Here is a 123,179-nt window from a genome sequence, read left to right on the forward strand (position 1 = left end):
ATATGAAAAATAATAATACTACATAATTTATCAAGGGTTCACGAGGGTGGGAATGTGGGGGAGGGAGGGGAAAAAGAGGCTGATATCAAAGGGCTCAAGTAGAAAGATAATGTTTTGAAAATGATGATGTCACTGTATGTACAAGCTTGCTCTATATAATTGATTTATGGATTGTTATAATATTGGTAAGAGCCCCCGATAAAATGATTTTTTAAAATTAAAAATAAATGACTTGTAAGTGTTGGGAACCTCCTCCCCATCCCCCCCAAAAAGCAGAAAACACTGAAAACTGTAACAACTTCAAACAGGCGATTGAACTGTTAGGTATTACATTTTAACTTAACTCCATCTTCACATACCTCCATGCTGGTCCGAGGGAACCACCGAAGGTGTTTCTTCTGCTCTCTCCAGGGCATCCCCTTGGCTCCACAGCCTATGGAATTCACCCACAGTTAGGGGAAATCGCAACTACACATTAGGCTAATTTGGGTGATTATGTGGCCAGGGAGTTAATTCCACAGGAATTAGCACAGCATCATTTCCCAGAAAAGACCTCCTCTAGAGAAAAGTCAGCAAGATGACATGTCCTTTTAGTAAAAGCACAATCTCCCTACGCTCTGTTGCTATTGTCAAAGGAAAATGGCAATAAAAAGGGGAAAGGGCGGTGATAAGAAAATAGGAGGTGGGGCACAGGTGCACTCCATACTCTGCTCTTCAGCCTGTACTGCTAAAGTCATGGGGGAGCATTGGTCAAAACATCTGGAAGATCTTGCGGCCATCAGGGAATGGCAAGTATGAGAGTATACACACACATATATACATATACATATGTGTGTGCATGTATACATACACAGGCACACACTCATTTGGGCTTTCGTTTGGATAAAGTAAAATTACAGATCTTTCGAGGCAAACATACGACTTTACTCATTTGGTCATTCATTCACCGGGCACCTCCTAAGCTCTAGACACTGAGCAGCCGCTGAGGACAATACGACAGGTGTGGCCTCTTAGAGCAGACCTTGCAGGCAGTCTAGTGGAAGAAATAACAAACCGGTAAGAAAGATAAAGCATCTGATCAGCGTCACACAATGGAGAGAGGGGCGTGCCGCCTTTCCGATGGGATCCCAGGAAGGGCTCTCTGCAGAGGTGCCAATTTCTCAAGGATGAGATGGAGCCAGCTGTGCACAGATGTGAGGGTGCAAGGTGATGAGGGCCGCTGGCAGAGGGCACAGCATGGGCAAAGGCCTGAAGGTAGGAAAGAGATGGCTTGCTTGAGAGGCTCAAGAACCCTGTGGAGTCGATCACAACTTCATTGTGTTTTCAAGGCTGTGAGCTGTCAGGACAGATCACCTCTGAAGTGTCTGTGGGTGGGTTCAAGTTTCCGATCTTTGAGGTAGAAATCAATTCTTCACTGTTTGCTCCACCCAGGGGCCTGACAAGATGACCAAGAACTTCTTTCAACACAGGAGGTTCTTCCACCACAGAAGCCTTACATGAAATGACATGTTTCTGGTTCAATCCCAAATCAGATACAAGAGTAGGGTTTGGGTGTTTTTGTTTCTTTAAAGCTTCTTTCATCGCTTGGAAGATGTGTTCCCTCTATCTCTGGAGAGCTTTCGAATACATGAGCCCACACTCACTCATGCACGCACGCGGAGAAACAGCTCCATCCTGGTACTTAATTCAGAGAAACCGCCTTCCTCTCCGGACACAGTGACTTCAAAGGAGAGTGTAATATATAAAAATAAATCTTTGGGGGTGAGCGGGGAGGGAGGGAAAAGAAGAGGACCTGATGCAAAGGGCTTAAGTGGAGAGCAAATGCTTTGAGAATGATTAGGGCAGGGAGTGTACAGATGTGCTTTATACAATTGATGTATGTATATGTATGGATTGTTGTAAGAGTCCCTAATAACAACAACAACAAAAAGAAACCTAGTCTGAGGGGAAGGGAAAAAAAGGAAAAACGAGCTGATTCCAGGAACCCAAGTGGAAGGCGAATTTTTGAGAATGACGAGGGCAACGAATGTATAAGGGTGCTTTACTCAATTGATGTATGTATGGATTGTGATAAGAGTTGTATGAACCCCAATAAAATGATTTATTAAAGAAAAAAGTAAATCTTCTCGCTGCAAAAGACCTACCTAGGAGATATTGTTGTCATCCTGATATGCGGGAAGTAAAATGTTTAGAAAATAATGATGGCAACAAATGTACAAATGTGCTTGACACAATGGATGGATGGATGGATGGATTGCGGTAACAGTTGTACCAGCCCCCAATAAAATGATTTTTAAAAGATCCTTGACTTAATCCTATCTGCAAAGTGCCTTGTGATTAAGACATAGACATCTTAAGGAGCCATCGCTCCATTACAAGATCATTGCCATTCTTAGTTCAAAGGTAAGGCGCTCCCCTCATTTGCCTTGCTCCCATATAGGTCACTCTCAGGGAGTCTCCTCGATGCAGCTGTGGAACCTTCAAGCTTGCACACCGGCTCCTCAGGTCTGCAGCTGAGAAGTGGAAAAGGCAAGGTCACACTGAAACTATAGCCACATCCAGTGACTAAATGGCTACCTGAGGCCAGCCACCCAGCTGAGGGTTATAGACACATCATCACATTTAATTCTCAGAATAATCTTGCAAATATCTCTCTCCTTTGAAATACAAGGTAATGAAGAATTGGAGGGATGCAGAAAACTGCCCCAAGATCACATACCTGGAAGAGACAACCAAGAGGTCCACCTGTCAGGCTCCACCTAACGCAGCTTCGACCAAGCCCCCTCTGGCTCATCCAGTACCTTAACCCATGTGACATCATCCCAAGGTCTCGCAGCCAGTTTTCTGCCCCATACTGTCCCCTCTAGTGATTGTGTGCCTCTTCAAGGAAGTCTCTGTCCATCCTTTTTCCTGTCTCCCCCAGTGGCCAGCAAGGATCTGTTACACAGGCCTGTTACCTTGCCTTCACTGCCTTGGATTTAAACACCAGCTCCATGGTTTTTGGGTTGTGTTGGTTTTGCGCTCTGTAGTAGTTACATAATCTGGTGTCAATTTGGAATTTGAGGGGATTAAGAGTGAAGGGGTGGAGTCTAGTCTGCCAGTGGGATCATAGCCAATGAAACCTCTGTGTGGGCATGGCCTTCTGCTGAGAATTCTGGAAATTCCTGGGTTTCCTTGAGAGACTCTCATGTCTCACTCCCTGAGAGATGCTCTACTGACAAGACACATGGCGCTACACCCCGGGAGCTGAAGAGGCCACATGGACCTACCCTGACACAAGCAGACATCTGGAGCCGGAGAAGCCAAGTAGAGACCCCTGGCAGTGCTGAGATGCTTACAATGCCATTGGATCTACAAGACTTCCAACCCACTGGCCTGCGATCTTCCTGCATTTGGTGTCATTGCATGTGTTTTGTGAGTCTGAAGAGGATTTTATAGATTGGTATCAGACATATGGGCTAATATTGGATTTATGGGCTTGATCTGGGCTGGGATGGGATATTTTCTCAATATTCAATTGCTCTTATATATACACCTCTTTCTTATACACATATGAGTGTCTATGAATGTGTTTCTCTAATCTACCCAGATTAACCTACTCTCCAAAGAGGAAGGACTCAGTGGGTCCAAGGAGAGAATGCCCACCAGGCCCCATCTGTGAGGGGAGGGGTCAGGAGTCTTGACAACAGCCCCGCCCCTAAGATTCTTGGTGTTTCATTCCCCTAGGCTGCTTCCAAGCCAAGGTTCTTTCCCCTTTAATCCAGAAGCTTCCAGGATCCATGTACCTTACCTGTCTCTCATCTATATCTTCTGCATCTTTAAGGAACAAACCCCACAGCTAAGGAAGGACTGCCCCCTTGTTTTGATGAGAGAAAGAGAGGGAGAGGCGAGAGACAGAGACAAAGACCCAGAAAGGCAGCAGGGAGCTAAAGCACTGAGCTAGCCACTGCCCACTATGATCCAACCCATTCCCACTCACAGCGACCGGATAGGACGGAGCAGAACTGCCCCTGTGGGTTTTCCAGATGGACCCCGTGGCTGCAACATGAGCTCACACATGAGGACGATTGTGACTCGGCAGTGTTTTGTTCTGTTGTACATGGATGGGGTCGCCCTGAGTGGAACTGATTCATGATTCCTACCCACCCACAGCTCTTCTTTACAGGAGTGGAGAGCCTCCTCTTCCTCTTCTTCCTCCCCATATGCAATTCTCCCACCGCCATCAAGTCACTGCTGCCTCAAAGCAACCCCCTGTGGGCGGCTTTACGCAGGTGGACAGCCCAGCCTTTCTCCTAGACACTTTATACCGTGTTTCCTAAAGTGAATCATTCCACCTGGGGGCGGGATTGTGAAACCAATACCTACACTTTATGCGGGATTATTGACTATATAGAACCATCCGTTTTTATTTTAATTTTTTAAAATAAATCATCTTATTGGGGCTCATACAACTCTTATCACAATCCATACATACATCAGTTGAGTAAAGCACCCTTATACATTCGTTGGCCTCATTATTCTCAAAATTCGCCTTCCACTTGGGTTCCTGGAATCAGCTCGTTTTCCTTTTTTCCCTCCCACTCCGTCCCCACTCCCCCCTCCCTCAATAATATATAGATTATTATTTTATCTTATCTTACACGAACCACCGGTTTTTAATTGCCGTGGGTGCTGAGTTGTTGTTTGTTTTGTTTTGCTTTGTTATTTATTTTTGCTGAAGAAGAGTAAGAGAAATACGTTATGGAACCTATACTACCTAGGGCTTTGGAGACTGCCGCAGACTAACTAGCAACTTTATGCCTTAATCCACAGACACCAGGGCTTGCCCACAAAGTGCCCTAAAAATAGACTCTGGTCGCGCGTGACCAATCACTGCTGCCTACCCCATAAGGTAAGGGCAGAGCTCCGCGTGGTGCTCAAGTCGCAGGGCCACGGGCGGGGGCAGCCAGGGGGAGCGCCGAGCTGGACTGCATTGCGTGGGGTGCATATAAATAACTGGAATGGCATTTTCCTGAAAGAAGAGATTCGGTTTCCCGGGACGGCGGTGGTGAGTACTTCGCCCTCCGCTCAGTGGACAAGAGCTGGCCCTGCTCATGGCCACGGTGCCCGGGCATTTCAGAGTGGAGACAGCTGGCTGGTGTCGTGTCCGGTTGCAGCATCGGATGTGTGCCCAGGCGGTACAGGATTTAGTATGAAGAGAGGGACCCCTAGAATAGAAGATTCCATGACCTTTCTACCTGACTGGGGTGAATGCTCCTGCGTTTTGCCTCTGGAGGGAGGATGTGTCTGGGTCCATCGGTATAGGGGGTACACTAGGATTCATCAGATGCTCTCTCAATCTAGATGTTGCGGAGGCGGGGAGGGGCTGTCACTTGGTACCCGGGACTGAAATGGCATAGATGCAGACCTTCAGGCCATCCTGCAGGGGGCAAAAAATTCCAATGTCCTTCTCTCAAACCTCAGTAATGGAAAGCCTTATGTTGTACATGTCCAAATGAATTCAATTTATGGCTCATTTTTAAAATATATTGAACAGACCCTGTTATACTGGATCAGAGTCCACGCTGATGAACTCTACTGCTGATACACAGGAATGAATAAGCAAATTCATGTATTTATTTATGTAAAATAAAGACATTACTCATCTATGTCAAGAGACAATTCTTCCTCACAAAAGCATTCTAGAGAGTGGGTGTTACAGCCCCCTTCCAGCAGATGGGGCTTCATTTCCCCTCCGCTTAGGCGTGAATGGTACTTGTGACCAGCCTCCAACAGGCAGGGTCAAAAAACCCAAACCCATTGCCATGGAATCCACTGGGACTCATCATGACCAAACAGGACCTCTGAGGCTGTCAACCTTTAGGGGAGCAGTCTCACCTTTCTCCTGGGGTGATGAGCACACACTGCCAGCTCTTTGGTTAGCTGCCACCCCAAATAAAAGGTAGGAAAAGGGAAACCCAACAAGCAAACAAATAGGAATTTGCAGTAGAAACAACGATTGATCAATCAGCCCAAACGACAAGTGATATCTGGTGATTATCAGACGGCCCTGGTATCATGCGTGACAAGAGGGAAATTCCCCCTGTTGTATTTTTCCCCCCAAAACCCAAATCCTCAGTTTGAGCATGAGGAAAACATCAGCGAAACTCAAATTGAGGTTCATGCTACAAAATACTCACAACGGTCAAGGTCATGAAAATAAGAGTAAGTCTAGTAACTGTGATAGACTAGAGGACACTGCGCACACGATAATGATCTGCACATTGGCACTCCTGGTTGTGGAGCAGGCTCAGAAAGAGGACAGTCAGGAAATAGCTGGAGCGATCCAAATACAGCCTAGTTCAGCTAATAGCAATGTTCCAAGATTGGTTCCCGGTGTCCCAGAACCATGTAAGAGACTAACAGTAGGGTGAACCTCTCCGTTGCTGGCTTTCCGTTGTCGCGTTGGGTCGCTAGTAACAGAGCCGAGATGCTCCGCAATCTACAAGCTCTGCATCAGAGAAACTGAAGCTATTTCAGGAGAACAAATGGGATTCCGGTGTACCTAAAGGGGGGAGCAGCTGATGATACCCTACTGTAAAGAACCCCCATGGCTCTGACCATCGGAGGAACACCATATGCCCGATAGCAGCTGGCTGTTGCTTCATTTCCCAAGAAGCAGGATCGACTTCAGTTTATCCTTCCAGCAGTTGGTTCTGTTTAACCCAGTGCTCTATGGACCAGTAAAGAAATAACAGCTTATCTTTGGGGATCAATATTTATTGACTTGTACTAACTGCCACTAGTCTTTACCGTGAAAAAAAAAAAGAGAGAGAGAGAGAGACTAACAGTAGGGACAACTGAGTGCTGAGTATGTGGGGACCCTTTGTTATGCGCGCAATTGTCCTTTGGATCTAAATGCTTCCAACATAAAAAGGGTTCTTTTAAACGCTCTAATTGAGGATGACATTTCTTTTCCTTTAGCGCAGCATCCAACAAGCATGTGGGCAGCACTAGTTTACAGCCCTGCTGTAACCACAGTACTACAAGGGTGATGGCTTTAAATAAAATTATATTTCTCACTTTCAGGAGGCAGGAAGTGCCAATGCAGAACCTTGGCTCCAGGGGAAGGAAGAGTCTTGGCCCGTTCAGCTCCGGGATCCCAAGTTGTCTTCACAAGGCATTGATCCTCCCCGCTTTGTGCACTCCCAGCCTTGTGCTGTACTGCTTTCTGTAAAATTCAGAAGTTTTAGGTTTGGGACTTCAACAGACTGATTGGTGATATCATATTAGATTGCATAACAAGAGTTGATTACATTACATTGGATTATGTCCACAGGTATCACTCACTCACTCACTCACTCACTCACTCACTCACTCACTCACTGCCACTAAGTTGATGCTGATTCATGGTGACACTGTGGGAGAGGGTAGAACTGCCCCTGTGGGTTTCCGAGATTGTAACTTTTTATGGGAGTAGAAAGCCTCATCTTTCTCACTCAGAGCGGCTGGGTGGTTTCGAACTGCTAACCTTGCAGATTGCAGCCCAACATATAACTACTATGCCACCACAGCTCCACTCTGCAGGTGCAGTAGGCAGAATTCCAACACACATTTTTGGGAGCACAATTCAATTTTTAACAAGGCACTACTCTAAGCACAGTATAATATTTAACTCTTCGTTACAATGTCGTTGTTATTATCACATTTAATAAAAAGTTCTGATGGTATACTGGGTTACACACTGGGCTGCTAACTGCAAGGTCAGCAGTTCAAGACCACCAGTCCTGCTCTATGGGAGAAATATGAGGCTTTCTACTCCAGGAAAGAGGTACAGTCTTGGAGACCCATAGGCGCAGTTCTCCCCTGTCCTAGAGGGCTGCTATAAGTCAGAATCATCTCCCAGGCAGTGAGTTTAGTTTGGTTTTTATGACAAGGTCATTGTTAGTCTCACATTTAATAAATAGATCTAGCCCTGCACTTAGAAATCATTGTGGTAAGTATGTAACAAACCAACAAATGTCTCTCTAGTTGACTCCAACTCATTGTTCCAGAGTAGAATTTCTCCATGGGGTTTCTTGAGTGCAATCGTTATGGAAGTACACCATCTAGCCTTCCTTTGTGGTGCTGCCTGCTAAGTTCAAACCATCAACCTTTAGGTAAATAGTTGAGAGCAAATCATTTGCACCACCCAATGATGACTGATAAAGATGTATAACAAAAAAGCTTTTATAATTTCACTAATTTTTACATGCACAACTCAATGACATTAGTTACAGTGACCATGTCTGAATTTGTCCACTTATATCTGACTTATTTCACTCAACATAATATTTTCAGGTTTCACTCATGTTTTAGCATGTGTCAGAACTTGATTTCTCTTTATGACTAATATTCAATTTTATGAATGTTACTAGTTGCTGTCAAGTCAGCTTTAAATCATGGAGACCTATGTACAATGAGACGAAATGCTCTCTCTCCATGATTATTGGTATGTTTTATATGAACATTATTGCTGGGTTTTTTCCCTTCTGTTCTTTGTCCTTGTTTCATGTTGGTTTTTTTTCTGTGAAGGGAAGCCAGGGTCAGTGAAGACAGCAACTGAACTAACAAGGAACTGGGAACAGCCAGGGAAGGTGGGGGAAATGGGAAGTCCACACCAATGGGTGCAAGGAGGAAGACAATGTTCCAAAATTGATTGTGGTGATGATCATTCTCTCTCTCACTGCCACTGAGTCAATGCCAATCACAGTGACCTTATAAGACAGGATAGAACTGCTCTCAGGGCGCTCTGCGACCGCAACTCTTTACGGGAATGCAAAGCCTCAACTTTCTCCTGCACAAAGGCAGGTGGTTTCAAACTGCTGACCTTGTGGTTAGCAGTCCAACGAGTAGTCCATTATGCCACCAGGTCTCCTGATGCTTGTACAACCCTTCTTAATATGATTTAACTATTGAATTGTAGGGTGTGTTAATTGTAGCTCAAATAAACTTTTTTTTTTTTAGAAACTGGGAAGAGAAGTACCATATGACCCATTAATCCCTCTGCATGTTATATATCCTAGACATCTAAGAAGCTCAGGTAAATGAACATAGGCAAAACTATGCTCAAAGAAGCACTGCTCACAAAAACAAAAATGTAGAAACAACCTAAATAGCCATCAGAGGAAGAATGAAGACATATTTTGGAGCCTATGAATAATGATGAATATGCAAAACACCTGATACCATGGGTAGCCGCCCTGGGGAGCATGATCATGAAAGGATAGATGTTTCATGGGAGAGCTGCTATAAAATGCCAAGAAAAGGTTTTCACGGTGAAAGAAATGTTTTTTGATGGTTACCAGGCATACGAGAGGGGAAAAGGGAGGGGAAGTCATGGACGAGAGGATAGACACATTTTAACTTGGGTGAAGGGAAAGGCTATACACATTAAGAGAAAAGTTAGGGAAAAAGTGATAGAGGCAGGGGAACACACTGGGAGGTTTGGAAATATTAAAGAAAACAGAGGCAATTACTATTAAATACTAAGAAAACAGGGGCTGAATAAGCATGGAGGTTTGACAGAGAATCTTTGCATATGTGTATTTACCTTTGCTGTAAATATATCCATAAATATGGCGGAGCCTCTCACTCACACACTCATTGCCATCATCAAGTCAATGACTCCTAGAGACTCCCTGTGGGTTTCCGAGACTGTAACTGTTTACAGGAGTAGAAAGTCCAGTCTTTCTCATGCATAGTTCCTGGTGGTTTTGAACTGCTGACCATGTGGGTCTCAGCCCAATGCCTAACCATTATACCACCAGGGCTCCTTGGTGGAGCATACAGGAGCAAAATTGCAAAAGCTTCTTAGACATATCACACTCTTTGAGGGAATGAGCCAATGGACCTGGGGGCTCAAGACCATACTTTTGGAGGGCATCATGGTCAATTGGTATAACATAATTCACAATTCGACATCTTACGAAGAATAATGAAAACTGCAAGACACACAGAAACAAGTAGTCTAGTAGACTGATGGATGATGCAAACACCAGTCTCCATAATCTTGAGACAGAAGAACTACAGGGTACCTGGCTGCTACTAACTGCTCTGAAAAGGATCACATTGGAAGGTTCTGGATAGCGTGGAATGGAACTCCGTATCATAAACTAGATCCGGTTTACATTGAAGGGATTGAAATGAATCAGTTGAAGCAAAATGTGTATGAACAGTTGAAGTAAACCTGATGATCTGCCCGGTAAACCTTCACCTAAATCACAATCAGGTGCTTTGAAGACATTATTAATATCACATGCTAGCAAAATTCTGCTGAAGATAATTAAAGTGACCGCAGCCTTACGCCGCCAGAGAACTGGCGGACGTTTAAGGTGGATTCGGAAAGGGATGTGGAATGTGAGACTCCTTTGTTGTGGTCAGAGGATATGAGCTGAAAGCAGACATATGAGAAAGATTTTAACTGTGTGTTCTGGGTTACATTAAGGTGGTCAGCTTTCTGGATCATGCACAGCAAAGTATTAATAACATTGGGGAAAATGGGAATCTCTGAGCACTTAACTGTGGTCCTGCAGAAGCTGTACATGATCAAGCAACAGCTGTTTGAAAAGAACAAGGGTAGATTGCATGATTATAAATTTGAAAAGGTGTGCATCCAGGTTGGATCATGATTCATGTGGTAGATATCTAATCATTTGTCAATTTGAGGATTAAGAGTGTAGGGATGGAGTCTAGCTTGTCAATCAGATCATGGCCAATGAGGCCTCTGTGTGGGTGTGGCCTTCTCCAGAGAATTCTGGGAAATCTGGGATTTCTTCCTTGGAGGTGGAAGACACCTCTCTCTCTCTGCTACTCCCTGGAGACATTGAAGAAGACAAGCCACATGGATGCAACCAGACCTCGGAAGCCGGAGAAACCACAGAGAGACCCCTGCCAGTACTGAGATGCTTACAACACCATGGGCCCAAAGACTTTCTACCCACTGGCTTGTGATTGTCCTGCATTTGGCTTCATTGCATGTGGTTCGTGAGCCTGAAGAGGACTTTATAGATTGGTATCAGACATATGGCTAATATCAAACTTATGGCCTTGGACTGGATTGGGTTGGGATGTTTTCTCAATGTTCAATTCCTCTTGTATGTAAATCTCTTTCTTACACACATGCGTGTCCATGGATTTGTTTCTCTAGTCTACCCAGACTAACACATATCATTTCATTATTATACATATATATCACTTTAAAAATACTTTTATTGGGAGCTCTTGAAGATATCATAACATTCCATAGTTCCATCACCTCAAGCAGTATTGTACAATTGCTACCAAGATCCATTTCACAACATTTTCTTCTTTAACTCCTCAATATTAGCTCCCTTTTATACCCTCTCTCACTCCAATCCCCCAGGAACCCTTATTTATTTATTTGTCATATCTTACATATCCAGTTGTATATCCATTCACATACAATTCTGTTGTTCGATCTCACTGAGTGGGATTATACGGTCACCAATGCTATCAGCTCCCTACTCCCCATCCCCCTTCCCATACCCTCAGTGAATCATTACTCCTGCTGCTGTTTCCGAAGGATTATCTATCTTGGCTTTCATGTATCAGATGATATTAAATATACAAATAAAGATACACAAATCTACATGGTTAATGAGGTAAAACAAAAACTATAATAGTAAGGGGAGGAAATATTAAAGAACTAGAAAATAATTATGTGGTTCATCAGTTGAGACAGACTGTCCAATTATCTTGCAGGTGTATTTTGGCTCTCCTCTACATCCATGCCCCTTCACAACGATTTGGTTGCTTGCTTTTTGAATTTCTGATACCTTTTCTGTTGACACCTCAGGATCACACAAGCTTGTGTGCTTCCTCCATGCGGGCTTTGTTGCTTCCCTGCTAGATGGCCGCTTGTTTGACTATAAGCCTTTAAGACCCCAGAGGCTCTATCTTTTAAGATCCGGGCACTATCAGCTTCCTTCACCACATTTGCTTATGCATCCATTTTGTCTTCAGCAATTGTGTCAGGAAGGCGAGTATCATACAATGCCACATTATTAGAACCAACCATTCTAGTTCTGAGATAAGATTTAAATAGAGGCCCAAAGTCAATCTGCTTCCTTATTGCATTTGTATATATATACAAGCAAATACACATATACTTATATATTTACATACAAGTACATACATATATACATTTTCCTCTTTCTTTTCCCCTCATATCCCACTATCACGTTTACCCAGTGTTCACCTCTCATTAATTCCTCTTCAGTACAATTCAGTTGAACAAACATGACCAGAAAAGTGACAGCCTCCTTGTCATCAATTTTAGAGCCCTTACTGTTTCCCTGTACAGGTTATGATTGGCTCACCACTCCTCTCCACAACCCATCCACCCCCGCCCCCTCCTCCCCTCCCATCACCCCTGGAAACTGTCTGTGCGTCTCTGTCTCTGTAAGATTGCCTATTCTGCCCATCTGGTCTAGATAAGCCACACACACAAGAAGAAAGAAGGACATACAGAGAGTCGCCAGTTAACAGGGATCCTGCCATAAAGCAGATGAGAGTCTCTCGATGCCATCTTCCCAGAAGTCTATACCGCTTTTTAATATTTCAATCTTCTCATCCATTGATGAACATGGAAGTTGTTTCCATGTTCTGACTCTTGTGAGTAATACTTCAATGAACCAGGCATACACATATCTGTGTGAGTTCCTGCTTTCAACCTTTGGGGTATGTAGATCTCGAGGTAGAATACCTGGGTCATGGGTCATTTCCATGTTTAACTGAGGACCAAACTCTTTTCCACAATAGTTAAGCAACTTTGCATTCTCACTAGCAATAAATAGGTGTTTCCATTGTTCTTCATCTACATAAGCAGTTGGTAGTTTGCATTTTCCTGATAATACCCATCCTAGTGAGGGCAAAATGCTAGCTCATCGTGACTTTTCCTTAGAACCTTAAGCATCGGCTCATGTGCAGTGATGTCAGTCAGGGACTGGGAGGGGTGCAGACTGCCCTGGGTGACACTTTCACACAGGATGACACAAGCATGACTATCTATGAAATCTCCATGCAGTTTTCACTGAATATTATTTTTAGCAGTTGTATTGCTATGTAATTCACAGATCATACAATTCAATGGTCCAAGCACATTGAACAGAGTTGTGCAATTACCCTCTCAACCAGTTTTAGAACGTTTTATTTTCTTGTGCTCATTGTTGTTAGTTCACCATTTCTTCCCACCTTCCCCTGGCATGCCCCTAGAAAATTATTAATCCAGTCACCATCATTACAGATTTGCCTATCTGGATTTCATATGCACAAACACGTACCAGGGACATTCCGTTGAGTTCCATTTCTTCTCCAGTGAAGATAACACTTTGTAAATGTCCTAGAGTATCCGAGTAGTGCTGTGCCCCACCTTTTTAAAGCCAAAATGGTGGCTCATTCCAAAACTGACATTTCAAATAAACAAACAAACAAAAAAAACAACAACAAAAACAGAAACACACACCAAACTAAAAACAAAACAAAAAACACCAACAATGATAAAATAAAACAGAAAAACCTCAATTGGAAGGAAGGCAGAAAATATTTTAAAACTGGAACAAATAAATAAAAATATACTGTGGGTCAGGGAATCCAGGACAGATGATCCCTTCAGGACCAGTGGTGAGAATGATGATAGCTGGAGAGTGGAGGGAAGGGCTAGAAAGGGGGAACCAATTACAAGCATCTACATATAACCTCCTCCCTGGGGGATGGACAACAGAAAAGTGGGTGAAGGGAGACATTGGACAGTGTAAGATATGACAAAACAATAATTTATAAATTATCAAGGGTTCATGACCGGGGAGTGGGGAAGGAGGTTGGAAAAATGAGGAGCTAATATCAAGGGCTCAAGTAGAAAGAAAATGTTTTGAGAATGATGATGGCAACAAATGTACAAATGTGCTTGACACAATGGATGGATGTATGGATTGTGATAAGAATTGTAGGAGCCTCCAAAAAAATGACATATATATATATGATCATACAGAATATCAAATGGTTAAGTGTCACATTTTAACTACATTTGCAGTAACCCCCTTGCAGTGCATTCTGTGTGATAGCAAGGCCAAAGTTCACATGGGAGGCCACACTGGGACCCGCAAATGGATTTTGGACTTTCTCTGTCATCCACAGTCTTCTGAAAAACCGGGTGGTCAGAATTTAATAAAAATATCCCTGTAGTTAGTTATAACAAAAACATTTTTCATAGGCTCTGCTTACATATATCAGCACACTTCTAAGATTAAAACTTTATGCTCATGAGGTAGTTAATTGTGCCAACCTGGTCAATAAACACATGTGGTGCTAATGAAGGGTGGAGGGATAAATGGCTCAGTGAGCCTCGCCTTTCCAGTTCTGGGGTTTTTTGCTTTCTGATGGTCGGACCAGGGTGCAGCTGCCTTAGTCAGTTCCCTGCTTCAGCTGGCAAGGCTACTTCCTACAAGACATCCCTGAGGAGAAGCCACATGGACCTACCCTGATGCAACCCTGGGAGCTGAAACAGCCCTGTGGAGATCCCTGCCAGCACTGAGATGCTTACACATTCACTGACTCGGCTTTCCTCCTGCAGTCGGCATCATAGTGTGTGTCTTGTGAGATGGAGGAGGACTTTGTGGATTGGTGTCGGACATAAGAGCTAATGTTGGACTTGTGGGCTTGGGCAGCACTGGGTTGGGATGTTTTCTTGATGTCCACTTACTCTTTATATAAAACTGTCTCTTATACATGAGTTTCTGTGGATTTGTTTCTCTGAAGCACCCAGACTAGCACAGCTCATTGACTTTTTGACCCTTCGAATGAGATCCAGTCAGCGGAGTCAAAGTTACCTCATTAAAATGAGCTTCCAGGTGCGTTACTTACCTCGACTCTTAGCTTGTCGGGGACGGTAACCGGAGCTCGCAGCCCGTTCCCGCCGCATTCCCCTTCGCCTTCCGACGCGTCGCCAGCATGCGTGAGTGCATCTCCATCCAAGTTGGCCAGGCTGGTGTCCAGATCGGCAATGCCTGCTGGGAGCTCTACTGTCTGGAACACGGCATCCAACCTGATGGTCAGATGCCCAGTGACAAGACCATTGGGGGAGGGGATGACTCCTTCAACACCTTCTTCAGTGAGACGGGCGCAGGCAAGCATGTGCCCAGGGCAGTGTTTGTAGACCTGGAGGCTACAGTCATTGATGAAGTTCACACTGGCACCTACCGCCAGCTCTTCCACCCTGAGCAGCTCATCACAGGCAAGGAGGATGCTGCCAACAAGTATGCCCGTGGGCACTACACCATCGGCAAGGAGATCATCGACCTGGTACTGGACAGAATCCGCAAGCTGGCTGACCAGTGCACAGGTCTCCAGGGCTTCCTGGTTTTCCACAGCTTCGGTGGGGGCACCGGTTCCGGGTTCACATCCCTGCTGATGGAGCGCCTCTCAGTTGATTATGGCAAGAAATCCAAGCTGGAGTTATCCATCTACCCCGCCCCCCAGGTGTCCACAGCTGTAGTTGAGCCCTACAACTCCATCCTCTCCACCCACTCCACCCTGGAGCACTCAGATTGTGCCTTCATGGTAGACAATGAGGCCATCTATGACATCTGTCGCAGGAACCTCGATATCGAGCGCCCAACCTACACCAACCTTAACCGCCTGATTAGCCAGATCGTGTCCTCCATCACTGCTTCCCTCAGATTTGATGGTGCCCTGAATGTAGACCTGACAGAATTCCAGACTAACCTGGTGCCCTACCCCCGCATCCACTTCCCTCTGGCCACATACGCCCCTGTCATCTCTGCTGAGAAAGCTTACCATGAACAGCTTTCTGTAGCAGAGATCACCAATGCTTGCTTTGAGCCAGCTAACCAGATGGTGAAATGTGACCCCTGCCATGGGAAATACATGGCCTGCTGCCTGTTGTACTGTGGTGATGTGGTTCCCAAAGATGTCAATGCTGCCATTGCCACCATCAAGACCAAGCGCAGCATCCAGTTTGTGGATTGGTGTCCCACTGGCTTCAAGGTTAGCATTAACTACCAGCCTCCCACTGTGGTCCCTGGTGGAGACCTGGCCAAGGTGCAGCGAGCTGTGTGCATGCTGAGCAACACCACAGCCATTGCTGAGGCCTGGGCTCGCCTGGACCACAAGTTTGACCTGATGTACGCCAAGCGTGCCTTTGTCCACTGGTACGTGGGTGAGGGGATGGAAGAAGGAGAGTTCTCTGAGGCCCGGGAGGACATGGCTGCCCTGGAGAAGGACTATGAGGAGGTGGGGGTGGATTCTGTTGAAGGAGAGGGTGAGGAGGAAGGAGAGGAGTACTGATTCCTTTTGAACCTGCAGTATGTCAATACTCCAGCTTCTGTTAACTGACAAAGCTTTCTGGCTAGATTGTCTTCACTATCATCTCTGATCATGTCTTAATTTTCCATGTGTTATCTATTATTTTTCCATCATGTCTCAAAAGTAAAAGTATTCTGAAAGTAAAAAAAAAAAAATGAGCTTCCAAGCTCACGGTTTCATCTCTACAAGAGGCAGCTGTTGTTTTCTTTGTTTTCATGGTTTAGTAGTTCTTATAGTTACTGATGGTCATTGACTTTGTTAAATCTTTCTGGTGCTTCAGCTATAATGTGGCGGTAAGTAGTAGTTGTGAATCTATATCAAAGATTACTTGGAGAATGCAGTAGGAATTAAAAGAAATAGAGAAAAATATTTAAACACCTCCAGCTCAAACCCACCCCACCCCACCCACCCCTGCAAGGGGGACGGACAACAGAAATGTGGGTGATGGGAGACAGTGGACAGTATACGATATGAAAATAATAATTTATAAATTATCAATGGTTCATGAGGGAGGGAGAGGAGAGGGAGGTAGGGGAAAAGAGCTGATACCAAGGGCTCAAGGAGAAAGAAAATGTTTAGAAAATGATGATGGCAGCAAGGTACAAATGTGCTTGATACAATTGATGTATAGATGGCTGTAAGAGCCCCCAATAAAATGATTTATGAAATAAATAAATAAAAGCCTCCAGCCTACTTACTAATAATAATGCAATTCAATGTAGAAAGAATTTACAAAAACAATTTTGTGAATATTTATGTACTCTAAAAATATTACAATTAAGCAACTGACTATATCACCTATTATTTCATGATTAAAATTGATAATAAATATCATTAAGGATTCTGTGTGGTCTGGGACAGAAAGAGGTCCGCGGGTACAGTGGAGTGCCGTCCAAGAGTGAACCGTGGTGTACACGGAGTGACACCACCCTGGTGATGTTAGTGCTCGTGTGCTTATTGGTCGTTTGGATACCGTCTATGGAGAAACAGCTACTCTTTCTTTCCTGGGTTGTTTGCCATTTTGCTGTTAGGAATTCTTTCCCCAAAAAAAGAAACCAGTTTTATTAGCACTTTATTTATATGTCATACAGTTCGATAATTGACTAATATCTAGAAGAGTTGTACAGTTATCCGCCACATTCAATTCTAGAACATACTCTTCTTCCCTGAAGTCATTGTTATTCATGTATTTTTTCTAATTGTGGCAAAAAATATACACAACCAAACATTCTCCAATTCCAAAGCTTCTCCATGTACAATTCAGTGCCACTGATTATACTCTTCATATTGTACAACCATGATTGATATCTTTTTCCAAATTATTCCCCCACTATTAATATAAACTCAAAGCCCCCTAAGCAACAACTCTTCCTCCTTCATCCATGGTGACCAGTAGTCAAGTGTGGGCTCTTTTTTTTTTTTTAGTAGTTTTCTTGATATATTATTTACATAATATATACTAGCATGGTTAAATTGCTTTTAAGAAGAATTGTGTGTACATCATCCCATTCTGTTCTAGTGCTCCCTCCTCCTCCTACATTCATTGTTTGCTCCCCAAATCCCCTCCCACCCCCCGTCTCCCACCTCTGTCCCCTCCACATCCCTGATAAACCATTGCATCAGTTATTGTCTCTATGCGTCCACTCCTTCTGTGCATTACAAACTGGGAAACCCAATAGAAGCAATAAGAAACAAAACGACAAAAAGAAAATAATAATATAAAGATAAAAATATAAATAAAGAAAAGACCACCATCACTATTTAAAAGACCAAAGAAGACATTTCTTTCCTGGAACAGGTTAGAAATACTTCAGCCTCGAGCAAGTTCAGGTTGGGTTAAGAAGGAGGTCAACTGACCAAGTATCATGTTATACCATGGTTTGATCCACCATAATCAAGTTTGCAATAGTCTCTATCTGATAGTAAAGTTTTTGAGGTCCCTTGCAGGTGGATAGAAGGGATTTACCAGAGGCTTAATCTGTCTCGAGCGTGTGCAGTTGGATTTGGGCCTCCCACTGTCCTCCATGGCTTTCTACAAATTGGGTGCTGACCATTTAAGCTCGGATACTTTTCCCTTCGTCTTACTTGCATTTTGTTGTTGTCGGCATCTTTAGATCACACAGGCTTGTGTGCTTCTGTGTGGGCCTAGTTGACACCTGACTTAGATGGCTGCTTGTTTGAATACAAGCCTTGAAGACCCCAGACGCTATTCCGATGTATAGCTGGGCACCTTCTACTTTCTTCACCACACTTTACTGTAGCACCTTTATCTTCAGAGATCATTTCATGAAGGCAAGTATCTCGCTGGGCCATGCAATCAGAACTGTTTTTGGATTGGGGCTACAATTAAGAGAGAGCCCAGCGTCCATTTGCTTGTCCACGGGTTAGGGATGACTCTGGTTTACTTTGACGGTCATATTATGACAAAACAAAAGGCAGAAAAACATTATCAATCATCTTGCTGGGATATAAGGTGATTACATTGATAACATCAATAGTTTTTCCAGTGCCATAGAATTAAAATACTGCTGATAAAGGAGTTCACGTGAGTACAGTCCAGCTTCACACTGCAGTCCACTGATCTCTTAACTGACTAAGCTCTGTTTACACTGAGCAGGGGGAGTGGAGCAAGGGGAAATTTTCCTGTATCAATTCTTACAGGTACAGATCTTTGCCTAACAAATCAAAATCTGTCACGTGAATGCCAGGGAAGCACTGAGGTATTAAATACATAGTGGTTCTGGGCCCCCTTTCATTGGACACCCACTAAGGCAGGGGTCCCACCCCAGGGCCAATGACCGCGATGTCCACAGTGTTGGGGTGGTGCACGCTGCTTCCTCTCCCATCAGAGCATTTCAGTCCTAAGTCCAAGGGTGCAGGTAGTTTTGAGGTAGGGTCCAGTTTGTTCAGTTGGTCTTTTATGTCAAATCCTTCTGGTGTGGTCCTTGGGGATGCCATGTTGCCTGTAAGGCCAGCATCTGAGGTCATATTATTTAATCCATGGCGTGGTTAACTGAGGGTTGATTAGAAACATATTCGTAATGTCTGCCCAGGAACATAACATCGGCTTTATTCTCCCCTTGGGTTCCCTACAATTACAATTATGGTTTAGCACCCTCCCCAATGTGAGGGTTCTCCTCCCCATTTACCCACCAGACCCACCAGCAGAAGTATCAGTGCTCCTGCAAAATGTAGGTGCTGCCCTCCCCTGGTCTTCACTTGATGTTCCCGTAAGGTCCTCCTCTCCTTCCTGTGGTGGCCTGCTGGTCTGTCACAGCCTTATCTTAGGGTTGCACGGCATCAAGTGAATGGTCTCCTCCCTTCTCCCCTTCTGAAGCGACCCCAGCCGATGGGGGGTCTCCTCTTTCAAAGCGATTCTATGAAGCGCACGTAAGGAAGGGCAGGGGTGATGTGTGGTTTGTTGTTGATAGGTAGCCTTTCTACCCTTTTGCTTGTGAATTTGTCTCTAAGATGTGTGTAATTGGTGTCTCTCCTTCTAGTGCTGGACTCATACAATGTTTGTCCCTTAGTGGTTGACTCCGTTTACTTGGCATAATGGTTTCCAGGTCCTGCCGTGTCATACAGTGCTCTGTGCTTCCATCGCTATCTTTGGGGTGCATAGTATTCCACGTTTCTTTATCCATTCTTCTGCTGTTGGGCATTTGGACTGCTTCCAGTTTCTTGCTATTGTGAACTGTTCTGCTATGAACACGGGAGAGCATACCTCCCCTCGTGTTGTGTCGCATTTCTTTGGCGGTATACGCCTAATAGTGGTATTTCTGGGTCATATGGGATTTCAATTCCCAGTTGCCTTAAGGATTGCCATATCGTTTTCCATTGAGGCTGCAAGCATTCACAAGTCCACCGACAGTGTAGAGTTCCAGTCTCTGCACATCATTTTCAGGATTTGTTATTTTCTAGTTTTTGTTTGTTTTTTGTTTCTCAAAAACATTGTGGGTGTAAAGTGGTACCCCATCGAAGGGTTCTTTATGGTCCTCTGAACCACATACCCCACAACTTCTCTCTCACCCCATGGTCCCTGTTTCATAGCATCTTCACCAAAGCTGACTGCCACAATGCAAAACAAACCCATTCACGCAAACGGTTCCTGCACGGCTGAGTTTCCTGAAGGACTGCTGAAGGGAGGAGGTTTTGGCATCACAGAACCCCCGTTTTAAATGAAGTATCAGATATCTCTGATTGTATGAAAGCAATTCTGCATCCTTTTCCACCGTGGTAGGCCTTCCTGTCTCTGTCTGCCTGCCCGGTGAGTTAACCAAGGGCTTAAGCTGCTTCTTTTATGTGCTGTCTCCTACCCAGTCCACGTGTAGGGGAAACATTCACAAACGGACTTCTCGCCATCCAGAGACATGGCTGAGACCCTCCCCAGGCAGAGAAGAGTGTGAAAAAAGGGCCCAAAAGAAGTGCTTTGATGAATGCCGTTCTAAGAAGGTGGTGCTCTGCCCATCGAGTCGAGGACACTGAACCTTCTCGCCCTGGTGTTTGAGAAGCTACCAGAACTGCCACCGGCTAGAGCAGCATCTTGGAGCCTGCATCTTGCAGAGATTCAGGATGGCAGGGTAGGGAGGGCTCTAGAACTTTGGGGCAAAGATGGGCCCTCCCAAGCACCCATGGCTCTTGAGTTGATTCCAACTCAGGGCAACCCGATGGAGGGCGTGTGAGACTGCAAATCTTTCTGGGTGCAACTACTTCAGCTTTCTCCTGTGGCATGTCTGGTGGGTTTGAACCGCCTTGAGATTAGCAACTCAACACCCAACCCACAGCGCTACCCAGGCTCCTGGTTTACAGAAGTTGAAAATCAGGCCCCTGATTACAGAGCTGGTCTCCCAGAGTCAAGGCTGGGAGAAAGCTATCAGCCCTGAGTACTGAGCACCCCGAAGTGCCCTACATACAAAGTGGAGATACAAAAGTGAGGCGGGCAGGGCAGCGGGGTGGGGGCACTGAAAGGGAACCTGGCCTGCTGCACATTATTCCTGCTTGCTCAAGAAACTTGCTGGTGAAAAGACTGCTCCCCACAGAGAGCTCAGGAGCTCACTGCCTACTGCCCACTCAAGACAGAGCAGGGGCTCACTGAGCACACCAGAGAAGGGCTCTTCACGGAGGACTGCCTTCAGCGGCCCCCTGCACCCCGGGCCTCCTCTTGCACATGGAATGCCCATGGCTTCTCATGCAGCTACGCCAGGACCGTCTCCATTTCCAGCTCGCACAGAAGCACATAATGAAGCCAACCAGGCTTGCTCACTAAGGGCATGAGCCATTTCAGAGAAAGACGGGAGGGGGGTGGGGGCCTGAGGAAATGCAGACCACCTCCACAACGGGAGCTCCGCAGGTGGGCTGATCCGAGCAGCCCAGTCTCCATCGCAGGCGCCCACCGGCTGCCCGAGTCCAATCTCATCACCACCTTCCCATGGATACCTGTCCTCTCCACCCCTCTGACCAAAGCTGCACCAGCTCTCTCCTCTCCTCGGCCATCGTCTAATAGCAGAGGGCGTTGAAAAAGAGGCAGACCCTCAGGGGGATTGACACAGTGGCTGCAACAATGCGCTCACACATCACAACAGCTGGGAGGTGGGCACGGGCCTGGGCAGTCGGTGCTCCATTCCATTGCCCCTGGGGTCGCTAGGAATGGGACCGGATTCACTGGCACCCCAAAACAGCAGTAGTTGTCAGAGGGTGGGGTCAAGAAAAAAGAGGGTGCATTCCTCCCCGAGACCAGGTGACCAAAGCCCGCTTCCCCTCTCCTGGTGCCGGGGGCCCCTGATTGCCAAACTTAAGAGCCTTGTGGCATTACATTTGTTAATTGTGGCCCTGTCAACCCCAGATTCGTGTAGAGAGCAGCAGTGAGGCCCCAGTGGTGGATGCAAGAGGGTCATTAGAGGAGCAGCCAGAGAAGGCATCAAAATCAAGGGCAACCTTTTTCATCTCCATGTTGCCTGGAGTGGGGCGGTGGACTGGAAGCAGCCCTCCCAGCTCCGGCTCTGGTGGTTCTGGAGGAAGGGCCCTCCACAGCCTGGGGCACCCACTTGGTCCAGGGCATCCTGGGACCTAATAATACACTCAAATCAGAAGGCAGGCTGCAGGCCCTGGCCATTCAAGGAGAGGACGAAAGAGGACACTCTTGGGCTAGTCCTGCTGGCCCTACCCTTAAGCAGCAGGGTGCCCTGCACCGGGCATGCCAGGAGCGCCCTATATTGAGAAGATGAGCCACACGGAGGGAATGGCAGGCATGTGCCCCAGCTGTCCTAGGGAGCCCAGCCCAGTGGCCACAGCACATACCCGCCCCCACCTTCTGTTTCCAGGCCTGGGAGTTTCAAAGGGGCTCCAGTCTGTCAGCTCTGGGAGCTTTCAATCTAATTGGGGAAACCAAACCGATGGGGCTAAGGGGTCCACACACATGACGATAAGCAGGGAGAACTACAATATGAAGAGCATTGAACTTGGGGAAGCCACTTAAAGGGCCAGTGGGAAGTAGAGGCCCCAGGAAGGCTACTGATCTCAGCTCTAGTGGCAATGAAAGGGTCTCGGGTGGAAATACGCCCTTCATCTTTCCCTTAGGAAGGGATTTCATCGCTCTGTCTTTCCTGGTTGCCCTCAGTCACCCCCTCTCCACTCCCTCCTCCCCCCTTCCCAGCAGACCTACATGACCTGGGGAGAAGAGTAATAGGCTAGAACCATGAGCTTCCTGGGGGTAACTAGAGACCATGGCTTACGACCAGCCAGTAGTCATGTTTTTCGGATCTGCCACCAAAGAACGATGCCCTCGTCTCAGCTCATAAAGGACAGTGGTTCTGGGCAACTTGCTGTACAACCTCAGGTCCTACAGAGCAAGCCTTGAGCACGAGGACCTTGACAGGCCCTGGATCCACAGGATCAGGGAAGCTGGGCCACTGCTCGCAAGGAGCAGCTGAGGGGAATGAGACAGAAGGCAGCCTTTGAGGCTAATTCCAGGCAAACTTCATGAACCTGGGGAATGGGGGGGGGTGTGCAGTGAGGTCGGAGGTGGACTGCTCAAGGTCAGCAATTGGAAATCCCCCACCCCCACCCCGCTGTTCCTCAGGACAGAGGTGGAGCTGTCCACCCCCGAAAGACTGATGTTCTTAGAAACCCACTGGGCAGTTCTTCTCTACCCTCCAGAGTCACTCTGCGTCTGAATCCATTCAAGGGCAGCAAGTTCAGCTCAAGGCAAGATGATCCTCCCCACCAGGGACTGGGACTCTGGCATCTGCCCAGGTTCATGGGCAGGCACCTAGCAGCTCCAGGAACCTGTTCAGTGAAGGCTGATAAGAAAGGGCAGAGGGCCTACTGTGCTGTGACACTCGCCCGCCCCCCCTACCCCACAACTGGCACTTCCTGAGCAGGTGCCCGAAGCCAAGTAAGAGGCAGGCCTCATTCCAACAGACTCAGGCCCCTGCTGGGAATCCGGAGAAGCCAGGTAGCATTGTCAGGGAGAGGGGACACGACAAGCCAAGCGGACAGAAGAGAAGGACAGTCTGCTCGGAGTCCTCCCATGTCACGAGCCCCCATTCAGAGGCCCGCCAGAGCTATCCACAGCACTGAAGTTGGGTTCCCTTTTAGGGGTCCAGGGACAAGAGAGAAAGTATCTTGCACTTGTCAAGTTGGATTCACTTCCTTCTAGAACAGTGGTTTTCCACCTTCCTAATGCCGCCACCCTTTAATACAATTCCTCATGTTGTGGTGACCCCCCCAACCATAACATTATTTTTATTGCTACTTCACAACTTCAATTAAAATTTTTTTTAATAACTGCAATTTTGCTACTGTTATGAATCAGGCCTTTATGAAAGGGTCCTTTAACCCCCAAAGGGATCACAACCCACAGGTTGAGAACCGCTGTTTGAGGGCAAGCCAAAGTCTGTGAAGGAGAGAACAGCTCCCTGTCCCAAGAGTCCCCAGAAAGGAGAGGCCAGGGTCAGCGGCCAGGAGCCTGCAGCTGCAAACATCACCCGTAAAGCTGTGCCATGGGGCTGGGGCTGGGCTCAGAGACCCCAGCCTAGTGCAGAGGCCTGGGTTCCTAAATCTGGCATGGACATACCCAGAGTTGGCCACACCTTTCGTCCATCCAGCCCAGGGCCTGGGAGGAGATGGCAGACTGAGGTACCATCCTAGGACACAGGAGCCATCAAGCATAGCTCCAGCTGTCCACTCATTGGCAAAATACCCAAAAGGGGTTGGGGGGGGGGAGTTTGTTCTTCACTCACCCCGAGTGCTTCCCGTTGAGAATGAACCCAAACTCTGCTTTACCTAGTGCCTCCCACCCCGTGTGGGACCAACAGAATCAATGTCCACCTTCTGACTTAAGACAAACCAGTTCAGAGGAGGCACCAGGATTCCGGTAACAATCTCTGACTTCAATAACACAATAACCAGCTTGCTGAAATCATGGAGTGGGGGGGCAGGGGTGGGTGGGTGGGTGGAGGAGTGTCATCTTTGAGCTCATATACATCCTTTTTTCTGGTGAGAACTTTAACCCCACCCCCCACGAGGGGCTGAAAGACTTGACTAAGAGACAGACCGAAGAGATCACTTCTGCCTGGTAAGCCATCCTGGACTGGCCTACTAGTCAGCGAAAAAGCAATGAGGACTTTCTCAAAGGCACTGCGGGGCAGAGGTCAGCTTCACATTCACCCGGGTGGACGATAGTCCCAGCCTCCTCTCCACCCCCAGCGTACTTCCACATGCCCCTTGTAAGTTTCCGACCCTAGGCAAAGCTGCCCTTTACAAAGGAAATGTGGAGTGATTTTGCACAAAGGAACACGTGGGTCCATCACAGGCAGAAACCAGAGTGCCTGGTGGCAAAACTGTCCTGTTTGTTTCTGGCCTTGGATCATGGGGACCGTCTTGGGGACAGCCACGGGCTGTCTTTGTCAGAGCCCTGCTACAATGGAGTTCATCTTTCAGTGCCTTTTAGCAAAGTCCCCCTCCCTGGCCCTCCCTGCAGCTGCCACCATCGCTAGCGCTGAAGCCCAGGCAGCTGTTCTGGGCCCTCCTCACTGGGGTCCCCAGATCATTATTGCTTCAGGAGGGTGTGTGTGTGTGTGTGTGTGTGTGTGTGTGTGTGTGTGTGCTGGCACCACTTCACCCTGCACCCAGCAGCGGCATAAAGCGCCTGGTTATTAGAAAGGCGAAGATTTCCTAATAAGAGAGTGGGATTGCTGTTTAATTCCTATTTAGACTTTTAAATTACTCCCTGTCCTCATCCTCTGCCATGAGAGTCCCATCTGCCATTTGGAAGGCTTACTTAACGAGTCAGATACAAGCAGGAGCTGATATAAAAATAGAGACACAGCCTGTGGGGAGCTGGCACGGTGACTCACCGTGTGGCAGCAAGCCTGCGACAGCACCAGCACCTCCATCCCCCTTCTCCACCCCGCAGACAGCTGCAGGTCCCCTGCCCTCCTCTCTCCCCTTCCCCCTCTCCTCCAACACTCCCCCACTCCACCCCACCCTAGTTCTCAGAGCTCGCTTCCTGGGCAGACACCGCAGGGGGGACAGGGCAGTCCGAGGCTCCTTGTCCTGTGGACGGTCACCAGACTGGAGCAAGTGGGAAAGCAGCACCCACTCTTGTTTCTTGTGGGCCATCGGGGTTTTTACGGAGGATACCCCAGCCCTCACCTGCCAGCCCCCAAGAACAAAAGGACACAGAGCCCAGGAGGCGCCGGGGCAGTTCCATCTCAGCCCATCTCGTCCTGAGGCTGTAGCTATAGTTTCTGCAGCCAGCACACCCCTCATCCTCCCAGCCTCCCACCCCACCCAGCCTCTCCTGCCCAGGCCCAAAGCTTCAGCCATCCCAACCATTCACATCCCACTCCTACTCCCCTCCCCAAGACAAGGGGCAAATCAAAGACCACCTCTCTCTACAACAAACCACGGGCAGCCGGTTCCTCTCCTCACTCTTGCCTGCCTGTCTCTGGGTGCATCTCTCTGCTCTCGCTCTAGCTCTGTCTCTCTGCTTAAAATAGCACTACGGTTTTCTATTGATTTTAGAATTAAGAAACAAGTATATACTGTTGAATGGATTTCACTATATTCCTCTCCTCCCAAACATCTCTCAACTTGGCTGGGCCTTGATTCTCGTGGCGGTTCCACAGTATTACTAGGTGTCACGTGGCAGTTGTTCAAGGTCCCCTGTGATGGGATCTGATGTGATGAGCCAATAATTTGTAAGAGGATGAAGGGTGGGGTGCCTCACCCTTACCCACCACATAGCAGCGATGTGCTGTAAGGGGAGATTCTCTGAGGTGTTATCAGCAAGAGATAACAGGAAAGAGGTGTACAAAGAGAGAGAGGGAACTACCACCACTGTGTTAGTCTGAGTTGGCTAGAGAAACAAATTCAGGAAACACTCATATGTCTAAGGAAGAACTTTATATCAAAGAATAATTATACATTAAGAAAGCATCCCAGCTCAGTCCAGGTCAGGTCCATAAATCCGATATTAGTCCATATGTCCGTTACCAGTCTATAAATTCTTCTTCAGATTCACACAGCACATTCCAATGACACCGAATGTGGGAAGAAAGATCACAGGCTAGTGGGTGGAAAGTCTTGTGGATCCAGTGGCAGTATAAGCATCTCAGTGCTGGTGGGGGTCTCTGCGTGGCTCTCCAGCTCTCTGAATTCTGACTGCATCAGTGTAGCTCCATCAGGCTCATCCTCAGTAGTGTCTCGCAGGGAATGAGTGTGGGTCCCGCCTCCAGCGAGCTATGTATCTCCTTAGCTACTCCAAATGAGGTCATCAAGCTTCGAACTCATTGACAGGCTAAACTCCACCCCTTCACTCTTATGTCTCAAATTGACAACAGATTATGTAAGTAACTACCACAACCACCAAGAAAAAACAGCCAGGATCAGAGCTTCCTTGGGACCCATGGTCCCTGCACTAGGACCCCTCTGAGAACCAATCTAATGCCAAGACTGATGCCAAGACACTTGGAGACCTTCAAGGATGCCGTAAGCTCCCTGAGAACTGTTGTGGTTATTGCTAGGGGTGTCAAGTTGGTTCAGACCCATAACAACCCTACACACAACAGAATGAGACACTACCCCTGCCCAGTACACTCCTGTCATTGTTATGCTTGAGTCCATTGTCAGAGCCTGTCACCAAGGGTCTTCCTCCTTTAGTCTGACTCTATACTTTACCAAGTATGATGGCTTCGCCCAAAGTCTGATCCTTCCTGATAACATATCCACAGAAGCAGGACAAAGTGTCACCATTGTCCCGTCTCAGGAGCATTCTGGCTCTAATTCTTCCCAGAGAGATGTATTTGTTCTGGCTCTCCACAGTCATCTCAGTGCTCATGAAAATATCAATTCTTCTTCTGTCTCCTTTGTTTCATTGTCTAGCTTTCACATGCGTCTGAAGGGACTGAAAATACCATGGCTTGGGTCAGACACACCTTAGTCCTCAGAGTGATATACGGTATTGGCTCTGTAAGACTTTAAAGAAGTCTTATGAAGCCGATTGGCCAAATGCAATGTGTCATTTGATTCCTTGATTGTTGTTTCCATGAACATTGATTATGAGTCCAAATAAATGAAATATTTAACAACTTCAATCTTTTCTCATGATGTTATTTTCTATTGGTCCAATTGTGAAATTTTTTGTTTTCTTTACTTAGATGTGTAATCCATATTGAAGTCTGTAGTTTTTTATCTTTATCAGCTAGCGCTTCAAGTACTCTTGGCTTCAACAATTATGATTGTGTCAGCTGCATGTTGCAGTTGGTAATTAACCTTGATCTGATTGTGATGCCAAATCCATCTTCATATAGTCCTGCTTCTCAGATTATTTGCTCAACTACACATTGTGTGAGTGTGGTATAAGGATACAACCCTGAGGATTACCTCTGCTGAGAGTAAACCACACAGTCGTCCCTTGTTCTGTCTGTGTACAGGCTCTGCAGGAGTACATTGAAGTGCTTTGGAATCCCCATTTTTCTCAATGTTATCCATGGTTTGTTAAGATCCACACCATCGAATGCCTTTGCCTAGTCAATAAAACACAAGGAAATGTCTTCCTGGAAGTCTGCTTTCAGACAAGACTCACATGAGATCAGAAATGATATCCTTAACTCTATATCATATTCTTTTTATTAAACTTTATTGTATTGGGGACTCCTACAGCTTGTATCACAGTCCACACATCTAAATCATATTCTGAACCATGCTTGATTTTCCCTGTTGCTTTACTGCTGCAACCATTTTTGAATTACCTTCCAGAAAATTTTATTTGCCTGTGATATTGTTTGATAACTTCCATATTCTATCGAATCATCTTTCTTTACGCCAAAACCTAGCTCACTGCCATTGAGTCCATTTTGACTCATAGCAACCCTATAGGACAGAGTAGAACTGCCCCTGTGAGTGTCTGAGATGGTCAGTCTTCAGGGAACTAGACAACCTCATCTTGCTCCTGGTGATTTTGAACTGCTGACCTTGCAGTTGGGCCAAGGTATAACCCACTATGCCACCCGGGCCTCTTTCTTCAGAATGGGTATAAATATGGAACTCTTCCAGCTGATTGGCCAGGTAGCTGTTTTCTATATTTCTTGCCGTAGATTGATTGATGGTGCTTCCAGCGCTGCATCAGTTTGTTGAAACATTTCAATTTGTACATAATCAATTCCTGGAGTCTTGTTTTCCCCGGATGTCTTCAGTGCGTCTTGAATTTCTTCCTTTAATAGCATCAGTTCTCAATCCTATGCTACCTCTTGAAGTGATTGGATGTTCGCTACTTCTTCCTGACGCAGTGACTGTATGCATGTCTAATGTCTTTTGATGCTCCCTGTGTCGTTCAATATTTTGCCCAGAGACTCCATCGATACGACAACTTGAGGCTTGAATATCTTTTCTTCAGTTTCTTTCATTGCGTGAGATGCTGAACATGTTCTTTTCTTTGGGTTGTCTAATTCCAAGTCTTTGCACATTGCATGAGAATGCTTTCTTAACTCTTCCTTCCTGAGGTGCCCGTTGAAACTCTTTGCTCAGCTCTTTTACGTCTTCATTTTTTACATTTGCTTTAACTACTCTATGACCAAGTCTCAGATTCTCTTCTGACATTCACATTGGCCTTTTCCTTCTTTCCTGTCTTTTTTAAAATGATATTTTGCTTTCTTCATGTATAATCGACCCGTCTGGTCTTTGGTCATTAGTGTTCAAATGTGTCAGATATGTTCTTCTAATGGTCTCTCAATTCTGATGAGACACACTGAAAGTAGTGTTTTGATGCCTTTTAATTTTCTTCAGCTTCAAATGGAAGTTGGTGGTTTCTTCCCCAGTCAACCTCTGGCTTTGTTTTGGCTGGTGATATTGAGCTCACTCTGTCTATATGCACAGATTTCATTGATTTGATTCCTATGGATTCCTATGATTCCTATGTGGCATAGTCCACATGTACAGTCACCATTTATGATGTTGAAAAAAGATATTTGCTATGAAAAAGTCTTTGGTCTTGCAAAATTCTATCACGAGATCTCTATTGGCATATCTTATGTTTTCTAACTACCAGTTCTTCCTCTTTGATTCCAACTTTCCAATTGCCAATAATGATCAATTCATCTTGACTGCATGGTTGGTCAATTTCAAACTGTGCAAAACTCAGTAGAATTTTTTCAATTTCCTTATCATTGCCTTTATTACTTGATTGTAAGTTTGAATAATAGTTATTTCAACAGGTATATCTTGTAGCCATGTGGCTATTAGACAGCATTGTACTTCATGGTAAATCTTGAAGCGTGCACTTTTGAGATGTGTTGTCATTCCTCTTCAAGTTTTCATTCCATGCATCGTAAATGATATGATTAGCTAATTCAAAGTAGCCAATACCAGTCCATTTCATCTCACTAATGTTTTTATAGACTTCATATTTTCCTAGACTTCAAATTTTCCTAGATTTTATACATTCGACATTATAATTATTAATAGATATTGACAATTGTTCCATCTAATTTAGACTTGTGTCACATGGGAAATTAAGGCTCTAGAAAGTGTTCCCTTCACATCCTTAGGGTCCAGTCAACTTTGAGGAGGCAGCTCTTCCTCGGCTGTATGTTGAGTACCTTCCAACATAAGGTGCTCCTCTTCCAACATTGCTATGCTGCTATTCATAAGGCTTTCATGGCCAACTTTCCTAGTCTGTCTTAATCTGGATGCTCACTGAAATCCACCCCAAATGGGTGACCCTGTTGGTATCTGAACTACTGGTAACAGAGTTTCGAGCATCACAGCAACATGCAAACCACCACAGTGTGACAAACTGACCCTGAGGCCTGACTCCTGATTATTTTGCTCTCAGTTTTCTCTCCTGTGCCCAGCCTTCAGGTACTCAGTACATGTTTGCTAAATAAATTAGTGACTTCACTGATGACTGGAGGGATACAATACCAACAAAACAAAAACCCTCCAATAAAACAAACTTCCTGCCATCGAGTCAAAACTGCCTATAGGACAGGGGAGAGTTGCCCCTGTGAGTTTCCCAGACTGTAACTCTTTACAGGAGTAAAAAGCCCCATCATTCCCCCCACGGACTAGCTGGTGGTTTCAAACTGCTAACCCTTCAGTGATCAGCCACATGTGCAGCCACTGCACCTGCACCATAAGCAAGGTAATAATGGAGTGAAAGGCTCTGAGTTTGTTTGGGAAATGGGCTACAGAACAATCAGGACTGCATACTTGAATGGAAGGAAAAGTATATTAATAGACCCCTCCCTTGGCAAGAAAGACAGTTAGTGTTCTCTGAAGGCCTGGAACCCTTGTGCCTGGTTGTGCTTAAGTGTATTGTATCGTGCCTTTTCCCTCCTAGGAAAAACTGCAGCTGCTAGTCCAGGACTGGTGAAGTGAAGGAAGTGTTCCTATAAGATTGTGTAAAGGTATGGCTGGCCTCCCTAGCATCACCGGGGTCTAGGTCCTGCCCCCATGTCTGCCATGGTCATTGGTCAGTACAGAAGTCCCTCCTGATTTCCGAGGTATCGAGACCTCTGGCTTTCAAACTCCTAGCCTAACAGGCCAGCCAAGGTGCAGGAAGCAATGCCCAGCACTTCCTAAGGTGTCGGAGACTCAGGTTGACAAACTTAGTGTCATGTCTGGGAATGTGTATCCCATGATCCTGCTTGCTACCTGTCTGACCTGTATTGAGCACTAGAGACCCGTATGAACCTTAGAGGAAAATCTGCACGCCAGAGAACTTTCTAGAGAAGTACAAGTATGGAACAGACCAGATATTCTTTTAAGCATTTACTTGAGAGTAGTTCATTCAGTACACCCAAGATAATCCATAAAGTACCCTGCAATGCACACAATAGAGGAGATATTCAGTAATTATTTGCTCATCAGTAGAAGGCAGGAGGGAGGAAAAGGGGGAGAACTGTGTCCACTTTGGCTGAGGGATGGGAAAGTATAAGGCCTATTTAGAACTTCTCAGAAGGAATCCATGTGGAGAACCCACTCAGCCCATTAGCAGCAGCGGAGCCTTTTCCTTCTGTCAATTCACACCGTTTCCCTCCATTCCACTGAAGGCACCAGCAAGGCCTCCTGCAAGGTTTTGCAAGGGCTGTCACACACAGATCCTGCCTTAGGACTCCAGTCTCTGAGGCCCAAAGTTGTTCTCTGCCCACTGCTGTCTGCTGAGCCCACCCAGCACCTCCAGAATGAGAAGAGCGTGAAGCCACAGTGTCGGTGCCCCTTTGGGGTCAGGTCTGAGTCATTGTAATCAAATCCACTAACCTCCTCCAGGAGCATCTTGTAAGCCAGGCCCCTGGTTACTGGAGAGTGGTGGGTAGAGCTTACCCAAACATCCCTGCTACCAAAAATACAGTGTGAGCTACTTGGTGAAGAGCACCATTTCTTTCTTCTTTTTTTAAGAGCACCATTTCTTCTCTTTTTATTAAATTAAAATATCTCTCAACTTAATCTTGCATATATATTATAAAAAGTTGGAAGGAACACTGAGCATAAAAAAGGCAGGGGGAGGGAAGGCCCATCTAATCTCGCTCTACCAAAGCTGTCACGGTGATTTATCATTTTGTCCTATTTTATTTGTTCTTTTTGCCCTTCATGTTTTCCCCCTCATAGCCTGGCTGGTCCCTGCTGACATGTGACACATTAGCATGGACTGCAAGGCCTCCAGGCACCTCAGCCTCTCAGCTGGCACCCTGGCACCTTGGGATGCCTTTCAAAGCTAGAGCATTCTTAGATCCAGGGAAATGACAATGACTTTACAAACAAGCTGGCAAAATTTGTGAGAAACTTCCTAAGTCTATAACATGAGATCTGAGCTGTTTGCTTGTTTGTTTGTCTGTCTGTTTGTTTTTCAGGGAATACTTAGAGACCAAGACTGAGGAGATGTTGAGCTCTATTTTTAGAAATTATTGTAGGCTAAATTCTCCGAATCAACTCTCCTGAGGAAAACAGCTGAAAATGCTTAATAAAAAATTTTTTTCTCCTTTGTACCCCCCTCCCCCACTCCTGGTGTTCAGAAGCATGATCAGCCAGCCCCCACCCTCACCCACCCAGTGGCCTGTGCTATCCCAGGTACCTCTGGGAGAGAACTGCTTGCTTGGGGACCAGGTGCACTATCCCCGTATCTCTGTGCACTCTGCTTCATCAGGTCCGCAGGACTCAAGGTGCTGGTCCCAGGCCACCCCTGGACAGGTGCCGGTGTGGTTTTGTGTTGTCAGGCTGTTACCTCAACCAAATGTTTAAGATGACCGCACCAACCAACTATTCATCCATCCGTCCGTCTCCTCTCGGCCATGTTGGTTCAGCTTTTTCTAATCTAGTTTCCAGTTACTTCCCTATTCTTGAGCCTGAAGCTCAGGCTTGAACAAGGCTTGTTTGCACCTATTTCATTTGGTCTCTGTGTCTTTGTTGTATAGGGTCTGTGGAGTATGTCTGCCTCATCTGCAACTCTTCAGTACGTTTCTGTTCTCATCTTTATCTTAAGAGTCCAAGTTGAGCTCTCCTCTCGGTGGAGTCTTGGGACAGCTGGTAGATCGCCTGCCCAGATCACCTTGCACTCAGCCATGGCCTGCGGTCTGGTGGCCAGCAACCTGAACCTCAAGCCCGGGACCTGCCTCCGGGTGCGGGGCCAGGTGGCCCCCGACGCCAAATGCTTCGTGCTGAACTTGGGCAAAGACAATAACAACCTGTGCCTGCACTTCAACCCTCGCTTCGACGCCCACCGTGACACCAACACCATTGTGTGTAACAGCAAGGACGCCGGGGCCTGGGGCACCGAGCACCGGGAGACCAACTTCCCCTTCCAGGCGGGCAGTGTAGCTGAGGTGTGCTTCTCCTTCGACCAAGCCGACCTGAGCATCAAGCTGCTAGACGGACATACATTCAAGTTCCCCAACCGCCTCAACCTGGAGACGATCAACTTCCTGGAGGCCGATGGCAACTTCCAGATCAAGTGTGTAGCCCTTGAGTGAAGCAGCTGTGTGTCCCTGGACCACAGTCCCCAATAAAGGCAGCTGTCTCGCATCTCCCTGAAAAAAAAAAAAAGAGTCCAAGTTGAGGCACAGAGGCTCCGCTTTTTGGTAACTCTGCAAACAAACGGACCATGCCAACAGTGCTAAAAAGGATGCCTTCAATGGAGAAGGCCAAACATGCAGTCCAGAAAGGAAATGAGACTGGCAGGAAGGGAAAGAGAGACGGAAGCGGGGCAGGTAGACACCCGCCCCCCGCATTGGACAGAGCTCACCTGCTGCGCTGAACGCACACTTGACCATTTTCTCTCCAGTACTCTGGGCTGACTCAACTCGAGGTGCGAGGCAGCACCATTCTCTGTGCCCACTTCCCCCAGGTCCAGAGACATAGGCATGCCTTCTGGAACATGATGGGGGGGGGGGTGTTTCCCCAAATAAGAATGTATATCTGAGGGTTCACGAGGGAAGGGGGAGTGAGGAGGGAGAGGGAAAATGAGGAGCTGATATCAAGGGCTCAAATAGAGAGCAAGTGTTTTGAGAATGATGATGGCAACAAGCGTACAAATGTGCTCGACACAATGGATGGATGGATGGATGGATGGATGGATGGATGGATGGATGGATGGATGCATGGATGGATGGATGGATGGATGGATGGATGGATGCATGGATGCATGGATGCATGGATGCATGGATGCATGGATGCATGGATGCATGGATGCATGGATGGATGGTGACAAGAGTTGTACGAGCCCCCAATAAAATGATTTTTTAAAGTGACTATCTGGAACATCTTCAACCCTGCCAGAAATCAATACCACAGCCAGGACTAACAAGTGGTTGTACAGACTGAGAAACAGCCCCAGGATTCACAGAATCTGAATGATCCAGGGTGTGCCCCTGTCTTCCTCCCAGCCGGCAGCTACTTCCAACAGGCTTCCTGGTAATACTAGAAGTGAAGCAGAAAAGCAACTAGTGCTGTTGGGACCATGACAGCAAGCTTCAAAAGGCAATGTCATTTCTTAGCCTTCTCTGTAGCCTTTGCATTTAGTAGGTAAGCAATAAAATATTTCATTAACTTTTCGTGGGTTCTGCCACACCTGGACCTGCCTCAGGCCCTTACAATCCCCAGCCAAACCCAGACCTAAAGTTTAAACCTAACACCTTGTATCGTCCCATTTCCTCCTTGGGCCTGTCTTTCTCCAAATGAACACCAGTCGTGCAGAATTAGTGAAAAGAAAATGGTGACCATTTTAATGGGTATTTTTTTTAGAAGGAAATAACTCCAGTTAGGTAACCAATCCTGAAGAGTCCGCTGCTAAGTGGAAGGGAACACACCTGCAATGCGGCAGACCCTGAGATGTTTTTCTGTTGTTTTCGATTCTCTCACAGCTTCACCAAATAAAACCATACGAAAGAGCTTATCTTAGATGACTCTTCAATGCCACCCTACTCAGAATTTATTACCACAAACACTCATAACGCTGCCCAGGAATTAGATCTAATATCCAATTCATAGACCACATAAGTGATCCGACAGAAATAACATGATTTACTAAATCACCATAACCACAGCCTAACGCAAGAGCAGGACACGGACACTTGATGCTTGCTTGTCTTTGGAGAAGTATCTGAAAAGGAAAGATGGTTTTTTGATTTGTGCGTTTCCAGCTTAATCGTCTAATCTATACTTTCGCACTTTCGGTAGAATAATGTCAAAGATGGACTTTAAACATTAATCGGTGGTGGGAGGGAGGGAAGGGGAAAAAAGGAAAATGAGCTGATTGCAGGAACTCAAGCAGAAGGTGAATTTTGAGAACGATGAAGGCAACGAATGTATAAGGGTGTTTTACTCAATTGATGTACGTATGGATTATGATAAGAGTTGTATGAGCCCAAATAAAATGATTAAAAAAATTAATCGGGGCTTGAAGAAATGACTTTAAGTCATATTGAAAAGTTGATCGATGAATGTACAAAGGTGCTTTACACAATTGATGTACGTATGAATTGTAATAAGAGTTGTACGAGCCCCTAATAAAACAATTTTAAAAAGAAAGAAAATAAAAGTTGATCAGTGCTAAAGTATCACAAGTCATATGATCACAAAAGAAGTGATTCATGACCTCCTTACATATCTTACTTAAATCCAAATCGTGTTATTTGTGGTTCTGATAAGAATATTTTAACATTTACATTAACTCTGACATTTTTTTCTGGCTTCTGGTGGCATGGTTTATTCAGCCTCTGGATGTATGTGTGTCATTTGATCAGATATGCCTATGTATGTCTATTGTGATCATTCAAAATTGGATTCCTCTGGGGTGGGGTGGGGGAGAATTTAGCTCATTTTTTAATCCAGCACAGGTGGAGCAATACTTGTATGTGGTTTTCAGTGGGTGTGAAATCATAAACTTGTTCCTATGAGAATCTTAAACCATAGTGCACCACCTGTGTCTGTATTTGGCAATCTTACTATCTTGGAGGCACACTCCAATAGGCCAGAAAAGAGGGAGTAAACATATGGCTCTCAGCATGTGAATTTCTGTTTATTACCTTTAAGTTTGTTTTATTCAGGAGCCACCGATCTTGGAAATCCTGACTAGAAAACTTGAAGCTCTCTTAGGAAATCGATATTGTGCTCGCCCATCAAAGTTGTGTTTGTGCCTTTCTGTTTCGGGGGCATTTCTCCTCCACGTCGTGCCGAAGCCCTCTTCTTCCTAAAGGTATTTCTTGCTGGGGACTCTTCAGGGGCTTTCCCACGCTAGCAAACTCTGCCCTTTACGAAGTTCTTCCTGGGCACTTCCTAGTCCTCTGACCTCCAGGGCTCTATGCTGGAAGGAAAATGTCTTTATACCAACTGCTGGTAGGAAGGAGAGGAGATCCAGATATACAAGATCACATGCTTATCGTCACTTAGAGAGTAAAGCGAATGAAATTCAGAATGTGACGCTTTCCATTTGGCCCGAAGATTCAGCGGAGTCCATTCCTTAAGTAAGAGAACTAGAGGTTCAACCGCGCGGTGCAGGGCGGCTTGCCAGAGCACAGCACCATGGTCAGCGCCCCGCGGTGGGGCTGGGCTCGGGAGCTGAGCTGGGCCTCTCCCTGCGGCTTTAGCACCCCGCCCGCCCCGTTGTGCTGGAAGGAGAAAGATGCCTTTCTCCAAACCACATATTGAAGTCCAGGAAGGGCACCTCGAGGCTAGTAGTGTTTGGGGGCGGGGCCTGTCCAGAGGGCAAAACCCTGAGTCTTGTCTTGAAACGAGTGCATATCTTTGAAAGTATAATTAAGTGTCTTGAAAATTGTCACTCTTGTGGTCAACAGAAAAGTGGGTGAAGGGAGACGTCGGACAGTGTAAGGTATGACAAAATAATAATATCTAAATTATCAAGAGTTCATGAGGAAGTGGGGGAGGGAGGGAGGGGAAAATGAGGAGCTGATGCCAGGGGCTTAAGTGGAGAGCAAATGTTTTGAGAATGATGAGGGCAATCAATGTACAAATGTGCGTTACACGATTGATTGTGATCAGAGTTGTATGAGCCCCAATAAAATGATTTTTTAAAATTCTCTTTTTCATCCTCCTCTCTCACCCCCCCCCACCCCCAAGATATCAACATCACAAAACAGCCTCACACTGAATAACAGAATGACAGAGTTTAATGCTTCAAGTTTTCCATTTCCTTCCACAGGGCTTTGTTTAAAAATAACAAAATGAGGTAAAATAAATTAATGTATGTACACTTTATAAACACTGTGTCAGTTTGCAGCACGAGTAACGGAAGTGGTTGGGAGAATAAAGCATTAGACTGCAGCTCGTTCAGCCGCCAGAAACTTTAGATTTGTCATCCTGAGAAGAATTCGCACGTGGGAGGTGTGACTGTTTAGAAGCATTTGCGGTGGACGATGGAGGGGCCGGCCTCGTCGTACTCCTGCTTGGTGATCCACATCTGCTGGAAGGTGGACAGCGAGGCCAGGATGGAGCCGCCGATCCAGACGGAGTACTTGCGCTCTGGCGGGGCGATGATCTACAAGACAGGAGCGGGACGCACCGTGAGGCGCGGCCAAGGCCAGAGACCCCAGAGGAGACGCGCCAGGGCGCAGAGGGCACCGCTCACCTTGATCTTCATGGTGCTGGGCGCCAGCGCGGTGATCTCCTTCTGCATGCGGTCCGCTATCCCCGGGTACATGGTGGTGCCCCCAGACATGACGTTGTTCGCGTACAGGTCCTTCCTGATGTCGATGTCGCACTTCATGATGCTGTTGTAGGTGGTCTCATGGATGCCGGCCGACTCCATGCCTGTGGGGCAGCGGGGGTTGCGTGAGGCCGCGGGCCACGGCGGGGGGCACCCGGGCCCTCGGGGTGGCCCCGCGGGAAGCGCTCACCTATGAAGGAGGGCTGGAAGAGCGTCTCCGGGCAGCGGAAGCGCTCGTTGCCAATGGTGATGACCTGCCCATCAGGCAGCTCGTAGCTCTTTTCCAGAGAGGAGGAGGAGGCGGCGGTCGCCATCTCGTTCTCGAAGTCCAGGGCCACGTAGCACAGCTTCTCCTTGATGTCGCGCACGATCTCGCGCTCAGCTGTAGGGCCGGGGGCGACGGTGAGCCCTGCGCCCTAGGGGGATGCCGCCCAGCACCCCCCACTCCGCGGGGCCCGGGGGCGGCGCGCACCTGTGGTCACGAAGGAGTAGCCACGCTCGGTGAGGATCTTCATCAGGTAGTCCGTGAGGTCGCGCCCGGCCAGGTCCAAGCGCATGATGGCGTGCGGCAGAGCGTAGCCCTCATAGATGGGGACGTTGTGGGTGACGCCGTCGCCGGAGTCGAGCACGATGCCTGCGCGAAGTGGCGGGAGCGGGGACAAGCGGCAGGTGAGCTGGGCCGAGGTGACCACAGGAGGGCGCTGGGATTCGGGGTATATTCCCACTGGAGCGCCTCCAGCACACTAGGTGCCCCGCACTGGGGGACAGGGGCGCTGGGGAAGCTGCGGGAGAGGGGCGCCTGGCACTCACCGGTGGTTCTGCCGGAGGCGTAGAGGGACAGCACGGCCTGGATGGCCACGTACATGGCGGGGACGTTGAAGGTCTCAAACATGATCTGGGTCATCTTCTCCCGGTTGGCCTTGGGGTTGAGCGGGGCCTCGGTGAGCAGGGTGGGGTGCTCCTCGGGGGCCACGCGGAGCTCGTTGTAGAAGGTGTGGTGCCAGATCTTCTCCATGTCGTCCCAGTTGGTGATGATGCCATGCTCGATGGGGTACTTGAGGGTCAGGATACCACGCTTGCTCTGCGCCTCGTCGCCCACGTAGGAGTCTTTCTGGCCCATACCCACCATGACGCCCTGCGGAACGGACAGACCCAGCGCGTTACCGCCGTGGGCAGCGCCGCGGTGGCGCAGGGGGCAGCGCTCCAGCGTTCCGCAAGGGGCGGCTGACCTGGTGGCGAGGGCGGCCCACGATGGACGGGAACACAGCCCTAGGGGCGTCGTCGCCGGCAAAGCCAGCTTTCACCAAGCCAGAGCCATTGTCGCACACGAGCGCGGTGGTCTCGTCTTCGTCGCACATGGTGTCTGGTTTCTGCAAGGACAGAGAGGCCCCGTGGGGACACGCAGCGGCGCGTTAGCGCTGGAGACTTGGCACCCGGAGACTAACCACTGCCGGGCCAAATGCCCTTCCTACCCAGGACCTAGGGACGCATATCCCCAGCCCACCCTGGGGACTCAGGGTGGAAAGAGGCCCTAGAGGCTGTGGGCGGGGGGGGGGGTGGCGGGCGGGGGGCACTCTTCATCCATCCACCTCGGGTACCCTAGAGGGAAATTACCAGGAGACCTCTCTACGTTCCCGCACTCCACCCACCAACTACGAAAGCCTGCTTCTGCCGCCTCACCTTTCTGGGTCTTGATTGTCAAGCAAGACTGTTTAGGGACTGCCCCCTTGCCCCTCTGGGGGGAATGTGATGGAAGAAGGGGACGAGAAGACACCCTAGGTTTCACCCCCAGAGGGATGGTTAATGAAGATCGTCACACTGCCTCCCACGTTCAGACAGGCCTTACACCCTCCCACCCTCCACCCCACCCCCAGCGAGCCCTGCAGAGCCACGCCGGCGGCCTGTGGCTTTGGCATTCCGCTGCATGGGAATTGTCCTCAAGGGACCAATGCAAAGCCTTGATCTACCTTGCCGCATCCCCAAAGCCAAGGAGAGCTGCCCAAAGGGGCTAGGGATACTTTTGGAGAGGTGTCCAAAGACCCATTGGCTCTTGGCTTCTCTTAATTCGTTGGTGCCTCTGGGGACTAGGTGGGGGGGGGGGCTCAAGCACATAGGAGCCCCGGGGGCTAGCCCTCGTCCCTCCCCATCCCATTCCTACCTGGGCGGTAGCTACAACGGCTGCTTCTCTGGCTCGGGCCCTGGGTCGCCGCGGGAGGGGAGGCGAGGCGAAGCTGCTCCCGGTGCTGTCGGCTGCGGTGGCCGGCTAGCCTGCAGCAGGTCTTATATAGCCCGCGGGCGCTCCCCGCTTGTCGCCGCCAGCTGGCCCGCAAGAATGTCGCTCCCCTTCTCGAGCCATATTTGGGTGTTGGGCACGAGAGCCCCCTCCCCCGGCTGTCTCCCGGCCTGGGTCCCCGCCCGGGTCCCTGGCGCTGACCAAAGAAGGAGCTGCCTGGCCGGCGCCCAGGTAACTCGGGCCGGGCCGTATATGGAGCGGCTCGGGGCTGGGCCGCCCCGCCCGCCAAGGCCTGGTCGCCCGCAAGAGGGAATGGGTGGGTCGGGGGGTCACCCAATGCCCAGTGGACGTCACCAGCGCCTGCGCCTCCCGGGCCGGGCGCTGCACCTGTCCGAAAGGACTCCCCATTCCTGCCCACGGTGGGTGTCCACAGAGGGGCCTTGCCGCCTTCTCCACATTTCACCCTATCTTGGGTCCTATCTTCAGACCCACCCTCACCCCCTGGGAAGAGGTGGCAAGAGGACAGATGAAGTAGTCACTGGCAATGGCGCCCACGGAGAAGAAAGAGACACTCCGCAGAGAACTCCCCCCCCCTCCCCAAATCCAGAGGAGAGACCCCTCTCCCACCTCGGAGACAGGGCAATGGCAATAGCTGCCAGGGAGAGCAGCTGTCCCGACTGACAGCTGGCGGCGGGGGCTCCTCGGGACATGCTCGAACAGTGCTTGGCACCAAAATGAGGGTCTGCAGAGCTGTCCACCCCATTAGCGGGCAGAACATTCCAATGATTTAGAAGGGGGCGACGTGGGGGGCGTGCGTACTTTCTCCAGTACTCCCCGCGTTTGGGGTGGACAGATCTGGACTTCTCCCCTCCCTTCACCTCCCTGAGGCTGAGAGACGAGGGTCCAGTCTAGACCCCCTGGACCTGCACGTGGTGGAGAGAGGAGAGAAAGGGTGTGTGACTATGGCTTTCTAGTCCTTTCTCCCAGTACAAAGGACAAGGACGTTGCTCGCACTCTAACCGGTGTAGCATTTGTCTCCCTCCGCAAAGGCTGGACCAACTCATCTTTATATTTAGAGGATGAGAACGCAGCCAGACCAAGCTGCTTTCCAGTCTCCTTTGAACAGACACCATACACCAGCGCCCGAGGAGCGGCTCTATTTATACCACTGATATATTGGGGAGATGCCTTTTAATTTCTTAGGAGGATCCGCTTAGGGTAAGGTGGTGGTCGGGGGGAAGGAGGGGTCACAGGTTATCCAGTTGGTGCCTGCCAGAGGACAGTTCTAACCTTGCTACAGAAGGGAAGAGCAGAAACAATTTTCTGGGATGAACTCACTGGGTACATCCACAATCTGTTGTGAGCCAGAATAGGACTGGTCAGTTTTCTGACGTGCTGAAGTGTTCCCAGAATAGTTGCGCCTCACATTTGGTGGAAGCCAGCAACTGGAACAGGTGAGGATTCTCTGGAAGAGGGCTAGACAAGCATATGGAAACCCGGCCACAGAAGCTTTTCCTTACAGCGAGTTGGGTAGTGAGCCTAAGAAAAGCTATGGTGTTTTCCTGTAAACTAGAAAGCCTTCGGGCCATTATGGAGAAGGGGCGATGGGCAGGCCAGTTCCTTTTTAATACTCGACATCTTCCTGTGCCCATGGGTAGAAGTCATTTGAAAAAAATAATCTGGCAAATTTAACTTGTTCAGTTTAATGGGAATTGCTTACATTTGGGCCTTGGTGGTAGGAAGAGATGCGCTCATGGAATATCTAAGAATCTGTTGGCCTTTAAAAGAGGTATGATCTTGTTCTTATTTTACCAAAGTCTTACTCCCAGTGTAACTCTTCTCCTGTAGCAAGCTTTCTCTAAACTCCTTCTAGAGCATATTCCATTCAAGAAAACCTAAAAACTGAAACAGGAAACATTCACAAGCTAATTGAAAACCTACTGAAGTGCAATAAATCTTGGGAGACAGACTCTGGGGAAGCCAGTTCAGACTTGCTTTCTGCGCCACATGATTGATGCTAGTTTAAACAGATGCTCATGCACCACGAAAAGGCTCTCTCGGCCCCATTATGGCCTCACTGAGTTCCTATTGGCTTAGGACACAGAACTCATGACTGTGGAAAAGCCGCATCGCCATACATGTATTCTTTTGGCGAGCACACCAGAGCCTGTTCTTGTCTGAGTAAGCTGGTTGCTGCCTGTATATCCTTTTGAGATCCACCACTAAGGAAAGGTCAGCCATGTAGGGTATGCTAGACGGAGCACTCATGCTTCTAAATTTTCAGGAGCAGTCTCAGCTCTTGGTATTCTTACATGACCTTTCTGCTACAATTAAACTGGGCTATCCACACTTCTCTCCAACCTTGTTCGCTCAGTCTAAGCATCCTATAGTGTTTCCTACAGAGGTAAACAAAACTGTATTTTATATTGCTTCCATGAATCCTTACTATCCTGAGATAAATAAGTACCTGCATTCACTCCAGTCTTGGAACTCTGGTGGTGCAGTGGTTTAAGTGCTTGGTTGTTAACCGGAAGATCGGCATTTGGAACGCACCAGCTAACGCGCTGGGAAAAGATGTGGCTTCCCGCTTCCTTGGAAACCCTTTGGGACAATTCTACCCTGTCCTACAGGGTCACTATGAATTGGATTGATTTTATTGATTAAAAAAAAACTTTTATTGGGGGTTCTTATATCTCTTATCATAATCCATACATGCATCCAGTGTGTCAAGCACATTTGCACATATGCTGCCATCATTTTCAAAGCATTCTCTTCCCACTTGAGCCCCTGATATCAGCTCCCCATTTCTTTCCCCTCTCTCCCCCACCTGCCTTCCCTCACAAGCCCTTGATAAGTTAGATTATTATTTTCATATCTTACATCATCCTGTCACCCTTTACCCACTTTTCCATTATTCATCCCCCTGTGATCGATTCCCCCTTTTCCTCCCACCCTCCCCGAATCCTCCTGCCATCTATACTCTCCTTGTTCAGTTGTTTTGGTTTTTTAAAGAAAACCAAATCGTAATGAGCTAAATATGTTAGGACCCTGCATCTGCTAAGTGGACCAGCCAGGGCTTGTCAGCCCTTCCATTAGGGCATGGCTAGGGTGGGGCTGGGACTGGTGCCTTTTAATCTCCTGCGACACTTGGCACACACTCCTGGAGACATAATTGATCCTCATGGGATCTTTTCCAATGTAGAGCCAAAAGCATCCTAAACATGAAAAGTCCGTTTCCCCAGCAAATATGACGGTCCGTCTCAAAAAGAAAAGGAGGGCTAGGTGGCAGGCTGAATGAAAAGTCAGACAATCCAATAACCGGGTGTATCTAGGAAACACCACTCATTCTCCACACCAGCTATCCACCGGAAAGTGTGAGATTAACTCACAGTTGTCAGAGGCAGATTAGGGGTTCTCCGTTTCCTCCTTCTGATGCTGGTGGTCTTCTACCCCTTTGGCCTTGCTCTGCCCTGGCCATCTCTAAAAAGAGGAATGATTCAAATGGAGCCAGGTCTTCTTTACTTCCACCATTTATTTTACACACAGTCCACTGTATTGGTTACAAGTTTGCACTGTGGGGTCAGCCCAGCCTGCCTCCCTCCCCTGCCTGGCTATGAGAACTTGAAGGGACCACCCCCTCCTAAATGCTGATTTGAAGATTAAAAATACTTCGGTGTGAGAGTGGGGAGCACAGAAGAAACCCTCGCTATATGAGTGTTTGGAGCAGGTTGTTGTTCGCTGCTACTGACACAGTTCCGGCCCATCGGGGCCCTCTGTACAACAGAATGGAACACCGCTCAGCCTGCACCTTCCTCACATGGTTGTTGGAGCCCGTGCTTGCAGCCACTGTGTCCATCCAGCGTGTGGAGGGCCTCCTCTTTTCCACCAGCCCTTTACTTCATGACGCGCGGCGTCGTGTCCCCAGGGGCTGGTCTCTCCTTGCAACATGTCTGAAGTACTTGAGCTGAAGTCTCCCCATCCTTGTCTCTAAGGAGCATTCTGGCAGTACTTCTTCCAAGACACATTGGTTAGTTCTTTGATAGTCCATGGTACTTTCAATATTCTTTGCCAGCACCATCATTCAAAGGCATCAATTCTTCTCTGGTCTTTCACATGCATCATTGAAAGAAAATACCTTGGCTTGGGTCAGGTGCACCTCAGCCCTCAAGATACTATCCTTGCCCTTGAACGCTTTAAAGAGGTCTTCTTCAGCAGATTTACCCCATGACATATGTTATTTGATTTCTTGAATGCTGCTTCTATGAGCATTGATGGTGGATTCAAGCAAAATAAAAATTCTTGACAATTTCCGTTTATCATGATGTTTACCTATTGGTCGTTGTGATGATTTTGGGCTTCTTCGCATTGAGTTGTAAGCTATACTGAAAACTGCAACTGTTCATCTTTATCAGCAAGTGCTTCAAGTCCTCCTCACTTTCCTAAGCAAGGTTGGATCATCTGCATATTGAAGGTTAAGCCTTCCTCTAATCCTTATGCCAAATTCCTCATTTCCTGCAGCTTCTGATCATTTGTTCAGCATAGATTGAATAAATATGGTGAGGACACAATCCTGATGCACATCTTTCTTGATTTTGAACCATGCAGTATTCCCTTGTTTTATGTGCACAACTGCCCCTTGATTATGTACAAGTTCTCATGGAGGAGGTGTGAGGAAGGAAACTTGAGGAATAAGGACATTACAAGTTATTAGAACTTTGTGTACACTGCCCTCAGCCCCAAACGGAATCCAAACATTGTCCCCTAGCTGATTTTGATCCAAAGTGGTGCTACATAGGGTTCACCAGACCAAAGCTTCAGGGAGAAGGCAGCCTCATCTTTCTTCGGCGCTGCTGGCCCATGGTTTACACCACCGACCTTGGGGTTAGCCGCCCAAGGCCAAATCCATAGCACTGCCAGGACTCCTTACAACATTGAATCGAGTCATATAAGGTTATGATTTGTCTATAGGAATATTAGAAAAGCAAAAAGCAAATCAGCAACACAACCCAACAACCCAAATATGTAAGCTTGTAAGTTATGATACAGCCACATGGAACTGTGTCCTGGAGTCATTTAAAATAAAATGTGTAAGACAGGCATTCTCCAAAAGTACCTTAGAAGACAGTATTGATTAAAGATAACACTCCAAAGGAGGCAGAAAATTAGTCCTAAGGGGATTGGGGAAAGTTTAGATATAACTAATTTTAAATGATACAGTATATTTAAAAGAGAAAAAAAGATAGACAGTGCTACCAAAATTTAATTGGGTTGGAGTGTTTACGAAAAAGATTGTTAAAAAGAAAAGGATTGTTTAAAAAGTTTCCTCGGGTATAATAATGAAAAAAAAAAGGTTGCCAAGCTCTGGTTTAAAGACAGAAGTGCTCACTGCACTCCACATGAAAAAAAGTAGGTTACAGTATAAAATAACAATGTTTTAAAATGCATTCTATCATCACTGAAGCTATTTTTGGGCTGGTGGAATTACAGGGATTTATTTTATTCCAGTCCTTTTTAATAGATTTCACATTTTCTAGAGTTTTTTTTTTCAAAATTACCATTTTAAAGATGTACTTTGGTATTTACTGAGTGGGCTTTTAAAAAAACAAAACAAAATAGAAGTGCAGTTATTTTCTCTCTAGGCGCTCTGAGGATAAAAATGTCCAGGAATTCGGCAGATGGGGCTATTCCACTATTCCTGTAGTCTTCAGCCACAGGTTATATGGAAAAGTGGATCAAATTCCAGTAGGCTGTTCAGTGGCCACCAAAGTGTGGTTTTCCTTTTTGTTCAGGTTAGTGGAAAAAACATCTGCCTCAATCGAAAGTTGTACCACCTAATTCCTACAAACAGTTCCTGATAAGCTGGTATGTCTGAAAGATCAAGTTTACAAAAACGGATTCAGACTTTAAAGTGAAAATAGAAACTCAACCCAATTTTTTAAAGTGCTTGACAATGCTAGTTACAACGGAATACCTTTTAGCTACTAAAGATTTCAGCAGGTCTCTCGAGGTCTGCCTTAATCGTTGCCACAAGCACCAGTTCCCAAGAGCAACCTCCAATGCCAGCTGAGCCTTTCCCTTTACTCGCTATCAGCACACTCCTATGAACTGGTCAGCTGAGGACCCAAGTGGGGACTCAAGGGTTTTCAGAACAGTACTGGACAGACTGAATGCTGACTTTTCCAAGTCAGTAACCACGGTCACAGCACCTTTATAAGGACTAGCGAGTGCTCAACTTACACACCCACCACCAAAGATTCTTTTCTTAAGACTGCAGTGGGATAAATTTTAAACATTTAGGGAAAAAAATTCAAAATCCTACATCTTTAATTGGACAACAATTTTGGCGCTTTAACCACAATGACAGAGCTACAGCTCTAAGGCTTTTGCCCTGCACACATCCTACTAGGGGAGCATGATGTCCTAGTAGTGAAGTGTTGTCAGGTTGGCTGTCCGTCCGCAGTCCTGCCACACTGGGAATGGGGTTTGTGGTGGCATGAGCTTTCAGGTAACATGCAGGTGCACAATTGTTACCTGGCAGGAGCATGCAAGCAGCTGGTTTCTATGGTAAATCCAAGCTGTCTGATGACGTATTTAATAGTTGCTTACTATTTCTAACTTGGTGCTCAGTAATCTATTCCTAAACGGGGCCCAGATGGTGCTCTAATGAAGCTAGAGAGGAAAAGAAAGCACTAATTGTCTCCCTTGAATTATTCATGTACGTGGCTCCAGCAATCCATTGTACCTGCCAGTTCAAGGGCTAGAGTATAACCTGAGGGGAGCAGGCATGCTGGCTGCACTTTTTAAATCCAAGAATTGGGCACTTTTCAGCATCATAGTTAATTTAAGACCTAAATTCAGCAGTTGGATCCAGCTGTTTAGTGAACATCCAGCCAGACCAACGTGTGGATATACCAGAAATTTCCTGTCTATTGTCTAGTTCTCATACAAACTAAAAAACTCACAGTGACCCTACAGGATGGAGTAGAACTGCCACCATGGGTTTCCAAGATTGTCAGTCTTCACGGGAGTAGAAATCCTCCTCTTTCCAGACAAGGGGCTAGTGGGTTTGAACTACTGGCCTGGTTGTTAGTAGCTCAATTCATAACTCACTGTGCCACCAGGGCTCAATTTGTCTGTTATCGGTCAGGGTAAAAACCTTTACAGAGACATTTGCAATGTGTAAAACCCACAATGGTGTCCAAAACTGCATCTGCCTTTGACTGGCTTGGTAGACCCTAGTAAAGCTGAATCCAGGCTAAGTCATTCTGCAGATAGACCACTGCCTCAATGTCCAGCTTCAAGAATCACAACCAACACAAAAACACTACCAGCTTCCCATAGATGGTAGTTTTCAGATCGGTTAAGAAGTCATACAAACATATTTTATCCACTAAGATATTTTCATCTATTTCTTAATTAATTTTTAACTAAAATACTTTTAATAGTCATTTACTATTTGTGAGGAAAATCCCCAATGAATTAGCCAGTATCAGTACCAAGCTTTCATGAATCAGGCCCATTGTTTTGTCTTTTGGTGCCAGTGTAATTCATCAGCAAATGTTGATGGCATTTATTTTATTTCCTACCTTTAGCTAAAACATATACTAAACACCCGCTCCCCAAGTGCACAGGCTGCAGTCAGACACTTCTGAGATACTCTAGTGCAGTCTTGTACGTCATGGAGTCCCAGAGACCAATGTCTAGATATGCCCTGTGCCGTGCCATGCAGGGAGCCTGCCTGTCGTCCACCTGGGGCAGAGTCTCCAGGGCTCCGGAGTGGCTCTGAAGAGGAAATAACTGATCAATTCAAGGTGAAAAAAAGAATAATGTTTGGAAACCAAATTTATAGTCAGAGAACGCTTTATTTTATAAAGTTAAAAAACAAAAAAAGGGTAACCACACAAGTTTGTATAAAAGTATAAACTTCTAGACAATTAAGACCTAAATTTCTTTTTAGGTAGTATACACACACATTTCAGAAACAATGATAATTTTGGGGAAAAGTTACATTTGTCCCTGGACATAGTATTCATAATTTGCTTTCAAAACAAACTCAAAGTAGGGATTGGCCTTTAAGTTTCCTAGTTCTTCTGCTTGTAGTAGATCTTTCACCTCTGGTAAATATTCATTAAGTTGGATGCCTATAAAAACAAGGAAGTATCTTTTATTTTCATAAAACTCTCAAATGGACCAACATGATTGACGACAAAAACACCTGTGTTTCTATTTAAACTATACCACTCTGTTATTGGGAAATACTTGGTTCTAAATTCTTTCCATCTATCAAACATACTTGCAAGTCTAATGATATATCAGTCCTCATTTAGAAGAAGCTACTTGAGTTTGTTCACACGCCCCCGCCTGCCCCACCCTGTGGTTAAAATAGTTAGTCTATTTAAAGTCTTTTATAAGATCTGAAATATTTTCATTCCCCTCTTGCAGCTCAATATATTGCTTTAATGTGGAAGTTATTTAACTAAAAATCATTTTAAAATAAAAATTTCATTTGGGATACCTTTTTATGGAAACATTATCATATGTTATTAACACATTATAACATGTCCAATTATATGAGTTTTAAATCTAAACTTGGATAGGTGAAAACAGCACTTTATCACAGAGCAAGAATAATGACTACTTGAATTAAGTTGAGATCAATGTAGATAGAAAAAAGAATACGCAACTTTAAGAAAACAGACAATATTTTATAATTTATTACAATATTACCATGAGGTTCTCAAAGTCAATTTTGGTTTTGGTACTCTCAAAGTACGCCAATAGAGTAAAAATCTGGGTTAATAATATTTTAAGGCTATATCTCTCATTTATTAACATTAAACATATTTTCAGTAAATATTTTTTCTTAATAAAATCAAAATAAATTCTTTAAAATGTTTGACATTTGACTTTTATTGTTAAAATACATTCCTTCTATTTAGTCCAAGTAGTTATTGAATCATTTCATTAAAAGAAGATATAAAGACCACAACAATCTACAGATTTCAGAAATGCCCATGGCCTGTTATGGTATGTAAATAATCTTTTCTGTATTTTTACTTACATAAAACATAAACTACTTGTTTTTATCCTATAGCCAAAATGGGATATTTTCTGTAAATTCTAACTTCCCATTCTTGTCTATGACATAAGCAAAAAATGAATAAGCACTAGCTCTTGGGAGACTCTTCAGTTCAGTGGTACTTTTACACACGAAAGGCGGAGAGGTGGTGTGCCACGCACTTTCTACTCATTTATTAGGCTCAACAGGAGAATCTCTATAACAAGTACAGAAAGATAATTTATATCCAGATAAATCTTCAGTCCCAAATAGAGAAACAAGACAGCCTTAAGGATACGAGTCCTTTCTAAATTTCAAGTATTTTCAAGCAAAAGATATTTTTGCTGAATGCCTTCATTTATGTTTGAAAATGTTTATTTTTGACTATAAAAAGGTTTCACCATCTTTGAAATGGAAGCCCTAATTAACTTGGTTTTTGGTCAGTGTGGGATAATCAAGTATATCCCTTGTTTGTAAGTAAAGGTCCACGTCAATTGAGCAAACTCCAAGTAATCTAGTTATAGAATTGTATGCATATTTGTTTTAATTTTTTATCATTTTATTGTGAGCTTACGGAGATCCTGCATTCCATACTTCAATCACATCAAGCAGTATTGTCCAAATGCTCCTACAGTCAGTTTCAAAAACATGTTCTTTCTTCTTGAACTCCTTGATATCAGCTCCCCTTTATCCCCTCCCTCCACCTGTATGTATATTTGATCAACTCTAAAAGGAAGCAGACCCTGAGGCGATTAATACAGAAAGCTTCCGGAATGCGAACACTGGGAGTTTGATTCTCTTTATCTTAAGATACTGGTTGGCTAAGTCATCCCCATAAAACTTCTCTAAGCATCCCTTTATGCCATTTGGTTAAGGTAGCTGAATTTATTAAAAAGGGTTGGAACTATGAATTTATAAAATAATTCTATGTATTCAAAGAACAAATAATTTATTGAGAGCTACTTCTATATGGCCATGATCTATATGAATTAAATAATGTGTTGCACATACATACACACATATTTAAATATTTGTAAAAATCAACATGTTGATATATTCATTTAGGACCGATGAATTTAAAAAGCTTTTTTGTTACTATATATTTTCAATTTGATATTAAAAAAAGAAGATCCTAATCCTTTTATCAAAGGACAAGCCTATTTTATTTTGCAGAGTGCCTGGATTTCAGCATCACATACTCTGATCCAATAACCTATTAATAAGCATGAGTTACATTTGCTTTTATGTATAAAATCTCTTATTTTTATGTGAGTTCAAGTGTTAACATTTTCAATATATTATGACCCTGGTAATATGAAAGGAGGTGAAAGGAAATCTGTTCTAAGTTATCTTTTCCCTATCTGTGCCTTTGCCAAGAAATGGGAGTTTTATTCACTGTCTTGTGTACAAAATATATGCAAAACATACTTGCTTTGTGTTCCTTTTCAATTTCTTCTTATAATTTAGAGTGTTGATGTCCAAGTGGATTTGTAAAATCATTTTCTTTAGTCCATTAAGTTTAAAGGAGATCTAGCAAAGTTTTCCTCAGTTAAAGTTTTTAATATTCATAATAATACTTAAAAATTAAAGAAACCAAACTCTTCTCCACTGCAGACTTTCAGTGTCTCAGCCTTCCAATGGAGCTAACTGGCGTTCCTTACCTATCCGGAATCAGCATGCCGGCTTTGCTTGTTACAGGCACCAAGAGGCACAGCTGGATAAACACGTCACCTGAATACATGCACCCCCAATCGCAAAGAGAGGAAAAAATGGTCTGGTTTATTCTAAATAAATCCCTCATTTGAATATGATTGTATTTAATATTAAACCATCCTGTCATTTGATATTTTGGCAAATCTCCATGAATCTAAGGTTCCTGAAACTAAAGAGTGATGCAGTAATTTCTAAAAAATAATATACCACTTACCATCTTTTAAAAGTTTCTGTAAGATTTTCACAAATATACTGTCTTTAGAAAATTCAATCGGATCATCTTTACCATCTGAATTGGACCAGCTAGAAGATAAAAGCAGAAGGAAGTAAAAAATGAAACCATAGACAGAATCTTAAAGAAAATGCTGTTTATTTGTTTTGATGGTGGGGGTGGGTGGAGGATCTGAGTTTTGTGATCTTATTTTAGATCCTTTAATCTAGGAGCTTACAATGTTGGCTACACCTTATAATCACTACTAGGTAAGACGCTGCCTGAGCGAATTCATCTAATACATAGATTCCACGTCTCTGGTATAAAGAGTCATGCAGTGAAATGATCTTACGAATGTAGTTATGGACCCTCTAAGTGTTAGGTTTTATGTCAACTTGGCTGGGGAATTCTTGATAAGGTTAAGGCCTACTTATCACCTACGATACAACCTAACACAAATCAACCCCATCCCGGGAGCTGTTGTGAGCGGCTGTAGCTGTCCAGGTGGAAGACAACCCTTAAGTTCCTGGGGGCGGGGCGTACTTTTTACATAAGGACATTGTAGAGGAGCTGGCTTGCTTTTCTTGGATCCTGCATCTGACGCATGACTCTCTCGCTCTTTGGACCTGTGTGAGCAGCCTGTCATATTGCTTGCCACCGAACCAAAATCAGCCTGCCATCCCACCTGCTAAGCAACTATCTGGTATTAGCCTGTGGTGTTCTAGCTGAGCTGGAGTTCAGCAGACCCTGAAGCAACATAAATCTGAAAAAGCCTCTAGTTATAAGCCTCTGACCCACGGAACTTAGACTAAATACGTCCGCTTTTATGACGGTTTGAGTCAATTTCTTTTTATAAGTTTTTCCCTGTCTAGCTCTATGTAAGCATCACTAGTTTTGCTTCGTTAGAAACCCCAACCTAACACAGAACCCAAAGTATGCTGTGGTAACACAAGCAACAGTTGCAAAATCTTTCCATCGGTTCCATGGCAACCGGTACCTGCCTGAAAGCATACACTGGAAGAGCCACTTCCTTACCTGGATGAGAGGATTCATGGACTTCAGAGGACTACTAAATAACACCCAGAACCTCTGCGCTGCAGTAATAGTGAATGGAGCTCACACAGTGCCTTAACATGCTTCAACAAGAAGCCAGGGCAACAAGTCCAAGTCAAACTAACAGCACGCGTTTTGTGTGACTTGGGGGCTGTCTGTGTGGTGGCTGCTCTAAGACCAGCAGTTTGAAATCACCGGCACTCCACGGCGGAAACACCAGAATTTCTGCTCCCATCAAGATCACAGTCTCGAGACCCACAGGCGCTGCACTACTCTGTCCTCTAAGGTCGCTAGGTGGCAGAATCGAATCTATGGTAGAGAACTTTTTTAAATTAGGGGTGGGAAAGGAAACAAGTAGACAAGTTCAGCGCTAGAGCATTCCTAGTTAATTTCTAAGACCAATTAAAAAAAAAATTTAATGCTTGTTCAAGTCTACATAACGGCTAGTCTCACTGAGGAGAGACTACCGGAATAGGTTAGACTTTTTTGCTGTAGCAAGCGCAAATTGTGACAGACGGTTCTGATCATCTGCCACAGAGTGTTGCTTGCGTTCTAAGACCAACTTTAACCATTTTAATGATCTAGGAATGATCAAAGAAGAAAATAGACTAGTTCTACAGCAGGTTCTCCGTGCCACGGGGGAAAGAACACCTGTGGGAAGTGGAAGGTTTCTAACAGTCAGGATTTCTTTAAAACTGTTTTCTTGGCTGACCCCAATCCCAACTGCATGGACACCTGTCCCTCCCCCAGAAGAATTTATCTCAGAGGATAGCACTGAATCTGCAGCAGCTCCGGGAGAGCAAAATGTCCGATCAGAGCACACGGGAGAAAATGAAGGGGGAGGAAGAGAGAGTGGAGCACATCCTGGCCCACCAAGCCTTGACGATATTCCTACTCAGAGCAGCCAATCCACAGAGAAGACCATATGGCCGGCCCCACTATGAGACACAACATCCCTCACTGACCCATAGTCTTACAGGGGACAACACTGGAGACACAGTGTGGGAATTCTGCCTGATCTGATCCCACCAGACTGTGGCAAAACACTAAGGGCGTGCAACAGAACAGCAAGGGGAACAGAGCAATGAAGTCCCCAGGGAATGCCAAAAACAGACTTTGGGGTCAGGGCTTGGCACCCCATCAGACCTGACTGGAAAACACTCCTAAAGGCCAACAAATAGTCCATGAACTAACTACAAGCTTTTATTTATTTTTGTTGTTGTTGTGGGGTTTTTTTTGTCATTGGCTTTTTGTTGTTGTTTTGTTTTCTTTTATTGCTTGGTTTTGCTCTGTCTTGTTTTTGTGCATGTTATTATCTCCGCAGGTTTGTCTAAATAAAATAGGCTGGATTAACAATCTGGAGGAGAAAACAATGGACCGACAGTTCCAGGGGGAGAGAGGGGAGGGGGAGGTGGGGGAAAGGAAGTAGTGTTAAACCCAGGGACAAGGGAACAAGAAGTGATCCAAATCGGTGGCGAGGAGGGTGTAGGTGGCCTGACAGGGCATGATCAAGGGTAATGGAACCGAGAGGAATTACTGAAACCCAAATGAAGACTGAGCATGATAGTGGGACAAGAGGAAAGTCAAGGGAAATAGAGGAAGGACCTAGGAGGCAAAGGGCATTTATAGAGGTCTAAATAAGGGCATGTACATATGTAAATATATTTATATATGATGGGGAAATAGATTTATGTGCATATATTTATATATTTAATATTAAGGTAGCAGATGGACATTGGGCTTCCACTCAAGTACTCCCTCAATGCAAGAATACTTTCTTCCAAAAAAAATTTTTCCCCCTTCTGTTAAACTGGTATTCTATGATGCTCACCTTCCTGGCACGATCGCTGAAGACAAAGCGGGTACACAAGCAATTGTGGTGAAGAAAGCTGATGGAGCCCGTTATCAAAAGATATAGTGTCTGGGGTCTTAAAGGCTTGAAGATAAACAAGGGGCCATCTAGCTGAGAAGCAACAAAGGCCACATGGAAGAAGCACAGACCTGTGTGATCATGAGGTGCTGAAGGGATCAGTTATCAGGCATCAAAGATCAAAAAAATCATATCACTGTGTGCTCACCTCCATGATATGATCACTGAAGACAAATGGGTGCATAAGCAAATGTGGCAAAGAAAGCTGATGGTGCTTGGCTATCAAAAGATATAGCGTCTGGGGTCTTAAAGGCTTGAAGGTAAACAAGTGGCCATCTAGCTTGGAAGAAACAAAGCCCACATGGAAGAAGCACACCAGCCTGTTGTTACCACGAGGTGTCGAAGGGATGAGGTATCAGGCATTAAAGAACAAAAAATTCTATAACTGTGAATGAGGGGGTGTGTGGAGTGGAGACCCAAAGCCCATCTGTATGCAACTGGACAACCCCTTACTGAACGGTTGTGGGGAGGAGACGAGGCAGTCAGGGTGCAGTGTAGCAACGAAAATATACAACTTTCTAAGAAAAAACATACAACTTTCCTCTGGTTCCTAAATGCTTTCTCTCCACCCCCCCACTATCATGATCCCAATTCTACCTTACAAATCTGGCTAGACCAGAGGATGTACACTGGTACAGATAGGAACTGGAAACACAGGGAATCCAGGGCGGAGGATCCCTTCAGGACCAACGGTGAATGGTGATACCATGAGGGTGGAGGGAAGGTGGGGTGGAAAGGGGGAACCGATTACAAGGATCTACATGTGACCTCCTCCCTGGGGAGGGACAACAGAAAACTGGATGAAGGGAGACGTCAGACAGTGCAAGATATGACAAAATAGTAATTTATAAATTAACAAGGGTTCATGAGGGAGCGGCGAGCGGGGAGGAAAAATGAGGAGCTGATGCTGGGGGGCTGACGTGGAGAGCAAGTATTTTGAGAATGATGAGGGCAATGAATGTACAAATGTGCTTTGCACAATTGATATGTGTATGGATTGTGGTAAGAGTTATATGAGCCCCCAATAAAATGATTAAAAAAAATTGTGTTCTTGGAAAAGGCTCATCTTATAACAGATGATTGTTAATCTTGCCCTACCACTGAGTCAGTCTTCTATTCTTATAGATTGAAATCCTCCTCTCTAGCAAAATGACTATGAAAAAAGAGGTATTCATTAACTTAAGACAGTAATGATCCCTAAGTTGTAATGATTTTTCATTCTTAAAGAAGTGGTGTGTTATGTCTTCTTTGACAACAACTACTTCTGATTCTACGAAAGTGAGAAAAGAAAAAAAGAAAATGAGGAAAGAATGTGTTTCTGTATAAGTTGGTGCTCTAACTTGAAAACTCAAAAGTAGTAACTTGCTCTGCTAGTAGTAATCCTTAATTATTAAACTGAAAATGTAAAGTGTCATGAATACAACCATTAAAGTTCTGATCACGTATTTTGCATTGCAATTAGAAGGTGAAATGACAATTTAATACATTATATCTTTCTAGGAAGAGCCCCTTTCTAAAACCATGTATTTGATTCATTCGATGAGAACTTACTTATCTCTCTGAAGTGCTTTGCAAAGGATTTCCAGTTTTAGGTCATTTTTATTTACATCTTCCACCTTCAAAGCAAAAACACACAAAACAACAAAAATTATTAAAAATTCCAATATAAATTGAGTAGGTCACATAAAATGATAATTTAGCATAGAGTTGCTTTAACTTATAATTCCTAAAAATAACTCTTCTTCCTATAAGATCTTAGTACTACTTACATGAGTAAGCCATTAACAACTTTGCATGAATTAGTTTCAGATTACTCTGCATCATCTGACTTTATCAGGAACCTGGAAAGGGCTAAGACTTTTTAAAAGGTAATATAAGTCAACGCATTATATGTTTTTAAAATCTACCAAGCTACTTTAATATGCCAAGTAATAGAACAGCTGCTTCCATTACATGTAAACGGAATGCACCTTATTGCACTATGTAAAAATTGCAGTTGTTGTTGGGTGCCATGGAATTGCATCTGATCTATAGCGACTTCAGCCTCACAATCGTTATGCTTGAGCGCACTGATGCGCCACGGTCTCAGTTCATCTCGTGAGGGTCTTCCTTTTGGTGGTTGCAACTTTATCAAGCCAGATGTCTCTCTCTAGGGATTACTCTCGTGACAACACTTCCAAAGTCGGTGAGAGAAAGTCTCACAGTCCTGTCCTCGACACGGCACTCGGACGGATTTGTTTGTTCTTCTAGCAGTCCATACGCTGCTCGCTTCTTCACTCCTGCCACACGCACAGGCAGGCATCAGCCCTGCGCTCTTCCTTCCTTCCTTCCTTCCTTCCTTCCTTCCTTCCTTCCTTCCTCACTGCTCCGTTTTCCAGTGCATATGAGGAAGCTGAGAACAATGTGGCTTGGCTCATGTTTAACTTAGTCCTCAAAGTGACGATTTTGCATTGTAACACTTTAAAGAGGTCTTTTACAACAGATGCACTCAATTATATTACATTGGTATAAGATGCATTATAATACTGTATTAATATACATTAGTTACCAGTATATAAATTACTGTAGAACTACAGAATTTTCACAAGAAACAGCTTCTCTCACAGTAAACCCTACAAAAGATAAACTGATAAAGAAACATACCAGATTCAAGAACTCATAATCACTTAAGGAAAAAAAAACCCAACTTTGAAAAGCAGGGATTTTTCCTCATGCACCAAAAAACTCATCTATGGATATGTGAAAATTGTCAAGAAGGAACTCTCATGACAATGCTAACAGTTAAGCACTTGCTTCCTAGCCAGAGGTCATTAGTTTGAAGCCACCCAGAGGGGCCTCAGAAGCCAGGCCAGGGGATCTGCCTGTAAAGTCCCAGGCCTGCCAACCCCGCGGAGCACAGGAGTCTCTACGAATAGCTATTGGCTTGATGACAACCAGTGTGCTTTTCTTTGGGCTCACTGGATGTTTGAAGAGTTCAGGGTAGAAGAAGGACGTCTGACTGAATCTTGCAGCCGCCGAAAGGCCAGCGTGACGCTGTGCCACCGGCTTAAAGGAGCAGACGGGAAAAGCTTTTTTCCTTTTATGCATTTTCATAACTGGCAAGACAGAGCCCCCTTCACCTTTCTATATTTATTCCGCTCTAAAGGAAAATATCTAGGAGGAGATTTTTTTAAATTCATAGGAATATTCCATTTTTCTTTTTTCATTTGTTGGGATTTAAAACATCTATAATTCCATATGTCAATCACATCAAGCAGAGCTGTACAGTTGTTACCACAATCAGCTTCCAAACAATCTTTTCTACATGGACGTCTTGACATCGTCTTCCTTTCACCCCCCACTATGACTGTAACCATCCCCATCCAGCTTTCGTTAATCCCACTTCCCACAAACTGTCTGAAGCGCCTCATATACTGTGACAGTCAGCAGAGGTCATCTCAATGATGTTTCTTACCTCATCTATGTATTCCAGCAAGTCCAAAGCTTTCTTGAAATCATACTCATTGGCTCTTCTGTTTTCTTCACAGATATATAGCTATGATTTATGTATATAACATATAAGGCACAGAATTACTTTAAGTAATCACATGAGCAATACTATAAAAACTAGTGGAAAAAAATAAGCTAGCATAAAAAAAGTTAGCATATCTTTTTAAGTAAGCTGTGGGTATCTTTATAGTATGGTGTCATGTTTCTAAATTGTACTCCAAAAACATCAGGACTATATTCTTTAGAATATATACCGGTAGTTAAAACAGTTATTCATTTGCAAAATTTGGCATATACTTGTTTTCCCTTTTGGTGAGAGTATACACAGTAAGACCCATTCCCAAGCCCCTGTTTCTAGACATTAGGATTAGTGACATTGGTAACATGCTTCATTTTCTATCAACATTCTCACTATTTTCGTTATGGCTAGAACAGAGACCTTCTTTTAAAAAAGGCAAAACAAATTAAAAACTACGTAATACTCAAGGATAATGATATAGACAGGCATATGTACTTTGACAATAGCAGTAATTTTGTTTTTAGAACCAAAAAGTTAACAGATACAAGGAGACTTCAAAAACCGCAATCTAAAAATAGACACATAGACCGACAAGCAGGCTGACTAGATGTAGAAGGGACAGTGGATTTATATGCACAAATATATAGAGATCTGACAGAGAATATGTGGCGTAAATATATCAATGACTCTGGTGGAACATACAGAAAGCAAGGTTATGAAGACTTCTTACATATGACCAAACACCTTGAACGAGTAAGTCACTGGGCCAGGGCCTCACGAGTGTAGTCTTGGGGGAAATCGAGGTCAAGGGGATAACATAACCCACTAAGTCTACATCCCAGTCCAGCTGGTTAGAGGAAGAGGAGGAATTGGAAGCAGGAAACCCAGGGAGGAAGAAGTGGAATAAGGGATGGTCCTTTGAGGGACCTGCAATTGATAAGTCGAAACAGATGTGTAAGAATGCACACTCATGATCTGCTCTCTGAACCTTCACCTAATTCACAATACAAATAAAATAAGGGGCTGCTGGTCGTATGGTGGATTACTGTTGGGCTGTAATCCAGTTTAAAACCACCAGCCACTCAGGGGGGAGAGATCGAGGCTTTCAATTCCTGTGAGGATTTACAGGGTCAGAAATGGAGACAGGTCCGGGGTACTGGGAGTCAGACCCACTTGACGGCAGTGAGTTTTGATGACACACCAGCACACCTGAGAGATGCCATGAGTTTGGTTCCAAGGCGCCACAATAAAGTGAGTATTGCAATAAAGCAAGCAACATGGATTGTTTTGGGTTCCCCAGTGCATATAAAAGTTACGTTTACACTAAACTGTAGTCTACTCGGTGCAAAAGTTGGAAACAAAGCGGCAGGAAGAGTAGTTGGAAAATAAGGCCTTGGTGACAGAAATGAAGCTGGAAGTCTGCGAGAGCAACCACCTCAGCACAAATCCATTTTCAACAGCACAAATGGAGACTATACCCCCGGGCTTCTCCAGGAAGAACACACCGAAATCGCACTGACTGCGCCTGTGGGGAGGAATGACCTAGAAGCGACACATCAGCGGCTAAAACCAGACCAGGGGCCGACTGTGGGACAGACGGTCAACTGCTCATCTGTCGGTTCTGACTGAAGTTGGAGAAAATTAAAACAAGTGCACGAGCCATCAAACCTTGAGCATGCCACACCTGAATTTTGAGAACATTAAAAAAATAGATTTGATGCATTAAATACTACTGACAGAAGATGGGAGGACATCAAGAACATCACATGTGAAGAAAGCAAAAGGTCAATAAAAAAGAAAGAAAAAAAATGGCCAATGTAGATGTCAGAGGGCTTCCATGCTTGCTTTTAATTATAGAGTAGCTAAGGTACACAGAAAAAAGGATAACGTGAAAGAGCTGAAGACAACATTTCCGAGGGCAGCTCAGGAAGACAGAGTAAAATCTTGTAGTGAAATGAGCAAAGACCTGGTGTTAGGAATCAGAATGGAAGCACATGCTCAGCATATTTTAACGTGGGAGAACTCAAGAAAAAATGCAAGCATTCGGTTGCGATACTAAAAGATTCCACGGCCAAAAGACTGAACCATGCACGTAGCATCGGAAGACGGCGAGGATCTTCCCACAGAGCCACCGTGCCGAAAAGAACCAGTAAAATTCGACCGACCAAGAGGCACAGATGATTAAGAACCAATGGTACTGAAGGAAGATGCGCAAGCTGCACTGAAGGCCTTGGCCAACAATGAGGTTGTAGGGATTGATGGAAAAGCAAGTGAAATATTTCAGTAAGCTGATGAAGCCCTGGAAGCACTCGTGTCTATCGGACAACTGACTGGAAGAGATCCATAGCTGTAGCCAATCCAAGGAAAGGTGACCCAACAGAATGTGGAAATTATTGACCATGTAATTGGACATTAATATCGCATGTAATTGAAGTTTTGCTGAAGATCATTCAAAATTGGTTGGAGCAGTGCATTGACAGGGTTCTGGCTGGATTCAGAAGAGGGTGTAGAAAAAGAGATCACTGCTGATGTCACATGGATCCTGCTGAGAGCAGCAAATATCAGAAAGATGTTTACTTGTAGCTACTTTACAAAGGCATTCAACAGTGTGCACCATAACAAACTAGAGATAGCTTTGAGAAGAATAGAAAATTCCAGAAACATTTTATTGTGCTCATGCAGAACCTGTACATGGATCAAGAAACAGCTGTGTGAACAAAACAAGGGAATCTTGCACGGTTTAAAATCAGGACAGTGGTGGATCAGGGTTGCAGCCGTTCACCATACTTAACCAATCTGCATACTGAGCAAATGAGCAGAGAAGCTGGTTTATATGAAGAAGAACATGGCATCAGAATTGGAGGAAGGTTTATTAACAACCTGCCATATGCAGATGACACAAGCTTCTTGCTGAAAGTAAGGGCTTGAAGCCCTTGCTGGTGAAAATCATCAGTGTGGATGACAAGCCAATGTAAAGAGAACCAAAATCCTCACAACTAGACCAATAGGTGACATCAGGATCAACGGAGAAAAGGTTGAAGTTGTCAAGGATTTTGTCTTGCGTGGACTCACAATCCATGCCCATGGAAACAGCAGTCAACAGATCCAAAGACACATTGCACTGGGCCAATGTGCTGCACAAGACTCTTGAGAGTATTGATGACCTAGGCCATGGTACTTTCAATCACTTCATATACAGGTGAAGGTTGGACGTTGACTGAGGAAGACTGAAGAACAATCGATACATTTGAATTATGGTACTGGTGAAGAATATTCAAAGAACCACACACAGCTAAAAGAACAAACAGATCTGTCTTGGAAGAAGTACAGCCAGAATGCTCCGTACAGGCAAGGATGGCACATACTTTGGACACATTAACAGGAGAGACCAATCCTGTAAAAGACAAGAAGGATGAACACAGCAGCTGTAACAATGGACTCAAACATCAGAACAGTTGTGAGGTGGCATAGGACCATGCAGTACTTCATTCTGTTGTACACAGGGTTGCGATGAGTTAGAATCAATGCAACGGGGACCAAACAATAACAACAATTAAGTATGAATAGCATTATGAAAAAATTTGAAACACTGTGAGAACTCCTAAGATGTGACACAGAGGAAGGACATGAAGTGGACATGTTGTTGGAAAATGGCGCTGGTAACTCTTGCACAACACAGGGTTGCCACAAACTTCAATTCGTAAGAGACATGGATGTGCAAAGTTCAGTAAGGTGAAGAGCAATGAAACACAGCATGCCTGTACACAGCCTGTACAGTGCACATCGTCCTGCAAAGCAGCTACTAACAGTGGGTAATGGACCACATGAACACCTGTCTCCAAGTCTGAGACTAGAAAACCAGAAGGCATCCCACTATCCCTACTGACTGCTCTGAGAGAATGTGAGGAAAATGGAATAAAAGTCAACATCAGGAAGGTAAGAGCTTGTTGGACAGATACGGACAGTATCATCCATGAGATTATGGCCCTGAGTCATCCATCAGGTCTGAAACTGAACGCATGCCTATTTCCCAATTTTCGGCCAAACAACTGACATGTCTATTAGGGGACAATAACATCAGTGAGACATGCACATCTTAGAATAAGTGACCACGTGGACAATGGGGGTGACATTTACCCAGGGACAAAGTCTACAAAGGCTAGAAAAGGAGCAGGACTAGAGACGTGGGATGGGTGATGCTCCACTGAAGGGGTTGCAATGAATGACATGGGTTTGTGTATGAAATCACTGAATGATGATCTGCTCTGCACATTAAATTAAAAGGTTAAAAAAAGGAATTAAAAGTTAATTCAATTTCCCCAGACTTCTGAAGCCACTTCATTCAAGTCAGTATTTTTTTAGCATAGACTTTGAAGTAAAAAACCTATTATACATATAGACTCGCCATCTTGCTTTTGAAATGTGACCTTTTACATAGCTTTTAAAGTTGAAATTATGATAAATTATGCAGTTAGACTATACAGCTTACTTAAAAGACAAACAAAAATACGCTAACATGTTAACAATGGTTGTCCCAGGCTGGATATACTACAAGTGACTGTATTATTCAATTTTGTATTCTTCAAATTATCTCTCATTTTTATCAGAAAAACACCTGCTTTATTAAAAATAACTGCAGTATTACTATCTTCCTTTCTCAATCACAATTCATAATATGACAAACTTCATTTTAAAGGATTGAAGGCAACTGTTCAACAGCAAAAAAAATCTTCAAACCATTTTGGAAAAAAGGGCAACTACTTTTTCCAATGTCTGACAACAAACACATAAAAGCAAAACAAACAAAGCCAAAACCTCTTTATCAAGTGAAATGCCCCTTATCCCCTATGATGCTAACAACTCTGAAACTGGAATGTGTCGTAAAAGCGAGTTTATCACAGCAAAACTGCATGACATTTCCTTCTTAATCATATATACAACAAAGGTGATCCTTACAGTTAACAGTAGGCTGTACCAATAGTTAATAATCCTTATTAGCAATGATTAATTTAAAATGCTATATCAGGAGAGGAGGGAGCCTGGTGGCAAAGTGGCTCAGCGACTGTCTGCTAATCAAAAGGCCAGCAGCTAAATCCAGCAACTACTCCTCAGGAGAAAGAGCTGACAGTGTTTCCATGAAGGCCGACAGCCCTGGAAAGTGACCAGGCGGCCTTACTCTGGCCTACAGGGTTGCGTACACCAAACTAAAGCAAAGGCAACAAGTTTGAGATTTCGCTGTTTCTCTCTCGCAAGAGCTGTGTGTGTGTGTGTGTGTGTGTGTGTGTGTATGAAGGTGGATATCAGTGGAGGCACCTGTAAATTCAGTTTTACAATGTATTTTACTAATAATGGTTAGTGTGCTCAAGTTTTTAGAGAATTTCCTAAAAATATAACTAGTGTAAACTCAAAGCAATTTTGTAACACTGTCCTTGTATCTGAAATGGTTTTTTGAGGGGAAGAGAGTTGTAAAGCAAAGTTGTACATGAACGCAATACCAAAATGCTCTACACTACAGCTTATAATCTAGCTAAGCCTTTAGGAGTGAATGTGTTAGGTTACACAGGAAGAGTTAGAATCACACTATGTAAATCAATTATATTTTATTTATTTTTTACTGTAAATTAGAGTTCTTAGATCATTCTTATAGAAGAGAATGAAGAAGTAATATTCTGGGAATCAAGTGCCTTCCTGGTGCATTTATCTGACACCCCCACCACACAGACACCAGGCTGATCAAGTGCCTCAATGGAGCATTTATCTATACTACTACCACTACACCACACACACACACACACACACACACACACACACACACTCATCAATTGCCTTCTTTTAATGAGCTTCTGGCCCAAGCTTCCAGTAGTTTTTTCTAAGGGGAAGTAACCCTGAAGGTAGGGCCTAGAAAGACGTCTCCTCTTAGAAATTACATTACATGAACCCCAAAATACAAACATACTTTGAAACTAAGGAATGGTGCAAGATTTTGAAAAGTACGTACGCCAATGAGTTGTGGTGCAGTCAACACTGGCATTGCACTGAGATGCAGTTGTTTTTCTGTGAGTAGTTGCTCAGGTAGAGTATCCTGGTGTAGGAGAAAACGTTCCTGTTCAGCCATTTCTAGTATTCAGAATGAGAGGGAGAAGGAGACCATACATATGAATGAGAATAATATACATTCCACCTTTGGTCGGTTGTAAAAGAAAAATCTGAATTAAAAAAAAAGAAAGAAAATAAAATTTAAAATAAAGAAAAATCTGAGTTTAAAAAGAAAAAGGCAACCTCATCTCTATTCAATGAGCTTAGAATACTATTCTATTATTATTAATTCTTGATTATAACAGATTTATGGTTTGATCTAAATCATATTATCACAGCCACCAGAAATAGGAACAGAGAGAAAATATTTCCTATTGTCTAAAGAAGTTGTAGAAAAGATGTCCATTTCATGACCCTTGGTGTGGGATCTTTTAGTTCTACATATTGAGGTAAACAGAAAGTGCTTTCCTCAAACAGAGTTTACAGTACAGTTTCACTCACAAAAGAACAATGATTGGAAACACACGAGATTCCTCTAGTTCTTTAATGCTTCTTCCCCCGAACTATCATGACCCCATTTTTACCTTACAAATCCGGCTAGACTGTATCATGTATACTGGTACAGATAAGAGCTCTCGACTCACAGAAACCAGGACAGATAAACCCCTCAGGTACAGTAATGGGAGTAATGATACCATGAGGGTGCGGGAAGCTGGGGGAGAAGGGGAAGAAAGGGGAAACTAAAAACAAGGATTGTTGTACAACACAGCTGCCCTAAGGTGGACAACAGAAACTCAGGTGAAGGGAGACAGCAGACAGTGTAAGACATGAAAATAATAATAATTTATAATTTATCAAGAGTTCACGAGAGTGGGAGGGTTGGGGAGAGAGGGTAAAAAGAGAGGCTGATACCAAGGGCTCAAGGAGATTGAAAATGTTTGAAAACTATGATGGCAACATATGTACAAATATGCTTGATATATGGATTGTTGTATGAATTGTTATAAGAACTGTAAGAGACACCAATAAAATTATTTTTTAAAAAAAACAATGATTATTTTAAAAGCTACCATGACTATATCCTAGGAAAACCAAAAAGTGCAGTAACATACCCCAGCCATATTAACTAGCAGTGGTTAGCGCTGTAAAATGAGATCACCTTTCTATATCAAACACTGCCATCCGTGATCCAGACTGCAGCCCGTTAAGTGGCTATGCCCATCAGACTGGGCTACATTATGGGGACAGAGCGTTGCACACTAGTCTGCAGCCTCACCAACACAGACGTTAAAGCAAAATGCAATGATCAAAAGCGGAAACATCATTCCATATAACCGCAGTTTTGTGAAACCTAATGTTTTATTATTCATGCACATTTCTGCACCTCAAAAAGACTGGGATAGCACACACAAAGCCTTAACCCAGCGGTTCTCAGCCTCCCTCACGCCGCGACCCTTCAATACAGCTCCTCATGTGGGCTGACCCCCAACCATAACATTATTCTCACTGCTACTTCATCACTGTCATTTCGCTACTGTTATGAATTGGGCGACCCCTGTGAAAGGGTCGTTTGACCTCCAAAGGGGTCGCGACCCACAGGTTGAGAACCACTGCCTTAAACAGTAGCAACCTCTGGGATAGGATGGTAAAATGATCATTTACTTTTCTGTTGCATTTTTTCCCCTATAATTTGAAAACTCCCCAGAAGATTATTTATAGAACACACACAAATAGGTTTGTTTTTTTTTAAATTTACTTTAACAATTTATTGGGGCTCATACAATTCTTTTCACAGTTCATACATATACATACATCAATTGTATAAAGCACATCTGTACAGTCTTTGCCCTAATAATCTTTTTCTCTTTTCTTCTTTTACATTTTATTAGGGACTCATACAACTCTTACCACAATCCATACATATACATACATCAATTGTATAAAGCACATCCATACATTCCCTGCCCCAATCATTCTCAAGGCATTTGCTCTCCACTTAAGCCCCTTGCATCAGGTCCTCTTTTTTTTTCCCCCTCCCTCCCCATTCCCCCCTCCCTCATGTGCCCTTGGTAATTTATACATCGTTATTTTTTCATATCTTGCCCTATCCGGAGTCTCCCTTCCCCCCTTCTCTGCTGTCCCTCTCCCAGGGAAGAGGTCACATGTGGATCCTTGTAATCACTTCCCCCTTTCCAACCCACTCACCCTCCACTCTCCCAGCATCGTCCCTCACACCCTTGGTCCTGAAGGTATCATCCACCCTGGATTCCCTGTACCTCCAACCCTCATATGCACCAGTGTACAGCCTCTGTCCTATCCAGCCCTGCAAGGTAGAATTCGGATCATGGTAGTTGGGGGGAGGAAGCATCCAGGATCTGGGGGAAAGCTGTGTTCTTCATCGATACTACCTCACACCCTAATTATCCCATCTCCTCTCCTAAACCCCTCTATGAGGGGATCTCCATTGGTCGACACTTGGGCCTTGGGTCTCCACTCTGCACTTCCCCCTTCATTTAATATGATATATATATACATATATATACATACATATATACAGATACACATATATACACATACATACACACACTTATATCTTTTTTTTTTTGCATGATGCCTTATACCTGGTCCCTTGGGCACCTCGTGATCGCACTGGCCGATGTGCTTCTTCCATGTGGGCTTATTTGCTTCTGAGTTAGATGGCTGCTTGTTCACCTTCAAGCCTTTAAGACCCCAGACACTATCTCTTTTGATAGCCGGGCACCATCAGCTTTCTTCACCACATTTGCTTATGCACCCATTTGTCTTCAGCGATCCTATCATGGAGGTGTGCAGTCAATGATATGATTTTTTGTTCTTTGATGCCTGGTAACTGATCCCTTTGGGACCACTCGATCACACAGGCTGGTGTGTTCTTCCATGTGGACTTTGTTGCTTCTGAGCTAGATGGCCGCTTGTTTATCTTCAAGCCTTTAAGACCCCAGTCACTACCTCTTTTGATAGCCGGGCACCATCCGCTTTCTTCACCACATTTACTTGTTCACCCACTTTGGCTCCAGCCATTGTGTCGGGAGAGTGAGCATCATAGAGTTCCAATTTAATAAAAGAAGGTATTCATGCATTGAGGGAGTGTTTGAGTAGAGGCCCAAGGTCCTTCCGCCACCTTAATACTTGACCTATAAATATAGACACATAGATCTATTTCCCCATCCTCCTATATATATTTGCATGTACATGTCTTTGTCTAGACCTCCATGAATGCCCTTTGACTCCTAGCTCTTTCCTCCATCTCCCTTGACTTTCCTCCTGCCCTACTACCATGCTTCATCGCCACCTGGGCTAGAGTATACCTCTTCTCTAAGCAACCTTACCCTTGATCATTTCCCACCAGGCCTGCCACTCCCCCTTCTCTACCATTTGGGGTCCCATGTTTTTCCCTTGTCCCTGGGTTTGTTAACACCACTTCCTTACCCCCCCTACCCCCCCATCCCCACAAATAGGTTTAAAAAAAGAACAAAAATAAAACCATTAACAGTACCTACACTGGAATAATAAAAATTTCATAACAGAAATTTTAAAACCTCCTTGTCATTGAGTCAATTCTGACTCATAGCGATCTGAAAATATCCTCATTATATTAGCAAAGCACAAGATAAGATCCAGTCAATGCCAAGCAAACACAAGAATTCCAAACATTATCTGGAGAGAAAAGTGCATTTAACAATAACATGATAAAAATATGGCTTCTCTTAGATTGTCAGGCAATCCTACACAATATATAAGCACTACCAATGACTAAATATGAGATTGAAGGACGATGTTCCTCAACAGCAACACATAATTTGAAAGATAAACCTTAAAATGCTAATACCTCTGCTTTAGTGAGTACTACATGGACACCTTTCCAGGGAGCACACATTAGTGCAAATCCTTGGAACTACTTTTATATAAATTTAACTTATAATAAAGCCATTTTATTCAGGAGAAACTAAGGATCAAGAGGATAAATCAACAATACAAGATCACAAAGCTACTAAGTTCTAGAGAAAAGATTTCAAAAGCCCTATCTGTAATCTGTCCAGATTCTTCTTAGGAAAATGAAAAATGACTGTAGTAGAGTCTGAACTTAAAACTCAGAAGGCTGGATTCGTTGTGACTAAGCCATACAACGAAAAATCTGTTTCTGCACACATTTCATCCCTGACCACATACCGGAGATCTCCCTGTGATTTTATTTTGAAATATTTTGTACCAATAGAAAAACTTTAACAAACGCAATGTACCCTCAGTCTATAGTCACCTGTCATTAACATTTTGCCACTTTTAGTTTCCCTTATTATCTGCATCTCTATCTCTATATGTTCCCCCACCCCAATTACATCAAAGTCAGGACTGTATTTCACTTCTAAATATTCTAGTCTGCATCTCCTAAGAATGGATGGCTATAGTATCAATATCAGATTCTTAAGAAACAATATAAAGTAGTATCATCTAATATTAAATATGTTCAAACTTTTCCAGTTTTATTTGGAAATCAAGACTTTCACAATGCATAACTTTTTGAGCTCTTATCATATATAAGAGGGCAGGACCTGCCCCACTTTTTGTCTTTCAGGTCCCTTAAATTTTGGATCGTCGTAGTCAATTACACTGTAATATTATCAGGATATACCTCGTTGTTTCTTTGTAATTAGATTTAGGTCGACTATTTTGGCAAGAATACCACATAGGTGATACTGTAAAAGGCCACATTACATCACATCAGAAAGTACACAATGTGAGCTTGTCTCCTTGCGGTGTCAGATCTGGGTATTTGAGACGTCATCTGGGCACTGAGATTCTGAAAACAAGGGAGTAGCTTGTTCCTCAACAGTTCAAAAATGTCGGCACTTCCTGTGGCTGCAAAGGGTGATTTCTTGTCTATACGCTTCCTACATTTATTAGTGGCATTTTTGGATATTACTTTGGATTTATGGTTTTTAAATACATATATAAATGATCACCCTTTACCATCGTTCTTTTTGAGGTTCACATTAGCCCCCCATCTGGCCCGTGGGAGCTGTTCAAGGCTCTTGTATCAGGCTGGCATCTCCATCAACCTTGCTTTTACACCCAACAGGGCTCTACAACCATCTTTTCCACAAGCCCTCATCTCTTTTGATTGGAAAATGGTTTTGGGAAACAGAATATGGGAGTAGGTCTTCACCAATTATGGGGCTCTCATTTCTTTCAGGTCCTTTCCGTGCATTCCATTCACTAGTACCACTTCAGTTACGTCGAGATTAATATGTCAATAACATACCTACAGCAAAGTTACTAAATAAAGGTCAGGAGTTCTCTGCAGCTCCTGCTGTCTTTGGAATATGTGTAACTAAGGAGACATAACCAGGATACACCATTCAAAATGACTGGATTTGTCATATTTAAAATAAAATGTACCTTCCCATAAAAACAAAACAAAAAACTCAAGTATGTAACTACTTTTATATGGACATAGAATTTTTTTAAAAACCACTCCTCTTATGATACCATTAAATGACAGCACGACAACATGCATCTTTTCCTGTTCAAATTATTGTTTTACCTTCAATTTTCTCTTGCAACGTATCCTCTGCGAAGTCTGAAGCCAATGCAGCTAATTTACTCAAGCCAAGAAGGGTTTTTTTCTTTGCAAAATAACGAGTTTCCATATTTGCCAAACCTAGAAGGGTTGAATGAGCCTACCACAAACAAAATATGAAAATTGAGATAAGATTCTGTACTAATTAAAGTTGAACTAAAGATTAATAAGTATATCTCAAACCAGTCCTCCTGCACTAAGCTCTATCAATGAAAAACATCAATCCAATAGCATTCCAAAAACCTGTTAATGTTGTAAGATGATGGTAATAAAATAAATCGCAAACATCCAGCTAATTATTAGGAAAAGAGACATGACATTTGCTCTCTAATAATTTATAAATTCATGTTAACTTTCTGACAAACACACTTTAAAATTGATGTGAAAAAATTCATGTGTATGCTGTTTTTATTTATCCACAATATGATCATTTTTCATTGAAAGAAAATATTCACCATTAAAAAAGTCAATGACTGTTACTTAAACATTAGCAAGCCACTTTTAGCTTATTTTACTGTTATAGTAGTCACATCAGAATGGACTATAAATGATATATTAGAAGGAATGACAATATCATAAATAGAATAATTTTTTTTTCTAGTTACATGAGTGAGTGGAAGGTAGAGACATTTTAAATAACATTTAACATTAGTAAAATAAGTAAGAATGAATCAATATAAAATTAAAAGTGGCACAAAGCTATTCCATATAGCTTTATTAATCTTTACCTTTTCTAATTCTTGGATATTAATTTCATGTAACCACCTAAGATGTTCATGAGCTTGTAAAAAATTCGCCAACTGTCCATGCTGAGAAATGGGTGGAGATAACAGTTTGCCTCGCTTTCCTTTCTCCAGGTACCAACGGAAGAGAAAGTCTGAAAAATCCTGCATAAAACACAGGCAATAATTTATTAATATTTAAAGATATGGATATACTTCTGATAATCAAATACTAATATCTTCCAAAGGTCTTACAGTCCAAAATAAAAAGCTTGCTTTACATACTAATTTCCTATGTTACAAGATTTAATTAGGAAGTAAACACCAAGACCCAATTCAGCCACCTCGTTTGACAAACGATTAAATTCAGATTCAAAAGATTGAGCTTGCTCAAGACCACTGAATACTATGGTAACTACCAGCCACATGTAGCTGTTCAAACTTCAAGGAACTAAAGTGCAAAGTCACCTTAGGCAAATTTCAACAGCCAATGTGGGCAGTGGCCACCACATGGACAGCACAGGCTTCAAACACGGCCATTACCACAGGAAGGGAGAGTCAGTGATGCGACAACATCTTCCAAATTCTCAGGTGAGAATTCTGAATTAGATAGTAAACTGGAATATCCGAACAAAACAAAACAAAAAACTCACTCACAGTGACCCTACAGGACTGGATAGAGCTGCCCCTGTGGGTGTCCGAGGCTGAACTGTTCAATGGAATAGAAAGTATTTCTCCTGAGGAGCAAATAGTAGTTTCACACTGCCAACCTTGTGGTTGACAGTACAACTCATAACCACTACTCCAAAGCCCAGTCAATCCCCCCCCATGTCGTCTATGAGTGCTGGCTGGGTGCAGGAGGCTGGGCTGCGAAGCCACAGTCAAAGGACCTGCAGCTTACAGAGATTTTTCCACTCAAGGTGGAAATCCTACACCTCACGTCAGTCTCTTTTTCTAATACTTTTGAAACCAAGTAAAACCAAAATAACAAAATTGCACCATGTCCTGGCCCACCCATTTCTGATCGGGCTGAATGAGCTGCCTCTTACTTTTTCTATCTTCACATAAAAAGAAGAGGCGACTCTCCTAGAAGGAAAACAAACCAACTTTCATCTTACGGCTCATCTTTACATACACTACGCCCAAAATGTAACTTAACAGCAAAGAATATTAGTAAAAGAAATACAAGCAGCAGGAAAACATTACGAATAAGCAAGATGGAAACGTGAGCAGGAGAGGCAGCAAGCAGGAGAGTGTTGAGCTGAGCCGAAGGAGCAGAGCCTGATGGGGCAAAGGAAGCTGTCTCGTCCCGCTGCTCTGGCAGGGGTTCCGACAGTGACGTTGACAAAGAGCTAACGGGGAAAGCGCACGTTGCTCCAGAAAACCCTGTAAGAAGCCACAGACCAGGGAATCTCCAGGGCCCTGTCGACCTCTAAGAAAGAAGCACAGCAGCAGAGATGCTATGCTTCAGACTGGAAAATGAGGTACAGCAGTGTTCAGGACTTCAAAAGGAAAAGTCCGAATTGATATTAGAGAATATTGGATGAACCAGGAAGATGAGATGCAACCAAGAAAAAAACACTTATTTCTTTACACCTTGAGCAGTGGAGCCAGTTGAAGGACCGGCTTTTTATATTGATGACACAGTAAGAAAACTGTAAAACCAAACCATATCCATCCGGCAATGGTTCTAGTCATTTTAACCTGTCGCTTTACATTGGCTTTTATTTTCTGTTGTTTTCCAAGCTCTTGTATATTTGGCTTGCAGAACAATTTGTAAGATGAATACCTTTTTTGTAAAAAACGTGCAGTATTAAACAAGTCAGCTTTATTAAGGAGGATTGTTTATGCCCAATAAGCATAAAGTCAACCAAGATAATTAAAAAAAAGAGCAAAAGAAGCAAACTCAGGCATGATCACTTTAGGGTCAGTGTAAAAGGACTTTTCGACAGCTGCTAAGTATGGTAGAGGAACGTGTTTAAAGACAGAGACCAAGCACACATAGAAAATGCCACAAGCGAGCTCCGACGGCCATCAAGTCGATTCTGACTCACAGCGATCCTATGGACAGAGTGTAACTGTGCCTTGGGGTTTCCGAGCCTGCCATTTTTATGAGACTAGACAGCCTCATCTTGCTCTCTCAACAGATAGCTAGGGTCTAGTTTTTTTAAAAAGCATGATCTGTACAAAAGTGTTTAGCAATAATAGTTTAAAATACTAGGTAAATCATGTCCAACAACCAGCCACGGCCACTGCTCAAATAACACCATTTACAGTATAGAAATCATAAAAAAGAGATCAGATTTACTTCTTAGGTAAGCGACTGGAGGAGCCTTTTAGACTGTAGCCCCGAGCCACCCTTCAGGTGTGAAAATAAACTCACCCACGTGGTTCCGCTTTCGGGCAAACAGCTAGGCCTATGTGGGGAACAGTAACAATAGGGAGGCATCTATTACTTAGAACAATCAACGACTTGGAATCAAAAGGGCAGCCTTACACTCAGGAACCGGTTCAGAAGGGTTAGGAACGGAGGAGGAATGGAAATAAGAAACCAGAAAGAAGTAGGATGGCAATGACAGGAAACAAAATGTGTCAGACCTGCTGAATGGAAAACTGGTCTGCTCTGTAAACCTTCCTTCCCTCAATTTACAATAAAGGCTTTGTCTTAAACTATAGAATGTTTTATGGTGTGGACAAATGATGTGACATAGTAAAAATGAAAAAAAAAATGTAACTGACAACATCTTTGTAGCAATATTGAGTAAAAATACTGAAAGAATACACAAGGTGCTCTGGCAGTACAATGGTGAATTACTTGGTGGTCACTCACACCTACGGCTGTTTCTCAGGAGAAAACACCTGGAAGTCTGCTTTTGTAAAGAGTACAGCCTAGGAAACCATGTGATAAGGGGTAGTCCTACTCTGTGCTACCATTCTTGATGAGCTAGAAGTGATGTGATAGTACTTACACAGCAACAGAAAAAATTACACAAAAATCAAATAAGTAAATGAGTTTAATGGCCAACTTAAAATGACCTTTATGGGAAAAAAATTACCTTTATGATACCACCATGTGAAACTTTTAAAAAACAAGAACCAAAGTAAAGACCCTTCTGTGGATAGAAATCAGATCTCTCTAAACATAGTGCTTGCATCTTACATTTTTATGTATTTTCTGTTCAAACCTTTAGAATTTTACCAATATCTGTACACCTAAGAACTGTAATTATATCGTGGAAAATATAAGAACGTAAATGAATATTTTAACATACTTTCAAGTCAAGCCTTTCAGCCACATTAAGCCACACATAAGCCAAAATAAGCACGCCCACTGTCATCGAGTCAATTACCACTCATAGAAATCCTCTGCACGACTATAAGGGAGACTGTAAGGGAGCAGACTGTCTCATCTTTCTCCCTTGGAGCAGCCGGCAGATTTGAAGTACTGACCTTCAAGTAGGCAGCTCAATACTTAATCCGCAGTTACCAGGGCTCCTTAACATTTGTATATAATGAATTGCTTTTCAATTTTACAAAAGTATAAATTATTATCTTCTTAAAAAGATTTCAACTAAGACAAAATGGGTGCATAAGCAAATGTGGTGAAGAAAGCTGCAGGAGCCCGCCTATCAAAAGATATAGCATCTGGGCTCTTAAAGGCTTGAAGATAAACAAGCTCAGAAGCAACAAAGCCCACATGGAAGGAGCACACCCACCTGTGTGATCATGAGGTATCGATGGGACAGGTATCAGGCATCAAAGACCCAAAACAAAATAAACAAACAAAAAGCATATCAAGAGGGAATGAGGGGGAGGGTAGAGTGGAGACCCAAAGCCCATCAGTAGTCAATTGGACCCCTCTTGTCACAAGGAAGAGAAGAGCCAGTCAGGGTGCAGTATAGCACTAAAGAAACACACAGCCTTCCTCTAGTTCTTTAATGCTTCCTCCCCTCCACTACCATGACCCCATTTCTATTTTACAAATCTGGCCAGACCAGAACATGTTTATTGGTACAGATAAGAGTTCACAACACAGGGAATCCAGAAAAGATAAAACCCCTCAGGCCAATAAAGGGAACAGCGATACTAGTAGGATAAGGGTGGGGGTGGGGGTAATAAAGAAGAACCGATCACAATGATTGACGTATGGCCCCCATCCCAGGGGGACGGGCAGCAGAGAAGTGGGTAAAATGAGACATCAGTCAGTGTAAGACATGGAAAAAAAAAAAGAACTTACAAATTATCGAGGGAGTATGGGGAAGGGAAAAGGTAAAAATGAGAAGCTGATGCCAGGGGCTCAAGTAGAAAGAAAATGTTTTGAAAAAGATGATGGCAGCCAATGTACAAACATGCTTGACAAAATGGATCCATGTATGGATTGTGATAAGAGTTCTACGAGCCCCCAATAAAATTACATATAGATATAAAAAGAAAATGATAACATATGTACAGATAGGTGTGTTTGATAAAATGGATACATGTATGGATTGGGATAAGAGCTGTAACAGTCCCCAATTAAAAAAATGTTTCAGCTACAAAAAGATTGCATTAGGCTCTTGTAACAGATTGAATGAAGTGTTTTAAATTCTAAATTCTTCGACCTTTGAGCCCTAGTGGCATAGAAGGTTAAGTGTTGGCCTGCTATCCTCAGTTCAAAGGCCGAGAAAGGCTTTCTATTCCCATACAGTCTCAGAAATCACAGGGCCAATTCTATTCTGTTCTATAGGGATACCATGAGTCAGAGTTGACTCAGTGGCAAAGAGTTTTTGCTTGTTTGTTTGATACTTATAGATATAATCCTATTTGGGAATAAGGCTGTCTTTGTTATTACTGTGACCATATTGGTGTAGGGTGTACCTTAAACCACTACCTTTAAGATATAAACGTGGGGATGAGACACAGAGACAGCACAGAAGGGGAAGAGAGCTGCTCTGCTATGTGAAGATGGCTAAGGAACCCAAGACCAGAAGCTGAAAAGAAAAAAGACAGACCTCCCCATGGGTGACAGAGCTTTTACCTACAGCTGGTGCTCTGAATTTCACTGCGAGATAATAAATGTGTGTGTTACCACTTATGGTATTTCTATGACAGCAGCACTAAGAAGTCCAAACCCAAACCCAGTTTGAAATGCTGACCCTTCCACAGGACTCGTTACCCAAAGGCTCAGTGTTTGTTACCTGATCAGCAAACTGGGCCATGTAACGCTGCAGTCTACTTTGGTTGTTGGTTTGCTCACACATTTGCACCAAGATATCAAAGTCACAATATTTCTCTGCTAACGAAGCCGCCCACTGGTGCTGGCCTAACGTAACTAGGAAAATGAAAACAGATGTGAAAAAAAAAAATACTGTCAGCCACAACTGATCCCTGCAATGCAAAACAGGTAAAGCTGGGTCTTTATTCATATTATACATTAAAAGTAAATAAGGGAATAGAAACCTTTTAATTTACTAGTTTTGTAAGTCACACGAACTCATTCAAGATAAATATTCGGTTCCTTATTTTATCAATATCAAAGTGCTACCTAGTTCCTTCAGGTAGTAGCAAAATGACTTACTTTGCCTAGTCTTCAGCTTAAGCATAATTGGTCCTTTATGGAACCATGTATTTTACTTGTGCCTCCCTAACAGCACGTGTCACCAGACTCCAATTTGTAGTCGAGTTATTCACATAGGTCTGGTTTGGGACAGTCTCCACATGCTAGTTTATTAACTTTTAAATCACCTTCAGTATGTTCTATGATGGTCTATCTAAAACAAGGGCCATGGTACATGGACCCAAACAAAGGCTGAGTACGTGAACACAGCTGGACTCTCTCGATGCCACTGAGTTGATGCTGACCCACAATGACCCGACAGGACAGAGTAGAACCTGCCCCTGTGAGTTTCCGAGACTGGAACTCTTTATGGGAGTAGAGAGCCCTGCCTTTCTCCCTCAGAGTGGCTGGTGGCTTTGAACTGCTGACCTTATGGTTAGTGGCCCAACACATAACCACTACGCCACCAGAGCTTCCTAAGCAAACTCAAAAGGTTGTATATATTTACTTTGTCTTAAGTCCTTGGTAACAATTTGACTTCTTAATCCATCTGTAAATTCAAAGGCCTACTCGTTCTTGTTACAGTCGATCCCACAGTTGGCGACCCTATGTGCATCAGAGTACAATTGTACAACACTGGCTTTTTGGTAGTGAATCACCAGACCATTCTTCCCAGTGCCTCTGGGTCAACCTCCAGTTCTTAATCTCTCAGTTAGCAGACATGTGCAATTCCAATTCCTCAAAGACTTGTCAAAAACAAAAAACCAACCCAGCGTCTGTCTAGTTGATTCCAACTCTCAGCTAGACCTAAGTAAACATCATGCACTTACGGAAAGGAGATATGAGATCTGATCTCTTCTGCAGATACTCCATTTCCAGGGTGTTGTATCTTTCTTGATCTTTGGATTTGTCCACAGACTTGAGCTGAGCAGCATAACCATCTAAGAAGCAATCCGTTAGTGCCACCAGCTGTTCTGTGAGGATATTCCGGAGATTGCTGTCTGCCTGAGGGTAGACCATCTTCAGGACAATCCCATGTTGGCGTACTATTGCTGTTCGAATACCACTGGGCCCACTTGTTGCTGTAAAACCACACAAAGGAAATTAACGGTCGAAATGGCTTGAGGAAAGAGTACCTAAAAATGATGCCACTTCAGCACTGCTTGAAAAATAAGTCAAATAGGTGTTAAATTGACTTATGTCCTGCTCACACCTGATTTTCTCTATGAAGATGCTAATTCCCAGGTATTCTCAATCTTTCTTCCTTCTAATTTTCTTTCACATTACTCTATATCCATTTCCATGTATTAAATCAACATAAAAGATAGTCACTATCTTCGGGGTAAGAATCTACTTTTATGCATAATTGTTTGCACCTAATAGGTGCACACTGAGTACACATCAAATAAATATAGAGATCTATACAGGATTACAAGGGAATAAAGTAATTTTGACAAGAGTTCTCTTTTTGGAGATGGCACATGTTATTTTTCTTTCTTTAAAATCATTTTATTAGGGGTTCATACAACTCTTATCACAATCCATACATACATCAATAGTGTAAAGGACATTTGTACGTTCATTGCCCTCATCATTCTCAAAACATTTGCTCTCCACGTCAGCCCCTGGCATCAGTTACTCATTTTCCCCCTCTCTCCCCGCTCCCCCGCCACATGTTATTTCTCATCTCATTTAGAAACGTTCAATAAATGAGTAATACAAGTGTCTAAAAATGATGAATTCTTAGAAACCTGTTTAATGTAATTGTAAATAAATCAGTATCTATGAGTTCAAGGCTGGCCAGCTCACCTGTCCATGGAACATGCTCCGGCTCTTTTTCCAGAGGGTCTTCTAATCTTTTATACAGGGAGCTTCTATTGTGACGATAGTGACTAGCAGCCTGCAGCATATCCTTGAGGGGAACGTTTTAAACTGTTATCACACTTAGAAGGGATGGACCACATTTCTGAAGACAATTTGAAACAGCAAAGTCTGTTCATATAGGAAAATGCTCAGCAGAGGTCTGCAAGATTCCTTTCAAGTTCTTTCTGTATTTAAAATCTGTTTTGCTAATAACTTCATTTCAGTTGTGGGAAGCTTCTATGAGTTGGGGAACCCATCAGGGTTCCAAAAGTGCAACAGGGAAGCACTGGGCGACGAGTGGAAATGCGGATGGTGTACCCACCCCGCAGCTCTGCGGGAAAACATCTGGGACTGTAGTCAAGAAAACCCCGTGTCTACTCTAGCCTACGGAGTCCGAACCAGCTAGATGGTACCCAACAACATTACTCATACTACTCACCAAACCAATAGTATGCACAGCAAGCTTTTAAATCATGAAAATATAGACTATTTAGGCACTTATGGTAATATTAACATTCCTCTCCAAATAAAAGGTTTCTTTTACCACATAGAAACTTAGGATTATGGACAGTCATTTATGCATAAGGCAAACACTGAAACCATTTAAGTGCTTGATGAAATGTCTGATGTATTTCTAACTTCTTAGGTGAATGAATGGTAAAACCTTGTGCTTTACTGGGGGTACAGAATAGGAATGCGGTTTCCTTTGTCTTTTACACACACTCCAGGCTTTGCCTTTCTGAAATCACACTATATTTTTGTACCTTCAGGATATTATTCACATTGATCACCACCTCAGCCCATTCAACAGATTCCAGTGACGTCTCCTTCAAGACTTGTTCCTCATGCTCCAGCAGACATTCACAAATGGCATCTACCTGGGACACCTGAGGGAGGAGTATAGAGATCGCCCACTTACTACAAACGTTTGTGTCACAGGTAACTGCAACTACCTACAACTGAATTCACTGGATCTTAGTGTTACCGCAGATACTCGTGGAAAAGCCGAGTTTGCAGCACATTTTAATGCAGTTTTTGTGGTAGAATTAGGTGCCTCGGCTGATATTCAGATTGGCTTATACTCGAGTGTATACAGTGTAGCACATCTTCAGCGGATTATATAGATAAACATTTACTAACTTATGGAGAAAGCATATTTAAAAAACAAGAATAGTTAGAATTTCCTATATGAATGTCTACATAACCCTTATAAATAGGTAAAATTCTGGATAGTTACCAAGTAGTTTTTTTGTTTTAAACTTAAATACCAAGTAACTGAAGTATTTGTTTATTATAGCTAGGAATGCTCACCACAACCTATAAATTATACTAGGTTACAAATGACTTCATTTTAAAATATGATACAATGTAAGATAATGGTTCTAACTAGCGAATTGGCTAATTTCTATCTTCACAGTTATCCTATTTTTAGCCACAATAAAAATGTTTTAGGATATTAAGAAAATAGCAAACTTATCTTTCAATAGTTTCCACCTAGCCCATGATGCAAAACTCTCCGAAAGCATTCAAGTTGCTCTTTCCTGTTTCAGTCTGCAGTGACAGCTCACTGTGCCTACTCTGAGTCTTAGAAATAATCTGTACTTCAGGGACGAGCTGTAATATTTCTTCTGTACCTATCTAAGATCTGTATCATACTCTACAGTCTAGTTATTCATTTAAGGTCTGGCTTGCCTTTTGCAGTAACCTTCCTGAGAACAGTCTCCACACGTTAATGTATTAACTTCTTTTTTAATGTATTAACTTTTAAGTCACATATATTCAAGTAAATATGTATCCTATTAAGTGAATGGATATTTACTACTTATAGTTTGCACAGCATCGAGAACTCAAAAATAAAATGAAATAAATCTAAATGCTGTCCTGGAGGGATTTATAAACTAGCAATGCCACAAGACCCACTGCCTGGTCCACGCAAATCACACACACGTTACATAGTTCTGTGCAAACCACATCCCCTACACGTTAGTATCCTGTGTGTGTTACATAGGAAAAATAAGATATACACTTACAAAATACAACCCACACTAAATCACTCTCTTCTGTTAAAACTGTTCTTCCTTCTGGGTGTCTGGTGTTAGCCTAAAGCAACCATCATCAGCACAAGCATAAAAATCTTCCTTTCCCTTCACATATTCACATCTAACTTGTAAAATTAAATGTAAAACCATTTGATACTACTAAAACATATGTATTAAAAGTATGTTATATAAAAGGAGCAAATAATATAAAAGCAAATGAAATTCCAAGACCACGTGCAAAATACCTTCATCATGTAAATTATATACATAGTACTTTTATTTTAAATATTACTTATATGAGTATGCTGTGCCAACATAAGCAGTTCTGTACGTGGTCATCTCTGCTTTACAGGAGCCCAGAAAATACTGGTCTATTTCCCACAGACTGGAGAGTACGCAAGGTGAATAACACACGTGCAAACATAGTCTAGTACTTTCGATCAGAGCTGCCATACCAAAATCCTCTTCCCTATATAGCCTGCCCATCGGGGACTGGTTTGGATTAACCCACTTTTCTCTTAAAGTCTTAATTCCCTTGAGAATATATTCTATCTCCAAGGATAGGTAGAACCAAAGATTATTTAAATATATATGTACCCCTAAAGATGTATACATACACACACACACATCTATATTCATGCCTTCCTTCTTCCTCCTCCCCTTTTCTAAGTTATTATGGTTATAGCATTACACTCAAGAGAAGTACAGGCTAATAAATGTCACCATGCATTTAGATAAATGTTGGTGTGAAAGGTTTTCTTTCTGTCACCCAGATTCCTGGCATATTTCTTACACCACTGCTGGTTTCATGCATCTGACCAAGAAGCAAAACAAAACCCAGAGAGATTTTCCTTACTCTCTAAAAAGAAAACAACAAAAATATCAACTGAAATGTATGAAAACAGAGGATTCTTCAGACTAAACACATTTATGGAATAAAAAACTGACCTGGACCTCACTGGAGGTCTTGCTTTTAGGTTCTAGTCCATAGCACATTACCAGAGAAACCTACTGCTATGGTTATGTCAGATGTTAGACTAAATCTGGACGATAGGAGGATGGAATCAAACTTTCAGGCAACAAACAGAGGTTCCCCCAATGTGAAACCACACCCACAAACCTTACAACGCTGGAGAGGAACAGCAGTACTTTCAAACAATACTCATAAGCGGAAAGAGACTGGCTCAGTTCAGGACCACGGACTCTGTCAACAGCCTACTAGCTGGCTGAGATGGTGAGCTCATTACTGGGCTGAGAACCAAGATCTGTTGTCTCAATTAGGACCCCGAATTCTCTGAATTTTGCCGACAGTAAAATTCGCCCAGCCTGTCCCCCAGGGCTGTGAAGCATTATGTAAACATAAGGAGCTCTCTTACTGCTCCCACAATGTCTAGTTACCACCAGCTGTCAGCATCTGCATCTTTCCTCCCTCCAAGGCTCAGAGTAGACTTTTTTTTTTCCTCCTGAAAATAAATTTGAATTTAAAAGTAAGTTGTATCGGCAGGGTTCTAGTATGAAGCCATGGCACACGTAGGAAGTATCTGAGAATTCAATAAAGGGACTACGTACAAAAGGGAAGACAGGGCCAACACCGGAAGGTGCGTTACTCTAAAGGCCTGATGTGGCCAACGGCGGTAACGGTTACTGGAAACCCAAAGAGAATAGACACAAGTGGTGGCAACCCAACCGTAAGGAAGCTGCTCTGGCCCCTGGGTCTTCTGATAGTGCCTCAGTCAGGAGTGGACTTGGAAACACAAAAGGAAAACACTCAGCACACTAAGGAAACCGGACAACTTCTCTGTCAGCTTCGCATGTTCAAATTTACAGAGATGGTGATAAGTGTGAGTGGTACTTCTTTTATTTTTGCGTGAGAATTTGTGCAGAGAATATGAATTCGAATTTAACACGGCAGAAAGATACCTGATCATTTAATTCGCTGTCAATCTCTCCCCTGCTTAAGCGTGACGTGCAAGTGGCTCGGCTGCGTGAAGGGCAAGGAGGGCTTGACTTACCTCTCTAAAGAAGACATCTGCGGGAGTGAGGTTGGAAGGAACCTCGCGCTCCCGCTTGTTTAGAGCCATAAGTATAGCGGCATTCACCAGCTCAGAAACCCTGGAGTGGTGGTTCTTGAGAACAATGGCAGCTGACAGCTTTTCGGCATGCTCACACAGCAGGAGCCGAGTGGCCATTGGCATTCCTCGGACTGCACATGTGCCTAGTCTTCCAAACAAGCCAACCTTGCAGAGAGACAAACACATCTTCTCAGAAAGCAGTAACGGTTACGTACAAAACAATCGTCATATTTTCACCAGAAGTACACTGGATACAAAGTCTCTCCTAGAGGGTGCTTCTAGCAATCAGCCAGGGCTGTTCACATCTAGAAGAAAGTCTTAGTTCCTGCCAAGATCATGGGCATGCCAGTGTTCTCGTCACCACTGCTGCTTCTACCTATTGGACGGTTATCAAAATGATCAAATTGCTCTCTTCTATCTAAGCCACCTTAATGACCCTGAATTCCAGACCTTTCAGAATGAGAGACACAGCAGCTGTCAATTTTAATGACAGGATTCCCAGCTCCACCTGCCCTCGAGCTGATGCATTTCTATACTGTCCAATGCAGTACCCACATGCAAGAGGGTAGCTACCATTACATGTATATTTTTACATGTATTAATACACATTTGAATGGCCATAGTGATCACTTTAGTGTAAATTAACTTAAATTGGTTTTTTGTTTTGTTTGAATTCATTTATGTATTCTTGCATTATAGGTATAAATGATATTTCATTTTGGTCTTAAATTTTTAAAAAATCATTTTATTGGGGCTCATACAATCTATCGGGGGGGTGTTATGAGGGTGGGAGGAGGGGGAGAGAAAAAAAGGAGCTGCTACTGAAGGCTCCAAAGAAAGTAAATGTCTAGAAGAGAATGAGGGCAACATATGTACAAACATGCCTGATCCAACTGATGTATGGATTGTGATAGATTTGTGCATGTTCTGGTCTAATCTGAGCCGGGAAGCAGCAGTGGGGTCGTAGTAGTGCGGGGTGAGGAAGTCTCAGGGACCCAGAGGAATTGAGTGTGTTTCATCGATGCTTTACTGTACCCTGGTGACTCATCGCCTCCCTGTGGACCCTCCGAGGGGAGATTGTTCCACAGTCTACAGATGGGCTTTGGATCCCCGCTCCAACAATATGTTTTTGTTGATTATGTGCTGATGACTATTACCCATTTTCTATGACTCCCAATGATCGCACTGGCAGTGGGCTTCTTCCATGTGGGCTTGTTGCTTTCACTGCTGAATGGCAGCTTGTGTAACTTCAAGCCTTTAAGACTCTAGACACTATATCTTTTAATAGCCGGGCACCATCCACACTCTTCAGTACATTTGCTTATGCACCTGCTGTGCTGTCTTCAGCGATTGTGTCGGGAGGGTGAACATCTCAGACTGCCGATTGGTAAGAACAAAGCGTTCTTGTATTGAGGGAGGGTATGAGCACAGGCTCAAAGTCCATCCCCTACCTCAGAATTACAATTGTGTTTTTAAAAATTAGCTCAAGTGTTCACTAACCATATTCAACTCAGTGGCTACTATAATGAGAAAAGCAAATACGATACATTTCCATCACCACACAAAAAGATCTATTGGACAACTAACTAGAGTCAGTTGACTAGAGCCTCAAGATGGAAGGGTCTTAATTTAAAAAAAGAAAAAAACCCCACAAAAATCATGAGTAAAATAATTTGACTATGTACTTTAAAATCACTATTGATTGGTAAAGCAAGAATGTGTGCTTTTATGTAACTATTGTGTCCAACAAAAGCTTCCTAATTTAGACTCATTATATAAAGTGTGTAAATAATAGAATATTTAATGGGGATTTGATTTAATTGTGCAGCAAAATTTTAAATCCCTTTCTTGACTATTTTTTTAATAACAAAGTCAACTTATGAAAAATCTGTGTTTTATATACAAGCACACAGAAAATACTAATAAAAATTCTGCTTTTAAAAGGCTTGGTCTCATGGACAACAATATCAACAAATACACCACAAAATAATATAGTGGAAAAAATTGAAACATTTCTGCTGAAATACAATTATTTTCTTCTTTTAATCTTGTATCTAGTGTAAATGAATAATAAGCTTCCACAGAGCCCTGGAATGATGTACTTTTAAATCAGCACAGAAAATGGAAACCTCATAACCCACCCAACAAAACACTTCCGAGTAAGACAGGAGGGACTTCCCCTTGTACTGGGGAGAAGGTGCCCCCCCCCCCCCTAATGTCCTGGCCGTCTCTGTGCTCCACTATCAGGTGTCTTACCTGGTGAATAAAGTCCATGAGGATAGAATGGGCTTTCATCTTGTCTTCTAGCTGGTAAAGAATAATTAGTGATGTATTGCTGAAGCCAGGTGCCCCTAGTAAAACACAATTACAAAGCTTAAATATGTAATATAATGGTCTTATGATAATGATTGCTATTTTAAAAATTAAAGAAAACCTATACAAATATAAAATTTTTAACATTTACCCTAAAGTTAAAATGGTACATATGCATATTCAGAGTCCAGAGCACATAGGAAACTGGGTTAATGGCTCTTTGAGGCAATGGCAGGAGAGTTTGGGGGGGAAATAGGGAACGAATAACAATGAGAACAAGAAGAAACCATTCTAAAACTGATTGCAGTAATGAGTGAACAACTCTTCTTGATGAGAGTGAGCTCTTGAGTTGATACGTGGATTTGTGTGCCAATAAAAGTGTTTTAAAAGAAAAAAGACATTCAGTTTTGGTATATCTGTCAGTAAATTAAAAAATATTTAGCAACAAAGAATTTAAAGCAAAAAAGAATTCAGTCATGAAAGGATTCATCAGTTATAAGTTGGAGAAATAACAAGAAATCATCACAGAAAGGTAAAAACTGGTGTTTTCATCATAAATCTCTCATGGGAAGAGAAAAATATATGTTTAAGACAGTTTACCACCATTACTTGGGAGCCCTCCTAGAGGACCCTTGATGCTTCAGAGGCAGTCAAGAGGGGCGCCCATGTGGGGGAGGCAGGAGGACGTGACATACCCGTCATTTCTGCATTTTGACATTCAGTGGTTAGGCCAAAATTGCCCAAGGTGTCAAATGATTACACCATCAATTTGCATTTAGAAATAAATGCCATGAAAGCTAAGCAATGTTAGTCTACCTCAGAACAATTTGGATTGGCTAGTGTTTCTTCAGTTTTTATTTTACTATCTACATCCACACTAGACCTTTAAAAAATTATACTTACTTTCTATAATCTTTTTTCAAATATCAAATTAGTATTAAATTGTTTGAGAAAATTTAAAAATGCCTTAAGAGATACTTTTATTAAAAACCAGAACCTACTTCTCAAATGTTCTTATCAAAAATGTCTTACCCTCAGGGACAGATTCAGCCCAACGCGGATCAGAAGCTGGATAGTCATCCACCAGGTCCATACTGATCTGAGTAACAGTTCTGTCTAGCTCAGAGTTGGATTGCAAATCCGGGTGAGAGGAAAACAGCTCATCAACCATCACTTGAGCATGACCTAAATCTTTTCTGAAATAAAGTTGCCACAGGAAAGTATTAAAGGAGGCAAAAGAGAAAACAATATTGAAGTTAAATTCCCATTTATAGATTTTAGCCTAAAGTTAATAATTTTGGGGGGGGGGGGGAAGAGGACCTGATGCAGAGGGCTTAAGTGGAGAGCAAATGCTTTGAAAATAATTAGGGCAAAGAATGTACAGATGTGCTTTACACGATTGATATATGTGTATGTATGGATTGTGATAGGAGTTGTATGAGCCCCTAATAAAATGTTAAAAAAAAAAAGAATCCACTGTAGTGGCAGCTGCAAAAATCTGCCAATGATTGGAACTTGGAATAAACAAAAGTATGAATCTAAAATATATATACATGATAATTTTTAATAAAATTTATTAAAGAGTAGAAATGATTATGTATTAAATCAACATATATTATAGTATTTAAATATGCAGTCCTAGGGATGTAATAGAATGACAAAGCGAAATGAAGGAGTCAGATAGGCAAACAAACCACTCCGCATTCAGGGCAAATACGACAGAAGATGTAGACAGCTACCAAGGCCACGGGAGGGAAATAAACAAGTCAATGAGGCCAGGAAAACTTCCTGAATGATGTGAATGTTAAGCTTTATAGTTGGTCAGTCACCTTCTTCTCATTATTAAGAGTAAGGCAGAGTAGCTGTAATGCAAACAAGCTAGTAGGTAGTAAACATAAACCAAAACAAAACTCACTGGCATCAAGTCGATATCGACTCACATCACCCCTCTAAGACAGGGTAGAACTGCCCCTGTGAGTTTTCGATACCATACTGTTTGCAGGAGTAGAAAGTCCATCTTTCTCCCGCAGTGTGGCTGGAGGTTTCAAACTGCTAACCTTGTGGTTAGCAGACCAAATGTGCAACCACTACACCACCAGGGCTCCTTATGGCAGTAATTCTAGAGAGTGCGTATCTGATGGCTTTGGTTATCTCTGCCATTCAGGAGACTCCTTCTTCCTGGTAAGTCAAAACCATAGTCACTGCCATTGAGTCGATGCTGACTCATAGCCACATTATAGGGCAGGGTAGAACCACCCTTGGGTTTTTGGGAGTATGATTCTTTACAGGAGTAAAAAGCCTGACCTTTCTCCCCCCCACTCCCCGCCCAGAAGCTGATGACTTTGAACTACTGACTTTGCAGTTTGCAGCCCAAAACATAAATACTACACCAAGTTGGAGGAGAAAAGTGTTGAAATTACTTTTTGGTAGAATGTATAGCATGGATTGAATTGTGCCCCACAAAATATTGTCGACCATGATTCTCAGTGGTCTGGCAGTTATGAAATGATGTAATTTGGCAGTTTTGCAATGATGTAATAATCTTGGTACTAGATCGGATGCAATTCGCCAATCAGTTATACAGGAATTAGGTTAAGACACAACATCCTTACTCAGGTCTCAGTTCTCATTTGATGTCTACGTTAGTTTCTTTATATTGGGGCCTGCATTATCTTTTATCCTGCAACAGATCAAAGGAGAGATGTAAACAGAGAAAGAGGGACCTGAGTACCATCCAGAAAGAAGAGCACAACCTTTCAACTCAGGGTCACTCCAGCGAGAACCTTCCAGACTCCAAAGATTGATGCCAAGCCATGTGGAGGTCTCCGATGAAGGATGGACCCACAGATAGTAAAGGAGACAAAGAGTTCCCAGCAAAGTCAAGAGAGAAAAACAGCCTTCTCCTACAGTACGCACCCTGGATTTGGACTTCAAGAGGTATGCTTGTTACGGCTACCTACTCGTCCAACTTGTTATACCAGCCCTGGATGAACCACGGCAACCTGCAACAGAGCGGACTAGAGAAACACAGGAGACCGTACAACCACAAAATCAGATGAAGCTGTCATGAATGACCATGGGTAAGAGGTGTTAAATGTTATCGAATGCTGCCCCCTTGTGGAATAGAATCTAAACTTAATGAACCATTATGCTGGGAAAGCACTTTACAGTCTAATTCATCATGATCTCTTTTGTGTTAGCCAGTACGCACTTCCATTAAATTTAGATATCATTATAAGTAGAATTATGGAAGTAAAAAACCAAGAGAAAGTGGGGCAGGAGGAAAGAGAGCCACTCAACTCGGAAACAAAAGACCTGCTAGGTCAACCAATAGATTCTTGCCCCTATTCCATACCTGTAAATGAAGAAGCAGAATCACAGATTTCAAGTCATCTGTCCAAAGCCTCACACAGCAAATTAGGGACAGATAGCAAAGACTACATGAGTTTTCCTGAGTTCATTCAAACCTCAACTTATCATATATTTAAAAAAAGTATCATAATCTCTGCAAACCAAACATCCAACATGAAAAACCCTGTACAGGCCGAGTGTGAGTACTGCCAAGGACACAAAGGAGTGTTGCTTCAGTCTAAGCACCACCCGTGTTCAGACACCATGTAGTGTCTGTGTGTGTTAAAACAGGTGTCATTGTGCTTGTTTTGGAGCTAGCTTTACTTGAGTAAGATACCGTGCCCATGGCTCCAAAGAAAGTTAGTGAGAACTGTAGGACCACAACAGTTAAAGAAATAAATCGTTGCGAAATCTTAATCGGGCTGCTGCTTGTTTGATTTGGCAGCTGAACACAACTTGATTAAGTGGGCAATACCAATGCTAAAATTTGGGAAAAGGTGATGAGTGGCTAATATAGTGAAAGGTGTGACATCGTTCACAAAACAACCTAGACCATCACGGAGGTTGAAAAGCTACTGTTACTTTGGGTAAGCAGAAACAATTTGATGGCGATAGCGTATCCAAGAGAGGGATATGGGAGACGGCTAAAAGCCACCTGATTTAAAGTCACAAAAACGAATTTGTAAGTGCAATATTTGGGTCTCAGAACAATGATTTGGTCTTCCATTATTTCTTATGGGGAAAAAATGCTCAGTTTCCTAACTTTTTGGCGTTCAAACACAAACGTGGAAGGAGCCGAGTTTGACAAATGACATAGCAGGGTGCATGACACATAAAACACACACGTTAAACTGAAATTATATGTGACATATATAAAGCACACAGCTGAAACTGATATTGTTGAATTGGTCCTAAAACACAGAAGAGATATGAAGTCATTAAGTGTGACAGACTGATTAGAAAACTGGTCAGGAAGCATGCCCCTAGGACTTGTTTTGGCCAACTAGCTATTAGCAGACATTACCCACCGAGAGAACTGAAAAGTGGTATGCAATGAGGCTTGCTCCCGCCACCCCAGGAGTCCAGTAATATGCACACAAGCACAGGGAGCCTGCTAGACGCTAAGAATCACACGAAACAGAGATGGCTGACCAGGCAAGTGCAGCCAGTTGGGCAGCTGAGCCCGACCCCCAGTCAAGCTGCCAGAATACTAAAATATAGTAAATATATCTTGTGGTGATTTATTCTAACAGTTTAAGAGAGCACAAGTACTCTCCTTAATATCACACATGACTTTTCCGCACTACTGCCTTCTTTCGCACTTTTTACTGACTACTCTTTTCAATCGAGTAGGGAGGGCATGCTAGATCATCCAACACCCGCCGCCCACATTCCTACTTGGAACCTCCAGTGGCTAGTACGTTTGGAATAATTTGTTTGCTAATGTAATAAAGCCAAAAATAACATTCTCTTCTTGACAATTTTTCCTACCCTCTTTTAACACTTAGCAGTAGCACACCTGCCAAGTGTCCTACTACCCGATACTTTGCATTTATGACAACAGCAAACAATCCACCTACCGCTCTGCACACTAACAGCTGGCAGTAAGAAGAGCAAGATGCGAAGTAAGCATAACCATGACTGTACTGGTAGAGGTTATTTGCCAATTTGGGTAGACCACAATTCTCAGGGGTCTGGTAGTTAGGTAACCATGTAATTCAACAGGTGGGTGATCATGTAGTCGTCCTCCATTTCTCCATGTCACAATGATATGGTATTTGGAATTTAACCATGGCAGGAACTGAGGAGTGGTGGAGATCAGTAAAACATGTTCTCAAGTTAACAAAATAACCCCCAGAACTCTCAAAACATGTAATACCTGCAGTATTGTAGAAAAGCAGCTTTCAGCAACTTCGTTTTATCTTCCTGAGCTATGATTTCATTTTTTATAGTGGTCTCAAAGACCATATTCTGTAAAACAATACATTATAGTTTAAAGGTTAAGGTGTTGTACTAAAAACTAGACATAACCTAAGTCAAGAACACACATATACACTGTTTAACAACATTGTCTATATGAATGACTATATATATACTCATTGAAATACGACAAATAGCACCAAATGCTCAGCCTACAAAAAGGTACACATAGTTCAAGAACTATATTGAGAGTAAAATTATTTGGAGATTTCAGCATAACCAGTAAAATATTTTGTTATTATACAACTAATTATAATATGTATCACTAAGTATAATGGTTGATTGCAAATTCTAAATTAAGCAAAGAATAAAAAACTTCAAGGAAATGGAACTCAAAAAATATCTTCAGAACATGTCATAATGGTACAATAATCTATGAATCAAAATATCTTTTCTCTTAAAACTGTACCAAATCACTAATTTTGGATTATAGAATTAATTTATATAATTCATAGAGCATATAAATGTGAATCATCTTGAGCAGTACTATTTTGAGTACCTTATTAATATTTAATAAAAAGCTTATGGATGTTTCGGTTTGGGGTGATATAAAATGTTTGAAAATGAACAGTTGTGATAGCACAAGGTGGTGAATGTGATGTCACTGAATTATATGATAGTTACAATGGTAAATGCGCTCTTACATATATTTTGTCACAATAGAACATTTTTGAAAATTTTATGGAAAAAAAATTTTATGGATGGGATATTTAAAGTCTCAATTATTCCACTATTCCTTCCAAATCACCCCAAAACAATATGAAACAGAAACACAGCCTCTAATAGCCTAAACAACATATATGAGAACAGAAACCAGGAGTGGTAAATGCCAGAGAGGACAAATGTGGTATGTGGAGCAGGGACAAGTGCTGATGAGTTGGCGGTTGACAGAAAAAGGAAGTTCCAGGTGACAGCCATGCAGCTGTAACGTTTCCTGAGAGATGAGACTACAGGGAAATGATCCTATGAGGCGTTTTACAGATCTGTCCAAGACAGTGGGAAGAGCTAGATTCTACAGTAAAGAAAAGAACTAAATGTAAAATGCGTCAACTAACTCCAAGAGCAAAACAAAGGTGCACAATAAAGAAAACATAATCAGTACATTTTTGCCTTCGCAAACCATAAGCAATCATCACATTAAAAATAAACAAACTAAAAAAGAGTTTCTGTTGGGCTGATGAAGCAGGAGGAGGAATATAAGTTACAAAAACGTCTTTATCTTCCAGAATAGGAAGTCAAATCTCTGAAACGGGTGAATTAAGAGACAGATATGTATGCACATTACTTAGAAATATCAAAGAAAAAATGCTAAAAAAAAAACAACCACTTAAAGACTATAAAGTAGCTCCCTCTGCAGGAAAAGGAAAACAATGCTAAGAGAGAGAAAAGATCTAGTCTTTTTATCATAAATGTATAAAAATGGATTGACTTTTAGAAACGTGTGTGAAATATTATGATACAAATAAAAATTTTAAATCTTACAGAACCACTTTACCTCATTGCTTGGTCTAGTAATTGAAGATGCTAGGGAATCTTCAATATCTTCTGCTAATACGGACACGTTTTCCCTCAACATAACAGACATCAATCCATTGGTCCTGGTAAAAATAATGGGGACACCACCACAGGAGCCAGCTCCTAAAACACTATCTGCTTTAAAATAAGAAAAAGATGTAATTAAATATTTCCAAAGGGCAGGTCAACTTGGATATATTTATTTTAAGAAAATTTTCTTTCCTTCATAATAATATTCCTCTCTGACCTCAGCTTTTTAATCCCCAAATTAAAAGTCCCGAACATGTTACTTCATGGCATGGATGAACTTGGAGGACGTTAAACTATATACAGCTAATCAAGCACAAAAGGACAAATCTTGTATGATACCACTATTATTGTTTTTTTTAAATCAAGAAAAGGTTTCCATGTTGAAAGAAAGATGTTGATGGTTGCCGGGGAGGGGAGAAGAGGGCAGGGAAGGGGGAGAAACAGACTAGAGGGTAAACAGGGAAAGGGAAGAGGAAGTACTACCTGAGGAAGACGTGGAAGGAAAGAAGGGGTGGAGGGAGGGAACAGGCAAGTCACTGAGGGCTTGATAAGTTTGAGTTGTTGAGTGCCAAACCAATGATCTGATTACATAAGCTGCCACCTAATCCACAGTGAAATGTGTGTGTGTGGGGGGGGGGTCGGGGGGGTGGTTGGGAAGAACCTGTTATTTGAAGAAGCAGGTTTTATGTGTCCCTTAGTTTGAAAAACAACAAAAACTCGGTTTGTAAAAGATCAGTGTATCCTAGTAATGACAATACATCTAAAAATACATTAGAGCCCCAAATAAAAATTATTCCATTTCCAAAATTCAAACTGAGAGCTTTTCAGTCTCATGGAGCCTACTTGCTCTGTGATCTTACTTTACTAGATCAACCAATAAAACATATATAAGCTTAATCTTAATATTTCACACTTATACAGAGTCAAGGACTGGAAAACCTGTTGACCAATCCCACCCTAGCCCAACTCCTGTCTGTGCCCAGTCCAGTTCCCCTGAATGATGAGCCCAGACTTGGGATTCTTTTTTTCCAGGAGTCTGAACTAATGATATTTAAAGAACATCAACTCAGAATAAATCACTCTTATTACTTCAGATTTAGTATTTACTTAATATCAGCTCTTTCCTTCCTGACTTCTCCTGGGGAAAATATTGCTATTATTTGGTCCTAAATGCAACAGTGTTGGCAATTCTACTATCTTTTCAGTTTTTTTTTAAATCATTTTATTAGAGGCTCATACAACTCTTATCACAATCCATACATACATCAATTGTGTAAAGCAAATCTGTACATTCATTGCCCTCATCATTTTCAAAGCATTTGCTCTCCACTTAAACCCTTGGCATCAGGTCCTCTCCCCCCCCCCCCCTCCGCCATGAGCCCCTGATAATGCATAAGTTATTATCTTGTCATATCCTGCCCTGTCCGACGTCTGCCTTCTTTCCGGTTTTTTAAATAGCGTTGTGACTTCACCTCCTGAAGGTGTGGTACTAAATGTCTCAGAAACACTTGGAGGTATCAATATTAGCAAAAGCAACACATAAGGAAAAATAATTAAAGCTCCTAAGATTAACTAATGAGCTGACTAACCATGCTCTCTAGAATGGCTACGTTACCTTGTGAACCAAAACTGATTTTCTCCCGAGGAAGAGAAAACCTCCCATTTCCTGTAGAGGACACATAGAGCTCATTCTCAGTGTACAGATAGGCAGTTTGGTTTGAAAAGTTTGGGACCACTAGTCGACAGTTTATCAGGTCTTCAGACTGAAAATGAAATGTAAAATTGTATTTATTGAGAATTGAAGCAAAAAAACATTTTTGTATTATTTTCTCATTCACATTTCTATAAATTATCTCATAGAAATGATAATTTATTGATTCTCCTTTACAAAATCATGACAGTAAGTTTATGAACACCAATAAAGGAAAATTATTTGTTGGGTTGCAAATAATTGCAAATTTCAAAAGTACTTTCAGAGGATTAATAATAACTAGATGTCTAAAATTAATGAACGAGAAAAGAAAAACGTTAATTCTTTTTTTCTGAACTGGCAAGTACCATCCCTGTAAAGCATTTTGATTTGTATTATACTGTCGAGATTGCAAGCATAAAAATTTAAGTTAATTTGTCCAAGTTACACTCGAGAGAAGCAAAAATAAGACTTGATTAAAATAGCAAATGCCAAAATGTTAGTAAAGAAATAATGTTATAAACTAAACATTAAAAGTGGCATTCCAGGAATTACATTTTATTGTTATTGTTTTGCTTTTAAACTCTGAAATTATTATCCTGTGCCACTGTCTGAAAAAGATTATTTTTTAAAAACAGTTTGTTTTTCTTTCATAATCAGGAAGCATGATAATGGTTATTTCTTTTTAAAATAAAAACACATTTTTAAAAATTGGGCGAGTTTAGTTAGCCACATCATAAGAAATAGGACTTAGAAGAATTAGATCCTATATAAGATTAAATGAATTTAAAGTTACTAAGGTTTTCCCCATCAACATCACAACCATTTAGCAAAAATATATTTGCTAAATATATTAAAATCGCTATGAATAACTAAAAACTTTTCATGAATTTTTTTAAATTGCTGCCTAAAAATGTAATCCTGCTTTCAGCAAAAAGATACATATGTCCCCCACCACCCCGCCGAAAATATAGAGGACTCAAAATATATCTACAGAGGACTCAAAACTAAATCCAAATTCCTATCAGGTTTCTTCTTTACTTTCATCCTGTAGCTCATCATCACTCTTACCCTGCTCATCTCTAATACAGAAACACCAACACTTCCTTAGTGATCGAGGAGGAGAAACAAGGGGCTGCTGTTGGTGGGTTCCACTCTCATTTCTTTTGCTTTAGCGAAGTTTGAACCAATGAAAGAGTTTGAGATGGCAAAGAAAATGCAACAACATCTAAAACCAAACTTAAAGAATAAATATGTATTTCTAAACCATGAAGATAAATCTCTCAGGGAATTTGACCTGGCCCAAGTGAGAAGAGACTTCCACAGGGAGATGTGTGTCTTACCTGGAACGGTGGATTATACTGAGTGACTTCTACCGAAATAGCACCTGACCCTTGGTAGCCGTCATCTTCCACGGTGACCACAGAGTAATATATGAGACACGGTGAGTCTGATGGGTGCCATGCTGCTGCCAAGATCAGGAGGCCGTCACTAGTCAATCAAAAACAAGGACTCTGCATCTTAATTTGGAAGTTTCTGACAAAGCTAAGCCTACACTTACCACATGCTTTAAACTCCCCCACTCCAAAAGAAATAAAAACCTGTGCTCACACAAAATCCTGCGTGCAAGTTCTTATAGCGGCTTTATTCACAATTGCCCGCACCAACAAACAGTCCACCCACCTGTCTTCCAACTGCGGAAGCAACCACCTCGGCAGCAGCCGTACAACGGAACACGGCTGAGCAGAGGTAACAAGGAACACGCTGCTGGGTAAACCTCAAGTGAACTATGCTACGTGAAAGATACCAAATTCAGAAGGCTTTCTATGACAGGATTCCATTTTGAAAAAGGCAAAATGTTAGTGACAGGAAGCAGATCAGTGGTCTCCAAAAGTTGGGGAGGGAGAGATTTATTGTAAAGAGACACAAGGGAATTTGGGGGTGGAACTGTTTTGTATCTTCACTGTGATGGCAATGAAATGACTACATACAGTTAGTTGTCAAAGTTCAGAAAATTACGTACTAAAGAGGGTGAATCTTACATATACAAATTGTAGCTTCATTTACTTGATTTAAAAAAAACCCACCAAGAAATTATCTAATGTTCTATTGATGTATCTAAAGTTCTACTAGGACACAGCTTTCTCATTAATTTATATAGTCCATGCAATGGCAGAATTGAATAATTGCAATAAAAACTATTTTTGCTTGCTAAAATAGTTACTATGGAGCCCCTTTCACAGAAGAGCGCTTAAAAAAAAACCAAAACACTAGTTACTGAAATTTTAAGCTGCTGTATTGAAATTTCTTTTCTATCTTAAAGCTTATATATTTCTCTTAGTCTAACAAAACCATTGCTCACCCCCCACACCCCAGCCAACAAAGAATTAAATTGTCTCTAATCTCAACTTTTCCAAAACATAAAGTACCAACTTTCATTCAAGTCTCAGAAACACTAACAGGTTGGCAGGTATAGCTACTGCCACCTACAGAAAGAGCTGATGCTAAGACACGGTTAGTGACTGTGCGCCGCTCCTGTCAAGCAGTCGTAATATGCCTTCCACGCCCTCCTTCGTGTCCTCTTCTCCTCCTTTCCAGCCCTGACCGCTCCGACTGCGGGAATTCCAAAGAATCAAAGACATTGGCCCAAACTTGTTACAAAGAGATGATAACTGAGAACATACGCTACACAAATGACAGGCTCAAGAAACCCCAAAGGAGAGCTTCGTCTGTCCCAAGTAAGGGGCTGTAGAGTCAGCTATGTAATGATAAAGCTCTATATCAGAGTTATGCTAAAATGTGAAGCTAGGTTACTGTCATGACATTAGGCATTTGTCAAAACTCATAGGAACATACAACAGAGTATATCTTAATGCCAATTATAAGAATGCATCAAGATGAGTTCATAAACAGCAGCATATGTACCACACTAATGCAAGACGTTAACAACAGAAACAATGTGCAGGGAGTTGGGAGTATATTAGAACACCGTGCTTTCTGTACAATTTTTCTTTAAGTCAAAAATTATTCTAAAATAGTCTATTAAAAAAAAAAACAAAAGTTAAGTAGAGAGAACTATATCATATAATCTAACAAGTAGAAGATTTCTTCAAAGGAGAGATAAAACTAGTGTTATTTACATTTTCTAAATCCATCTTCAGGTTGCACAAAACATGGAACTATTCTATTTAAGGTAGCTAGATGATAGAAGACAATTAGAATTTGGCAACTCAGTAAAAATTTCAAAAGTTTTTAAGTGGGGGATATACAAGGTCATAAATTTAAAAATGAAAACATCCAAATTTTACATCTAAAATGAAGATTTGGTAATGATCTAGCATTAAGAACTTACAAGCCATACATACATTTGTAACGACTATCTTAAGCCTAGATGGCAGCTTTGGTCAAAATTTTTATAACAAATCAATGAGTATCGCTGAATATCTATCTGTAAGACAAGCTACACTTAAAGAAAAATACTCATAGCTATAGTATTGTGCATGCTTCTGATCAGTATACTTCAAAGGTATGAGAGGGATAACTGGGTAATTTGAAGTAGGGAGAAAAAAGATTGAGAGCTATGAATTCACCGGCCATGATCTTGTTACCATGACAACATTATGGAAATGAGCCCTAGGTCTGACCCAGTAAAGCAATTTACTGTTGCTTCTCTTCTCTAGTCTCAGCCTCCATGGCTCCAGGTCAGAAAATGATTCACATTATATGCTTAGAGTGGACTGTGTCCTCAACCAGCCAAGCTCCAAACTCACTGCCATCTAGTCCACGACGACTCCCAGCAAGCCTACAGGGCAGAGGAGGTAAAAGGACCTCTGTGACATTCCCAGACTGTCACTCTTTATGGGAGTAGAAAGCCCCGTCTTTCTCCCATGGAGCGGCCGGCAGTTTCAATCTGCTGACCTTGCGGTTAGCAGTTCAACATAACCACTGCACCACCAGGGACCAGCAGTCCTAAATTTCTCAAAGTCTGGGAAACACGAATGAAAACAGATAACTTATATTTAATTAAACAGTTTATTAAAAATACAGAAATACTGTATTTCTATCTTTTTGATAACTCATATAGTTTCAAAAAGTGTAAAGAAGAGGTTATTGATGGTAACAGTAGTCTAAGAGAAATATTACACAGCAGAACAACAGTCATGTCCCTCCACACAAGACAAGAGATACTACACGACCCAGCAATACCTCTATTTGGTATATACCTTAGAGAAATAAGAGCCATGACACAAATAACTGTAGGTACACTCATTCCGAGTGTAGCACTACTCACAATAGCTAAGAGACAAAAACAACCTAAACGCCACTGGTAGGAAAATGGATAAACTTTGGTGCATATTCTTAATAGGTTACACGTGTTAAAGAATAATGATGAATCTGTGAAGCACCTCTTAACATGGATGAACGTGAAGGACACCTACTGAGTGAAATCATTCACTAAAGGATAAATAATGTATGTGAACAGTATTGTAAAAAGCCAAGTTTGGCGCGCCGGCTCGGGGGAAAAAAAAAAAAAGCCAAGTTGGGGGGGGGGGGAGCCAAGGAACCTTTTATATTTGGCTTGTGCCATGTTATGATCACATACCTCTTAATTAAGGAGAAATAGTATCTTCAAAGTTAACGTCTAGTCAAGAGTTTAGGTAATGAAGAGTTAAACTGGACTGTTCCCCAGTGTTTTGTGTAAAAGTATTTTCATATTTGGGTTGAGAGGGCATTAAGGAGGATAGCTTGCAGGAAAGCAATTCTGTGCATCAGTTTCAGCTTACTGGTATTGTCTCTGCCGACTATATTTGTGTTTACAATCTTAAAATATATGTTAGCAAAACGGGTGGATTTACAAATAAAACAAAGCTGCTTCTACCAAAAAATAAATAAATAAAGCTTCTACCAATAAAAAGAGACATTTTTTGATGGTTACCAGGAGTGGGAAGAGAGGAAGTCACAGATGAGAGAGTAGACAGGTATCAACTCCAGTGAAGTAGAAAGGCAATAAACAATTTGAGGGAAGCTGGCAAAATATGACGGAGGCAAGGCAAAATACCAGATTTGGCAAGAATTAAATGCAACAGAGGTACATATTGCAATATACAAGCCTGCAACAGAGGTGATCTGCGAGTAAAAGCTTGGATAGACAAGCAGGCTGAACAGGTAGGGCAGACAATTAATGCTCATGGAACCAAGGGTCAAGAGATCAAAAGACGTGCTGCACCTGGGTATATCTGCCACACAAAACCTCTACAGAGTAATGAAGAGCAAGGATGTTACTCTGAGGACTAAGGCGCACCTGACCCAAGCCATGGTATTTTCACTAGCTTCATATATGCGTGTGGAAGTTGGACATTGAATAAGTAAGACCCAAGAAGAACCGATGCATCTGAATTGTGGTGCTACAGAATATCCCAAGTACCATCAACTGCCAAAACATATAAATCTGTTTTGGAAGAAGTATGGCTAGAGTGAGTTTCCTTAGAGGCAAGGATGGCGCAACTTCATCTAATATATTTTGGACATGCTGTCTGGGAAGAACAGCCCCTCAAGAAGGGCACTGTACGTAAAGTAGAGGGACCGCGAACAAGAGGAAGGCCCTCAGTAAGATGGACTGACACAGTGGCTGCAATTGGCTCAAGCCTAGGCACAATTGTGAGGATGGCGCAGGAGCGGGCAATGTTGAGTTGTGTTTGCACATGGCCACTATGAATCAGAATCGACACAATGGCCTAATAACAACAACCAGGGCAGAAATAAGGGGGGAGGGGAGTATAAACGTTGTTGGAGTGCTGATGTTTGGTTTGTAGAGATGGAAAAATTACACTGCTTTGTTATAGTTGTACAGGTGCTTACTTTAAGTGCTGTCAATAAATGGACATAAAAGGCTGAGTTGACTTAACCTGTGGAATAGATTGTTCATAACAAAACTGAGTAGCTGCTGGGGCTGATTATATAACTAAACATCTATTTGCTCAACAGCTCTTGGGATGCGATTTCATGGTTTGGAAATTCAGGGTCACGGACCCCTAAGACATTCTCGTAATGGGTCTGATGACGTGTTCAGTGCTCCTGTGTGACTCCTAGTTTGCTGTGTAGTGCCCAGGTCTTTAGCGTTTTCAAGAGGCCATCGCCCCTTTCGCCTGGAGCAAGAGAGGAAGAAGAGCCAGCATTAGGAGGGGATGGAGTATGTGGCTAACAGCCTCAAGGAGCAGCTGCCTCCTCTGCCCTCTGCCATGGGATCAGAAGAGCGGGGGAGTGGCCAGCAGCCATTGCTGAACATATTAACCAAAGATTCTGTAAAAGAATCCTGATCAAAAGAAAGAAAATGCAGAACAGAATTTCAAATTCTCATGCACTCCAGATTCTCTGGAGCCAAGGGGGATGGATGATCTACTACCCTGACATAATCTTTAAGCTGGAAACCCAAAATATCTCCGAAAGTTATCTGAAAACCAAAGTCCAGCTTAACTAACAAAAAGGGTCGACCTTGAGCAATATGCCATTTTAAGTGCTACCTATGTGGAACTGAACTGACAATGACAACACAAAAGGTTCTATAGGGCCCATTGAAGCCAGTGAGTTTATGTTAGTGGCTAAGGGGCAACTCAGAACAGGAGGCAAGAATTGTTTCATAATTCACATAATATAACAAAGACTATACTGTACACTTCCAAACTAGTAAATCTGTGTTTTTCTTTTAAATGTAGATCCTCCACAATATAAACATTCAGATAAAATACAGGAAAAAGTAGCTTCTTCAGACTAACCTAAGATCTTAAATACCACTGAGGGAGGGCATGTTTATAGGGAACATCATAATGCAGTTCCAACATGTACCCCCAGGACACCATCTTCACTTCTTTCATTCAGTGTAGCCACAAAAGTCAGCTTCCTAAAAGCTTCCTTAGCAACTGACGAGGGGTTGGGAGCAGGATGTCAAGGATCTTTACAGAGGAGAACGGCCAGAGCACTCACGACAGCACTCGTGAATCAATGCCAACTCGCAGCGAGTCCGCGGGACAGGGCGGAACTGCCCCTGTGACTCTGAGAGACTGTCACCCTTTGTTCTCAGTTTGAGCATCCATTTATTTATTTACTTATTAATAATTTTTGGAGGGGCGCTTACAAGTCTTATGATAATCCATCACTCAGTGGTATTCAGCACACTTGTACATGTTATCCTCAACATTTCCAAAACATCTTCTTTCTAGCAGAGGCCTTGGTAGCAGCTCCTCTTTATGCCCCTCCCTCACCCAAGGCTCTAACTCCGTACAGAAATAGAGAGGCCCCTCTTTCTCCTGCGGAGCCGCGGGTGGTTTTATGCTGCCGGCCCTGCATTTAGCAGCCAGACTCAAAATGAGAGGGCCTTACAAGGCTCTTAGCAGTGAAGAGAAAGACATCCTAGCTGTGAGAGCAGAAGAGATACTCCTCTCACTAGATCAGACAGAAAGCGGAGGCTATATGCCGCCAGGCTGAAAATGGCCGGTTTCTAAAATGCATTAGTATCACAAGATAAACATTAGCGAGGTCTTTTAGCAAAGCTTAATAGAGGACATAAGATCAACACAAGAGAGAATAAGACTGTCCATTTTCAAGCAATGCTCACTCAATCTTATTGAAATATAACACATGTACAAAACCAATTCAATGGTTTCGATATATTACAGAGTTGTGAAACATGCATTTATTTTTCTGAGCTACTATTTTTATTCTTTATGATAAATTAACTGCTTACCAGTTCTGCTTCAGATCCAAATATCGAATGTTGACACCTTCTTTAATAGCTTCATAGTTACTTTCAGATCCCTATAAGAAAATATCAAATCGTAAGCAACTTGAATATAGGAATCATTTGTCACTTTTGTAACCTCAGGACTAGTCACTCTTAGTAACAGAAACATTTGTTGAGAATAAATGTAGAAAAATTTAAACACTATTAAATAAAGCAGTGATTTCCCGTCCAATGAATATGCATTTCTGCATAACAAATGTTAATACACTTTTGTTCATTACATGAAAAAGTGTTCAAAGCGATAAAGCAACTGAGAGAAGCAGCATTATCAAACGAGCAAAGCCTTAAGCTGAAGTACAGATGTGAATAACTCCACTTCTTACCCAGATAGCATCAGCAACGTTTTCTTTCAGGGCTCTATTTAAATCCCAACTGTGTGCTTGTTTTTCTGAAGAATCATCTAACTCCCACTTGCTGATGCTCGAACTTGTCAGACTATAGAAGCTTGATCGCTCTCTATCCCAAAAGACGCTCGAAAGCTGTACGGAGAGGAGGAAAGAACATCAGATTTATGACTACTAGGCTCTAATACGACTAGACTATTTCTCTGAGTTCATATTGCGTCTGTTTTATGGCTGTTTGAGTAGTAATCCGAGCAGATCAGACGTGATGGTAAACCAGGAGCCCTTACTTAGCACCAAGCAGAGACTGGGTAGATTTAGTTGCCGTCAACCTTTCTGGAAGCGTATATAAACGGACTTCAGGAACTCAAGTGAACTGGATTTGGATAATGGAATTTTTCCATAAAATTTTCAAAACTCCCTCATCGATGTAGACTGAGTTGCCTACACAGATAGCTGGAATCATAGAACTAGAGAACATGATTCAGTCTAGAGAATGAAACTCCTAGGAAATACTTTAGAATACTATGAAATAGTTTAATTCCAAAAAAAAGGTACTTATATGTAAATCTGTCTGTAAAACCTTATCTAATTCACAAAAGTGAAAAACCCCCTCCGATTTACACTATGAAAGCTGCCAGGTGAAAGGAGGGCAGATTAGCATGGACTCATTGAATCAGCACAGTAAAGCGATTCAGTGGCAAGATGGCAAGTTCTCTTCAGGCACAGCACCGCTCGCGGGAGAGGCAATCCAGACTTCACAGGAAACGACCAACTTACTGATCGCACTAAGAATCAAGCTTACAAAGCAGCTATTCTGTACTTACTGTGAGATCACTACTGGTAGACAAAATTCCCAAAAGAGAAGACACTCTCCGACCAATGCTGGAGAGCATGCCTTGGCCTTGAGGGAGAACATGCTGATGAATCTTTCCTAAACTTTCAGGTATCAAGCGAATGAGCTGGCTTCCTGATGAGGACAAAATAAAGCTTCCTCCCTGTGAGCAAATATTATGAAATCAGGTTAGTTAAACACATGACACTAAACATTTTTTTGTTAATTAACCATAAAGGTTTTCACATACAGAAAAGCAGTCTGCACATTAACACATATATAAAAGAATAAAAAATGAGAGCAGGATATTTTAAAATGTACTTTAGAATCAATTCACTTAGTATTAATTCTGTATTAAAAAATTTTTTAATTATGATTTTTAAATTTTAGGTTTACTATATTGCAGTTTAATAAATCAAGCATTGGTTTTTTTATTTATTTGGTGATCTTACTGAATATAAATCTACCAACTATTCTTTATAGTGTCGAAGGATTTTTACACCACTCTCCTACAATATTTCTGATAGAAACTTAGACCACTGACTACTTTCTGAGATTGATATGTTAGAGTTCTATAAGATGAACTTCCCTTTGGCTTACTGTTTAAATCCTGGGTCCTTACAGTTGGTCTGTTGAAAACCCTAAATTTTTCGTCATTTAAGTCCTATTTACACAGCAAATCACAGCTTACCTGCACTGCTGTTAGAAAACTGCAAGTCTTGTCACCTCCCAAATCTACACATGTCTCTGTGTAGGTGTCTTCATGAGCAAGGTTTGGCCAATAGCGGATCGATCCTTCTCTGGTGGCAACCATGACAGCAACAGTCTTGAAATAAACGCAACACAATTATGTTCCTTCACAAATGAATGATTCAAAAACAGTATGTCTGAATTACCGGAGTAACATAAAAGATGTGGACTTCTCCAGATGAAACACACAGGGATCAAATTAATTACATCTGTGGGCGCAACAATTGAGCAGCTAAATAGCAACAGTCAAAACAAGCTAGGGGCTGATTATGGAACAGACCATCAATTGCTCGTATGTAAGTTCAGTTCAGAGTTGGAGAAAATTAAACAAGTCGACAAGATCCAAACTACAACCTTGAGTACATCCCACATAAATTTCAAGAACATCTCAAGAACAGATGTGAATCACTGAACACTAATGACAGAGCACTTAATGAGCTGTAGGAGGACATCAAGAACAAAAGGCCATTTTTATTCTTGTGGGAGCCCATTGTTGGAGCCATCAAGAAAACAAAAGGTCATAATGAAGACAGGAAATGGAGAGAAGGTCAAGGTGGTTGTCAAAAGAGACTCTGAAACTTGCTCTTGATTGTCCTGTAGCTACAACGAATGGAAAAAAACAATGAAGTAAAAACCTGACCAGGAAATTTTAAACCTGCAATATGCAAAAATCAGCTCAAGAAAATAAAATATTAAAAGGAAGTGTGCCAAGATCAGGAATTGGAAAACTAAAGAGGAAATCACTCAGAATAGTTTAAGCTGAAAGAACTGTAGGGAAAAAATTCAAATCTCGAGTTGCAATATTCAAAGATTCTATGGACAAAAGACTGAATGATGTGGGAAGCATGAAAAGATAAAATAAATTACACAGTGACTGTAGCAAAAGACATGACCAACATTCAGTCATTTCAAGAGGTAGAATATCAAGAATCAATGGTAACTAAAGGAAAAAGTCCAAGCTGCATTGAAAGCATTTGAAAAAAATTAAGGCTCCAAGAATTGATGGAACACCAATTAAAATGTTTCAGCAAGCTGATAAAGGACAAAAAGCCCTCACTAGTCTTTGCCAAGAAATCTAGAAGACCAACGGACTGACTGGAAGAAAGGTGGCTCAACACGATGCAGAAATTAGTGCATCATACCATTAAAACCATGAATAAAGCTTTGTTAAGGTCATTCAAGAATGGCTAAAGAAGTAAGTACATTGTCAGTGAGCTGCCAGAAATTCAAGTCAGATTCCGAAGACCCATGTGAGATGGGTATTGGTTCACAGCAGAGATTATCAGAGATGTTTACTTGTGTTTTATTGATTATGCAAAGGCATTTGACTATGTGGATCATAACAAACTATGAACCACCCTAAAAAGCGTGGGGATCCACAGCATTTGACTGTGCTCATGCAGGACCTGAACGTGGACCAGGAGGCAGTCATTGGAACAGAACAAGCGAATGTTGAGTGGTTTAAAATCAGGGGGAAAAATGTGTGGCAGATTTACCATATTTATTCAATCTGTATGCTGAACAGATAATCTGAGAAGTTGAACTATATGAAGAACAAAGCATCAAGACTAGAGGAAGGCTTATTAACCTGCGATATGCAGATGACACAACTTTGCTTGCTGAAAGTGGAAGTTGAAATGCTTGCTAATGACTACAGTCTTCAGTGGGATTGTAACTAAATGTAAAGGATACCAAACTCTTTACAACAGGATCAAGAGTTAACCCTGTGATAAGTAGAAGATAGAAGTTGTCAAGGATTTCATCTTGTATGGATCCACAATTAATGCTCATGGAAACAACAGTCAAGAAATGAGACAAATATTGCGTTGGGTAAATCTACTACACAAGACCCCTTTAATGTGCTAAAGAGCAATAATACTATCACTGAGCACCACGGTGAGCCTGAATCAAAAGCATGGTATTTGCAATCACCTCACATACATGTGACAGTTGGACAATGGATAAGGAAGACCAAAGAAGAATCTATGCATTTGAATTATAATGCAGGCAAAGACTGGAAAGTATCGAAGGCTTCCAAAAGTAAACACCCAAATCTGTCTTGCAAAAAGTAGAAGCAAGGTTGGTTAGGCTTCGTCTCATGTACCTTGGACGTGTTCTCATGAGACCAGCTTCCAGAGAACAACGTGCTTGGTAAAGCGGAAGGCAGTGAAAAAGAAGCCACTCATCAAGATGGGTTAACCCAGGGCTGCAGCATGGGCTCACACATAAGAACAACGGTGAGGATGGCTCAGGACCAGGCAGTGTCCCATGCTGCTGGGCAAAAGGCTGCGATGAGTTAAAACCAATTAGACAGCACCTAACGACGGCGAGAGACACAGCAGCAGCCACCATAGGTGCTGTCTTATTGAATTTTTATGTCCTTAATGTTTCATGATATTGAACCTCTCCCCATTTGCTGAATTTCTATCCTCTGTAACAGTGTTCATTCAAATTCTACCCCTTTTTAAAAAACTGAGGTTTGTGTTTTCTTACCGTTATCTCAAGAGTTTTTAATTTTATAGTTTTACATTTCACATTTATTTCTCAGATCCATTTTGAGTTACTTTTTGCATAAATTAGGAAATTCGGGTAAAATTTTATTTTTTTGCATACGGATAACTGATTGTTCCAATATCTTATGTTGAAATGCTGTGCTATAAAAATTAAAAAGAAATGTTATGCTGCTTTTGCACTTTTGTTCAAGATCAAATATGTATCTGTGGGTTTATGTCTGTATTCTATTCTGTTCATTGACCTATTTTTTTTGCCAATACTACAGTGTCTTGAATTCTGTAGCTTTATAGTTAAGCCTTGAAATTGGATCAAACTGGATTCCTTCAAGTTTAGAACTCCCTTAGTTTAAAAGTGTATTTCAACAGCATTCAAGTTACCTACCTGGATAGAATGTGCTTCTCCTGAGCTGGCAGAGTAAGAGAGAGCCACTAAGTCCGCACTCGAATGGAAATCACTAGTTGGCAGCTGAAGCTCTTTACACACAGATAACTGTCAAGGACATGCAAACAGAAAACCTGTCATACAAAAAAATCTTTTTTTTAATCCCCTCCCCAAATATGTCCGACTCCCCTATTTTCTTGTTCTTGCTCTGAACTATTTAATTCTGATTCATTGCTGGAAATACAATTCTACAAATACTCCTTCTTCTCACATATCTTCCTGATCCAGTTTTCAGTAAGTTTAAAACAATGTATCTTAAGAGAGATAAAATAAGGAAAGCTTACAGGCTAGACTGGATGTTCAGTATCAATTGGTAGAATTGCTTCCCAAGTTAAAGTGCACAGGCTAAGAGAACAGCCCAAGTTACTGCTGGAGCTTTTCCATTCTAGTCTTGCTTTGTTATCTGACATTTAAAATTTGCATGACTTTGGATTAACTGTACTGTGTTTTCTAGAAAACATTTAAGACTCTCAGCCAAATATCAAGTTTCCTCTATTAACTCTGCATGCTCCAGTTGCCCTCAATCCCCACCCAAGACTCCACCCTCATTTCTTGTGCCTAACTACAACAACTACTTTCCGGGCAGGGGACGCAGAGAAAGAAGACTTGAAGCACTCAGGTGTGTGAGAACCCGAGTTCCAAAGGAACAATGAACCAGTGAATAAGGAGCGATTCAAGAAAGTACATCTAGGCTGTAACAAACAGGAGAAGTTCCTGAGGATAAGTCACCTGCTAGAAAACATTCCTCTGCTGGAAAATAATTGGAAATTAAAACAGTAATTCATAATTTTTAAATTTAATTAAGTACCATTCACTAGCTTCAGGAAACACAGTACTTTCTTCTTAGTAAATTTAGACTATTAACTTATTTGGATAGCAGTTCTGCTTATAGTTCATGCAGACCAATTAGCATGACATTCACTACAAATCCCAGTGTTTGTAACTTATTAAGTATAAATGGCATGGATCTTGTTTAAAAATTACTAAAGGTGAGCAGTTTTCCTCTGTACACACAGATGTGTGTGCATGTTCAGCATTTCATATCACTATGAAAATTCAAATATATAATGCTCAAGTAGATTCAGATTGCTACCCTCCAATAGCCCTAAAAAATTAGGATAAAAATCAAGAACCAACTGGTATCCCTCTCTTCTATCTCCTTATAGCTCTCTAAGGAGACATTACCTTTGTAATAGGGGACGGACCAATCTTCCAAATAATGAGTTTCTCCTTGCAGACCAGAGAAGCCCAGCCACTTTCATCTATGTGAGCAGTCAGTTGATCATCAACTAAATAAGAAAATTAAGTCCACAATTAATCTTAAAGCAAGCATATGAAAAACTGTCACAATTTCCTTACACCAACATTTTTATTCTCATATTTCACAAAAATAATTAACAAATACCACCCCCTAAAAATTATTTCACAAAAGAAATTCAAGAATTATCATCATTAAAAACAAAAGATCTGCCCTCACCCCTAAGGTGGCACGATGGCTAGAACCGTGATACGGTCAGTCAGTAACAAATGTTGGCGGTTCAGACAGACACAGCAGCTCCGCGGGAGAAAGCCCTGGCCACGGTTCCCGTGTAGATTACACCCTAGGAACCCTGAGGAGGAGCGCCACTCAACGCAAGACAACCACCGCCTTTCCAAAAAGTCTACCTTTATTATGAAGAATGACTTGATTTCTGTAAGTAAGCATGTAGTAACGCAAAACTCACTCCACCACCAGGAAGTTGGATCTCCCTGTTAACCAGGCCTTCATCCTCAATGTTGCCTTTCTGAATCTATTTCTCCGAACACCTACTCTTTAGTCTCTGCTAACAGAATCTTCTAAATGCACACTACACTAATAGCATCGAGAATCGGTGTGAACAGATGTAAGGGTGCATGTAGTCTGATGGAGACAGAACTTGATCTCACTACATTAACACAGTAGTGGAGGGACTGGTTTGTTTGTGAACGATAAACTTGTTTACTTCTAACGTCAAATTGAATTTTAGACATGCAGGAGTTAAAGTCATTAAAGATCTAATCTGATTGCTAGAGTAAACTAATTCTGCTTCTCAAGTTTATACTTCTCAATGACAGTGAATCTTTCTCTCCATTTAAATATAGATAAACTACAGATTCTGTCAATTTTGACGACGAACTCAGACACAGGCTTCATGGTAACCTACTAGCAGAGGTAAATGGAAAGAGATGAGACCTACCTTCAGACAACGTTAGGGCTTCCATAATTTTAACAGGGAGAGAAGATCCAAAGGTTTTCACCTCATAGTTCACGGACTCAGTTATCGAGTGGTGTAGGAACATTCGTGTAGGTGTGCCTCTAAGGAAAGGAGACCAGACTTCATTCATAATATACATTTTCCATAATCCTGATTTGCAAGTACACAACTTACCATCAAAAGACACCTTTGATAAATAAGAAGGAATAAGAGGTATGATAACAGAACACTAACATATGTATACTTGTGCAATTAAATGTCTTTTTCACTTTTAAAAAGTACTCGCAGGACTTAGGAAAACTGATAGACATACAGTTTTAGTGTGTATATATGTATACACTAGTAATTTAATACACACACGTAATTAGATGCATGGCTCTAGTCATTTGAACTTCTTATAATTCTGCTTCCTTAGCTGTCGAATACGAAGGTTGGACTGTTGATAGACGCCATCAAGTCCCTTCTGATTCACAGACCCACGTACAACATAAAACATTGTCTAGTCAAGCAAGGTTCTTCCAATTGTTAGGTTTGAGCTCATTGTGGCAACCACTGGTCAGTTCACCTCGGCCAGGATCTCCTTCTTGTTCTGCCCCTGCGCTTTCCCATGAGTGGTCTTTCTTTCCCAGAAAGAAGGTCTCTCCCGATGGCAGCACAAAGTACATGAGACCAAGTCTCCCCATCCGTGCTTCCCAGGAGCATTCCTGTGGTATTCCAAAGGTAGATTTGTTTGTTTTGCAAACAGCATGTCAGATTGAGGGTTTCAGTCATTTTCGAAAACAGAATATGAAGTATCAAAGTTTATCATATGTGGAATCAGAATTTTATAAACATTGGGTTAGATCATAGGTCCCCTGACTCTTTTTAAGGGGAAAAGCAAAAGAAGACAGCCACACTTGGTGCCACCATCGCAATTACAAACGTTTATGTGAAAAATGCAGGAACCTGCTTTTGCGGTGGCCTACACTGTTGCAGCGCTTCCAAGAGGGCAGTACTGTCCACTTTGGGAAACAGTGGGCTGCCTTAAACTCTTGTCCAGCTCTGAATTCTAAGACTATCTGTCCATTTTTACTTTCAGTGTTTTTACATGTAGGGTTTCTGAGGCTTTAAATCTTTAAAGGATCGATAGTCTAATCTTTCTCTTGGTGGATTTCAACTGTCGACTCTGTGGCTGGCAGCCTAATTTCATCTGATGGTGCAACCAAGGCTCCTTATCTCTTATAATTTGGACAAAATGAAGAAATGCCCACAAAGAATAATCTGTATGTGGAATCTACATGTAGAATGGTGTTGTTTTAAAGTTTTATTGTGAATTGGGTGAAGGTTTACAGAGCAAATCACTTTTACATTCCGTGTTTTATATACATGATTTCATTTCATTCTCTGTAATCCCTTCCATGTAATCCCCATGTTTCCCAACTCCATTCCTCCTCCTTTCCTAATTCTTCTGAACTTGTCCTTGGGTAAATGCTGACCCCTCGATGCCAAATGGCCAATTATTTTAAGGTGGGCACACACCAAAATTATTATCCCCTTATGGGCCTATAGTTTGGCTGAAAAATATGCCACAAGGGGGAGTTCAGGTCCAGACCAGAAGGGTGACCAAGTCTTGGAGGTCCAACCAGTTTATACTGAACCAGAAAACCTTGCATCTGATCATTTTTATTTTTGATTAATATCTTTTTCCACTCATCAATTTCTATCCAGCCCCTTGTGATGTGATTCCTTTCAGAGTGGTTGCTAATGACAGGTGGACACCATAGAGTTCTTCTGTCCTCAGGGTTATAGATATTGATGATGTTCACGTGGTTCGTTAGTCCATTCCATGTGCCTTCAATTTTTTTCACTTTTTTCCTCGAGATGTGAGACCAATAGTTGCCCTTAAGTTCACAGGTCTTTAGACCTCAGTCACTACTCACCAAAGTAGGATGTAGACTTTGTGGACTATGTTATGTCAATTGACCGTGGTGTCCTCTGAGCCCATGGTCCTGAGATCCCAGACCCATTCCTCCAAGGTGCCTGGCTATGTCTAAGAATTTATCATACTTCTGGCACCTATACACTCCACTGCAGGAGCCCTGGTGGCATGATGGTTATACACTGGGATGCTAAACACAAGGGCAGCAGTTCAAAACCACCAGCCGCTCCCAGGGAGCAAGATGGGGCTTTCTACTCCTGTAAAGAATTAATCTCAGAAACTCACTGGGGCAATTCGTCCCTGTCCTGCAGGGTTGCTATGTGTTGACATCAACTTGGTGGCAGTTGAGTTTGGTTTTTTGCTTTTTTAAGTTATACTCCACTGCATCCGTGAATATAGTTGCAACAAAGGTAAATACCCATGTACAAATATCTGTCCTACTCGTCCTAATATACCTGCTCAGTCCACATGCCTGCCATGCATCTGCGTATAGATCAATGTTACTTCAGGATTGTGCATGTAATGTGTCCCCTTTGCCTTAACTCTGGCACTCCGCTAGTGTTCTCCCTCGCCTCCATTATTCTTTACCAATCTCCCTTTGGGATACTGCCCCCCCCCCCCACTTCCCCTAAGTTCTTGAAACCTACTTGACTTGCTCTCCTTTTGGGAGTTCTGCCACTACACCATTCCCTTATTTTGTAATTCTCTTCACTACAAATTGATACCTGTTCTCTCTTTTCTTTCAGTCTAATAGGTTTGCTTTACTACTTTGGATCCATCGTATCTAGGCTACTGTCTGAATGGCTCTGTCACGTGTTAATCAGTTAGCTGTCTGCACTGCTGGTTCTCTAAGGAGCGTCCTTGTACTTCTTGTTAGGTTGCCTGGTTGCTGAAAATTCCTTTAATTGGTTTATTGGGAAATGTCCAAATTTCAGCATTGTATATGTGTGGCAATTTTTCTGGGTATATGATTCTCTGGTATTGGAAAGTGATTATATGTGCTGGTGATTTTCTTTTGGGAGTTTATCCTGTTTGGACATTTACTCAGCTTCTTGATTGCAAACTTTCTCATCTTTCATGATATTAGAGAAGTTTTCTTTCAACAGTGCATCAACAATTTTCTCTTTCTGTTCTGGGATTCAGGTAACATGTAAGTTATTTCTACTTGATGTGTCCCATATAACTCTTAGGCTTTAAAAAAATCTTTTTTCCTCCCTGATTATTCCTCTAGCAGGTTAGTATTAAGAGATTTGTCTTCCAAGGGAACAAGTGATCCAAATCGGTGGTGAGGAGGGTATAGAAGGCCTGATGGGGCATGATCAAGAGTAATGTAACCAAGAGGAATTACTGAAACCCAAATGAAGGCTGAGCATGATAGTAGGACAAGAGGAAAGCCAAAGGATATAGAGGAAAGAGCTAGGAGGCAAAGGGCATTTATAGAGGTCTAAATAAAAGCATGTACATATGTAAATATATTTACATATGATGCGGAAATAGATCTATGTGCAAATATTTATAGGTTTAGTATTAAGGTAGCAGATGGACATTGGGCCTCCACTCAAGTACTCCCTCAATGCAAGAATACTTTCTTCTATTAAATGGGCATTCTAAGATGCTCATCTTCCCAACACAACCACTGAAGACAAAGCGGGTAAATAAGCAAATGTGAAGAAAGCTGATGGTGTCGGGCTATCAAAAGATATAGCGTCTGGGGGCTTAAAGGCTTGAAGGTAGACAAGCAGCCATCTAGCTCAGAAGCAACAAAGCCCACATGGAAGAAGCACACCAGCCTGTGCTATCGCAAGGTGTCGAAGGGATCAGGTATCAGGCATCATCAGAACAAAAAATCACATCATTGTGAATGAGGGGGGGTAGTGCGGTGTGCAGACCCAAAGCCCATTTGTAGGCCACTGGACATCCTCTTACAGAAGGGTCTTGGGAGGAGACGAGCCAGTCAGGGCGTCATGTAGCAACGCTGAAACATACAACTTTCCCCTAGTTCCTAAACATTTCCTCCCCCCACTACCATGATCCGAATTCTCCCTTGCAAGTCTGGCTAGATCAGAGGAAGTACACTGGTGCAGATAGGAGCTGGAGGCACAGGGAATCCAGGGTAGATGATCCCTTCAGGACCAGGGGTGTGAGTGGCGATACTGGGAGCGTAGATGGAGAGTGGGTTGGAAAGAGGGAACCGATTACAAGGATCTACATGTGACCTCCTCCCTGGGGGATGGACAACAGAAAAATGGGTGAAGGGAGATGTCGGACAGGGCATGATATGACAAAATAATACTTTATAAATTATCAAGGGCTCAAGAAGGCAGGGAGAGCGGTGAGGGAGAGAAAAAAAATGAGGAGCTGATGCCAGGGGCTTGGGTGTAGAGAAAATGTTTTGAGAATGATGAGGGCAATGAATGTACAAATGTGCTTTACACAATTGATTTATGTATGGATTGTGACAAGAGTTATATGAGCCCCTAATAAAATGATTTAAAAATAAATTTAAAAATTTTAACAGAGATTTGTCTTCAAGCTTAATTTTGTTCTTCCAGTGATATGCCCTTTCAATATAGTACCCATTTTTGAAGTCTTATTAAACTTCTGAACTTCTATTTGCTGGTTTTATATAGTTTCTCATTTTTTCGATTACTTAGTTTGCTCTCGTATTGTTTTCCTGTATTCTTCTACTTTTTAAAATGTGTCTTCCTGGATTTCATCTGCAACTTTCATGACCTTTCTCCCAATTCAGTGCAAGCACCCATGTATCATTGTTTAGAATTCCCTTGACTGTGACTCAGTCATTTGTTTGAGCTACTCTGTCTCGTTTCTTCATGTGAACTAAAATTGTCTTCTGCTCAGGAGACATTCTGGTGGCTTTGTAATTGCATTTGATGACTGAATGCTAGTGTGTTCCGAAGCATTCACCACCTGACTCCTGGAAGGTATGTCAGAGAATATGATTGTGTGTGCAGCTTCTGCTCCAGTTTATGTAGCTCAGTAAAAAACCGTTTGCGCTAGTGTTGGCTGCTGTCTATGGACAGATGATGGAGGAGCAAGTAATGGCCCTTGCCCAGTAGATAAGACTGAAGGAAGTACAGGTGTAGCTAAGTTGTGTGGGCATAGTGGTTGTATCCCACAGAAGAGGATAAGAAAGGGGATTTGTTTTTACAGAAGCATCAACAATATTTTTCTTTGAATGACCAACAGGAAAAAAGTCTATTTTTAATTAAATAAAACATCGTTTTTATTCTGAATTTTTCAAAAACAACAAAACTGTGTGTCAATTCCAAGAGCACTTTTCAAAATCAAGAATAAAAAAATTAAGGATGTTGTGTATTTTAAAATAATTTTTCCTTTTAAATATTACCAAAATTTATCAATCAAACACAGCCATGAATGAGCTCCAGGCCCATTACCCAAGAAAAATCAAATTTTGATAAATAAGCTCTGAGGAAACTACTCAGAAATAGATGACACCTTCTCCCAAAGTTGTAGATTGATCATGAAAATGAGCAGGGGTATGGGTTGTTGCTCCACACTTGTCCCTTAGTTACAAAATTGCATTCCTTATGGAAAGCCTAGTTATTTAGCTACGAAGAGAAATGTAGCTAAAAGTCCTTTAGTTACCAGAGGTAGTAATAGCATGGGATGTTAGGCATTTTAGCAGGTTTTTCTAGGTTCGAGGTCCTCATTACTGTCATTACTTTACATCTGCATTTCATATCGACTCCTTTGGCCTTACGAAGCTGGCTCTGGATCAAATTATCATTCCCATTTCAATAGTAAGAATCCAAGTAATTTACTTCAGAGTCTAGTAGTAAAGCGTGAGTAGTGAGCAATTATTCATATAGTTTGTTCTTCCCTTCAGCACAAAAGTAATTTCCATGAAAAATGCAACGTGATGACTCTATTGACAGATTAACCAAGATGAAGCTGAAATAACTGGCACAGGTGGGAGAGGTCTGTTTTCCCAATACTGTGGAATTTCGCCCATTTTCCAAGGCTTGTGGAGACTGTAGTAACCTAGCCTAATATTAGGAGCTACATCTTGTTTCAAACTGCCTTTAACCCCTGCTAGCAGTTAGCCCCCCTGCTCTTCCCTAACCCTGCTCTCCAACAAGACCTTAACTCTTCCCAGATGTCCCCAAACCCTCCTGCCCGATTAGCAATAAATAAATGTATACTATCTTGTAAGGCCTTGAATTGACACCTGCAGCTGTACTGTTTCTGCCAACCGTGTTACCCTGCCAACCTGAAAAGAATATAATAGCTAGAACATCCCTTCCCTAGAGCCAATTTTGAGCTACAAAAAGGTTGGAGTTTTCTTTGCTCTGGATCTAGAGGTTTCCAGGAGCGAGCCTACTCTTGGTCCAGCTGTTTAATAAGGACTTTAATTATTAATGATGTGGTTGTCTCGCCCGTTTATAACAGAGACACTAATCCATCCAATGCACCGAGACCCATGAGCGTGCCAGTCGTCAGACTCACCCACGCACGATCACTTACCGTGAACTCAGCGAGCTCCGCCGGCCTACCGGCGAGAAAAGCACAGGAGAACTGACTGCGGACCCCAGCGGCAGCCCCTTCCTGCTTGCTGGCCGGGGCGTGGAGCCGGGGCCGATGCCACTAAGCGGGCCCCTTCGGGCTCCAGGACCCGGGGTCCGAGGGGAAGGGGCCGCCGGGAACATGGTGCGTTGGCCCAGCGAAGCGGGAAGCAAGCGCTCCCAGGGGCTGTGCTCAACCCAAGCGCGCCGAACAGAGCCGGGAGGAGTGAGAGGACGCGCGAGGATGACGCCAGACGGCAACGTCCAATCGCCAGGCTCGGTAGGAGCGCTCTTCTTCGGAGAAAGCTAGGAGTGGGAGGTGCCCTTGACTGACGTCTAACCGCCGCGCCCAGGGCGCGGGGCGTGTTGGGAGCGAAGGCCTCCGGAGGAGGCGGGAGGAGGTCTGAGGGGCGGGGCGGGGCGGGGCGGGGCTTGTGGTCCTGCGTGCTGTCTAGCCGTCCCGGGCTAGACCGAGCGGCAGCCTCTGGAGGCTGCTGCAGGTTTGGCATGGCTGCCGGCTGTTTCTTGGGCAATACCGCCAGAGTGCAGATCTTCCCGAGAAATCAAACTGGAAAGCCAGGTAGCTGGAGCTCCAAGCCTTTTCGCACCCTGTTGTCATAGTCTAAATCAGTGGTTCCCAACCTTCTTGATACCGCGACCCTTTAATACAGTTCCTCATGTTGTGGTGACCCTCCCAACCATGAAATTATTTTCGTTGCTACTTCTTACCTTTAATTTTGCTACTTACCTTTAATTTTGCTTCTGTTATGAATCGGGCGACCCCGGTGAAGGGTCAATCGACACCCACCCCCCAAGGAGTCGCGACCCACCGGTTGAGAACCTCTGGTCTAAAGTGAGGCACTTGTAGAGTCGAATGGTTTCATAATCGATTTGCTCACCAGTCTTTACCTTATTCAATTTAGTCCAGCTATCTAATCGCCACAAATGCACATCTCTAATCCAATCCTAAGGATCCCTAGTGGTGGAAGGTTTGTTTCCTTTTGAGCTGCTAACTTCAAGGTCAAAAACTCCAACCACTCAGCAGGGAAAGGGATGGAGGTGAGGGGAGGCAGGGGATGTGGCTTTAGACTCCTGTAAAGAGTTGCCATCTCAGAAACTCACAGGGGCCATTCGATCTGGTCCTACAAGGTCACTGAGTCAGCGTCGACTCGATGGCAGTGTGATGAGATGAGAATCCAGAGCTGGCAACAAATCCCAGAGTTCTAGCAGCGATCTTTCCCCCGGGGTGTCATCTGCACCAGCCACCCCCACAATCCACCGGTTAAAAACTGAATACATATTTCCTGTGGGACACCATCCTCTAGGCCAGTGGTTCTCAACCTTCCTGCGACCCTTTAATACAGTTTCTCATGTTGTGGTCACCCCAACCATAAAATTATTTTCGTTACTACTTCATAACTGTAATTTTGCTACTGTTATGAATCGTCATGTAAATATCTGATATGCAGGATGTATCTTCATTGTTACAAATTGAACATAATTAAAGCATAGTGGTTAATCAACAAAAACAATTATAATTATATATTGTGAAATATTTATTTCTAATTACAAATCAATGAAATTTTGTCTTGGAGCACGGTGTAGCATGGGTAACAGTATTAATAGAGCAACAGTAAACTACTTGCTATATTTTGCAACAGTATAAAGCCAACGTCAGTACAAGGTTGAGATAGCTTCTTTCTCACCAGATCAAAAATTCTTGGGGCAGTCTTTGCAAGAACACAACAAAGATCATCTTCCACAACAAGTCTACTTCTGTATCTAGACTTGATAACCAACAAGCTGGAAAACCCTGTTTCACAGTCATGCTGTTTGAAATGGAAGAAGGTGCAACACCGTCTCAGACAGAACAGGATAGGACTGAAAACCTTTGGTCCAGAATTTTGTAACTGGCATTGTAGAGAAATCAGTTCTTTTTGTGTCGTCGTTAATAAGTTCAATGAACTCCTCTTGTGCTGTCTCAGGAACATCTTCAACTTTGACTGTAAATGGGCATCTGACAAGTGCAAGTGGGGTGTCAGGTAGATTTGGAAACAACGATGAAATTTTGTCTGCAAGCTTGTCCAAGTGTTCTTTCACAGAAATTACCATCATAATCCTTTCGTCTGGTTCAATGTCATGTTCCTCAAAGAAAGCAGATAAGGTAGGCACCATGTAAAATTTCTCTTCTTCTTTTTTTTTTTGTGCCAACGCTGAAGTTTCATTTGGAATGATTGGATCCTTACAGACAAATCAAGGCATGTTGCATTTGGTCCTTACAGTGATAAATTTAACTCATTCAAGATGGCATAGATGTCAACCAAGAAGCTTTTTTCTGCGGTTCACTTTTATCACTGAAAAGTGCTTTGAAATGTGCTTTGTACAATTGACGTATGTGTGGATTGTGATAAGAGTTGTGTGAGCCCCCAATAAAATGATTTTAAAAAGAAAAGAAAAGTGCTTTGAACTGTGGTCCTGCTTTCTGATTAAAAAACATTTTGAGTTCATCATGAAGTTCAAAAACACATTTTAAAACTTTTCCTCTCAACAACCATCTTACTTCAGTGTGAAATAGCAGAGCATTATTCTGCGCATCCAACTTGTTGCACAGCTGTGAAAACAGTCGACTATTTAAAGTGCTCACCTTTACAAAATTGGCAGAATGTATGACGCTTTTCATTAATTCTTGTAACTGTTGTAGCAGTGTTTTTGTTGCTAATATTTCCCAATGAATCATACAGTGAGTTCCAATGACTTGGTGACTCATTCCGTACTAAATGTTGACATGCAGATCGACTTCCTAGCATACCTGGAGCACCATCTGTGTAAACACCACACACTTTTCCCAAGAGATCTTCTTCTCTTTCAGAAATGAATCAGTTGTGTCAAATATATCACATGCAGTCGATGTATTTGGTTTCAAGAGGTTTGCAAACAAGAAACTCATGTTTGAAGTTGCCATCATTAATGTACCTCACGTAAACCAGTAACTGGGAATAGTTTGCAACGTCTGTAGATTCAGCTGGATGCTAAATATTGAAAGTGGAGAAGGTTTTGTTTCCTGGATTACCTGATCAAGAATATCAGCAGACATGTCATCTATTCCTCTGTGGACAGTGTCGTTAGGTAAGGAAATTGCACTCAATTTTGTAACCTTCATATCTGATCATAACTCGAACAATGTCTTTGGCCGCTGGCAACAGTAAACCCTCAACTGTGGTGTGAGGCCCACTCACCTTAGTTTCGAAGGCTGTAAATCTTTATGGAAGCAGACCATCAGGTGTTTTTCCAGGAAAGCAGCAGCACAGTTTAAAGCTCAGACCTTTGGGTTAGCAGCACTAAACTCACGATGGCACCGAGGGTTCTTACATAAAGCACAGCAACGGAATTTATCTTACCGATTTCGCGTAGGCACGACTACTCTCCATTTCCCACTTCGTACCTCCCCAATAAGAATGGAGCCAGGAGGAAATGCTCTGGACGGTAAGACTCAAGACAAGCTGCAAAGCTGGGCTATAAACATATGTGCTGGTTGTTAGGTGTTGAGCCAGTTCCAACTCATAGCGGCTCTGTGTAAACAATGAAACACAGCCTGCTCCTGTGCTGGTCTCCCCATTGTTCTGGTGCTGGAGTCCATTGTGGAAGCCACTGTGTCAATCCCTCTTGTCTAGGGCCTTCCTCTTTTCACTGTCCTTCTACTTTACCAAGCTTGTTATCTGTCTCCAGGGACTGGTCTCTCCTGACAGTATGTCCAAAGTATGTTAGAGGAAGTCTCGCCATCTTTGCCTCTGAGGAGCATTCTGGCTGCGCTTCCAAAACAGATCTGTTGGTTCTTTTGGCAGTCCACGGTACTCTCAATATTCTTTGCCAACACCATAGTTCTTCCTTATTCAGTGTCCACTGTCTTCCTTATTCAGTGTCCAACTTTCACCTGCGTATGAAGCAACTGAAAATACCATGGCTTGGGGTAGGTGCACCTTAATCTTCAATGCAATCTCCTTGCTTTTCAACGCTTTAAAGAGGTCTTGTGCTGTGTTACACAATGCAGTGCATCATATGATCGCTGCTGCTGCTTCCATGACCATTGATTGTGGGTCCAAGCAAGATGGAATCCTTGATACAGGTAGAAGAAGGAAAGCCGCTTGTTTAACTTTGGGTGTGCGTTGTGTGTGGTTTGGTATAGTTTTGAAGAATAAACACCTTTAATACATGTGCTGGGATGGGAGCATTGATTTCCCTTTCTGAGCCGTGATTTTCCTCACATAGAACTCCAGCTCCTTCCCTCTAGCACAGAGCCATTTGCTTGGCCTCACTGGCCAAGCTTGGACTGCAGGAGCAGCTCTTGCATAAGACTGCTGATTTTTGCATTGTTTTTCCTTTCCTCGTATTTTTTTCTGAGTTTTCTTTGATCACTTATTTAATATTTCTCCCTTTTATCAGTTTAGCCCCCTTCTTATGGCTCAGGGGAAGTGCTTAGTGGAACTCCTACGACTGCCGTACAGTGTGCTGTCAATGAGCAAAATGCACTTTCTCATAAGGGTCTTGGTTCAGACCAGCTCATTGTAAATAATGTCAATGATGCTTGTTTCCCAAGGACAGCCCTCTGGATCCTCAGTAGATCCCCACATCCAGTCTTAGAGTCCTGTACTTCTTGCTACCTCCTCTCAAACAAACTGTGTAGGTGTGGAAAGAAGGTGATCAGACATCCCGCTTTTGGTGGGACAGTCCTGATTTTTAACAATTTGTCCCGCAGCATTTTTTTAAAGTCTCAATTTTTGGAAAGAATGCACAAGCTAGGGAATGGCGGGAGAATGGGAAGGGAATGTACGATTTTCGGCTGCCATGTGGCTATTTCGCCAGGATATGAGTTTTATATTATTTTTGTTAATTTTATAATGTTAAACTTTAATAATAACAAATAATTGTTGAGAACTGATTATAGAGAACTGCTTACCAGAATTCGCACTGTTGATCAATTGTTAGAATTCGACCATCATTGTTTGGACTTAATGAACAATGGCATTTTTTGGCATTGGCAACGACGAAAACATTTTGTAACTGTCTCTCAGATGATACACATTACGTGTAGCACTGCGTGCTAGTGCTAGTTGAACAAGTGATGTCAACAAATCAGCTATTCCGCTAATGCTAATTTCTTTTATTCGTCTCCATAAGTTGTTTTCCGAAAATCTTTCTGTATTTTGGAGGAAGATGCAGCAGTATTTAAATATCTTTTATGTTTCTGTGTCTCCAAGTGCTTTGAAATATCATTCTTCCCGCCATGCAAAAATCATTCGATCATATTACTCAAATTTTTGCATATAGTAATATTTCCAAAAATGATGTTTTTAATGAAGTATCATTATTAAAAATATATTGATAAGGAAAAGGTTAAATCTTGGGCATCAGCAAAAATCACAATAGAGAACACATGGGTAGAAATATTTCATCATTTTGAAACAAACCATGTTCCATACAATACTGCACTAAAAATTGTGGAATACACGCTGTCCTTACCAGGAACTAATGATGTGACTGAACGCATTTTTTATATGGTAAATAAAGTGTGGACATCAGAAAAATCACAATTAAGTGTTGAGATTTTGAAAGCCATTTTATGTGTGAAATATAATTTAACAAATTCTTGTAAAAAATTTCATGACCTTTTAAACAACGACAGCAATCTACTAAAAAAAATTCACTCAAATGAGAATATGCCAGAGAAGAAAATAATACTATATACATAATTTTTAAAATGTATTATATCTGTAAATTGTGCTTATGTTGAAATTTTAAAAATATATTACAGTACTATTTTTGTGTTCTATAAACATTTTTGTTGCTCCATATAGACCAAATTTTTAATCAAGAACACCCCAGCCCCTCCCCCCCCTGTCCGTCAATGGTGTCTGGTCACCTTAGGAAAGGAGCAATTTTAGTGTTGGCAGATAGGTGTCCCAGCTCAGACTTCTGCTTCTTATGGGGCAGTAGTTTTCAACCTTCCTAATGCCGCAACTCTTTCATACAGTTCCTCATGTGTGGTGACTTCCCAACCATAAATTATTTTCGTTGCTACTTCATCACTTTAATTTTGCTACTGTTATGAATTAGGCAACACCTGTGAAAGAGTTGTTTGAACCCCGAAAGGGGTCACGAGAGGCCATTCTCTTGGCCCTATTCTTGCGGCACTTGTGAGAGTTGTGCCAGGAAATGCCCACTGCTAAGCACTGGCGGGAAAGAGAAGCTTGCTTAACGTTGGCAAGATGCCGGGCCAGAAGCTAGAAGAATGATTTGCCAGGGAAATATCATCGACTGGCACCCACATTATGCTCTCCTCACACTAGATATGCCAGTGTTTTCTTAACCTTTCTCATATTTCAACAAATAGTTAATACTGGTGCACTACATATCTCTTATTTATAGTGCTTGCTTTTAAAACAATCATTTTATTGGGGGCTCGTACAACTCTTACCATAATCCATACATAGATCAATTGAATAAAGCACATTTGTATATTCATTACCCTCATCATTCTCAAAACATTTGCTTCCACATAAGCCCCTGGCATCAGCTCATTTTCTCCCTCCCTCCCCGTTCCCCTTCTCTCATGAATCCTTCATAATTTATAAATTATTATTGTCATATCTTACACTGTCCGAGTCTCCCTTCACCCACCTTTCTGTTGTTCATCCCCCAGGGAGGAGGTTATATGGAGACCCTTGTAATCGGTTCCCCCTCTCTATACTACCCTCCCTCCACTCTCCTGATATTATCACTCTCACCACTGGTCCTGAAGGGGTCATCTGTCCTAGATTCTGTGTTTCCAGTTCCTATCTGTACCAGTGTGCCTCCTCTGGTCTAGCCAGATTTGTAAAGTAGAATTGGGATTATGATAGTGGGGGAGAGGAAGCATTCAGGAACTAGAGGAAAGTTGTATGTTTCATCGTTGCTATACTGACCCTGATTGGCTTGTCTTCTCCCCATGACCCTTCTGTAAGGGGATGTCCAGTTGCCTACAGATGGGCTTTGGGTCCCCACTCCGCACTCCCCCTCATTCACAATGATATGATTTTTTGTTCTTTGATACCTGATACCTCATCCCTTCGTGATCACACAGGCTGGTTTGCTTCTTCCATGTGGGTTTTGTTGTTTCTGAGCTAGATGGCCGCTTGTTTACCTTCAAGCCTTTAAGACCCCAGATGCTGTATCTTTTAATAGTCAGGCACCATCAGCTTTCTTCACCACCTTTGCTTATGCACCCATTTGTCTTCAGTGATCTTATCGGGGAGGTGAGCACACAATGATATGATTTTTTGTTCTTTGATGCTTGATAACTGATCCCTTCAACACCTCCTGATCACACAGGTCTGTGCTTCTTCCATGTGGGCTTTGTTGCTTCTGAGCTAGGTGGCTGTTTGTGTGGGGGGAGGTCAGATGCTTACAGACATCCTCCCTGAGGGCAGCTAGTCGCCAGATTACAGGGTAGGCCTAGCTCCCTGCTGCTGGGGACAATGAACTAATTCTCCCTGAGGCTTGTGACCAAGCACTCACACCCTACTGATAATGATCTCTATCAGTTGAGCCAGGGAACAAGTCAAACTGGTTCTGTGACATTCAAAGCTAAGTTGCCATCCTAAATGTAGGATCCGCCCATCTTGCCACATGCATACCAATTCCTCCTCTTCTTATTGCATGAATACCCCTAGATCACCCCCTCCCATTACTGTATTCCTAATAGCACAGCCCCTTCTTGTGACGTGGGTTCTCACCTGTAATTAGGGGGCTTGCATGTTCCCAGAGACTATAAAAGCCTGGGTTAGCATTAAATATCTCTCTCTCCCTCCACGTGGACCACCAAGCAGGGGCTGAGGTGAGCATGCTACTATGAATTGTGTCTGACTCCATTTATTTCAATATTTCTCTTCCTATCTCTCATGCTCTCTATAACTTTACTATGATCTTTACTTATTATCGCTGTACAATTGCACCTACCGGACCCGTAATGATGTGTTAGGGGCTGGCTTCCCTTGGCACGCTTGTTTACCTTCAAGTCTTTAAGACCCCAGACATTATATCTTTTGATAGCCAGACTCCATCAGCTTTCTTCACCACATTTGCTTGTGTACCCACTTTGTCTTCAGTGATTGTGTCAGGAAGGGGAGCATCATGGAATGCCAGTTTAACAGAATAAAGTATTCTTGCATTAAGGGAGTACTTGAGTGGAGGCCCAATGTCCATCTGCTACCTTAATACTAAACCTATAAATATATGCACATAGATCCATTTCCCCTTCCTTATATATATTTACAGATGTATGTCTTTATTTAGACCTCTATAAATGCCTTTTACTTCCTAGCTCTTTCCTCTATTTCCTTTTACTTTCCTCTTGTCCCACTATCATGCTTAGCCTTCACTTGGGTTACAGTAATTCCTCTCGGTCACATTACCCTTGATCAAGCCCTACCAGGCCTCCTACACCCTACTCACCATCGATTTGGATCACTTGTTCCCTTGTCCCTGGGTTTGTTAACACCATTTCCTTTCCCTCCCCGCTCTTCCATGTCCCCCTGGTACTGTCGGTCCTGTTGTTTTCTCCTCCAGATTATTCATCCAGTCTATCTTATTTAGACAGACCTAGGGAGGGAATAACATACAAAAAAACAAGGCAGAGCAAAACCAAGCAACAAAAGAAAACAAAACAAAAAGCCATTGACAAAACAAAACAAGACAACTACCACCAAAAAAATCTTGTAGCTCAGACTGTTTTTTGGCCTTTAGGAGTGTTTTCTGGTCGAGTCTGATGGGGTGCCAAGCCCTGGTCCCAAAGTCTATTTTTGGTATTCCTTAGGGACATCGTTGCTGTTACTTTTATTTTTTTAAAAAACTTTTATTGGAAGCACGTATATCTATCATAATCCATACATTCCTCCAATGTGTCAAGCACATTTGCACTTATGCCATCATTTTCAAATATTCTCTTCCCACTTGAGTCCCTGATATCAGCTCCCCATTTCTCCCCCCATCCTCCCTCCCAAACCCTTGATAAGTTATCATTTTTTTCCATATCTTACATTGTCCTGTCGCCCCTCACCCACTTTTCCATTATTTTTCCCCCTGGGAAAGGGTTCTAGATTGATCCTTGTGATTGATTCCCCCTCCCCTAATTCTCCTGGTAGCTCTACTATCCTTGTTGGCTCTGAGGGGTTTATGTATCCTGGATTCCCTGTGTTACGGGTTCTTATCTATAGCAGTGTGCATGCTCTGGTCTAATCCGATTTGTAAGGCAGAATTGAGGTCATGATAGTGGGGGGAAG

The 123,179-nt window shown here is 42.7% G+C and overlaps 3 protein-coding genes, 1 non-coding gene and 1 pseudogene across 5 annotated transcripts; 2 read left to right on the forward strand and 3 right to left on the reverse strand.

Moving 5' to 3' along the window:
- Positions 1–14,973: 14,973 nt before the first annotated feature.
- Positions 14,974–16,509, forward strand: LOC142426263 (tubulin alpha-1B chain-like). The gene has a single exon (XM_075531759.1). It carries the CDS (start codon positions 14,989–14,991, stop codon positions 16,342–16,344), a length of 1,356 nt encoding a protein of 451 aa, XP_075387874.1. The 5' UTR covers positions 14,974–14,988; the 3' UTR covers positions 16,345–16,509.
- Positions 16,510–33,375: 16,866 nt separating this feature from the next.
- Positions 33,376–33,835, forward strand: LOC142437456 (galectin-1 pseudogene; annotated as a pseudogene).
- Positions 33,836–37,526: 3,691 nt separating this feature from the next.
- On the reverse strand, positions 37,527–39,381 carry ACTA1 (actin alpha 1, skeletal muscle). The gene is made up of 6 exons (XM_075540600.1): positions 39,250–39,381; positions 38,831–39,155; positions 38,493–38,654; positions 38,211–38,402; positions 37,943–38,124; positions 37,527–37,852 (listed from the first exon to the last, which is right to left on the reverse strand). Exons 1-6 carry the CDS (start codon positions 39,376–39,378, stop codon positions 37,709–37,711), a joined length of 1,134 nt encoding a protein of 377 aa, XP_075396715.1. The 5' UTR covers positions 39,379–39,381; the 3' UTR covers positions 37,527–37,708.
- Positions 39,382–48,095: 8,714 nt separating this feature from the next.
- On the reverse strand, positions 48,096–114,099 carry NUP133 (nucleoporin 133). Of its 2 annotated transcripts, none has more exons than XM_075531779.1 (26): positions 113,828–114,099; positions 107,386–107,504; positions 106,355–106,458; positions 105,110–105,217; positions 102,156–102,290; positions 101,457–101,627; positions 100,612–100,767; positions 100,232–100,302; positions 93,834–93,981; positions 92,416–92,563; positions 90,751–90,905; positions 89,155–89,246; positions 84,957–85,120; positions 83,868–83,962; positions 81,552–81,776; positions 78,265–78,387; positions 77,447–77,549; positions 76,468–76,719; positions 75,279–75,412; positions 70,108–70,266; positions 69,344–69,479; positions 63,725–63,843; positions 57,673–57,753; positions 55,770–55,834; positions 51,239–51,327; positions 48,096–48,394 (listed from the first exon to the last, which is right to left on the reverse strand). In XM_075531779.1, exons 1-26 carry the CDS (start codon positions 114,007–114,009, stop codon positions 48,258–48,260), a joined length of 3,471 nt encoding a protein of 1,156 aa, XP_075387894.1. In that variant the 5' UTR covers positions 114,010–114,099; the 3' UTR covers positions 48,096–48,257. The 2 variants fall into 2 exon arrangements, with proteins under 2 accessions (XP_075387894.1, XP_075387887.1); XM_075531772.1 differs by having other exon boundaries at positions 90,751–90,908.
- LOC142437702 (small nucleolar RNA SNORA28) lies at positions 52,710–52,835 on the reverse strand. The gene has a single exon (XR_012782233.1). It is a non-coding gene; the product is annotated as a small nucleolar RNA SNORA28 (small nucleolar RNA).
- Positions 114,100–123,179: the final 9,080 nt, after the last annotated feature.

This window comes from Tenrec ecaudatus, chromosome 1, assembly GCF_050624435.1.
Source record: "Tenrec ecaudatus isolate mTenEca1 chromosome 1, mTenEca1.hap1, whole genome shotgun sequence".
NCBI lineage: Eukaryota > Metazoa > Chordata > Mammalia > Afrosoricida > Tenrecidae > Tenrec > Tenrec ecaudatus.

Excerpts from the sequence above, each read along its gene's own strand:
- LOC142426263 (XM_075531759.1), top strand. The coding sequence starts at position 14,989 with ATGCGTGAGTGCATCTCCATCCAAGTTGGCCAGGCTGGTGTCCAGATC.
- ACTA1 (XM_075540600.1), bottom strand. The coding sequence starts at position 39,378 with ATGTGCGACGAAGACGAGACCACCGCGCTCGTGTGCGACAATGGCTCT. Across the intron at positions 39,156-39,249 it reads TGGGCCGCCCTCGCCACCAG|GGCGTCATGGTGGGTATGGG; the intron begins GTCAGCCGCCCC and ends TCCGTTCCGCAG. Across the intron at positions 38,125-38,210 it reads CTTCCAGCCCTCCTTCATAG|GCATGGAGTCGGCCGGCATC; the intron begins GTGAGCGCTTCC and ends GCTGCCCCACAG.
- NUP133 (XM_075531772.1), bottom strand. The coding sequence starts at position 114,009 with ATGTTCCCGGCGGCCCCTTCCCCTCGGACCCCGGGTCCTGGAGCCCGA. Across the intron at positions 100,768-101,456 it reads CTACCAGTAGTGATCTCACA|CTTTCGAGCGTCTTTTGGGA; the intron begins GTAAGTACAGAA and ends CTCTCCGTACAG. Across the intron at positions 55,835-57,672 it reads TGCTGGAATACATAGATGAG|GTGGAAGATGTAAATAAAAA; the intron begins GTAAGAAACATC and ends TTTGCTTTGAAG.